Raw genomic sequence first — 134,245 nt, forward strand, 5'->3', positions numbered from 1 at the left:
ATACAAGCACCTTCTCTGCCAGTCACGATGTTCTCACATTTGGTTGCCTGCCTCTTGGATCACTGTTTTCTGTACGTTTGTTTTGGTTTGGTTTGGTTTGGTTTATGGGGTTTAACGTCCCAAAGCGACTAAGGCTATGAGAGACGCCGTAGTGGAGGGCTCCGGTAATTTCGACCACCTGGGGTTCTTTAACGTGCACTGACATCGCACAGTACAGGGGCCTTTAGAATATCTCCTCCAAAGAAATTCAACCACCGCGGCCGGGATCGAACCCGCGTCTTTCGGGTCAGCAGGCGAGAACCATAACCACTGAGCCACCGCGGCGGCTTCTTTTCTGTACGTTGTCAGTGTCTTGCCTCAATTCTTCTCTCAGTGCTTGTTGACAGTTGTTTACCCCCTGAACAATTTAGCTGAGTCGATCACTTTTCGCGCCACTTGCACTTAGCAGCCGCTCCAGGAGGGCTTTTATTTCATAGGCGTGCCGTTCTAGTGAATTTCTAAAGGACGATGTAAGCGCCGCTTGCCCCCTGCAGCTGTCCTCCTGACATTCGGATGCAGCAAGCGTCACAGTAGAGCAGCACGCTGATCGCAAGTGCTCACAGATGTCGCGGCAAAGGACGGTGGCCGAACACTTCTTGCAAAAAGTCCAATGGTATCCGCATTCATGGTGGAAGTGTTGGACGATTTGTAGTGCTGGCAGCACTGCCTCGCAGTTTTCGTCTTCATTCCAGCACTTGACCTGCAAAGGCAAAGTACGAAGCTTTTACGAAACCGTCTTTATCACTACTCGAGGAAACGCGAAAGCTGCGCTGTTAATTTTGTGAATAGACATGTCTGGAGCGGGAGACGTTCAGAGAAACACCGGTTTAAGTGTCATATAAATGAGCAAAACATAAATCTACAGTGAAGCTCGACCGACATTCTTACCCACCACACACTTCTTCCTGCAAGAAAAAAAAAATTATTTATTCGGAATACTGCCAACCCCGACGGGGTCATTACAGGAGCGGATTGAAAGATGAAGAAAATAACAGAAAACAAGTGCACATGAGGAACCAGGGTGAACAATGCGTATAACAAAGCACTTCCTTTTCAGAGAGCACAAGAATTTGTCTCTATATTCGCTGCGCGGTAATACATGGTTGCAAAGCTTTCCATTCGCGTACTGACTGCAGGAAATAAGAATACCAGAGTACCAGAATATAAGAATATCTATTTTGTTTTGTAGGTGGTCGTCAGGGCCACTATAACAGCAGCAACCGCTCCCTCTTGTGGAACGTATCGCCTGCTGCGCCCGTTTGGCTTTCATCACCTCTCGAGCTGCATTCACAACCTCTTCTATGCGTAGCTGTATGTCAGATGGCCTTCTTTTCGAAGCGATCAAGCGAATAATAAATTTCCGTTCACCGCCTAATGGTCGAAATAACAATTTCTCCATACATTACAAAATAAGGAACTAGGTGTGATTCGCTGCAGGCGCCGAGTGGCTATGGCGTTTTTAACGCTGAATAGTAACGTTGCAAGGTAACAACTTTGCCGCCGAGGGGCGCGGGTTCGAGATTCACGGTTTGCATCCCGTCCGTGCCGGTGTTTCGATGCCAGCGAAAGACAAACTTCCCGTGCAGAACTGCCCCAATATATGTTGAAATACCACTGGTATGATCGGATTGCTACAGTGCTCTCCACCAAGGCATGACTCAAAAACCTACGGTCTTGGTTTAGAACATTACACCAATAAATCCTCCCGGCATTCCCCTGTTATTTCAAAAAAAAAATGAAAGGTTGCACGCAGCCAGTCTTTACCGGGTGAAATTGATGTCAAAATCAAATTCTTCCGGGGCAAGCTGAGATACAGCGTTGTCAGTGTGGAGAGCTAAATATTTCAGGTGAGAAATTTGTGTATTCTGTCACTGACACGTTATAATTTCTAGGGACCCCTCCGCGGTGGCTCAGTGGTTACGGCGCTCGGCTGTTGGCCCGAAAGACGCGGGTTCGATCCCGGCCACCGCGGCTGAATTTCGATGGAGGAGAAATTCGGAAACGGCATACTTTGGTGATCCTAGTAAAGATATAAAATACAGCGAATTAAAGCAGGCAAATAGATAAACTTGAGCGCTTTTTGTTTTAGTCGAAAAGTAATGTTGAAGTTTAATCCACCTCTGCTCCGTGCTCGGTCTTCACTGCAACGCATGCCTGAGGCAAGGGGCAGCGAAACATGCAGCCTACACTACGGTGTTACAAGTGCATGCTTCCAACGTTCTAGTCTTCGAAGTACTTACACCTCTGAATTTTTGTTCAGCACAAAAGTTCAGTACAGACAATGAACCTGTTGAAGGCTGTTTTGTTTTTGTTTAACTTTCTCGTTGCACTCAAACGCTTCGTATTTATCTCGGCTTCTGCAAATAAAAAAGGCAAGTATGAGTCCTATTTCACCTTAGTGTGGCCTCTGAATACTATTGCTTGATTGCGATCGTTTCACACTTCCAACGGCGTCATTCAATTCACTTGAAGTGGCCTATAAAATATAATTCCCATTAAAAAACTGAAAACATTTTATGTGATGAGCACATCACGTATCTTAATTATCCTTATATTTCTGATAAATATAACGGGAAACTTTGCAGATTCAGTTAATTCCTGTTTGGTGATTTATGAACTTCACTACGTCTTTATCCGCTGAGGTGGAGAGCGGTTGATTAACAACACTTATGGTTGCCCGCTACTAAGCCGGATGACCCGGGTTCGAACCTGGCCGCGGCAGCCGCGTTTCGATGCTGTGCGATATCAGTGCACCTTAATGGACCCCAAGTGGTCGAAATTATTCCCGACACCTCCACTACCGCATCTCTTTCTTTCTTCTTTCACTCCCACCTTCCTCCCTGGCCTTACGGCATAGTTCGGGTGTCCACCCAGGTATGCGAGACAGTTACTGCGTCATTTCCTTTCCTCCGAAAAAAGAAACCAAAAGTAACCCGGAGCCCCTCACTGTGGCCTACCTCATAGCCAATGTGTTGCTTGGGGACGTTAAATCCTCACAATCCACATTTCGCAAAGTACTTCTTTCTCAATTCACAACGACACAAGATGAGTACTAAACAGTGGAAAATGGAAACTAATGACTTCACTGAAATGTGCGCAATATTCCTTGGCGGAATAAAATATATCAGCACTGGTTGCAACGTCCCTTCCGTATTATGCAAGCCGTTTGATTGCATTGTCCTCGGCACTGAACTCTAAAACTGCAACACTCCGCATGGGTTTAAAGCGCGATGGCACCCAATAAAGAATTTCAATAAGGAAAGGTGTCAGGCAGGGAGACAAGATCTCTCCAATGCTATTCATCGCCTGTTTACAGCAGGTATTCAGGGGCCTGAAATGGGAACAGTTGGGGAGAAGAGTTAATGGAGGATACCTAAGTAATCTGCGACTCGCTGATGACATTGCCTTGCTAAGTCACTCGGCACATGAACTGCAAAGCATTATAATTGAGTTAGACAGGCTGAGCAGAACGGTAGGGCTAAAAGTTAACAAGCAGAAAGCCAAAGTAATATTCAACAGTCTAGCAAGAGAACAGCAGTTCGTAATTGGTGGCGAGGTGCTGGAAGTAGTAATATAATATGTCTCTTTAGGGCACGTAGTGACAGCTGATCTGGATCATGAGGGGGGAAATAACTAGGAGAATAAGAATTTGGTGGCGCGTTTATCGCAGGTTCTCTCAGATCATGAATGGCAGTTTACCAATAGGACTCAATAGAAAAGTACACAGCAGCTGTAACATAGCATTACTCACCCACGGGGAGAAACGTGGAGGCTAACAAAGAGGATTTAGCTTAAGTTCAGAACAACGCAGCGAGCTATGGAATTAAAAATGATAGGTTTGACGATGGTGACTTGTATATGTGTCAGTGGTGTGACTGGTATATGTATCAAAATTAATAAACAATGCAAGGTAGCAGACATAAGGAAGTTTAATATGAAGAAAATCGAGCATGCTATGGAGAACGGAGGTAGCGTAAAAGCAGTGAAGAGTAAACTAGACATAGGTCAAAACCAGATGTATGTGCAAAGAGACAAAGAGGGCAATGTCATTGGAAATATGGATAAGATAGCTAAAGTAAAGCAGCCGAAGTGTTCCACAAAAATCTATTCAGCATCCAATGTAACAGAACGTCCGTGAGACAGGCATTAGTGCACAGTAATGGGACACCCCCGATAACAAACGAGTAAGTAAAGAAAGGCTTAGAAGCAATATACAGAGGGAAAGTAGGCGGTCAGGATCAGCAGCAGCAGATCTCTAGAAGGAACCAGCGGAGATTGTGTTTGAAAAGCTAGCCACCCTATACACAACAATGCATTACCACCTCGAGCACCAGAAGCTAGGAAGAACGCAAACATTATCATAATTCATAAGAAACGAGACGTCAAGGACTCGAAAAATTAGACCTATCAGCTTACAGTCCGTTGCCTACAAGGTACTTCCTATGGTAACCGCAAAAAGAATCCAGACAACCTTGGACTTAATGAAATAAACCAAATTGTCAGGCAGGCTTGCGTAAAGCGTACTCGATAATAGGCCATGTGACATGGAAGAGGCTTTTGCCCTGCAGTGGGCGTTGTCAGGCTGATTGTAATGATGCTGATGGTAATATTAAAGCTCGCCTTCTTTGCTTGGATGCCTCTGCCGCATTCATAGACGCGTCCGCTCCCCTGAGCATGGGACACAGGATCAACATTTCATTCTCACATCGACCGCCGCCAGTGGCTCAGTGGTTATAGCTCTCGGCTGCTGACCCGAAAGAGACGGGTTCGATCCCGGCCACGGCGGTTGAATTTCGATGCAGGCGAAATTCTAGAGGCCCGTGTACTGGGCCATGTCAGTGCACGTTAAAGAACCCCGGGTGGTCGTAATTTCCGGAGCCCTCCACTACGGCGTCTCTCATAGCCTTAGTCGCTTTGGGACGTTAAACCCCGTAAACCACACCAAACCAAGCATGTCTCATTGCGTCTTCGCCGGGATCCGCTTTTGCCACTCGCCGTTGGCAATGAGTCACTGTGTCACCATCATTGCGCGTCTCTTTCGGCTGCTGCGATGGTGTAAAGTGCTCCCATCGCTCGAGCGAGCATAAGCAGGACTGGCTGCGAACGTCACACAGTGCCTCAGCGGCCCCCTTGAGTCAGATAAGCGCGTCACGGGGAAGCAAGCGTCAAGGCATGCTTGATAGCGAAGAAAAGAACAGGCATGTACAAAGCGTGCTTCAGACGCAATTTCCGCAAGCCTCGACAACATGCTTGGAGGCAGCAGATGGCGCTGTAATGCACTTTTGCGCCGCTCCGCCACGCGCTGGAGATTCCGCAAACTTTTGCTGCTGACAGTACATAGGCGGAGCAATGGAAGCTCTCGGTCGCGTTCATGCGAAAAGCTGCGACATTGCAGTGATAAGCACAACACCTGGACAGCGCACACCGCCCAACACAAAGAAGATTCATTTTGATGAACGTGTGCGAGGACACAGCCGAAGACAATACCTGCGTTTCACTGATGAGGTTTGCCAGAAAACTTCAAACATCTGCAACGTCACACCGCTCGAATAGTTTCTGAAGTAATTCCCAGACAATATTCAGAAACCTCCACGTGATTTCAAGGGAGAGAGCACTAAACCAGCTTTCCCAGTACCTGACGCATTTTTATTGGGTATGAAAACCGACTTGCGGCAATGCAAATTTTTACACGCCTCCTGTCCCATGGTTAATAAAGGCTAAAATGGTACTAAAGAACGGTCACTGAGAGAAAGAAGCCTCGTTTCCTGTAGAAATTAACTAAATAATTCTATGATTGCACCGTGGAGGTCCGCACTCATGTTCCTAAGACATTTGCTCACAATTTGACCACGGCTCCTTTGCAAAAGGTGATTTGGTTTATCGGGGTTTATCGTCCCAAAGTGACTCAGGCCATGAGGAACGCCGTAGTTCCCTGAAAGATGCCGAAAATTTTGGCCACCTGGGATTCTTTAACGAATACTGAGATCCTACAGTACATGGACGTCTAGAATTTCTCCTCCATCGAAATTGAACCGCTGCGGCCGGGATCAAATCTGCGTCTTTCGGGTCAGCTGCAGAGTGCTATATCCACTGAGCCAACACGGCGGCTCTACAGAAGCAGCGGCGCGCAAAACCTTACGCATACAGAGTTCATTTCAACCACCGTCTATTGCGTTAGAGCTAAGTGGAGGACAGAACTTAGGACTTTCCAAGGGAATGCTATTGGCGAAGTTTTCTTTCCACCTTATCCGCTTTTGTAACCGGACTGGGGTCTTGCCCTCACTTGATGAGAGTATTGGCTGTCCGCAGGTCTAAAGCACACTTGTATAAAATGATTTGATTTGGCTGATACGAGAGTAGACATGGCACAAGGGTAGTTTTCCCTTCAGTTAACACATTTCGCTTCACTTCACTCTATTACCTTAAAGGGGTGGAGACACCAAATTTGTGGTTCGCGCGTTCTTAGTTTCAAACGCTTCTTATGGCTCCAGGAAGCATGATACACACTCAAATATTCATATATTCACAGTGAATAATTTATTATCGCTTTTTTAGGTGAACGATTTTCGGTTTCGGTTTCGGAACGCCGAGTTGTACAGTGACGTCACAGAGGGGGAAGATCAACTACTTCGCCTGGTCACGTGGGCCCACAAAAGTTGTGACGCACCTACTGCTGCATCGTCTGCTTTCTCACACACGTGCTGACCAGCGCATGAAAAAAACAACGGCATGGCTAGCAGCTCGGATTCTGACGGATCTGATTCCAATGAGTAAGGACATCGACTTTTTTTTTATCACACTCTAATATCGCCTTCGCGGGTTCGCGTGAGGATGCGAAACACTTTGCAAAATGCCAGTAAGCATCGCTGCGCCGCTCTACCCAACCTGCGCCCACAACCGGTGTCACACTTCGCCGCCGTGCAGCAGTACCTGAGCGCTGCTTGGGATGGTGTACAAATATCACAAGAAAAGACAAGATCGCCTTGTTGTGAGAACTGCCAGCTATACTCGAGCAGCGACAAAGCATGCCTGCTTATGTTGGAAGCTTTCGGCAACGGCACCGCTCGCGGGCGCTAGGGGCGACGAGCTCTGCTGCTGCCTGGCTGCCGTGGTCGTCGCTAGGCCTATAGCCTGTTTCGCAAGCGGCCGGCGCTTCGGAAGTCGCCTGCGCTATAATAAAAGGCCTACTTTTCACAAATAGCTTTAGTGTCAACAGCATCATCTCACAATAAAATAATAGTATGGTCAATCTCCTCGACGCCTTCGGCAGCGGAGCTAGCGGGCGCCAGGCGAGCCGGACCCGTACGTCGGGCCAGCGGCAGCTGCGAGGCGGTTGTGGCAAGACATTTGCTCATATCACAGTTGTTACCTCTACCAGCAGCTCAGTATTAGTCAGCGATACTCAAAAATGACAATTTTTTTCACATTTCTTGTCCCATGGTTTATTATTTACGTCAATAACACTCTTCAGCTCGCTTTTATGACATCGGCAGACGGTATCCAGGCTGGCCGACCGGCCGGCAGGCTCGGCGTACTTCACGTCCGCACAAGAAAATACAAAACAGCCATGCTACCAGAAAGGATATGCTTCCTAGATTCGAGATACGACAGCATGACTGTGCTAAAAGTGGATCTTTCGGCAACGACACTACCTACGGCAACGCCGGGCGACGACCTGAGCGCTGGTCCCAGACTGCCCTAGTCGTCGCTAGGCCTAGCTGGTTTCGCATTGACTTCGCAGCTGAGGGCGCTTCGGGACTGGCCAGCGCTCAGAAACGTGCTCCGCTCGGCACCCCTTTACTCTGAACTTGTCCCATAATAAAAGATATGTTCGATTTCCACGACGTCTTCAGCAACGGAACTAGCAGACGGCAGGCGAACCGCACCAAGTAGCAGCAGCACACAACCGGCTATGGGATGAAATTTGCTTGCACCCCAGTCATCACTTCTACCAGGAACTCGGTATTTGCGAACGATCGTCAGAAACGATGCATTTTTGATATTCATATATCCCAGGGTTTGCTATGAACGTGAACAAACAATACTATCGCGTTCTTCAGATGCCGGCGGTCGGCACGAAGACTGGCGCAGGCCGCCCGGCTCCAAGCAGTGCGCCCTATGTCATCATGACGCTGCCGCTCTGCCGCTTCCCGTCGTTGCGTTTGCCGCGAGCGGCCCGCCGTTCTAGCAGGCCCGACATCTAGCAGGCCGGACGCAGGCGGCGAACTGCAATCGGACGGTGCGACGCTGCTCGCAACGGCGCGCCGCAAACCGAGCGAGGGGCGGTTAGCAGCAAATGCGGCTCGCTGGTGCGTCGACTGCGCTCACGCGGCTGTGCACCGCTCATCGTACGTCACTGTATTTTGGTATGACGTCACTAAAACTTTAATTTCTCTTCCCACCTTGTGATGTCAGCGTTGATGGCGCTAGCGATAGGTCTAGATCGTGAGAGTGAGCATTTAGGTAATCTTTGGAACCGAATTAAAATATTTTTTAAGCGTTTGTTGTGTCCAACACCTGGCTGTGAGTGCCCTTGCATACAGAGGAATCCCATAGGAGGCTTTTTATAGCTTCAAAATTTGGTGTCTCCACCCCTTTAAAGACCCTCGCTAGAGGTTATTAGATAAGGGGTGGGGCACACAGAAATGAAAAACAACATAAGTAACCGATAAGTCGAGTTATATATATATAAGATTTCCACTCAGCAAGTGCCCGCGTGATTCTTTCCAGGAACAAAGATTGGCATGTGATAGCAGCAAGTTCTTGGGGAAGACCATTCCAGTCGTTCGTAGCCCAGGGGAAGAATGATGAAGAAAATGTAGTGGTGCGCGCGCGAGGTCGTGACACTTGCCGCTGATGACCGGTGCAGAGGGAGATGCGTGGTGGTGGTGCGCAGATGTAGGGTTCCTGTCGTAGCTCAGAGTAAAAACACTTGTGAAACAAACATAAACTAGCAACGTAGCGGCGATGAGCAAGGGCAGGTGGGCTGGACTGTGATTTGAGGGATGATATGCTGATATCAAAGGAATACGATGAATGAATGAATCTAGTTGCTCGGTTTTGAACTGCTTCAATTGAATTACAGAGATATGCTTGCCTTGGAGACCAGATGGGAGATGCGTATTCTAATTTTGATCGGACTAATGATTTGTATGCGAGGAGCTTGACATGCTGAGGTGCAGAGCGTAGGTGACGCTTTAAGAATCCTAGTGTTCTATTAGCGGATGATACGATGTTTTAAATATGCGTATTCCATGTAAGATTCTGACAAAGATGAACATCAAGGTATTTGTATGATTAGACAAGATCGAGAAGAACGTTAGGTATGCTGTATTGGAACAGAAGAGGGTAACGGCGACGATGGAACGACATATATTTGCATTTACTTATGTTAAGTGTCATTAGCCATTCACTGTAACTGTCTTCCACGTGAGTTAAATTATTTTGAAGAGAATGTTGGTCGAAGGTGTTAGTTACTGTTCTGTAAATAACACAATCGTGAGCAAACATCCGAATATGGCAATCTAATTTCTCAGGTAGGTCGTTAATATAAATTAGAAACAAGAGTGGCCCAAGGATGGATCCTAGGGGCACGCCTGAGGAGACTGGTAGGAGGTTAGACATTTGATTATTGACAATGACTGATTGGAAGCGGTGAGTTAAGAATTCTTTTATCTATGCTAGTATGCCGGGATGCAAGTTTAGGCGAGAGAGTTTCAGAAATAAGCGGTTATGAGGAACCTTGTCAAATGTCTTAGCGAAGTCGATAAAAATTGCTCCATTTTGGAGGTTAGCATCAAGGTTGGCATGCAAGTCATGAACGAAAAGTGCTAGCTGACTTTCACAAGAGTATCCTTTGCGAAATTCGTGCTGCGATGAGTGAAAAAAAAATTATTGAAATCCAGAAAATGCATCGTTAAAGAGTAAATGACGTGTTCCATGAGTTTGCATGGTATGCTGGTGAGTGATATGCGTCGGTAATTAAGTGGTGAATCTTTGTTACCCGACTTGTGGACCGGAACGACCTTCCCTACTTTCCAGTCATGGGGTATGACACCTGTAGAAAGAGACTGTGAGAACAGCAGGCATAAAAATTTGGCAGACGTGCGGTTAACATTTTTTAGTACCTTGATGTTGATTTCGTCAAAGCCGGCAGAAGATGACAGTTTTAGTTTATCTATAAGACATGATATGCCGGCTTCATAGAAAGTAACGGCTTGCATTAAACTTCTTTGGTCATTTGCTGTCATGAGGGGGGGGGGGCGGTTCCTGTTCATTATTGAATACAGATGCGAAAGCAGGATGATATATGTTAGCACGCTCGACAGCGTAAAGAGCACGCCCGGAATCATCAGTGAGGGTAATATTGCGTAAAGAGGGCGGGTTTAAAAGCTGCCAGAATTTAGTCGGGTTATCCTCAAGTATGTTGGGTAGGTCAGTATGATAAAATGAGCGTTTAGCATTTTTTACTGCGACCAGGTATGTCTTTTCGGCAGTGTAATATTTTTGCCATGCGCAGTCATTTCCAGTCTGTTTGGCACTGCGGAAGAAACGTTTCGTTTTGTTTACCAATCTTCCTAGAGCCTTGGTAAACCATGGTTTCTGTTTGGTTGCGCGGAAGCTGCATTTGGGAATATATTTGTTAGTAAGTTCGTTGATTTTGTGAATAAACATCGACCAATTTTCGCGGATCGTTTATTCCTGGAAGGAGCGCTGAAAAGGTGGGAAGTAACCTTCCAACGCCCTGTTTACAGCCTCATAGTTACCTTTGTTGTAAAGGGCGATTGTTTTTCTGGAAGTTTCTTTTATTGTTGGAGTGAAGGTAAAAGACGCGTGGATGACTTTTTGACCACTAATTTCCCGGGGATAAGTAATGGAGTTGAGGCATTCGGGGTGGCTAGATAGTATAAGGTCAAGAATGTTAGCGGTATCTCCGGCGATGGGTGTAGGCTGGGTTACTAATTGATTAAGATTAAAGTTAAGCACACGTCCACAAACTCCTGTGATTCACGTTTTCTAAATATAGGCTGATAAGGGTTATTCCAATCTATGTCAGGATAGTTAAAATCTCCAAAAAGGAGCACGTGTGCATTACGAGGTTTCGTTGCAAGTTCGTTCCGAATGTTGTGCAGCATTTTAAGGAATTCGGGGTTATTGTGTGTGTGTGTGGGGGGGAGGTTATTCTAACATGAGCGTCGCAGTATTCTTTTGGAAAATATTACGAAAACGGAGGCTTTTTTATTCCCGGAAATATGGCATATTCAGCTATCGATATGAAGCTGGGTGTCACAAAATTCGGCGCATTTTAGAAACAAAGAAAAACCGCCGCGCGCACAGCGTCTCGCCGGCGCGAGCCCAACGGGAGAGAGGGAAAGCCCCCGCCGAGCGCGTGCCTCTCTCTCCATCGCCACGGCGTGCGCCGAAGGAATGAGTCATCCACGCCGAAGATTCTCGAACATGCGAGTCGGTTCTACTGTTAACCGGGGGAAGAGGGGGAAGCCTTGCGTGCGATAAGACATGTCCCCCTCCTCTGCACTCGAACGTCGGCGACGCCGCCACGACGGCGCCACGCTAGAACACGCTGGAACCTTCGCGAAAGGACTCCTGACTCTGACCAATGGGGACGCGCGGCCTGTGAGAAGAGAGAAGGGAGACAGCACTGCAAATGCTGCGTGTATGTGCGCGCCTACTCTGGCGCGTTGAACAAACAGACGTGAAAGCGAGCCTATAAAAGAAGGACGCTGACAGCTATCAGTCAGTCCGGACCGCCGTTTAAGCTTCATCGAAGCGCGCCCGTTCGACTCCCGGGGAAACACCACTCGGCCAGCATCGGACCAACGAGGCAACGGTCGCCAGTCTGCGGGACGGCATCGTCGTGGAACTCTGGTCGTCGGACTGCCGCAGTGCCCGGTGAACAAATTGTGTTTTGTTTGTTTACCTCTCTCTCTTGTGTTAGTGCACTTTAGGTGCAATATTGCCTTTGTAGTGTATTCTCTCTCGAGTTTAACTTTGCACGTGTTGCATTGTTCAATTAATCACTTTGTATGTGTCTGTACTAGTGATTGTATAATCCTCTGTATCGTCTAAATTGCTGTATAAACTTTGTTTTGTTTTGTAAACCTGTGGCTACGACCCATTCTCGGGCTTGCGACCAGCGAAAGCTGGGCACCGAACGCCCAAAAACCTCTTGTCACTTGGTAGCTGGTCTCCGCTGAGTTTGCCACGCTGAGTCGAGGGCATCTCCTTCGAGTCCGAGACCGCTACCCCCACACGCTCTAAGGGTGTCTGGGAGCTTCCCACTAAAAGTGCGCGAAGTCTGGGTGACAATATATTCTGGCGTCCGCGACAGGACGTTTGGTGTTTGCAAGCACAGAGAACGGAGAAAGAGTCGGAAGGAGTTTACGAATCGTAAACGAGTGTTAGCAGCAGAGCGATATTCTGAGGTGCCGCGCCGAAGCGGTTAGTGAGGTTCACCGTTTAGATGTATTCATTGCCTTGAATGTAGAGTTCGGTCTCCAAATATGAGCTTTAAGGAGCTAAAGGAGCTAGTAGAGGTCGGCCTCCAGATAGGGATGGCCGGAGCCGAACTGCGAGGATGGGTGGACCAGGAAAGAGAGAGAGCTCGAGAGGAGAGAGAGAAAGAGAGACAAAGGAAACGTGAAGAAGCCGAAAGGGCTTTTGAAAGAGAGATGGCAATCCTTCAGAGGAAGATTGCTGAAATGCGGCGTTCGAGGAACGTCAGAGATCCAGTGGAGCTTAACCCCGGAGAGGCCGGGTGGAAGACTAACAAGTCTAATTTATTGACAACCACGGAAGAGGTTGTAACTAGCTCCACTAGTGAGAGTGATGTTGTGGAACAGCCTGTTCCTGCAACTGAAATCACAGAGAGGGAAGAACAGACCGGAGTGTCCCTTCCTCAGGAAGTTGAAAGTGTAGCTACTGCAGAGGTAGTACGCACTGAAGTAAAGGCCAACCTGACGCTTCATTCAGAGGGAACCCTAGGGCAGCCGCCTGAGGGCGAAGAAGTACTTCGGATCTCTATGGAGGAGTCCGAGTGCAACACGTCTGAGTCTTGCAGTGCCGACCACGAGAAAGAGGGGTTTAATGGCACTGAGAGCGAAAGCTCAGACGTAGTAATGGCTGAGGAGAGCGTACTCATTGAAAACCCGGCAACTGTTCCGAGTGAACCCTCGAGCAGCGAGGAGGGCCTTCCCGATGAGGAAGGCGAGGAGGTTTGTGCCTGCGAGGAAGGCGAGCAAATGTTTGCCTCTGAGGAAGGAGAATGTGCAGTAGAAGTAAAGGAACAGACTGGAGAAAAGTCTGCTTACGACTACACTGAAAGTAACCAACTGACGGAAGGAATTGAGCAAGCAGAATTCAAAAGTGAGGAGAATGATTCTCCAATGAGCCCTGAGCCGAGCTCTGAGCATGGCGCTCGAGGAGTAGGTAGAAAGAAGAAAAGGAAAAAGGACTTGGAAGAAGAAAGCTCAGCCCTCGAAGAACAAAAGAGAGCTGAACCAGTAGCGTCATCGCGACAGAACACCGCGGATGACGCAATTGACAGTGAACCGGGCTTGACCCGAAGGAGAATTCGGAAGAAAGTAAAAAGAAATGAGTCGGACACCACCGAAGCAGGTGAAGCCGAAAAGCAGAAGGCCTGGAGAAAATTCAGGAAGAAAATGAACAGAGACAGAACTAAGCTGAAGACAGCTGAGTCGAGTCCCAGTGAACTGCGGGAACATCGCAGCAAAGTGAAAAAGAAGTTCACACGAACGAGCCCAGCGTTCAGCAAGGACACTGTCTGGAGGCGCAAACGCAAACAGAAGGGCGCTCGCCAAGAAGGAAAACACGAGAAGTGGAGCCGTCATGAGCGAGCTGGCGTTAAATTTGTTCGCAACGGCCGCGCTAACCACAGGAAAAGAGGAAGTGCTCGAGGTCTGGGCGCAGAACCAGACAGGAGTACGAACAGGAAGCGGAGCCAAAACCGCGTTAGGAAGAGAAGCCTCAGAATGAGGCGGGAGAAGAGTCGAACTCGCGACAGAAAGAAAAGCCGCAGTCGCTTGCGAAAGAGAACTAAAAGCGCGACTGAAAGCTTCAGAGAAACAGTCCTGTTCCGAGCCCACGGTGTAGGCCGAATCTGGAAGTATAGGCGAAAGCATGCCTCATACTTGTGTGCTTCCAGTTTGCAATGTTGTGTTAATGTTGTGCCAATCGCGGCGTGTTTTATGTGCATTGTGAACATTTCATAGAGTTACGTATGTATATGTATTTTGGCATTCGCAACTGACTTTGTCAGCGCATGCATGGGCGCGCGAATTTTGTGTTTTGTGAATATTGTTACACAATATTCTTAAAGGAAGGGGCAGTGTCACAAAATTCGGCGCATTTTAGAAACAAACAAAGAAAAACCGCCGCGCGCATGGCGTCTCGCCGTCGCGAGCCCAACGGGAGAGAGGGAAAGCCCCCGCCGAGCGCGTGCCTCTCTCTCCATCGCCACGGCGTGCGCCGAAGGAATGAGTCATCCACGCCGAAGATTCTCGAACATGCGAGTCGGTTCTACTGTTAACCGGGGGAAGAGGGGGAAGCCTTGCGTGCGATAAGACATGTCCCCCTCCTCTGCACTCGGACGTCGGCGACGCCGCCACGACGGCGCCACGCTAGAACACGCTGGAACCTTCGCGAAACGACTCCTGACTCTGACCAATGGGGACGCGCGGCCAGTGAGAAGAGAGAAGGGAGACAGCACTGCAAATGCTGCGTGTATGTGCGCGCCTACTCTGGCGCGTTGAACAAACAGACGTGAAAGCGAGCCTATAAAAGAAGGACGCTGACAGCTATCAGTCAGTCCGGACCGCCGTTTAAGCTTCATCGAAGCGCGCCCGTTCGACTCCCGGGGAAACACCACTCGGCCAGCATCGGACCAACGAGGCAACGGTCGCCAGTCTGCGGGACGGCATCGTCGTGGAACTCTGGTCGTCGGACTGCAGCAGTGCCCGGTGAACAAATTGTGTTTTGTTTGTTTACCTCTCTCTCTTGTGTTAGTGCACTTTAGGTGCAATATTGCCTTTGTATTGTATTCTCTCTCGAGTTTAGCTTTGCACGTGTTGCATTGTTCAATTAATCACTTTGTATGTGTCTGTACTAGTGATTGTGAAATCCTCTGTATCGTCTAAATTGCTGTATAAACTTTGTTTTGTTTTGTTTTGTAAACCTTTGGCTCCGACCCATTCTCAGGCTTGCGACCAGCGAAAGCTGGGCACCGAACGCCCAAAAACCTCTTGTCACTTGGTAGCTGGTCTCCGCTGAGTTTGCCACGCTGAGTCGAGGGCATCTCCTTCGAGTCCGAGACCGCTACCCCCACACGCTCTAAGGGTGTCTGGGAGCTTCCCACTAAAAGTGCGCGAAGTCTGGGTGACACTGGATATGAGCAGATGTGAAAGCTTTCATTTCCAAACATTTGCGAGTGTGGCAACGGAAATTGTAAGATGTTAAAAGTAGTGTTTGGTAGGGCAAAACAGCTAATGCCGTCGAATCCAAACCTTTGTAAATCACAATTAAACTTCGAATTTATTTCGAACAAAAACGGTTAAACATTGCCTCTCCCACGAGGTTTCCTTCAAATTTCAATTCTCAAGAAATTCTCACGAAGAAAAATTATTACTACCATGCACACGCGCCACTTCCTTGTCCCTGTGCCGGTAGAAGACAAACTCAAGGCAGGAGCTCCCACTTGACTCGAAGCTTGTCGTCCTCAACAAAGCCGTCATTCTGGAGATCCGCCAGGACAAACGACGTCTTGAGGAGGTAAACACCAACATTGCTTGAAGTTTCGGGCTTTTGGTAGTCCTTCCGATAACGCCATGTTTTAACCTCGACCTCAAGTTCGGCGCCTCCCTGCGGGTGCACGACGCTCAGCTTGATCCTTTGCTCAAATGGCCACAGAACAAAGTCGTCCAGGTCGCCTTTGTGCAGCTGTAATAAAATATGCACAGTAACCGAGTCGCCTGTTTTGTTGAAATCTAGGCCTGGTGATATGCAATAACCACGCAGGTACACCCTCTCGTTGTAATAGCAAGCAGCGCCTTCCTTCAGCGCTTTCTCTTCGAGGGATTTCACACCCTGTACAAAGAACTCGCACCGCGTTGCTTGCAGCTGAGCCAGTGTGTGCACTTTTGTGATGCGCTCCAACGTCTTCTGACCATTCTCCCTCCCTTCTGTTGTGGCTTGCTCCAGGGCATCTGTGATTTGGGAAATGCTTCGTGCAGTTTCCGTTGTCACATTTCCCAACTGATCTTTAAGAACTTTTTCCAATCTGTCCATCCCTGCAGAAAGATTGTTTACGGCCTCGCTGCGTGTGGTCAAACATTCTTTGATTCCCGCGTTTAAAGCTAAGATTTCACGCAAGGTTTCCTTCACGCTCTCAGGCACTGCAGCTGCCTGATCTTGCCTTAAAGCTTCTTTGATTGTGTTGATATCGTGAGACACTTCATTCAACCTGTCACCGTGTGTGCTCTTATCAGCAGTGATTCTGTCGAGATAGCCCTTGATTTCATCCACCTGCTTTTGAAATGCTTGGCTGAAAGTAGCAAAAGACGCATTTCCATCCTTGAAGACGCAGTTGCTTTGGGCTTCCAACGACGCGTTGGTCATCGAGCCGCAAGTTCCCGATCTGAGGTGGGCGCACACTTCGCTGCAGAGGACGCTCACCGAACACTTCGGGCAGCGAGTAGAATGGTGCACACATTCCCGCTGGAAACGGTGGGCAATCATGGAAGCAGTTGTCACATGCTGGCAACCTTGTTCTGCATTCCAGCACTTGACCTGCAAGGCGAACAAGAGTATATCTATTGAAATCCCTATTGCCTCTCCAACAATATATATTTTTTTTTTAATTTTTGTTTTTAAGTTAATTCCTGCGGTGAATTCACGTCGCCACTTGGTTAAGCACACGGACAGTAGGATGCTATTCAGGTTTGTTCTTCAAAATGTACAACTTTATACCTGCAACACATGAAGTGCAAAGACACTGTTCTATTTTCACTTCTGCACTAACCTCACTCTGACTCATAGTAGTGTAATACGTGAACTAAATTACCGTGTTATATCTATACCTTCCTGTACCCGCTGTCACGATTTTAGTTCTCCCCATGCGCCCTCATTTTGGATCGTCTGCCTACGGATAGACGTAGATTGCAGTAAGCAGCAGCAGAGAACGACACTAAACAGCACCTATGTTTATTTGTGCGCATGCCGCATTATGGCCGCGTTCAGACAACGTAGGATCATAGGATATCGTGCTCTCCAGTTAATCTGGGTAGCAAATGCTGGATTCGTGGTAGACGGAGAGAACATAGTAAAGCAGCTGGGCATTTTGAAACTGCAGTCAGAGAAACGCAACGTCGAAATTCCTAACGCATGAAGGAATGACTGATTGTAGTTAATTCTCTATAAACATGCCACCGTACTGGATCACCAGACGTCAGTTTATGATAAATAGTAAACCATGAAAAACAAGGGTTTTTACGCTAGTGTTCCGAAAAATAAACTTTGACATTCGCTACGCATGCTAAATGCACTACGTGTTAGGCACGGAATACAATACATGAAAAAGGAAAAGAAATGATTTTCGTACTTTGAAGCAATAAAGAATGTTAACTATTTGAGAAACCCGGCGTCAGATACGAGTTTTGAATCTTATGCAAAAATATCGCGGCTAGTTGTGTTCAGCTCATCTGCCTTCGCTTAGGACCAAAAGAAATACCACTGTTGGGGAAATTGTTCAGCTGCAATGGCAGTTGCTGTTCAAAGACAAGCGTTCAATGACCGAAACCGTGCTTGCGACAGCAGCGGCGACACGCTTAGCCAGTCGCTTTGATTTCTTGCCAAAAAGGCACACTCTACTGCACACAGTACCGTATTGCGGTGGCACACGACCGCAAAAAGATGAAAAAAACTGAAGCCTCTCCTCGTCGCGAAAAAGCAGAAATAGAGGTTTTCCTTTGAGTCATGAGAGCACCTGACTGACAGAGCTTGTTGTCCACGGTCTATTTTACCTCATCTAGCATTAAAATTGTTCAGATTAGCGAGCTGTGACTGTCAATTAAGGTATCGCATAACACTACACACAAGCAACATAATCAATCGGCCCAACGTTGGAAATGGATGGTTTAATTTTGGTCCGTTCAAGGAGAAACCCTTGCCAATAGTATTCGGCCTTTTAGCTGCGCTGCTTCGGTGCCTCTGGAACCTCCGCGGATAAGAATGTTTATTAACAATAGCTTTTTTTCTCTTTTGGAACAATACAAAACACCATGACATACGATAAAACACTACGCATGACGATCACCTTTAACTGCTAAATATATTTTTTTCGCACAGTCTTCATTACTCATACATCCAGAGAGCCGGACAGAGTGCGAGAGTATTAAGAGGGAACTCGGCCCATATTTAAGAGTGCCTTCATCAATGCACAAATACGTGTCCTTTTCTTAAAAGCTTCGAGACATCTGAGTCGTCTGTGCGGCTCCATAGTACGGCTTCTTTAGTGTATCCTGCTTATCCAGCATTCAAAATATCCGGGAAATAAGAGCATCACTCATGCACACATTTCCATAGGACCATGCAAGGTCAGAGAGCCATTGTCAACGGTATCGGCCACTGTCGAACAGTCAGTTAATCAGCGTCTTATCAGCTGTTGCTTTAGGCAGCCTCATCTTCACAGATCTTCCCACATGCACCCATAACCCCCGCCACTACTACTGTCGGCGTCATCGGACAGTGAAAGCATACAAGACTCCGAATGATTATCATCATCATCAGCCTAACAGCGCCCACTGCAGGGCAAAGACCTCTCCCATGCCTCTCCAATTAACCCCTGTCCTTTGCAAGCTGCGGCCGCTGCATCAACGTAAACTTCTCTTATTAACCACCATTAATTTAGAAGTCATCAACCCTCAAACGCGGGTCAATGACATCCTAGTCGAAATCAAGAGGAAAGAATGGGCTTAGGCAAGGCATGTAATGCAAAGGCAAGATACCTGCTGGTCCTTAAAGATAACGGAGTGGATTCCAACAGAAAGCAAGCGTAGCAGGGGGCGGCAGAAAGTCAGGTTGGCGGATGAGATTAAGAATGCTTATCACCGCTGGCTTATTGCGTGATGTGGCAAGATTTCTTTTCTTCGAAACATGCTTTCCTCACAAACAACAAAGACCATAAAAAAAGACCAACGCACTGAACGAGAAACAGAGCTTGCAGGAATAATAAAAAGTAGGCAAAGTTGGCAAACAGAGCAAAAAATTCGATTGTTTCGCGTGGAAGTGAAAACAAAGGATTAACTTGGCGCATAACTATCACTAATTAAAGACCACGACGACTTTCTTCCTGGCGAAGATTTCCAGACGCTTTCTTGCTTCCGGTTGTATTAAGGTTACGACATACTTAAATCATTCCGAGGTATACGCGTTTGAATGATCCCGCAAACCATCCTGTCGTAAACTGGTTTCTATTCATTGCACGGTTATTTAATGACGTTGGCATCGTTAATTAAGGCTGGTACTCAGGCAATTCAAAGCGCAGTACACGGCCGAAGAAAATAACGCAGGAAGCAACGGGCTGCAATGGTATACCGCAATATAGCGTTGTAATACAACCGAGTGCAACTTTTTGTTAAGCAGTCAGAGCGAGTGGTTCCGTCTGTCCACTTCTTGTTCCGCGTGTTGCATTTTGATTTCTTTTGTAGAAGGATTTTTTCCGGAACAAATGAAGGTTATCGACAGCTCCAGACAAAAAGTGGCTGTGGCGCAACTCACCTCAGCCAGCATAAACTGAGCGAGAGTTCCTAAGCATGGTTATACACTGTCCAGCTTTGGTTCACCTGTATTTTTTCAGGACTTCAGCGAGCGCAAACCACGTGCCACAAGTGCCACAAGTCCAGAGCGGCGGTCGGGGCAGCGGTGGACGTGACCGCCAAGCTCAAGAGCGAGTCAGGTGACTCTCACGTGCGGCCACAGGCGAGAATGAGCGGCAGAGCAGCGGCCTGCGCCGCGGTGGACGTGACTGCCAAGCGCGCAGCTATGGCGACGATGAAGAAGAAGATCGCGGCCCCGGCCGCTCGCGATTGTCGACTTGCGGCGCTCCTCCCATTAGAGGTCAAATCAAAGACCCAGTTGAGCTTCAGGCTAAGGGGGAAAGGAGTATAGTTTTTAGCTTTAAAAGAAAAGGAGGAGGGGAGGCGGAAGTTGAGTGACTAACCTCTCGCCTCAGCAGCTGATCAAGAGGAAAGTCCCTCCACTCGACGTCGTCTTCGTCGTGCCACTCGTGGCCGTCCAGCGGACAGACGTGCATGTCTTCCTGGGCGCATTGCTCGTAGCACGAGTCGCACAGCACGTGCATGCAGGACAGCAACGCGGTCCTCTTGCGCACCAGCCCGCAGGCACTGCACACCCTGTTCGTCGGAATGGTCTTCACGAAATTCAGAGGTATCCAGTCGAGGTCCGGGCTGAAGCCGACCAGGGTATATTGGGTAGCGGCAGGAGGCATCACTCTTCGCGTGCGCTCGCTGCCCCGCCGACTGAAAAACTGCATTTTCCCGCCCTCTCCGTGCGGGCTCTTATCTATTTCGTTTGGTCGTCAGGGCGACTATCAGAGCGGCATGCATCCACTACCTCTCGGGAAAAGTATTACCTGCTGCTCCCGTTTGGCGGTCGTTATCTTTTCGGCTGCATTTACAAACTCTCCAATACGTAGCTTTAACTCAGGCGGCTTTCTTTCTGAAGGGATCAAGCGAATAATACATTTCTGTTCCCTGCCTAATGGCAGAAATGAAATTTTGCTACACATTACAAAATGAGAATACTCTATGTGAATTGCTGCAGGCGCTGAGTGGCCATGGCGTTGTAACACTCAATAGTAATATTTCACGGTTACAACTTTGCCGCCGAGGTGCGCGCGTTCGAGATTAGCGGTTTGCATCCCGTCCGTGCCCGAGTTTCGACGCCAGCGAAAGCTCAAACTTTCCTTGCAAAACTACCCCGGTTTGCGTTGAAAAACTAGTGTTAGGAACAGTTTCTTATAGTGCCCTTCACCAACGAACGACTCAGAAACCGACAGCCTTGGTTTAGGAGTAACACTTGTCAGGCGGCTAGTTGGTGCGTATTTCCAGAAAAGGGTTGTAGCGCCTTTTCCATCTCACTTAGTGTGTGTTTCTTTTCGGCGCTACGACGCTTTTCTTGGCTTAGGACCTAGCGCCTGATAAATCCTCTTGGATTTATTTCCTTTTTCTTTAACCAAGACGTTTCTGAGAAAGCTGTGCAGCTTTATTTTGTTGCCGTATGGCTTCGCTTGGCCGGACGTCAGTGAATAATTACTCCAATTTTTCAAATCTACTTCGCCTTCGGGTATTCCCCCACACATTTCACAAAATCCTTCAGGCATTCTGCTGGTATTTAAAGAAAGTTACCCATGAACTTTGTTTGTTCCTTGGGAAACTGTTTGTTCCTTGTGAAACTGTTAAGAATCCAAGCCCTCCAATTACTTGCAGCCAGGCCTGCGGCAATTTTTCATTCCCTTCCGGCACTATTAGTGTCCAACATGATTCGCCATTGTTCGTTGGTCGCCCTTTTTTAGATATGAATGTCAATTTTATTTTCGCTCACTGTTTTTACTTGGCAGATGGCGTTTTCATACGCCATCTGACTCATCAAAGTTACCTTTTATGATCTTTCGCAGCTGATAGTAGCCCGAATGACGCACTTTTGCTCTTTTTTGTGTGACCTATAAACAATTCTTGTCTGACAATAAACCCTAGTTGTTTAGTTCAATGTCTTTGTTGCCGTGTCACGTCCTTGTCTGTGGCGCTGTTTTCTTCACTTGACGTTGAAATTGACTGTACACGAATACGTGAAAAAATAAATAACATAACGGTAACTTACTTTTTATTACCTGTTCATTTCCTCCAGTTTGCACCCTAATCTAAAGGCCGTGTTTTGAAGCACCACAGCCGCTTAATATAACACCATTGCCCACAGCAAAATGCTTACTGACCTCATAGTCAGCCTCGGCAAATGTTTCCTTGTTTGCGGTCTGGTATGGATTACATACCGACCACTTCAGGTATCTAGTTACCCAAACTTAACCAAATGAAACGATGGAGGTGGGGAAAAAGACCATGTGCTTAGGATATTACGTTACATCTATTTCTTGCTAGTAAGGCAATTTTTTCAAGTTAAACCCAAGTATATAAGAACAAAAGTGTGTAGTGAATGCAGTTGTAGAAAAAATTGCCGACGCGGAGAGGTTCCGGAATACTGCGCAGCCTAAGCATTAAAAACAAAGTGCTCAAAAAGATGCCAGAACAAGGAAATGGCTTTCGATCAACGCTTTGTGCAAGTGCGACTCATGGAAGCACTTCCCACATAATCCGAAGGTTGTCCTCCAATACGAAGCCGTACTTCTGTAGAGCGCTAATATTAACTAACGGATGAAGGAAATTCATTCCTGTGTTACTGGAGTTTTTAGGTTTTTGCATGGCGTCCCAATGAATGCTGGCTTGACTTCAACGACACATGGCATCTTTTCTTGTGGGTGTATTATGCCCACCCGTATCTTGAGCGGGAATGGCCACAGAACAGCGTCGTCATTGTGACCCTTCCTAATCAAGAGCGCCACCGTCATGTGCACACAAGCGCCATTCTTTACGAACTTTAGCCCAGGTGACATGCAGTAGCCACACAGGTACACCTGTTCGCTCCAGTAGACCCAAGAGGCGCATTCCAGCGCATCTGTTTCGAGCGATTTGATTCCTTTTGAAGGAGGTTTGAAGGAGGTTTTTTTTACTCCATATGTATGGAGTTTTTTATTTACTCCCTTATATAAGGGAGCTATTAAGGAGTGCAAAGGGAGTAAATTTTTTACTCCCTTATAGAAATGGATCCCGAAAATGGCGCGATATTTATAGTTTATATATCCTCATTCAGGCTCATTCTTACAGTGACAGCGGTGGAAACGGGCAGTAGCTCTGCGGGCCGCCGGCAACCCAACTTGGGAAACTGCGCTGCCCTAATGCAACTCCGCGTCCCGCATTCTATTCGCTGTCTGCAAGCCCAGCGGCGGCGTAGGCGGCAGGAGTCGTCTGCTTGTCGTCTCCCTTTGCTGTACGAGCTCGTTTGGTTGGCCGTGTTTGTAGTTAAAGGGCTGTAACATTATAATCAACAGTTCCAAACTGAGAAGGAGTCGCTGGGCAGTTTTCACGGTCATGCACCACGCTGTATTTGACTAAAAAGCCGAGCAGAAAAGTTGAAAACATCCCTGATGGTAGTTTGGAATGGCAGTGTTTGCTTCCATATTCACTTCATTAAGGCTTGGCTTTTCAATATGACTGAGGAAAAATGTAGCCTCATGAGCTCAATCAAGAGCTCAGGGTTGACACTATATTCTATCACAGTTCCACGTTCATGAACCACATAATCTGCTGCAATACACTGCGAGGACCACACTGAAAAAAGCCTGTGAGAATTAGGCCTAAGCGAAGGCTGTAACGGGGTGGCGACACAAACAAAGGAAAGTTAGGTATGGTTAGAGCACTGGAAGCTTCAAAGGAGCAATTCAATTATGTACCGTACTGTAGCGGAAAACGGCGACAAGCCGATATCTTGTACCGCGGCAGGCGTCCATAAAGGAGCAGAAGTGAGCAGAGATCCAGCGACGATGCTAACAAAGCGGTCTTCACTCACCGCCATTATCAGACGACTGACCAGAAGCAGACGAGGCGCTAGGTGGCGGGGCGGATTGCACAAAATGGTGTTTTTTTACTCCATTTCGGAACTGGTGGAGTATTTGGCGCAATTAACTCGCTTTCTAGACTGGAGTAAATTCTGGTAAATCCTCATTTAAACTCCATTATTCCCTCATGGGAGTAAAATGGAGGACAGTCCACCTTTTTACTCCCCACTCATGGAGTAAACGTTTTCACAAATGGAGTAAAATGGGTGGCCGCCACCATTTTTACTCCCTTTTGGGTATATTTTTGTTTACAGTGCTTGTACTATGCGATGTCAGTGCTAAAGAACCCCAGTTGGTAGAAATTTCCGGAGCTCTAAACTACGGCGTCCCTCACAGTCGCTTTGGGACGTTAAACCCCCATAAACCGAACCCATAAATCAAGCACACAAACCAAACGCGCGCACGCGCACGCGCACGCACAAGCACACGCACACATAGTGGCCAGAATGGAAAGAGTCTTGTTTTATCCGAGTATCACTGCTTCCAGTTTTGCCCGCCGTTCAGAGTTCATATATATGGGCAAACACTGCTACGAAGAAACAGTCTCCGAGGCAAGTTAAGAGGAGTGAATGCCGTCAGGCCTTCAACATATCCCCAGATAACACATATAAAAATAGATCAAGAAGTAATGTTGTGTATGAGTGCTGGATGGCTCTCCGGGCCTCTGCTGTCCTTCAGACTTCAATCATCGTAGAACCTGGAACATCACACTGAGCTTGTCGTCTTGCACGTAGCCATCTCTGATTAGGTCATCAAGACTGAGTGAGGCATTACTACCAAACGACTCTTCGTTGCTTGACACCTTCGGCCTTGCACAAGGACCAAGAGATGTACGTGTGCTTTCTTTGAGCTCGCGTTCTAAACATCCTTTGGGATGAAGAACGTGCAGTTTGATTGTTTGACTGAATGGCCACTGAACAACATCATCCATCTCTCCTTTGTGCAGACGGAAATTTGCACGCAGCATAACTCTTCCATGCGCTCCCGCCAAGCAGCTGTTTTCCGGCGTTCAACTTGGGCCTGCGGGCCGGAAACTACCGCGAACAGATCCGGATTCTCCCTCCGTGCAAGGGGACACTGGATTTCGGGCAAACGGTGGACTATTTCACATTTCACGGGACTTTTCACCTCTCGGACGCGTGAGAGCTAGCTAGGCCTAACGCCCAGACCTAGCGTAGCTACCCGTGCATCGACGGGAGCCGGCCCCTGGGGCGGCCCCGTGACCACCACGATGATCAACGCCGTCGACGGAGATGAACTGGCACCCTCGGAATTTGAGAACGGTGAGTGGGAGACCGTTCTCAGCATGCACGACCGCATGATGAAATAAGGTGGGAAGCCTGGAAACGCCAGCGGAAACGCTGGCACGAACGCCGCCGCGAATTTCGGCGGGAACGCTGGCGATCATGGCGCCGGGGAGAAGAGATCGACTGCCACTCAGAAAAAGAGGCAAGACCCGAACATCCGAAAAAGGGCACCAATGCCGAAGCTCCCGGAGAGCGACTATAAAATAATCTTCAGGCCCAGAGGCTGGAACTTGAATGATTACGTGCCACGTCACCTACTGCAGGCCACCTGCGCGGCCGCGCAACTACCATACGGAGATGTCCTGGACGAAGACACTTCAAGAATCAACTCCGTGAACAACACGTACACGATCAGCACACCGAATCGTCAACGCGCGAGCACCTACGCGAGGATAAAGACGATAGTTATCGGGGAGAAGACCCTCGCCATGGCACCCTACGTCGCGGCTCCCGACGACGCAATTAAGGGCGTGGTATACAACGCCTATGATATCGGAACACCGGAAGACGTCCGCCAAGGATTCATCAAACGCAACTCGGACATCGTAGTACTGAACGACAGAAGAATTGGCAAGTCGAGATCTATTCTCATCACCTTTGGACAGAAGAAGCTTCCCAGACAAGTCTTCTACTGGGGATCAGTGTTCATCGTCTACCCGCACCGAGAGCGGGTAGAGACCTGCTACAAGTGCAGGAAGACGGGACACAGGACGGATGTGTGCTATAAGCCATGGGTAAAGCGTTGCCGCAGATGCGGCGAAGACCATCCAGACCCACCGGAGGGAGAACTGCCGACATGCAAGCCCGAATGCATCGTATGCGGGGGGCCACACAACACCGGCAGCCGGAATTGCAAGTATCGGCTGGCAAATAAAGAACCTTATAAAGCCAAGAACGACCTGCGGCAACTTGACTCCGGACACCAACCAAGACCGAAGACCAGGGACCACAGCGACACCCGCCAAGGCCACCGGGGGAGAAGCAGATCGAGCTCCTTCCCACCATTACCGGGGACCGGAGGCGCAGCTCGGGTCCTGACAGAGAGAGCAGCTCGAGCAGAGGAAGAGGCTCAACAGAGACGCGGGCAAAAAGGTGAGCTGGCCAGATAAGGCCTCTTCTTGGGAAACCGCTCGGGAGAAGGAACTGGTAGAGCAGCTCGCTAAGAGAGACAGAGAGCTAGACACCATAAAGAAGGAGATGGCGGAGATGAGGAAACTCATTAACGCTAACACAAAACAGCCGAAGGTGGTCGAAAAACCACCTTTGCAACAATCACAAAACGCGAGTCAGGCGCCCCCGCGTGACACATATGAAGGGGGAGACATTCAAAACACAATGGACACAGACACCAGAGTCCCCTTGAAAAGACCTCTACCCAGAGAGGGAAACACAAACGACAGTACTCCCAAAAAGGCGGCAGAAAGTCCTAACGAGGACGCATCGGCTAAAACCCACATCAAGGTTAGGTCAGACATGAACACACTCTTGAAGCGGGTTGACGCTCAAGACGCTAGAATTGATGCCCTTACCGCTAGGGTAGACAAAATAGCCGAACGTGCTGACAATCTGACGGCAGAATTCGTCATGTTCAGGGAACTAACCATGGGTTGCTTTCAGCAAATTCTGGAACAACTAGCAAACATAGAAGCCAGGCTTCCCCCTGTTGCCGGCAACACCCTCCCCTCGCTGCAACCGCAGCAGCAGCCTCTATAGGACATCATGGCCCCTCGCCAACAAATTAGAATCTTGCAGTGGAACTGCAGAGGCTTCCAGTCCAAAAGATGGAACCTGCAGGCATACATTAAAAAAAAACATAACCACACCGGACGTAATCACGCTGCAGGAGGCAAGCGGCATGGTCAAATTAAATGGCTACGCCGCGTACACCCCGCTAGAAGTGCAAAAAGAGCACAAACCCAAGTCGTTCACGGCCACGCTAGTGCAAAGAAATCTAACGGCAACGCAACACGCACTCGAAAGCACAAGCGAGGACTACGCGATGTTAGAAATAATCCCAAACAGAAAAGGGGACAACAGTCTCTTTATTCTGAATATATACAACTCACCGAAAAACCGGGGCACAGGGCTGGCGGACCTATTACGTAAAGCCATTAGACTATCTTATAAGAAGGGATTAGTAATCACGGGGGACTTCAACGCCCCGCATCTGGCATGGGGATATCGGACGGCCTCCCCTAAGGGAAACATACTATGGACAGAAATCCAAAACTTCAGGCTCACGCTACTAAACAACCCGCAAGACCCCACGAGGATAGGCGATAGCGTCAGCGTAGACACGTCCCCAGACTTGACGCTAGGCAAAGACCTCGAGGGTGAAAGATGATCAAACACAGCACACACCTTGGGTAGCGATCACTACATCATAGAGATTGAAACACAAACCAGGCCGATGAAGGGGAAGCTGCGCGAAACGAAGCTGACAGACTGGGACACCCTCCGAAAAGTCCGGGGCAGAACCGCTCCGAGGGAGATATCGGATCTAAATCAATGGGTTGAGACACTCAAAAGAGACGTAAACAGTCACACTAGACAGACCCCAACCACCGAACATGACATCACAGACTCGAGGCTGGCCCACATGTGGGAAGCCCACGAGAGCCTCTTGAAGAGGTGGAAAAAACAGAAACACAATAGAAGGCTAAAGAAGAGAATATCGACACTCGAAAAACAGATAGAAGACTACACAAACGAGCTTCAGCGTCAACACTGGGGACAAATTTGCGATGAAATGAATGGAAAGCTAGGGTGCAAGAACACGTGGCATCTTCTTCGCCACTTACTAGACCCAGGACAAACAAAGTCGGCGGCACAAGGGCAGCTTAAACGATTGATTCACAAATACCAGGGAACAGCCGCGGACCTAATAGAGGAACTTAAGAGCAGGTACCTTAACACAGACAAAGGGGGTTCATCTCCAGCTTACCAAGGAGCAGAGAACACACAGCTAGATGAGGAAATCTCGATAGCGAAGGTATGGAGCGCAATGAGTCAACTAAGAACCACGTCGGCAGCGGGGGCAGATGGGGTAACCAACAAAATGCTAAGGAACCTAGATCTAGTCTCGGTCACGGCAGTCACAGATTACCTAAATGAGATATGGAAACGAGGTAGTCTACCTTCACAATGGAAACATGCCAAAGTAATCTTTATTCCAAAACCCGGGAAGAAACTTCAAGTGGGCAACCTCAGGCCGATATCGCTAACGTCCTGCCTGGGGAAGCTGATGGAACATGTCATATTAAACAGACTCCAGGAATACGCAGAGGAAAGGGAGGCATTTCCTGAAACGATGCTAGGCTTCAGGAGCAAGTTGTCCACGCAGGACGTCATGCTCCAGCTCAAAGCAGACATCATAGACCCGCCGAACAAAGGGGGCGCCAAAACTATACTGGGCCTAGACCTACATAATGCCTTCGATAACGTCAAACACGAGGTAATACTAACTAATCTGGCGGAGATTGCCCCTGGAAAGCGGATCTACGATTACGTAAGGGACTTTCTAACCGGCAGAACCGCAGAAATAAATCTAGGAGACATCCAGTCAGAAACTATTAAGCTGGGAGACAAGGAAACTCCGCAGGGCTCAGTGCTCTCTCCTTTCGTATTCAACCTGGCGTTGAATAACCTACCGCCGCTATTGAAGACTGTCGAAGGTATAAACCATACGCTATATGCGGATGACATAACAATATGGACGCATACAGGAAACGATGGGGAAGTAGAACAAAATCTCCAACACGCGATCGATATTGTCCAGGATTACGCGGAATGGGCAGGACTAAAATGCTCGCCAAGCAAATCCGAACTTCTGGTGATCCGGGGGGCTAGGAAACGCGATACCAAGGCAGGAGACATTCACGTACTGGTAAATGAGACTCCGGTAGCCAGAGTTGACAAAATCAGGGCCCTAGGACTTATAATACAGGACAATAGAAAGAACACAGAGACAATAAACAGGCTTAAGTCCACAATTAACATGACAACCAGGCTCATAAGGCGAATAGCTAACAAAAGACGGTGAGTCAAAGAGAAAGATCTCTGCCGAATGGTTCAGGCTTTCGTGATAAGCAGAATAGTTTACGCCGTTCCCTACCTCAAGCTAGGGCTGGCGGAACAGAACAAAATAGATGGGATCATAAGGCAGGCATATAAAGCAACATTGGGGCGGCCCCACTGCACTCCTACGGAAAGACTTCTTAAACTGGGGATCTACAACACCACCACGGAACTATGCGAGGCACATATATTTGCGCAATTAAGGAGGCTTGCGACCTCACCCCCGGGGAGACAGATCCTGAGCAACCTAGGATTACATGATAGAATTCCGGAAAAAAACGCGCAGGCAAAATTACAGACCAAAGTTAGAAAATTACTCACTATTAAACCACTTCCAAAAAACATGCACCCTGCTTTTCACGAAGGCAGGAGGAGAGCCAGAGCAAAGGCCCTTGAAGCCAAGCTCGAAGGCTCGGAATACACAACCTATGTAGACGCGGCGGAATACGAAGGAGGCGACTCCTTTGTGGTCGTGGCCGTGAACGACTCGGGTGAAACATTAACGGCCGGTTCGGTCAAAACAAAAACTCAGGGACAGCGGAGGAGGCGGCTATCGCCATGGCAATGGCCAGCACCAAAGCAGTCACCATAATTAGCGACTCCAAGGTGGCTATCAACAATTTTGCGCGGGGCATGATCTCCCAGGAGGCAGGACGAATCCTAAGAGATAAAGACTGGGACTAAAGAGAGGTGGAACTAATATGGGTGCCGGCACACTCGGGGAATAGGGGAAACGAGTTGGCTCACAGTATAGCTCGAGGTTATGTCAGCCGAGCAGTGAGCCGGGTTGAGTCCCCAAATTTCACGAGAGATGCATTCATATCATTTCACGAATACACCAATCAGTTTAAACTGGAAAGGAGGATCATTCCGCCACCAGACAAAAAGCTCGACAAAAGCCAGGAGGTAACGTGGCGTCGGCTCCAGACGCGAGCCTTCTTTAGCCCGTCGAGATTAGCACACATGTATCCAACACAATACAACGCTACTTGCAAACAATGCGGCGAGATAGCCGGATATGACCACATTTTATGGAGCTGCAAAAAGGCGCCGCCACCGGCGGACCTACTACCAGTCCCTTCTCTAGAGCGGTGGGAGGCTATACTGGCCAGCTCAGACCCGTTGACGCAAGTCCTGGCCACTGAGTGGGCTCACAAGGTCGCCAAGAGCCATGGGCTCGAAGCCACCTAGTATAATGCCCACTAGGGCTCAGTGCTGACAATAAACGTTTTCCAATCCAATCCAATCCATCTTCCTTTTTGAGGTAGACTCCAGGGGACATGCAATATCCGCGTAGATATGCTCTGTCACCTTCGTACACAGTCAAGCCAGGTTGAAGAGCTTTCTCTCGCTGTAAGCTCACATCAGTCACGAGAAACTCGCACATCAATACAGGCTGTCCTGTCTTCCTTCGTTTTTTTTCCCATGTCAACTCTCTTTTTACCTTCTTTCATTTCTTCCTTAGACTCTTCGATGCTACGTGCAATCCAGGCAACCTTCTCAAAGTTCGCTCTCATTGCCTTCACCACCTCATCTTCCTGTTTATGCAGTCTATCCATGGGGCCTAAAATCCGCGGCATAATATCCCCAATTGCAATCAAACGCTCTTTCGTTTCCTCCTTGAATGCAGCTAATTCATACAAGCACCTTCTCTGCCAGTCACGATGTTCTCACATTTGGTTGCCTGCCTCTTGGATCACTGTTTTCTGTACGTTTGTTTTGGTTTGGTTTGCTTTATGGGGTTTAACGTCCCAAAGCGACTAAGGCTATGAGAGACGCCGTCGTGGAGGGCTCCGGTAATTTCGACCACCTGGGGTTCTTTAACGCGCACTGACATCGCACAGTACACGGGCCTCTAGAATATCTCCTCCAAAGAAATTCAACCGCCGCGGCCGGGATCGAACCCGCGTCTTTCGGGTCAGCAGGCGAGAACCATAACCACTGAGCCACCGCGGCGGCTTCTTTTCTGTACGTTGTCAGTGCCTTGCCTCAATTCTTCTCTCAGTGCTTGTTGGCAGTTGTTTACCCCGTGAACAATTTCGCTGAGTCGATCACTATTCGCGCCACTTGCACTTAGCAGCCGCTCCAGGAGGGCTTTTATTTCATAGGCCTGTCGTTCTAGTGAATTTCTAAAGGACGATGTAAGCGCCGCTTGCCCCCTGCAGCTGTCCTCCTGACATTCGGATGCAGCAAGCGTCACTGTAGTGCAGCACGCTGATCTCAAGTGCTCACAGATGTCGCGGCAAAGCACGGTGGCCGAACACTTCTTGCAAAAAATCCAATGGTATCCGCATTCATGGTGGAAGTGTTGGACGATTTGTAGTGCTGGCAGCACTGCCTCGCAGTTTTCGTCTTCATTCCAGCACTTGACCTGCAAAGGCAAAGTACGAAGCTTTTACGAAACCGTCTTTATCACTACTCGAGGAAACGCGAAAGGTGCGCTGTTAATTTTGTGAATAGACATGTCTGGAGCGGGAGACGTTCAGAGAAACACCGGTTTAAGTGTCATATAAATGAGCAAAAATAAATCTACAGTGAAGCTCGACCGACATTCTTACCCACCACACACACTTCTTCCTGCAAGAAAAAAAAATTATTTATTCGGAATACTGCCAACCCCGAGGGGGTCATTACAGGAGCGGGTTGAAAGACGAAGAAAATAACAGAAAACAAGTACATATGAGGAAACAGGGTGAACAATTATGCGTATAACAAAGCACTGCCTTTTCAGATAGCACAAGAATTTTTTTTTCTATATTCGCTGCGCGGTAATACATGGTTGCAAAGCTTTCCATTCGCGTACGGACTGCAGGAAATAAGAATACCAGAGTTCCGGAATATAAGAATATCTATTTTGTTTTGTAGGTAGTCTTCAGGGCCACTATAACACCAGCAACCTCTGCCTCTAGTGGAACGCATCGCCCGCTGCGCCCGTTTGGCTTTCATTATCTCTCGAGCTGCATTCACAACCTTTTCTATGCGTAGCTGTATGTCAGGTGGCCTTCTTTTTGAAGCGATCAAGCGAGTAATGAATTTCCGTTCCCCGCATAATGGTCGAAATCAAATTTCGCAATACGTTGCAAAATAAGGAACTAGGTGTGATTCGCTGCAGGCGCCGAGTGGCTATGGCGTTTTTAACGCTGAATAGTAACGTTGCAAGGTAACAACTTTGCCGCCGAGGGGCGCGGGTTCGAGATTCGCGGTTTGCATCCCGTCCGTGCCGGTGTTTCAATGCCAGTGAAAGACAAACTTTCCATGCAGAACTGCCCCAATATATGTTGAAATACCACCGGTATAATCGGATTGCTACAATGCTCTCCACCAAGGCATGACTCAAAAACCTACGGTCTTGGTTTAGAACATTAGACCAATAAATCCTCCCGGCATTCCCCTGGTATTTCAAAAAAATGAAAGGTTGCACGCAGCCAGTCTTTACCGGGTGAAATTGATGTGAAAATCAAATTCTTCCGGGGCAAGCTGAGATACAGCGTTGTCAGTGTGGAGAGCTAAATATTTCAGGTGAGAAATTTGTGTATTTTGTCACTGACACGTTATAATTTCTTGGGACCCCTCTGCGGTGGCTCAGTGGTTACGGCGCTCGGCTGTTGGCCCGAAAGAAGCGGGTTCGATCCCGGCCGCCGCGGCTGAATTTCGATAGAGGAGAAATTCTAGAGGCCCGTGTACTGTGCGATGTCAGTGCACGTTAAAGAACCCCAGGTGGTAGAAATTTCCTGAGCACTTCACTACGGCGTCCCTCGTAGCCTGAGTCGCTTTGGGACGTTAAAGCCCAATAAATCGAATCAAATTATATTTCTTGGGCACGTGCAAACTGTTCAAATGACCTACCTCAGCTTTCACACACTTCGCACTGCGATGATCTACTTGGTGTTTCGCTTATTTAAATGATGACGATGAGGAGGATTTATTGGCGCAAGAGCATCTGCGACCAAAGGGCACCATTACACAAGGTGTCTTCGTCTACACATGGTGGGGTCAAGGCGCCATCTCCTGAGCATTTCACCCAGAATGATTCGGGCACCCCTCCAGGGAAGACCGACAGCATCTTTATTGGTGCCTTGTGATTACGCGGCTGGTTTACCCAGGTCAGGGAAACAAGGGCCAGTCGAAAGCTAGGGCAAAGCTTCTGCCTTTTGTTTCACCCGTAGGTCCATAAGGGCGCTTCCGCCTAATTTGGCAAATTGCTGCTCGAAATTGTACAGCAAAGCCATACTTTTCTAATGAGGTTGTCGGCAATTATTATCTCTAAAGTTCGCAATTTTTTTAAAGATAGAGAGAGAGGTTAAGGGCTTCGGAAAGGATTTCATCATTTTCTTTATTTTTCATAGCATGACTGAATGTGTGCTGTCGCCAGCTGCGACTTAATAGCTACGGCTGTAAAATTAATCATAATGACCTTGTAAAATCTACCGAGACAAGGAAGAGCTCGACTGAGTAGCTGAACCAAGAGAAAAACCAATTCGCCAACCGAAACTGCCGTTCACAACTAGCTGTCGATTTTCTAGAGGAGCTGCATTCCGCTCAAAGAGATCTTAACCGCGAAGTGAAGTTTTCTTGCATAGATGGGTCACCGTTTTGTAATAATATCAAGGCAATGTTAACTAAAGAGGCAGCTTTTTTTTATCTTAAATGGTCCTAATGAATGTACACAAATTGTAACCGATTGGCGTTTTCGCAAGGAAACAGCAGTGAGTTTTTGTCACCCGGTTCCGTGAGCCTAAGCTCCAAAAATCGCCGCTTCCAAACGGTAGTCACTGGGTCCTTTTCAAAACGCCTTTACGGCACAAATCTATCTCGTGGCGGGAAAATTTTAGTCCTTATTTGGAACCAGTTATCCAAAGCAAAAAAATGAGCCTTTTCCCACCGAGAGTCATCAGCATCTTCAGAAAGAGCAACACACATACCCAGCAATTCTGGACAAAACATTTTCGGGAGGGAAATCATTTATGGAGTCAAGTTTATCATATAATCTAAGTTTTCACTCTAAAAATCAATATATCCGCAGGTCACCCGACACCACCCTCGAATTTTTTTTCTATTAACCTTTTTGCTGTCGTCAAAAAGTTCCCCATTTGATTTCTAAGGCCGTATTAACACCTCGATGCGATCGATGAAAACACTCTAAACGAAATATTTTGCTACATATGAAAAGAATGTACCATAACCTGCAATATTTCCGTAGCACTATATTCCAATTTCCCAATTTTCAAAGTTTTTCTCCGAGAATATTGGACATGATCGATTTTCCCAAAAACAAGCATTTTACGCAAGTCCTCCACGTTTTCACCTTAACCCTCCAATCTACGGTTTGCTCTAATTGCCAAATTGAGCGCAATTCAACCAGAATAAAAGCAGAGTCAGAATGAAATACATAGTGTGCCAAAAAGCACTAGCAAGTAGGAACAGAATTTCATAACAGAGCTACTTTGGAAGTCGCTGCAATAAGATTACAAGAACGGAACTGCTTTGATGCAAGAATTTACTACATATTGATACCACAAAAAGAGGTACATGTAGAACTGAAAGTAAGAACGGCCCATACAGGATCTAGAAGGCGAAGTTATAGCGCTTGTTACTACTAGCTCGCACTTCCGGTCGTTTGTGTGTCTTGTTCTGAACTATATAAAGTACATGACCGGCCTCTTTCTAATGCAAAAATTTTTTGCTCTCGAAAAGAAAGTTTTACTCAATGTGAATCGCTGGCTTCACTGACATTTTATTTAGTAACAAGTGAAAACTTGTGACCCCGAAAGTTAAGTCGTACTCAATTTGTATCCTTCAGATTTTCCTTACAGGCTGTCTAGCGTTCACCGTCCTCAAACTAAACTGGTTCCCCCCTCGGCGGCAGACGCCACGGAAACTAAACACAAGAAGCGAGTGTCGGTGGAGCTGCCATTCGACAGGAAGACCAGCGTCAGCACGCATTCAGTCGTGCTATGAAAAATAAAGAAAATGATGAAATGCTTTCCGAAGCCGTTAACCTCTCTCACCCGATATGCGCGTCTCTTAGGCACGGTTCCCGGAGGCGCTGAAGCAGAAGTTATCGCTGTTTTGTTTTTTGTTCCACTCAAAAGATCCTCGCTGTGTAGTGGACGCTATACCAGCAAAAACTCAACGCATTTAGTCATCGATGTTTTGCCCCCGAGCACGTAAGAACAGGACTCTAATGCAAGCCGTCACGTTGCGTTCCTAGCTGCGACTCTCAATAGGGAGTTCGGGTGGTTCTGACTCTGCACTAAAGCACCTCAGATTTCTGTTAAAGTTATCGCGGTCTATCGCGGCAATAGGATAAATTTTCCTGTTTTCAAAGACAATATTTTCTCGCCGTAATAAGCAAAGGAATGTGCAAGAAATTAATTTATGGAAATCTATTGTTTTACGCATTTGACTTTGATATTCCAACTAACTGAACGACATTTCTCCTCCCAAAGATTACAAGCTCGCACCAAATCCGTGCATTTAGATATGAATAAAAAATTCTTCAAAAAGTAGAACTTCTCAAACATTGACTTTTTCAAGATATATATTTTGTCTTACTGTAGTAGCTACATCTACTTGCCCAAGCTATCTAGAACGTCAAAAAAGTGATCAAATGCTTAGGACCAACACGAAGAGATATTATGAAACAAAAAGTGAATTCTAAGCTACTCTAAATAACCTGCCAGCCGTATACTTAGCCTCAAACGGCATACTTTGGTGATCCTAGTAAAGATATAAAATACAGAGAATTCAAGCAGGCAAATAGATAAACTTGAGCGCTTTTTGTTTTAGTCGAAAAGTAATGTTGAAGTTTAATCCACCTCTGCTCCGTGCTCGGTCTTCACTGCAACGCACGCCTGAGGCAAGGGGCAGCGAAACATGCAGCCTACTCTACGGTGTTACAAGTGCATGCTTCTAACGTTCAAGTCTTCGAAGTACTGACACCGGTGTCTTTTTGTTCGGAAGAAAAGTCCACTACATACAAAGAACGCGTTGAAAGCTGTTTTGTTTTCTTTTAACTTTCTCGAGCCATTCAAAGGCTTCATATTTCTCTCGGCTTGTGTAAATAAAAAAATTGCTGAGGCTCAGCTTGGCTAAGCCTGGGGAATGCGAAGCATATTAGTGGCTAGGCTTGGTAATAGATGGCTTTCCTTGGTTGAATACTTGGTCATTTTAATACAACCACTAGAAGCCTTCGTCGTGGGGGAAGACAACGGCATGGCTACAGCGGAACGCCGACTAACCCCGAGACGCGCGTTGGGTGGGCGCCTGGATTGCCACGGAAGCCGCGTCTGCCTGCCCGGTGGAGCGAGCGTTTCACCTACACCGAGTGTGAACGCGCGTTCGAAATGCGCGGGAATGCGCGGGTGTGACGGCTAGGGGTCCCACGGCGACGGCGCGAGGTGGAGGCCGGCTCTCTCATCCGATGTCACGTGGTGTGACGTCACGGTGTCACGTGGCGTGACGGCTAGGGGTCCTACGGCAGCGGCGCGAGGTGGAAGCCGGCTCTCTCATCCGATGTCGCGTGGTGTGACGTCACGGTGTCACGTGGCGCGACGGCTAGGGATCACGTGGTGTGACGGCTAGGGGTCACGTAGTGTGACGTCACGGTGTCACGTGGGGGTCCCACGGCGACGGCGTGACTGGTAGCTCTAGCAATATGCTTCGCATAAAAGGCAAGTATGAGTCCTATTTCACCTTAGTGTGGCCTCTGAATACTATTGCTTGATTGCGATCGTTTCACACTTCCAACGGCGTCCTTCAATTCACTTGAAGTGGCCTATAAAATATAATTCCCATTAAAAAACTGAAAACATTTTATGTCACGAGAACATCACGTATCTTAATTATGCTTATATTTCTCATAAATATAACTGGAAACTTTGCAGATTCAGCTAATTCCTGGTAGGTGATTTATGAACTTCACTACGTCTTTATCCGCCGAGGTGGAGAGTGGTTGATTTACAACACTTATGGTTGCACGCTACTAAGCCGGAGGACCCGGGTTCGAACCCAGCCGCGGTGGCCGTGCTTAGGTGGAGGCAAAATAGAAGAGGCGCCCCAGTGCTGTGCGATGTCATACGTACGTTAAAGAGCCATAGGTAGTCTCAATTAATCCGGAATATCCGGATTCGAACCTGGCCGCGGCGGCCGCGCTTCGGTGGAGGCCGTGTGCTGCGCGATATCAGTGCAACTTAATGGACCCCAAGTGGTCGAAATTATTCCCGACAACTCCACTACCACATCTCTTTCTTTCTTCTTTCACTCCCACCTTTCTCCCTGGCCTTACGGCGTAGTTCGGGTGTCCACCCAGGTATGTGAGACAGTTACTGCGTCATTTCCTTTCCTCAAAAAACACAACCAAAAGTAATCCGGAGCCCCTCACTGTGGCCTCCCTCATAGCCACTGTGTTCCTTGGGGACGTTAAATCCTCACAATCCACATTTCGCAAAGTACTTCTTTCTGAATTCACAACAAGTACACAGTATGAGTACTAAACAGTGGAAAATCGAAACTAATGACTTTACTGAAATCTGCGCAATATTTCTTGGCGGAAGATAATATATCAGCACAGTTAGAACGTTCCTTCCGTATTATGCAAGCCATTTGATTGCATTGTCCTCTGCACTGAACTCTAAAACTTCAACCCTCCGCATGGGTTTAAAGGGCGATGGCACCCAATAAAGAATTTCAATAAGGAAAGGTGTCAGACAGGAAGACAAGATCTCTCCTATGCTATTCATCGCCTGTTTACAGCAGGTATTCAGGGCCCTGAAATGGGAGCAGTTGGGGACAAGAGTTCATGGAGAATACCTAAGTAATCTACTATTTGCTGATGACATTGCCTTGCTATGTCACTCGGGCCATGAACGGCAAATTATGATCAATAAGTTAGACAGGCAGAGCAGAAAAGTGGGGCTAGAAATCACCACGCAGAAAAAAAAAGCAATGTTCAACCGTCTAGCAAGGGAACAGCATTTAGCAATTGGTAGAGAGATACTGGAAGCAGTAAGAGAACATGTCTACTTAGCGCAGGTAGTTACCCCTGATTCGAATCATGAGAGCGAAATAACCAGAAGAATAAGAATTTGGTGGAGCGTTTATGGCAGGTTCTCTCAGATCATGAATTGCAGTTTACCAATATGACTCAAGAGAAAAGTACACAGCAGCTGTAACATAGCGTTACTCACCTGAGCGGAGAAACGTGGAGGCTAACAAAGAGGGTTCAGCTCAAGTTCAGGACAACGCAGTGAGCTATGGAATGAAAAATGATAGGTGTGACATTAAGAGATCGGAAGAGGGCGGAGTGGTTGAGGGAACAGTCGCGGGTTCATGATATCCTAGTTGAAATCAAGAGGAAGAAATGCGCTTGGGCAGGGCATGTAAAGCGAGGGGAAGATAGTCGCTGATCCTTAAGTGTAACGGAGTAGATTTCAAAAAAAAAAACAAGCGTTGCAGGGGTCGGGAAAAAGTTAGGTGGCCGGATGAGATTAAGAAGTCTGCGGGGATACGGCGGCTGCAATGGATAAAGAACAGGGTTAATTACAGAGGCATGGGAGAGGTCATTCCATGCAGTGGGCGCAGTTAGGCTGATGAGGATGACGAAACCTCGCAAGTATATTGCTCGTCGACAGCCACAAAAACGTGAATCTTCACCTTATATCTATATCGGCTTATCATCATCACACTACGAGGGGGTACCCAAAAGAAACCGGACTAAATTTTTTGGTCGGCAAAGCTTCTGTTGTACCGCGTTTTGCCACTAGGAGCGCATAGAACGAACATTCCAGAGTCAGTAAGCCGAGTGCCGTCGTTGAAGGAGGTCAGACTAGTTTAGGCAGAGTTTTAGAGTGACGACTGTTTTGTGTGAATGTCGTTTTTGCAATTGCTTATTTTCGTGAACAGCGTGCGCCGGTGAAATTCTGATTTCTGCTCGGAAAAAGTTGAATGGAAACTCTTGAAATATTAAGAAAGACGTACAAGGACGATGCTATGGGGACAACTCAAGTGTTCCTGAATCGAATCCTGAATCAAAGCAACAATCATGCCAATGGAAAACTTCAAATTCACCTCGCCTCAAGAAAGCTCGTCAGGTGAAACCAAACCTCAAAACAACGCTGATTTGTTTTTTTTTGACGTGAGAGGAGTCGTCCATTGAGAATTTGTTCCCCAGGGTCAGACAGATAGCCAGGCTTTCTACTTGGATGTTTTGAAAAGATTGGGCAACAGTGTGCGGTGGAAGCGGCCAGATTTGGGGCGGTCGGGTGACTGGTTTTTGCATCATGGCAATGCGCCTGCTCACACAGCCCTGTCTCTACGACAATTTTGGACCAAAAATGGCATGACCCCTATTCATCAACCCTCATACTCTCCCGACCTTTCCCCGTGCTACTTTCTTTATTTCCTAGAATGAAAAAATATGTGAATGGAAAGCGTTTCGCTGATGTTGCTGAGGTGAAGAAAAAAACGACGGAGGCACTGTCAAGCATCACAAAAGATGAATTTAAACAATGTTTTGAAAAATGGAATGAAAGATTCGACAAGCGTATCATTGCAAGTGGGGAATACTTTGAAGGAGATTGAAGGTCTGTGCTTAAAATGTGAACAAATAAGTTCAAACAAAAACAAGTCCGGTTTCTTTTGGGTACCCCCTCGTATTACGTCCACAGCACGACAAACGTATCTCCGTAAACTTCTGATTAATCCTGTCTTGCGCTATCTTCAGCCTTGTTATAGCCGCAATACTTCGTAATTTCATCCTCCGTTCTTTGTTCCACCCGCTTCCGGCTACGCTTGTTTTCTCAAAGACAAAAAAAGGACATCGACAACACTAAAACCAATATAGTAGAAACGCATTAACAGTGAAGACTCTTAAGCGCATTTTGGCACAATAGCTTTCTCAGGAGATGAAAAACCTGATTAAGACACGACTCATGAAGCATGAAAGCGTGTAACCCTGCGGACAGAATTGGACTGGTATATGTACCAAAATTAATAAGCAATGCAAGGTAGCAGACATAAGGAAGTTTGATATGAAGAAAATCGAGCATGCTATGGAGAACGGAGGTAGCGTAAAAGCAGTGAAGAGTAAACTAGGCATAGGTCAAAACCAGATGTCTGTGCAAAGAGTCAAAGAGGGCAGTGTCTTTGGAAATATGGATAAGATAGCTAAAGCAGCCGGAGTGTTCCACAAAAATCTATTCAGTATCCAATGTAACAGAACGTCCGTGAGACAGGCGTTAGTGCACAGCAATGGGACATCCGCCGACAACAAAAGAGTAGGTAAAGACAGGCTTGGAAGCAATATTAAGAGGGAAAGTAGGTTGTCAGGATCAGCAGCAGCAGATCTCTTGAAGGAACCAGTTGAGATTGTGTTTGGAAAGCTAGCCACCCTATACACAATAATGCTTTACCATCGCGAGAACCAGAAGCTAGGAAGAACGCTAACATTATCATAATTCATAAGAAACGAGACATCAAGGACTCGAAAAATTAAACCTATCAACTTAATGTCTGTTGCCTACAAGGTATTTCCTATGGTAACCGCAAAAAGGATCCAGACAACCTTGGACTTAATTAAATAAAACAAATTGTCAGGCAGGTTTTCGTAAAGCATACTCGATAATAGACCATTTCTACACTATTAATCAGGAGATAGAGAAGTGCTTAAAATGTAACCAACCCCTATATATAGCCTTCGGTGATTACGAGAAAGCATTTCACTCAGCGGAAGGCACACCAATCACGCACGCATTGCGCAATCGGGGTGTTTAAGACTCTTATGTCAAAATACTGAAAGATATCTATAACGACTGCAGAGTTACAAGAGTCATTTATAAAGTCAGCAATTAAATTTGAATAAGGGAGTGTGTCAGGCAGGGAAACCCAATCTCGCCAATGTTATTCACCGCTTGTTTTCAGGAGGTGTCCCAATGCCTGCATTAAGGATAAGAGTTAATGATGAATATCCTAAGTAAATGGCGATCCGCTGATGGCATTCCCTTGCGAACTCAGGTGAGCTGCTAAGCGTGATCAATCAGTTAAAGAGGCATAGCAGAATGGTAGGCCTTAAAATTAAAATTCAGAAAACTAAAGTGATGATCAACAGTCCCGCAAGGGAACACCAGTTTACAATTGGTTAACGAATGACAAAGGAATATGTCTACTGAAGTCAGGTAGTGGCGGCTAATCCGGATCGTGAGAGGGGAACGCATTGAAGAATAAGAATGGGGTGGAGCGCATATGGCACGTTCTCTCAGATCACGAATGCCAGTCTGTCAATTCCCTCATGTGAAAAGTATACAACAGCTATATCTTACATGGACTCACCCATGGGGCAGAAACGTGGAGGCTAACGAAAAGGGTTGGGCTTAAGTTGAGCACAATGCAGCGAGCTGTGGAAAGAAAAATGATAGGATGTAACGTTAAGAGACCGAAGGCGGGCAATATGGATGAGGGAGCAAACGTGAGTTAATGACATCGTAGTCGAAATCGACCCGAAGAATTGGGCTAGGGCAGAGGTTCTAATGTGAAGGCAAGATAACCGCTCGTTTTTAAGGTCAACGAACGGATTCCAAGTGGCGGCGAGCGCAGCTCGGGGCGGCAGAAAGTTTGTTCGGTGTATGAAATTATGAAATCTGCATGGATACGGGTACGCAGCTGAAAAAGACAGGGTTAATTGCAGAGACATGGAAGAGGCTTTTGCCCTGCAGTAGGCGTTGTCAGGTTGATTGTAATGATGCTGATGGTAATATTATAGCTCACCTTCTTTGCATGGATGCCGTTGACGAATTCATAGATGCGTCCGCTCCTCTGAGCATGGGACACAGAATCAAAATTTCATTCTCACATCCGCCGCAGTGGCTCAGTGGTTATTTATGGTTCTCGGCTGCTGACCCGAAAGAGGCGGGTTTGATCCCGGCCATGGCGGTTGAATTTCGATGCAAGCGAAATTCTAGAGGCCTGTGTGCTGTGCGATGTCAGGGCACTTTAAAGAACCCCGGGTGGTCGAAATTTCCGGAGCCCTTCACTACGCGTCTCTCATTGCAGAGTCTCTTTGCGACGTTAAACGCCATAAACCAAACCAAACCAATCATTCTCACATTGGTCAATAAATCATGTTGGTTGGCCCTTTGATTTCCTAACATGACAATTAAAGATAACGCTGTGTTACATATACTGTCAGCAGCAAATGTATGCGGGAACTCCAGCCCGTGGCGGAGCACCCCAACCTGCATTCTAGCGCCACCTGCCGTGATGTCAGCCGATGTCGAGGCTCACAGCACTTCCGCGTTAACCATTATTTGTGCATGCCTGTCCTTTCTTTCTTATCACGCATGTCTCATCGAGTCTTCGCCGGGATCCACTTTTGCCACTCGCCGTTGGCAATGAATCGCTGTGTCACCATCATTGCGCGTCTCTTTCGGCTGCTGCGATGGTGAACAGTGCTCCCATCGCTCGAGCGAGCCCAAGTAGGACTGGCTGCGAACGTCACACAGCGCCTCAGCGGCCCCCGTGAGTCAGAGAAGCGCGTCACGGGGAAGCAAGCGTCAAGGCATGCTTGATAGCGAAGAAAGGATAGCAATGCGCTAAGCGTGCTTCAAACCCAATTTCCGTGAGCATTGACAACATGCTTGGAGGCGGCCGATGGTGCTGGAATGCAGTTTTGCGTCGCTCCGCCACGCGCTGGAGATCCCGCAAACTTTTGCTGCTGACAGTACATAGGCGGAGCAATGGAAGCTCTCGGCCGCGATCATGCGAAAAGCTGCGACATTGCAGTGATAAGAACAACACCGGGACAGCGCACACCGCCCGACAAAAAAAAAATCCATTTTGATGAACGTGTGCGAGGAGACAGCCGAAGAAAATAGCTGCGTTTCACTGATGAGGTTTGCCAGAAAACTTCAAACATCTGCAACGTCACACCGGTCGAATAGTTTCCGAAGTAATTCCCAGACGATATTCTGAAAACTGCACGTGATTTCAAGGGAGAGGGCGCTAAACCAGCTTTCCCAGTACCTGACGTATTTTTATTGGGTATGAACCTCGACTTGCGGTAATGCAAATTTTTACACGGCTCCTGTCCCATGGTTAAGACAGGCTAAAATGGTACTAAAGAACGGTCACTGACAGAAAGAAGCCTCGTTTTCTGTAGAATTTAACTAAATACCTCTATGCTTGCACCGTGGAGGTCCGCACTCATCTTCCTAAGACATTTGCTCACAATTTGACCACGGCTCCTTTGCAAAATGTGATTTGGTTTGTCGGGGTTTATCGTCCCAAAGTGACTCAGGCCACGAGGGACGCCGTAGTTCCCTGAAAGACACCGAAAATTTCGGCCACCATGGATTCTTTAACGAACACTGAGATCGCATAGTACATGCACGTCTAGAATTTCATGTCCATCCAAATTCAACCGCTGCGGCCGGGATCAAATCCGCGTATATCGGGTAAGTTGCAGAGTGCTATATCCACTGAGCCACAACGGGGGCTCTACAGAAGCAGCTGCGCGCAAAACCATACGCATACAGAGCTCATTTCAACCACCGTCTATTGCGTTAAAGCTAAGTGGCGGCCAGAACTTAGGGCTTATTAAGGGAATGCTGTTGGCGAAGTTTCCTTTCCACCTTATCTGCTTTTGTAACCGGACTGGGGCCTTGCCCTCACTTGATCAGAGTATTGGCTGTCCGCAGGTCTAAAGCACACTTGTATAAAATGATTTTATTTGGCTGATACGAGAGTAGACATGGCACAAGGATAGTTTTCCCTTCAGTTAACACATTTCACTTCACTTTATTACCTTAAAGACCCTCTTTAGAGGGTATTACATAAGGGGTGGGGCACACAGAAATGAAAAACAAAATAAGTAACCGATAAGTTGAGTTATATAAATATAAGATGTCCAGTCAGCAAGTGCCCGCGTGATTCTTTCCAGGAACAAAGATTGGCATGTGATAGCAGCAAGTTCTTGGGGAAGGCCATTCCAGTCGTTCGTAGCCCGGGAGAAGAATGATGAAGAAAATGTAGTGGTGCGGGCGCGAGGTCGTGACACTTGCCGCTGATGACCGGGGCAGAGGGAGATGCGTGGTGGTGGTGCGCAGATTAGGGTTCCTGTCTTAGCTCAGAGTAAAAAACTTGTGAAACAAACACAAACTAGCAACGTAGCGGCGATGAGCAAGGGCAGGTGGGCTGGACTGTGATTTGAGGGATGATATGCTGATATCAAAGGAATACGATGAATGGATGAATCTAGTTGCTCGGTTTTGAACTGCTTCAATTGAATTACAGAGGTATGCTTGCCTTGGAGACCAGATGGGAGATGCGTATTCTAATTTTCATCGGACTAATGATTTGTATGCGAGGAGCTTGACATGCTGAGGTTCAGAGCGTAGGTGACGCTTTAAGTATCCTAGTGTTCTGTTAGCGGACGATACGATGTTTGAAATATGCGTATTCCATGTAAGATCCTGACAAAGATGAACACTAAGGTATTAAGGCGGAAGCCTTTAATGCCTCATCGTTGTAAGCAGGAGCTGTCGACAGAAATGTCACGCTTTTCAATTGGTCGAAACAGTCGTGACGTCAGAGTGCGCGAATTTCCAACGGAGCCAATTGTACTTTGGCTAATATCCATGCAACCAATTAAAGGGACCGTATAGTGATGTTCCAAGTAAGTTTGACGGAGTTTAGGTAATTGCTTACTTAACCAATTGGTCTAATTAACTTTTCTAGTGAGACCAGATAAATAAAAACCGAGTAGAAAATTGGCCGAGCTTGGGAATCGAACCCCGGTGTCCGGAGTGCGAGTCGAGCACGCTACCACTCCGCCATGCCAGCTCAATGGTTTGGAATGAACAAAGGTGCATCTAGTGAATACGGTGACTTCGTTCACTCCCATCTTCCTCCCTTCCCGTTACGGCGAGGTATAGGTGTCCACCGAGATATGAGAGACAGATACATTTGCTTTCCTCACAAACCAATTTACCGACGAGCAAGGCGCATTTGTCCGCGTTTCAGATTGGTCCAAATTGTCGTGATGTCACCGCGCGCGAATTTTGACGGGTGTCCAACGAAATATTTGAGGCAGTTACTGCGCAACTTCCTCTCCTCAAATACAATTTTCGACAAGTAAAAAAATTTCTACTGAGATATGTGCGACAGTTACTGCGTAATTTCCTTTCCTGAAATACAATTTTCATTTCCTTCATTATGGCCCCTCTTCTTGCACTCACACTTCTTCCCTTCCTGTATGGTGCGGCTCAGGTGTCCACCGAGATGACAGAGAATTACAGCCCCATTTCCTTTCCTCAAAAAGCGTTGCGTTCAAAGGGCAACGCATCGCGCCGAACGGGTGGTGGCGTTCCTTGGACTCCGTGGCAGCGCTACAAAACGCTGTCGCGTTCCACTCCTAACGGCGAAGCTTAAGAGTCATTAATTGGCAGTTAATTAATGCACCAACAAAATGTGCAGTGAACAATCGCGTAGCAGAATGCAGCACTCAGGCTTTCGCCTTTCACCGCTTTAGCCGCTAAAGTTCCTCGTAATTTTTTTGTATGATTCGACAAGATCGATAGGAACGTTAGATATGCTGTATTGGAACAGAAGAGGGTAACGGCGGCGATGGAACGACATATTTTTGCATTTACTTATGTTAAGTGTCATTAGCCATTCACTGCACCAGTCTTCCACATGAGTTAAATTATTTTGAAGGGATTGTTGGCCGAAGGTGTTAGTGACTGTTCTATAAATAACACAATCGTCAGCAAACATCCGAATATGGCAATCTAATTTCTCAGGTAGGTCGTTAATATAAATTGGAAACAAGAGTGGCCCAAGGACGGATCCTTGGGGCAGAGTGGTTTGTTGGGCGAGTTGGTTTACCATATTGAAATGTACCTGCGCTTAAAAGACATGGACTGAAAGATAGAGACACACACACAAAGCGCTGGACGAAACATCTCTTTCGTTAGAACAACGAAACCACCGTCCTTGTCTGCAGTAAGTAAACATAAAGAGTCATCCCGCAGCACTGAAATCCCGCAGCACTTGGGGCACGCCTGAGGAGACTGGTAGGAGGTTAGACATTTGGTTACTGACAATGACTGATTGGAAGCGGTCAGTTAAGAATTCTTTTATTCATGCTAGTATGTCGGGATGCATGTTTAGGCGAGAGAGTTTCAGAAATAAGCGGTTATGAGGTACCTTGTCAAATGCCTTAGCGAAGTCTAGAAAAATTGCGTCAGTTTGGAGGTTAGCATCAAGCTTGGCATGCAAGTCATCAACGAAAAGTGCTAGCTGACTTTCACAAAAGTATCCTTAGCGAAATCCGTGCTGCGATGAGTGAAAAAAAAATTATTTAAATCCAGAAAATGCATCGTTAAAGAGTAAATGACGTGTTCCATGAGTTTACATGGTATGCTGGTGAGTGATATGCGTCGGTAATTAAGTGGTGAATCTTTGTTACCCGACTTGTGGACCGGAACGACCTTGCTCACTTTCCAGTCATGGGGTATGACACCTGTAGAAAGAGTGTGAGAACAGCAGGCATACAAATTGGGCAGACGTGTGGTTAACGTTTTTTAGTACCTTGGTGTTGATTTCGTCCAAGCCGGCAGATGATGTCAGTTTTAGTTTATCTATAAGACATGATATCCCGGCTTCAGAGAAAGTAACGGCTTGCATTAAACTTCTTTAGTCATCTGCTGTCATGAGAGGGGGCGGTTCCTGTTCATGAGTGAATACAGGTGCGAAAGCAGAATTAAATATGTTAGCGCGCTCGACTGCGGAAACAGCACGCCCGGAATCATCAGTCAGGGTAATATTGCGTAAAGAGGGCGGGTTTAAAAGCTGCCAGAATTTAGTCGGGTTATCCTTAAGTATTTTGGGTAGGTCAGTATGATAACATGAGCGTTTAGCATTATTTACTGCGACCAGGTATGTCTTTTCTGCAGTGTAATATTTTTCCCATGCGCAGTCATTTCCAGTCTGTTTGGCACTGCGGAACTAACCTTTCTTTTTGTTTTCCAATCTTCCTAGAGCGTTGGTAATCCATGGTTTCCGTTTGGTTGCGCGGAAGCTGCATTTGGGAACATATTTGCTAGTAAGTTCGTTCATTTTATGAATAAACATCAACCAATTTTCGTGGATCGTTTCTTCCTGGAAAGAGCGCTAAAAAGTTGGGAAGTAAACTTCCAACCCCCTGTTTGGAGCCTCATAGTTATTTTTGTCATAAAGGGTGATTGTTTTTCTTAAAGTTTCTTTTAGTGTTGAAGTGAAGGTAAAAGACGCGTAGATGACTTTATGATCACTAATTTCCCGGAGATAAGTAATGGAGTTCAGGCATTTGGGGTCGCTAGATAGTATAAGGTCAATAATGTTAACGGTATTTCCGGCGATGCGTGTACGCTGGGTTACTAATTGAGTAAGATTAAAATTTAAGCACACGTCCGCAAACTCCTGTGATTCATACTGTATAAAAACAGGCTGATAAGGATTATTCTAATCTATGTCAGGATAGTTAAAATCTCTAAAAAGGAGCACGTGTGCATTAGGGTCTTTTGTTGTAAGTTCGTTCAGAATGTTTTGAAGCTTTTGAGAGAATTCGGGGTTATTGTGTGTGTGTGTGGGGGGGGGGGTTATTCTAACATGAGCGTCGCATTATTCTTGTGGAAAATATTACGAACACGGAGGCTTTTTTATTCCCGGAAATATGGCATATTCAGCTATCCATGTGAAGCTGGGTATGAGCAGATGTGAAAGCTTTCATTTCCAAACAAAATTTGCGAGTGTGGCAAGGGAAATTGTATGATGTTAAAAGTAGTGTTTGGTAGGGCGAAACAGCAATGCCGTCGAATCCAAACCTTTGTAAATTGCAGTTAAACTTCGAATTTATTTCGAACAAAAAAGGTAAAACATTGCATTGCCCACGAGGCTTCCTTGAAATTTCAATTCTCAAGAAATTCTCACGAAGAAAAGTTATTACTACCATGCACATGCGCCACTTCCTTCTTCCTGTGCCTTTAGAAGAGAAACTCAAGGCAGGAGCTCCCACTTGACTCGAAGCTTGTCGTCCTCAACAAAGCCGTCATTCAGGAGATCCGCTAAGACGAACGACGTCTTCAGGAGACAAACACCAAGGTTGCTTGAAGTCTCCGGCTTTTTGTAATACGTCAGAGAACGTGTTCTTTTATCCTCGACCTCCCGTTCAGCGCCTCGCTTCGGGTGCACGACGCTCAGCTTGATCCTTTGTTCGAATGGCCACAGAACAACGTCGTCCAGGTCGCCTTCGTGCAGCTGTAATAAAATATGCACAGTGACCGAGTCGTCAATTTTCCAGAATTCTAGGCCTGGTGACATGCAATAACCACGCAGGTACACCCTCTCGTTGTAATAGCTAGCTAAGCCTTCCTTCAGCGCTTTCTCTTCGAGGGATTTCACACCCTGTACAAAAAACTCGCACCGCGTTGCTTGCAGCTGAGCCAGTGTGTGCACTTTTGTGACGCGCTCCAACGTCTTCTGACCATTCTCCCTGCCTTCTGTTGTGGCTTGCTCCAGGGCAGCTGTGATTTGAGAAATAATTCCTGCAGTTTCCGTTGTCATAATACCTAACTGATCTGCCAGTGCTCTCTCTAGTCGGTTTACCCCTGCGGAAATATTGTTCACGGTGTCGCTGCGTGTCGTCAGATATTCTTTAATTTTCGCCTTCGACGCTCGGATTTCTTGTCTTAAGGCTTCTTTGAATGCGTTGATATCATGAGAAGTTTCATTAAACCTGTCACCGTGCGTGCTATTATCAGCAGTGATTCTTTCGAGATAGCCCTTCATTTCATCCGCCTTCTTATCAAATGCTTGGCATAAAGTAGCAAAAGACGAATTTCCATCCTTGTGGTCGCACTTTCTTTGGGATTCCAAAGAGGCGTCAGTCAACGAGCCGCAAGTTCCCGATCTGAGGTGCGCGCACACTTCGCTGCAGAGGACGCTGTTCGAACACTTCGGGCAGCGAGTAGAATGGTGCACACATTCCTGCTGGATATGGTGGGCGATCATGGAAGCAGTTGTCACATGCTGGCAACCTTGTTCTGCATTCCAGCACTTCACCTGCAAGGCGAACAAGAGTATTTTCATTGAAATCACTATTACGTCTCCAACTATTGATTTCTTAATTTGTTTTTAAGGTGATTCCTGCTGTGATTTCACGTCAGCTCTTGGTTGGGCGCAGGGGCAGCAGGATCTTGCAGCTTTGCTCTTCAAAATCTACAATTTTATAGCTGCAACACAGGAATGGCAAAGACACGGTTGCGCTTTCACTTCTACGCGTCCACTCACTCCGACTCCTAGTAGTGTAATTCATGAACTAAATTATAGTGTTATATTTACACACTTCTGCCTCCTATATCACAATTTTAGTCCTCCCTATGCGCCCCGATTTGGCTCCTTCTGCCTGGCGACTGACGTACATAGCAGTAAGTAGCAGTAGCGAACAACAGTAGACACCATCTACTTCTATTTGCGCGCATGCTGCATATATGGCAGCGTTCAGAGAAGGCTTGGCTTTTTACGATATCTTTGTGAGCTTCGAATAAAAAGAGAAAAGAATTTTGGACTAGGACGATTTCCTCCAATAATAAACTCGCCTCTATGGGAGCCCTCGGAGAACTAGCGCCATGAAAATGTACCTTACTGCACATGCAAATGCCTCGACGCATTTCCTGCAGTACTCCAATGCAACGGGCAGCAACGATTAACCTGCGGTAATTTCGTCCGTGTGTCCACAGAGGGACCTGCATTACAATAGAACATCGACCTGCGTAACAATATCACCCACGTATTTATAAGCCCAGACTAGTTTGATGATGACACATTGCGCACCGTGCATACACAGCAGCGTAAATCCTAGTACAGGATATCCATGTGGTCCGCCTGCTCTCGGCAGGAAACAAGAAGGTTACAGGTAAGACACGAAGCTTAACGCGAAGATAAAGCCTATTCTTCTGTGGGAGCCCGCCGCTTAACCTGGATAGAAATGCAGGCTCAAACAGACCTCAACTCCAGGAGAGTACCGATGCAATTTGAAGCCTACATTCTACACAGAGCACGTATTGAGCAAATTGTTTAATAGTGTGTACATATGCGCGAGGAGGAATATTGTTCTTGAGGTGGACTTGAAAGGATTAGTAAATCCGGCATAGACATGATACAGGAAATTAGGTGTTTGCCAATTCATAGCATGGGCCCAGACTTGTATGTGCGCGCTGTATATACGGTCGCACAGGTGGGATCATGAGATACCGTGCTGTCCAGGTAGGCCGGGTAGAAAGCGTTGAAAAGGTGGTAGACCAAGAAGACAGCTTAAGAAAACACCTACGCCTCTTGGAACATCAGAGAAACGCAACGACAAGATTCCTACCCCATGACGGAATGCCTGATTGCCTTTTATTTCATGTAAACCTACAACCGTACTTGATCACCAGACGTCAATTCATTATGACGAGTAGAAAACAACGGTTTGTATGGTAGGGTTCTGAAAAGTAAACTTCGACAATCACATTACCTCCTAAATGTATTATGTGTTGATCACGGGATACGATACACGAAAAGGGAAAAGAAAAGATTTTCATCTTTTGAAGCATTAATGAATTCAAACTATTTGAGCAACCCTGCGACAGATGTGTGTTGTAAACCCGTAGGCAAAAATGTCGTGGCTTAATCCGTTTTGTTTATGTGCCTTCGATCAGGACCGAAACCATTCCCACTGTCAGAGAAATAATTCAGCTGCAATGGCAGTTCCTCTTGACAGACAACTGTGATATGATTCAAAAACGTGCTTGCGACAATAGCGGCAACACGCTTACGCAGTCGCTTTGATTTCTTACGAAAACGGTGCACTCTACTCCATACAGTACTGCATTGCGGTGGACCACGACAGCAGAAAGATGAAAACAGAGGGGTCTTTTCGTCGCGAAAAAGCAGAAATGGGGACTTTTTTAACCTCTAGTCGTCAGCGCACCTGACTGACGAGGCTAGTTGTCCATGGTTTTTTTTACCTCATCTTGCATTACAAACGTTCAGAGTAGCGGGCTGTGGCTGTCAATTGAGGCACAGCATAAAACTATACCCAACAGCATAATCAATCGGCCCAATATTGGAAATGGATGGTTTCGTTCTCGTTCTCTGTAGGACCGAAGCCTTTTTCAATACATTTCTAATATTGGGTCAATTACCTGCGCTGCTTGGATACCACTCGGACCTTCGCGGATAAGAAGGCTCATAACCAGAGCTTTTTTGTCTGTCTTTTAGCGCGACGTAAGGAAAAATATTACGCACAATGATCACCTTTAACTGCTAAATACTTTTTTTTCACACACTTTTGATCACTCACAAACCCGCAGAACCAGAAAGATTGCGAGCGTGTTCGGCGAAACTCGGTCCATACCTTACAGTGCCTTAAATATTGCAGAAATACCTGTCCCTGTGACGTGACGTTAAGGCATCGGAAGAGGGCGGAGTGGGTGAAGGAACAAACGCGGGTTAATCATATCCTAGTTCAAATCAAGAGGAAGAAACGGGCTTGGGCAGGGCATGTGATGCGAAGGCAAGATAACCTTAAGGGACCTTAAGGGTAACGGAGTGGATTCCAAGAGAAGGCAAACGTAACAGTTAGGTGGGCTAATGAGATTAAGAAGTTGGCAGTGATACTATGGCCGCCACTGGCAAAGGACAGGGTTAATCACAGAGACATGGGAGAGCCATTTGCCCTGCAGTGGGTGTAGTCAGGCTGATGATGATGATGATGACGTGTCCTTTCCTTCAAAGCTTCGAGACGTCCGAGTAATCTCTGCGGCTCTGTAGTACGGCTTCTATAGTATATCCTATCTATTCAGCGTACAAAATATTCAGCAAATGAGAGCAGCATTCATTCAACCATTTCCACAGCGCCATGCAAGTTAACCAGCCATTTTTAACTGTATCGGGCACTGTCGAAAAGCCAGTTCAACACCGCCTCATCGCCGCACACAGCGGCGAAATCAGTGAGATTAGGCGAAGCGGTGAAAGCTGCTGCTTCAAATAGTCTCCTCTGCCCGGCTCTTCCCACATGCACCCATAACCCCCGTCACCATTGGTGCCGTCGCCATCGGACAGCGAAAGCACACGCGACTGCGAGTGGTTATCGCTGCTCGCTTACTGCATGATGTGGCAGTATTTTTTTGTCCGCAACACGTATTCCCCGCAAACATCAAATAAAAGAAAAGAGCAACGCACTGAACGAAAAACGGAGCTTGCAGAAAGAATAAAACGAAAGCGAAATTGGCAAATAAGGCAAATAACTTGATTGTTTTGCGTGAAAATGAAAAAGAAAGGATAACTTCTGGAGTGACGATCCCGAATTAAAGATCACGGAACACATTTTGCGCGGTAAAGATTTCCATACGGTGTCTTGGTGCGGGCCGTGTTAAAGTTAGGATACACATAAATCGTTCCGCGGTGTCCTCGTTTGAATGATCCCGCAAACTCTCCTGTCGGGGGCTGGTTTCTATTCATTGCATGGATACATTCTGACGTGGACATCGGGAGTTAAGGCAAGTAGTCTCGGGAATTCAAAGCGGAGCACACCGGAGAAGAAAATAACAGACGAAAGAATGCGCTACCTTGGCACACCGCAATACTGCGCTGTACAAAAATGGAGCGAAACTTTTCGGTAAGCAGTCAGAGCGAGTGGTTCCGTCTGCCTATTTCTTGTCCTGCATGTGGCACTGCTACTTCTTTTGCAAACATTCTGATACTTTTTTCATGCCAGATAGAAACAGGGAACGATAGTAAAAGATAAAAAGAAGGGCATACGTTCCGTGACTAACCTCTCGTCTCTGCAACTCATCTAGAGGAAAGTCCCTCCAGTCGACGTCCTCTTCGTCGTGCCACTCGTAGCCATCGAGCGGACAGACGTGCATCTCTTCCTGGGCGCATTGCTCGTAGCACGAGTCGCACAGCACGTGCATGCAGGGCAGCAACGCGGTCCTCTTGCGCACCAGTCCGCAAGCACTGCACACCCTGTTCGCCGGAATGGTCTTCACGAAACTCAGAGGCCTCCAGTCGAGGTCCGGGCTGAAGCCGACGAGCGTAAATTGGGTAGTGGCAGGAGGCATCACTCTTCGCGTGCGCTCGCTGCCCCGCCGCCTGAAAAACTGCAATTTTTTCGCCCTCGCCGTGCAGGCTCTTATCTATTTTGTTTTGTAGGCGGTCGCTGGGGCAACTAGCAGAGCGGTATCCGCTGCCTCTTGCGGAACGTATCGCCTGCTGCGCCGGATTGGCGTTCGTTATCTCTCGAGCTGCATCCACAACATCCTTTATACGTACCTTTTACTCAGGCGGCTTTCTTTCGGAAGGGATCAATCGAGTAACAAATTTCTGTTCCTTACTAATTTCGGAAATAAAATTTTGCAACATATTACAACATGAAGATGCTCGATGTGTATTGCAGCTGGCGCTGATGGGCCATGGCGTTGTAACACTGAATAGTAATATTTCGTGGTTCCAACTTTGCCGCCGAGGCGCGCGGGTTTGATTTTCGCGGTTTGCATCTCGTCCATGCAGGAATTTCGATGCCAGCGAAAGGACAAACTTTCCGTTCAGAACTATCCCAATATACATATGTTGAAAGAGTAGTGGTATGATCGGATTGCTACAGTGTTCGCCACCAAGGCACGACTTAAAAACCGACAGTCTTCGATCAGGATATTAAGAGCAATAAATCCTTCTGGCATTCCGGTGGTATTTAAGAAAAATAAAAGATTTGCACACATCTAGTATGTACCTTGTGAAATTGATGTCAAAATCAAATTTTTGCGGTGCAAGCTGCGACACAGAATTCTATCAGTGTGGATAACAAAATATTTCAGGTGATAAATTTGTGTACGTTGTCACCGACACGTTATAATGTGTTGGGCACATGCAAAGTCTTCAAATGACCTACGTCAGCTTTCACACACCTGGCACTGTAATGACTTACTTGGTGATTTTTGGCTTATTTTAACGACGATGATGATGATGATGGTTTTATGGCGCAAGAGCATCTGCGGCCAATTTACAGACAATGTCTTCGTCTACACAAGGTGGGGTCAAAGCGCCATCTCCTGATCATTTCACCAAGAACACGACGAGCACCACGCAAGGGAAGACAGACAGCAAACTTTATTGGTGCATTGTGATAACGCCTACGGTTGACCTAGGTCTGGGAAACAAGGGCCAGTCGAAAGCCAGGGCAAAGCTTCCGCCCCTTTGTTTCATCCGTGGGTACATAAGGCCGCTTCCGCCTAATTTGGCAATGTGCTGCTTGAAATTGCACAACATAACCATACTTTTCTAATGAGGCTGTCGGCAATTATTACCTCTAACTTTCGCGAAATTTTTACCGAGAGGACAACCTGCGACCTAACAACTATTCCTGTCAAAACTAATCATAACGACGTTGCAAGAACTACCGAGACAAGGAAGAGCTCGACTGAGTAGCTTAACCAGGAGAAGAGCCAATTCAAAAGCCGAAATTGCCGTTCACAACTAGCTGTGGATTTTCTAGAGGAGCTAGCTGCATTCCGCTCAAAGAGATCGTGACCGCGATGTAAAGTTTTCTTGTAGGGACAGATCACCGCTTGGTGATGACGACGAGGCTGTGTCCACTAAAGAGGGAGCTTTTTTTATCTTAAATGGTCCTAAATATTATACAGAAATTGCAACCACTTGGCGTTTTCGTAAGTAAACAGCAGTGACGTGGAGGCAGTTTTTGTCACCCGGGTCCGTGAGCCTAAGCTCTAGCAATGGCCGCTTCTGAACGGTACTACCTGCGCTCTTTTCAAACAAACTTGAGGGCACAAGACCAATCGGTTTGCGTGAAAAGGATAGGCCGTCTTTGAAACTAGTTGTCCTAGGAAAAAAAAATGTGGCGTGTTTTGCCGCCGACAGTACTCAGCATATTCAGAAAGAGCAATACACATAACCAGCAATTCTCGACAAAAGCATTTTAGGACGGGAAACCCTTATTGATGCAATTTTTTCGCATAATGTAACATTTCACTATAACAATCAATATATCAGCACATTTCCCTACGGCAGTATTGAATTTTTTTCATATAAACCTTTTTTCTATCATCAGAAGCATTCCCCATTGGATTTCTGAGGCAGTATTAACACTTCGATGCGATCGATGGAAACGCTATAAAAGAAAGAAATATTTTCTCACATATCGAAAGAACGGCCATTACCTTGAATAAATACACAAAAGCATCCTCCAATTTCCCAATTTTCAAAAAAAATTTGCGGGAATGTTGGGCATGATCGATTTTCACAAAAAAAAATAGTATTGGACGCAAGTCGTCCACATTTTCACCTTAACCCCCAAATCTATGGTTTGCCGTGTATGCCCACAAAGCCTATCGCAATTCAACGGGAATAAAATCAGAATCAGAATGAAATACATAGTCTGCCAAAGAGCGCCAGCAAGTAGGAATGGAATTGCATAACAGTGCTATATTGGAAGTCGTTGCAATAAGTTTACAAGAACGAAACTGCTTTCCCGCAAGAATTTGCTACGTATCGATAAAGAACACAAAAGAGGTACATGAAAAACTTAAAAGTAAGGACGGCCCATAGAACAGCTGGAAATTGAAATTAAAGCGCTTGTTACTATTTCCACTTCCGGTCGCTTCTGTGCCTCGTCATGTGCTTCCTTACAAATTAATTTATAAGTACATGACAGGTCGCTTTGTAATGGAAAGATTTTTTCATCTCGAAAATAAAGTTTTACTCAGTGTCAATCGCTGGCTTCGCTGACATTATAATTAGTAAGACGTGATAACTCGTGACCCCGAAAGTTAAGTCGTACTCAGTTTGTATTCTTTAGATTTTTCCTGCAGGCTGTCTACCGACCACCGTCCTCAGACTAAAGTGGCTCCCCCCTTCGTCGGCGGATGGCACAGGAACTAAACACAAGAAGCGACTGTCTGTGGAGCCGCCATTCGAGAAGACCAGCGTCAGCACACATTGTGTCGTGCTATGCCAATCAAAGAAAATGATGAAATGCATTCCAAACCCCTTAGCCTCTCTCACCCGACATGTCCGTCTCACACCCATGGTCCCCGCAGGCGCTGAAGCAGAAGTTCTCACTGTTTTTTTTTTTGTGCCACTCAAAACCTCCTCACTCTGTACTGGACGCTATGCCAGCAAAAACTTAACGCGTCTAGTGATCGACGTTTTACCCTCGAGCACGTGAAGACAGGACAACAGTGGAAGCCTTCGCGTTGCGTTCATAGCTGCGACTCTCCACTAAGAATTCGGATGGCCCAGACTCTGATATAAACCACCTCAGATTTATGTTAAAGATGTCGTGGTCTATCCTGGCAACAGGGTAAATTTCTTTATTTTCAAACACAAAAGTATTTTCTCGCCGTCAACGTCATAATAAGCAAAGGATAGGGGAAGAAATTAATTTATAGAAGTCAAATGTTTTACGTATTTGCCTCAAGTTTTTCCAGCTAACTGAAAGACATTTCTTGTGGCAAAGATCATCAGCTCACACCAGATTCCCGCATTTGGATATGAATCAAAAACTAAGAAACATTATGATTCTCACTTCCAGATGTATATTTTTTCGCACTGTAGTACTTCCACCTACTTGCCCAAGCTTTCCAGAATGTCAAAAACGCGATTAAATTTTGCGGAATAAAACGACGAGAGAACATGCAAAAAATACAATTCTAAACTACCCTAAATATCCTTCTTGCGGCATACTTAGCCGCAGATAGCATACTGTGGCGGTCCTAGAAAATACATGTAAGACAGTGGATTCAAGCAGGCAAATCGATAAACTTCGTTAAATTGAGCACTTTTTTTTAGTTCAAAGGTATTGAATCTCAGTGCCCACACCCAAGCCCGCCTCTGCTCCGTACACGTTCTTCACTGCAACGCACGCCTCAGGCAAGGGGCAGCACACGTGCTGCCGGCTCTATGGTGCTACGAGTGGATCCTCCTGGCCTGTTAGTCCATATTTGAACTATTAATACCCCTTTATTATTGGCTGCAAAAGGTCCAGTACATGCAATAAACGTGATGAAGGCTGTTCTTTAAGAAATTTCTACTGGCCCTCAAAGACTTCATATTTCTCTCCGCCGTTGTAAACAGGCAAATATGAGCCTTAGTTCATATTAGCGTGGCCTCTGAATACTGTTTCTTCTTTCTGATTGGTTCACACTTCCAGCACGTCATTCAATTCACTGTTGGCACGTGGAGTGGCAGTAACATTTAATTCTACGAAAAAAATTGAAAACCCCTTCACGTCATGATGACTTACGAATCTTATTTATGCATATATTTATTACAAATACAATCGTAAACTATGCAGATTGAGTTAATATTCGGGAGGTGAGCCTTTAACTTCACTACTACGCTTTTATCCACCGCGGTGGAGAGCGGTTGCCCGCTCGGCTACCAAGCCGGATGACCCTGGTTCGAATCCGACCGCGGCAGCCGCATTTCGACGGAGCCAAAACAGAAATGGCACCCCTGTGCTGTGGGATGTCAGCGTAGGTTAGAGAACCCCAGGTGGTGTAAATTAATCCGAAATACCCGGGTTCAAACCCGGCCCCGGCCGCCGCGTTTCGATGGAGGCGAAACAGAAAGGCGCCCGCCCATGTGCTGTGAGGTGTCAGTGAACGTTAAGGATCCCCAGGTGGTTGAAATTATTCCGGGGACCTCCACTACGGCCTTTCTCGGAGCCTATGTACCTCTCCGCGACGTTAAACCCTCACAATCCACATTTCACAAAGTACTTCGCGCTGAATTCACCAAAACAACATAGTACGGGTACTACTCAGTAGAAAATGGAAACGAGTGACTTCACTGAAATGCTTAGTGACTTCTTTAAACCTGGAAAGCGCATAAAAACAACGGACAACAGAAAGAGACAGACACACGAGCGCTTACTTCCAACTGATTTTTATTTTCATGCGAGAGCAGAATATATGTACACTTCAGATCACCTGCGCATGCGAAGAAAACTCAAACAAGATAAAATATTATCTGGCTGCACATGCAAAAGAAGAAAGATATGCAATCTCTTTCTCAGACAGCAAAATCGACGCACCACTTACACATTCATCGCCAGATCGTGCTATCTCACTTGCCTCAACAATTTCACGCGTTGTTTTACACTTGCTTTTATACAGAACTTTACATTGATGAAAGAGAGGACGACAATTCTTGCTTTTGCACTTGAGGCAATGAATGCTCAAATGCCCACCTTTTCTGTTTTCGACAACGTAATTGTGTTCACCTAATCTCTCATTCAGGCATCTACCAGTTTGGCCTATGTAATATTTACCGCAAGTCAAAGGCAACTTGTACACAACCCCTTCTGTGCATTTTACAAAAGGTTTTTGGTGCTTGATCATGCAACCTGACTTCAGCCTGTTTATTGACGTGCTCTGTTTGCTTAGCGCACTCAGCTTACTTGGGGCAGAGAACAACACATTTACATTCACTCGGTTACCAATTTTTCTTAGGTTGTGTGACAACCTGTGCTTATAGGGTATGACTGCAAACTTTCTTTTATCTTTTGTCTTATCCGGCTCTTGCTTTGAGTTAGCATTCCTTTTGTTTGTTTTTACAAGTCCTTCTGCAACAGACACCAGCATGTGCAATGGGTAGCCAGCATCTTGCAACTTTCTTGACTGTAAAAAGATGCTTTCTTCAACAGAATGTGGGCATGACTTTTTCAAACAGTTTATGAAACCTAAACGAGCTATGTTACGTTTAATGAGTTTAGAATGCGCGGAGCTAAAAGGTAAAGGCAATTTTCCATCTCTGGGATGATAAGTCCAGCAAGTATGATCTGCAAAAAATGTTAATATCATGTCAAGGAAGCGTATGCTATTGTTATCAGGGAGCTCATGTGTGACAACAAGTGGAGATAAACAATTCGAAAAACAATCTAAAACACTTCTAACGGCCTCATCGAGGGTGATTACAGTTGTGTCTAACAAAATTAAAAAGTCGTCAACGTAACGAAATACATTTACCACCACTTGTTGACAAAGCGATTGAGAATGTATTTCACAAGCAGCAAGGCATTAAGCTTTCAAAAATTAGGCTGAAGGCAAAAAAGTTGTGTACTTCGCACAATCTCACCCGTTTAGCTCAGTCCATCGAAAATTCCAGAGGCCTAAGTCTTGACATGTTTTTTTCTGCTAAAACCCATAAATTGGATTGTCCTTTAAGAATAATCGTTTCAGAAGCGGGAACGTGGCAAAAATCAGTCTCAGACTTCCTGCAAAGGAGCCTAAAACAGCTAGTCGTTGACGACCCCTTCTTAATAAAAAATTCCGATTGCGTGACTACTTTTCTTAAGCAAAGTGAAAGAAGAAGTCTCAGTGCTTTCTCGGTAGATATAAAGGACCTCTACTACTCTTTGCCCCAAAATGGTTTGCTGCAGTGCGTTGAAAGATGTATCGAGAACTCTGGTGTAATTGATTTTCAGAATTCAGTGGGTGTGAGTGTTGGCGCTTTTCTAGAACTTTTAGGTACATATCTTGATTCTACATTTGTTAGGTGGGGCGATGACCTGTTTTTACAGAAGCAAGGAATTTGTATAGGGTCCAGTGTGGCTCCCATTTTAAGTGACTTGTTTTTATCTGAATGTGACAGAAGGCTCTTTGCCTGCCTGAAAGACGTAGGGGTGGTAAATGTATTTCGTTACGTTGACGACTTTTTAATTTTGTTAGACACAACTGTAATCACCCTCGATGAGGCCGTTGGAAGTGTTTTAGATTGTTTTTCGAATTGTTTATCTCCACTTGTTGTCACACATGAGCTCCCTGATAACAATAGCATACGCTTCCTTGACATCATATTAACATTTTTTGCAGATCATACTTGCTGGACTTATCATCCCAGAGATGGAAAATTGCCTTTACCTTTTAGCTCCGCGCATTCTAAACTCATTAAACGTAACATAGCTCGTTTAGGTTTCATAAACTGTTTGAAAAAGTCATGCCCACATTCTGTTGAAGAAAGCATCTTTTTACAGTCAAGAAAGTTGCAAGATGCTGGCTACCCATTGCACATGCTGGTGTCTGTTGCAGAAGGACTTGTAAAAACAAACAAAAGGAATGCTAACTCAAAGCAAGAGCCGGCTAAGACAAAAGATAAAAGAAAGTTTGCAGTCATACCCTATAAGCACAGGTTGTCACACAACCTAAGAAAAATTGGTAACCGAGTGAATGTAAATGTGTTGTTCTCTGCCCCAAGTAAGCTGAGTGCGCTAAGCAAATAGAGCACGTCAATAAACAGGCTGAAGTCAGGTTGCATGATCAAGCACCAAAAACCTTTTGTAAAATGCACAGAAGGGGTTGTGTACAAGTTGCCTTTGACTTGCGGTAAATATTACATAGGCCAAACTGGTAGATGCCTGAATGAGAGATTAGGTGAACACAATTACGTTGTCGAAAACAGAAAAGGTGGACATTTGAGCATTCATTGCCTCAAGTGCAAAAGCAAGAATTGTCGTCCTCTCTTTCATCAATGTAAAGTTCTGTATAAAAGCAAGTGTAAAACAACGCGTGAAATTGTTGAGGCAAGTGAGATAGCACGATCTGGCGATGAATGTGTAAGTGGTGCGTCGATTTTGCTGTCTGAGAAAGAGATTGCATATCTTTCTTCTTTTGCATGTGCAGCCAGATAATATTTTATCTTGTTTGAGTTTTCTTCGCATGCGCAGGTGATCTGAAGTGTACATATATTCTGCTCTCGCATGAAAATAAAAATCAGTTGGAAGTAAGCGCTCGTGTGTCTGTCTCTTTCTGTTGTCCGTTGTTTTTATGCGCTTTCCAGGTTTAACATGTCTAACCAACTCGCCCAACGCAGCCATTATTGAACTTAGTGACTTCACTGAGTGACTTCACTAAAATATATAGCTTTCGTTGGTTACGAGAAAGCACTTCACTCTGTGGAAACTTCAGGTGTCATGTAGGCATTGCGGAATCGGGGTGTGGAAGAGTCTTGCTTGAAAATACTGGAAGATATAACGACTGCTCAGCTACGACAGTCCTTTATAAAATCAGCAATAAAATTCTTATAAGGAAAGGTTCCAATAAGGAAGCAGTACACAGTTGGTAGCGAGGTGCCGGAATTGCTAAGGGGAAGGCAGTGGTCGCTGATACGGATCACGAGTGGGAAATAAACAGAAGAATAAGAACGGGGTGTAGCGCGTATGGTAGGTTCTCTCAGGTCAAGACTGGCAGTTTACCAGTATCGCTCAAGCGAAAAGCATACAACAGGTGCATCTTGCCGGAACTCACCTACTGGGAAAATATGTGCAGGGTAGCGAAAAGTGCTCGGGTTAAGTTAAGGACAACGCAGACAGCTATGGAAAGAAAAATAATACGTTAAGGTTAACAGACCGAAAGTGGAGAGAGCGGGTCAGGGTACAAATGCGAGTTAATTACATCCCAGACAAAATCAAGAAGAATTGGGTATGCGTAGAGGGTGTAATGCCAAGGGAAGATAACCGCTGGTCCTCAAGGGTAGCGGTGTGGATTCCAAGAGAAGGCAAGCGTTGCAGGGGGCGGCAGAAAGTTAGGTGGGCGGTTGAGATTAAAAAGTTTTCAGGGATACAGTGGCCGCAGCTGGCAGAAGACAGGGTTAACTGAAGAGATATGGGAAAGGTCTTTTTCCTGCAGTGGGTGTAGTCAGGAAGATGATGATGATGATGATCGTGATATCAAATCTTTGCCTGGTATCTCTGACGCCTTCCTGGAAGCGTCCACTTCCCTGAGCATGGGACACAGGACTAGCATTTACCTCTCACATTTTTCAATAAACCATGTTGGTTGGCCAATTATTTTGGCAACAGGAGAGTAAAATGGCTGAGGCTTAGCTAAGGTTAAGCCTAGTCAGATGCGAAGCATATTGATGGGTGGCTTGGCAAAGTTCCTCGCTTTGTTCTTCAGTTGTAGAACGTTGTCGCCGAGCCGCATATTGAGCACGCCGCTTAGCCAGACGTTCATCCCGCTCTTCATCGGTCTCTGTGGCACGCTGAAGCTTTCGCTTCTCGTTCAAATCAGCCCTGCTTATAGGCGGCATCCGAACATCTGACCGCCTCGTAAGTGCCCGGAGAGCGAGGCAAGGTCAGATTTATACCGCTCCTGTAGGGTCACGTGGTCAGCTGCAGCAACTCTGATGTGGAGCCTCCACCGCCGCGGCCGACCGCGCGAGCCGGCAGCCCATCTCTCCTCTGCTGTGACGTCATGTTGTCACGTGGTCAGCCGCCGCGCCTCTGATGTGGAGCCTCCACTGCAGCGGCCGACCGCACGAGCCGGCAGCCCATCTCTCCTCTGCTGTGACGTCATGTTGTCACGTGGTGTCACGTGAACACGCTAATTGTCAATGGTAGCTCCACCGCCGCTCTCGACAGGCTGTACTGTAGCTCTAGTAATATGCTTCGCATAAAAAATGCTATATCACACGTGCTTAGCTAAAGCAATGCAAGCTCTCGGCCGCGATCATGCGAGCAGCTGCGACGTTGCCACTGATAAACACAACACCGGGGCTGCGCACAGCGCCTGGCACAAAGATGACTCATTTCAATGAATGTGTGCGAGGAGACGGCCGAAGACAATACCTCCGTTTCGCTGATGATGTTTGCCAGAAAACTTTAAACATCCGCAGCGTCAAAGCAATCGAACAATTTCGGCAGTATTTTCCGGACGATGGTCACAAAGCTAGACGCTGTTATAATGGAAAGGGCCTACATCTGCTTTTCCCAGTACCTGACGCACTTTTATGCGACACTGCACTCGACTTGCCGCCCTGTAAATTTTTACACGCTCCTGTCCCAAGAAGACAGGCAAAAATACCCTTACAAAAATTTTTAGTAACATTCTTTAGAAAGTCTTTCGACAATTGTTAATAGAACCTATCAACATTGAATAGAAAGTCTTTTAAACGCCTTTGTACATTGTAGTAACAACCTATCAACCGTCTTCCGACAATTGGCCACCGATATCCAAAAGACTCAGGTACATAGAAAGTCTTTATACTTCCTATCATCCCCTTATCGAGTTTGTATACACTTCCTACTGACCCCTTACCGACAATGTCTACCAACACCCTATTAACGGTCTTCTGACAATTGGCCACCGTTATCCAAAAGACTCAAGTACATAGAAAGTCTTTATACTTCCTATCATCCCCTTATCGAGTTTGTATACACTTCCTACTGACCCCTTACCGACAATGTCTACCAACACCCTATTGACGGTCTTCCGACAATTGGCCACCGTTATCCAAAAGACTCAAGTACATAGAAAGTCTTTACACTTCTTATCAACCACATACCGACAATGTCTACCAACGCCCTATCAACGGTCTTCCGACAATTGGCCACCGTTATTCAAAAGACTCAAGTACGAAGAAAGTATAATTCCTACATCAACTTTTGGAAAAGTGTATGTTAACTACACAGTACAACACTTTTACCAACATAGTTTTATCACTTCAAAATCATTTTGTGAACACTATCCCGGAGTGCTTAAAGAATAATAGAAGCAAAATGCAAATTATTACATTTATTGTGCACAATTGTACATACGCGCTACAACACATGCATGATGCATCAAAATATTTTATGGAGAACAATAGAGGAACAGAATATTGCCTTCGGCACGCTTCCCCTCAGTTCCCTCTGAGTAACAATGTCCGACACACAGCAATTGAAAAACATAACAGGTTTTAATTCACGATGTCTCGGCTGGAGGACCAGCCTTTTTCGAGTATAGTATAGCATTCGAAACAAAAGCTGTGCGCTTCAAATGCTGTAGTACACTTGAAAACGACTGGCCCTCCAACCAAAACATTGTCAATTAAATCCCGTTAGGTTTTTCTTACATATATACGAGGTGTTTCAGGGAAGAGTAAGTAATTTTCAAAAAACAGGTATTTTGAGATGAATGTATGGCTTTTTCAGCATAGTATTACCAGTGTTGGCAGGCACCAGAAAACTTGTGAAGAGTCTTACGTAATAAGCTGGTTAGCTAATTTTTATTAATGAAACTTTTCACTATCAGAAACTTTGTTAAGTTGGGCTAGTTGGTAACGGCTTGAAGGAATCATACTCTTAGCGGTAAGAACACACACAACACCAAGACACACACACACACGACACCCGCTAGACTTCAACTATCTTTACTGGACACTTGTACGACATAAATATGTATCACTGAGCACACGCAGGTGCCTCGTCATCGGCATCAGGTCTAACTAAGCCCTCCCCTCTCCTCCAAGGCATACGGTTGCGCCGATAAACAATCCCTTTTTCTGCCAATGCCAGGGAGGGAGTGCTTACACACATGTCACCCGCCTCTTGAATACGAAAGGCCTGGGAGCCGAGAAAAAAGAAAGAAAAATTATCGAAGTCTTTCGTATTCAAGAGGCGGGTGACATGTGTAAGCACTCCCTCCCTGGTGTTGGCAGAAAAAGAGATTGTTTATCGGCGCAACCGTATGCCTTGCAGGAGAGGGCAGGGCGTAGTTAGACCTGTTGCGGATGACGAGGCACCTGCGTGTGCTCAGTGATACATATTTATGTTGTACAAGTGTCCAGTAAAGATAGTTTAAGTCTAGCGGGTGTCCTGTGTGTGTGTGTGTGTGTGTGTGTGTGTGTGTGTGTGTGTGTGTGTGTGTGTGTCTTGGTGTTGTGTGTGTTTCTTACTGCTAAGAATATGATTCCTTCACTATCAGAGTTAGGCGTCTAGTTGCCATTAGAGATTTGTAGCAGTTACATGCACTGGAGGGGTTTCTTTCCCTGTGTGCTTTCAAAAGCGCATGTATTTTCGCACGATGCAGCCAAATTTTGACGAGCCATAGCGGCGAAAGTAATCATGTTTTGTACATTCCAGAAACTGATATGGCTACTACGAACAACTGGCTAAAAGTCTCTAACTGCAACCAGTTGCAAACCTGTGTTAGTTAAAAAGTTAATTATCAGAAATTAGTTAACCAGCTTACTAAATACACCTCACCGGCTTTCTGGTGTCTGCTAACACTGGTAATATTATGCAGCAAAAGCCATATTTTTGAAAACTACTTATTCTTCCCTGAAACACCTGGTGCATATAAATACTGCTCACTTTCCTGTACAACACAGAAACGAAATAATTTCTTCTGTAACATGAAAGTTCCATGAGCCACATAACAAACCCGTGGAAAAAAACTGCATGCATACACACACATCTCTCCAAAACAGCTAAAAAAGCCCACACAGTGAAACAATGCTTACACTGTCTTAAGACCAACATTAAAGGCTGCAAACACTAGCGAATTAAAAGTCAAACAAATGCCAAACATATGCTAAATGTCCCCATGGATGTAGATATTAAGTATGAGCTGATTTTAATAAAAATGCATCAGCACAGAAATGCTTAAGAGACTTTGTTGGTGCACTATCCTGACACTTGTCCTCAATATCAGGCAGCCTGCTTGTTGTTCATCATCATCATCAGCCTGACTATGCCCACTGCAGGGCAAAGGCCTCTCCCATGCCTCTCCAATTAACCCTGTCGTTACTTGTCTGCATCACCAGTGGAAGAGGTAGCGTCCTAGCGATGAGACGTGTGCACGAACAGGTAGCCTTCTCCATGGCAGAATGCAGCAGCAAGAGAACTGCACAAGAAAACATTCAAAGTACACAGTTATAGTAACTTCTAATAGAATCAAACACGGAGCAGCAACAATCAGTTAAATGTGCACTAAAATGCAGCACTCCGAGTGAGTTTGATAAGGCTGCTGAGTAATAGCATAAGCAGCAGTCACAAGACTAGAACTAAATGTAATGCGTCCTTGAACAAGAAAAAGCTATAACATGCTGTTGTGTTCAATTCTGCCCCCACATTCGAAGACTGAATGATATTCACAGGAACTGACATTAACGTGTTACACCTAATTAGGCAGGCTCGAGACAAGGCGGTAGGTGACTATAGGTTCTAGGAACAGTAGGGGAGAGTTATTAGTAGAGTTCGCAGATAGAAATAGTTTACGGATTATGAATACCTTCTTCCGCAAACGAGCAAACAGGAAGTGGACGTGGAAGAGCCCCAATGGTGAGACTAAACATGAAATAGACTTCATTCTGTAAGCTCACCCTGGCATCGTAGAGGATGTGGAGGTCCTCGGTAAGGTCCGTTGTAGCGACCACAGAATGGTAAGGTCTCGTGTTAGCTTAGATTTGAAGAGGGAATGGAGGAAACTGGTGAAGCGAAAGGCTATTAACGAGTTAGCATTAAGAGGGAAGGTAGAGGAATTCAGACTGTCGCTGCAAAACAGATTTTCCGCTTTAACTGAAGAAGACGACCGCAGTGTTGAAACAATGAATGATAATCTTACAGCTATCGTTACAAAGTGCGCCGCAGAAGTAGGTGGTAGGATGGTTCGACAGGATACCAGCAAGCTATCTCAGGAGACTAAAGATCTGATTAAGAAACGCCAAAGCATGAGGACTTCTAACTCCACAGACAGGATAGAACTAGCAGATCTATCGAAGTTAATAAATAAGCGCAAGGTAGCCGACATAAGAAAGTTTAATGTGGAGAAAATCGAGCATGCTCTAAGGAACGGAGGTAGCCTAAAATCAGTGAGGAGAAAACTGGGCATAGGTAAAAACCAGATGCGCTAAAAGACAAACAGGGCAATGTCATCGGCAATATGGATAAGATAGTTGAATTAGCCGAAGAATTCTACACAAATCTATACAGTAGCGAATGTAATCATCAAGTTACTGAGGGAGGCAGTCGAGCACAGCAATGGGACATCCTGCCAGTAACCAAGGAGGAAGTAAAGAAAGCCTTAGGAGCAATGCAAAGAGGGAAAGCAGCTGGTGAGGATCAGGTAACAGCAGATTTGTTGAAGTATGGAGGAGAGATTGTGCTACAAAAACTAGCCACCCTGTATACGCAATGCCTTGTGACCTCGAGAGTACCAGAAGCTTGGAAGAACGCTAACATTATCTTAATTCATAAGAAAGGAGACGTCAAGGACTTGAAGAATTACAGACCAATCGGCTTATTGTCCGTTGCCTACAAGGTATTTACTAAGGTAATCGCTGATAGAGTCAGGACAACCTTGGACTTTAGTAAACCAAATGATCAGGCAGGCTTTCGTAAAGGATACTCGACAATAGACCACATTCACACTACCAATCAGGTGATAGAAAAATGCGCGGAATATAACCAACCCCTATATATAGCCTTCATTGATTACGAGAAAGCATTTGACTCAGTGGAAACCTCAGCTGTCATGCAGGCATTGCGGAATCAGGGTGTGGAAGAGTGTTATGTGAAAATATGGGAAGATATTTATAACGATTGCACAGCTACTATAGTTCTCCATAAAGTCAGCAATAAAATTCCAATACGGAAAGGTGTCAGGCAGGGAGACATGATCTCGCCAATGCTCTTCAATGCCTGCTTACAGGAGGTATTCCGGGGACTGGAATGGGAACAGTTAGGGATAAGAGTTAATGGAGAATACCTGAGTAATTTGCGATTCGCTGATGACATTGCCTTGCTAAGCCACTCAGGACAAGAACTGCAAAGCATGATCAACCAGTTAGACAGGCAGAGCAGAACGGTGGGGCTAAGAATTAACATGCAGAAAACCAAAGTAATGTTCAACAGCCTAGCAAGGGAACAGCAGTTCGCAATTGGTAGCGAGGTGCTGGAAGTAGTAAGAGAATATGTCTACTTAGGGCAGGTAGTGACCGCAGATCCGGATCATGAGAGGGAAATAACTAGAAGAATAAGAATGGGGTGGAGCGCATATAGCAGATTCTCTCAGATCATGATTGGTAGCTTACCAATATCCCTGAAGAGAAAAGTATACAACAGCTGTATCCTACCGGTACTCACCTATGGGGCAGAAACTTGAAGGCTAACAAAGAGGGTTCAGCTTAAGTTAAGAACAACGCAGCGAGCTATGGAAAGGAAAATGATAGGTGTAACGTTAAGAGATCGGAAGAGGGCGGAGTTGGTGAGGGAACAAACGCGGGTTAATGATATCTTAGTTGAAATCAAGAAGAAATGGGCTTGGGCAGGGCATGTAATGCGAAGGCAAGATAACCGCTGGTCCTTAAGGGTAACGAAGTGGATTCCAAGAGAAAGCAAACGCAGCAGGGGACGGCAGAAAGTTAGGTGGTCGGATGAGATTAAGAAGTTTGCGGGGATACAGTGGTGGCAAGTGACAAAGGACAGGGTTAATTGGAGAGACATGGGAGAGGCCTTTGCCCTGCAGTGGGTGTAGTCAGGCTGATGATGATGATGACCAAATTAGGCTACCACGAAGAGATATTTAGCCATTCCAGTCATATGAAGATAACATGCAGGCCATAAAATATAAAAATTGTTTTGTGTTTCTGATTTGTCTGCACAAAAATTCAGGCAGCTTTTGTTTTCAAAAGTGATGGCACAAAGAAATTGCAATATAATGCACATGTTGCTGTAGATAATGTATCATTTGGAGCTATACCAGGTGTTAGGGGAAAATGTATGAACAAAGAGTACAAAGGTGAGCAAGTTCGTCAGGGCAAGAGTGGCACACTCTAAAGCAAGTGAATCAAAATATTAAGGCACACACTGCGTCAGATACAATACTTGTAAGTAAAGCTGCATAGAACTACAAGCGATAAAAGCCTCAGAAACGTGCCCCTAAGGGAGCAGCTGGACTGGTAGTTTTTTATTTGTCCCGCAGCACATCCCTCTAGTGCTGAGGCCTGCTCATATCTGTTTAAGTTAAGAATACAAGGGAAACAAGCAAACAAGTGTCCCAAAGAAGATAAAAATGTGCACTTAGGTTGTTCTTTAGGAAATTACCTGTCACTAATTGCAGCAATAAATACCTCGAGAAAGAAAATAAGTTATTTACACAGCTTATTACAAACCTTGATGGCACGGGAGAAAGGCAACATCAAATGCATCGGTTCAAGTAAAGCCAGGGGTCTTGTTAAGGTCACAGCAATATTTGTTGACTTAGGCTCAGCTAGTGTAATGCAATCAGTAACTGAACGTCGGCATGAATAAAAAAAACAATGCACCAATACTCAATTCCAAATGCATTTCAACTGTACAGTGCAGTCAGTTGTGACAAAGGGAGTGTGAAAGAAAACCTCAGCAATGCTCATGACATCGAATAAGCACCTTTCTTCTGTACAGCTAAAATATAAGCTTTGCAGGGTTTCATGTAATGCAAGGATAACCTGGTAAGGTATCAATTATTGATGCTAGCAACAAATATGCTTCTAAAGCAGAGTGCTCCACTTGAACGCCAATATTCAATTACGCATTGCCCGTTAGGCCATGCCTATCACATCACTGGTTCACTTCAAACATGCCATACCTTGTAAGAGGTAGGTACTGCTGAAGTAAACCTATAAAATTTATTTGCTGCTTTTAGACTGCTGTATAAAAGTCATGAAGCAGATAATTGTTTTAATTTGGTCTATACAGTGGTCAAGATTTCCAAGCACGAGAGGCATGAGGGAAAAAACTATAGAAAGCATTTCACACTATAACACAATGCACTTGACTAGGGGAGTGCTTTCATGACGCCCGCAATATCTTTTCCCTTTCTCTTGGTCCTCTTTTAAAAGAAAAAAAAACGAAAGAGAGAGGGAGCCTGGACCAGAAGATTTGTGGCAGGCTAAAAAAGACAAGGAAAATATACCCACTTGTCTACCTATCCTTTTACAAGTGGCACATGCTTGATATCCAGTGTCAATGGCTGATAGGCTGAACCAGCAGGTCTTGATGTCATTTGCCTCTGGTTGAGGTAGCATTGGCTCGATGACAGATGAAAGCTGGTGCAAAAGTAGCGTGATGATACCGGTGGAGCAGCTGTACAGGGCTTGACTGGGGGTGCATTTGAAGAAAGGCTGCATTAGAGCCATGCTTTCATAAACATCACAGAAGCCACATCCCATTAAAACCTCTAGCTGTTCAGTCCAATGTGTTCATGAGTGGAGGCTAATTATTAATTACCTATGCCTCCAATAGTTAGCAAAAAAAATGGTTTACAAAGCTTGTCATTCTTTTCTTAAAGCTATTATTCGCGAATCACGTTATACTTTTATCGCTTCAGACTGAAAATGGGGGAATGACATAAATGTAGTGAACGTAAAAAATTAAAATGACAACAAACCTTCCATTGTGCGATTACCTCAGCTGCACTGCAATGGAATGGTTCTGCTATTTTTAATTGTCGTTTCGTTGACCAGAACTATCAAGAAGCACAGCACTTGATGTGACTGCGACGTAGAACGGGCAATGCTCCTTATCCAGTAAACACTCAGGCAGCAGAATCAAAAGACGCACGCCGCTACAAGCACTTTTCGTTCTTATGGTCTCCTTTTCACGCGCTGCTCCTGTTCAGTCGGAATAACGAATCAAGCAGCACCCCATAGTTCTCGGCGTGCAACCAAATTCTATCACATAACTCCTGCGCCGAGGAGCTGACGCAAACAGCGTGAGGCGGCGGGTTAAAAGTTGCATAGTTGGCAAGCGAGCGTGTCAGAACACCTTCTCTCTGCAAACGATCGCGTGGTGCCCGCATTTTGCACCTCACTGCGAACAAGACGTGAAGACCAACCCAAATGCATTCGCAGCCCTCAATCATACCCCCGACACATCGCAGAAGTCATTTTCCAGTTCTGTACTTACATTTGTCAACGTTCACGGCCAGCCGTTTCTTCTATCGGGCATCGGGCGCCGGCCGCTCTCGGCGTGGTTGCGTGCAGTACGTCAGAGCAGTTTTTGAGCACTGCGTGCGCGTAAGAACGTCTTCCGCAGCACTGGAGCCATCTGTCACCTTCCGAGTTCAGTCACACTACCACAACACTAACGAGGCCGCACATTTAACACCAACAAACTGAAGAAACGCACCCACATCACAACTGTCGCACCCCGCCAACAAAGAGTCGTTTCAGCGTCCTAAAAAAGATAGTGTAGCGCGCGGCCAACATGAGACTCGCAATCCGCCGCCAGCGAACGGAAAGGTAGCGCTAATGTCGCCTAACTTTACACGCGTTAAAAAAAGAATTGATAAAGCCCTTTTTGCCACAAACTTGTTGCATTAAACGACAAAATATTTTGTTTCAATTACAAAGTCAGGAAATTGGAATGATTGCGGTGAAAAAATGCGACTACTCACAAGCATCTGTTTCTGGCGGCGCTGCGAACGAAAGCTTGGAAAACCGGGCAGCATGCCGGGCAGCTACAGGCGACGCATCTGGGGCCAGGAAAGCTGCAGCCGCTGCACGGCTGCACTGTCTGCCTAGTTCTAAGGCTATAACTCAGCTCCCCGTAACTGCGTCGCACAATAAGGAATGATGATGATGTTGCCAAACGCTACTGGTTTCGGTTTTTATTTTCGCATATTGTGTGGCTTAGCTTACTCTACACAGCTTGGCTCATGCGATTTAGTGTACGTGTGTGTACGTAGGGAACACGAGCGTTCGCACGCCGCTCTAGCGTGACGCGCGAAACTTTCAAGGCTGCGCTGCAGCATCGCCTCTGTTTTGTATGTGTTTATATCACGTCATTGGACACCTTGCACGCTCTTTGCTCGAGCGAGCCCCGCCGACAGTCGCGCTACCGTAGTCTTTTTGTGTGCTTCCTTGATTGCTTTTTGCCTCTGCCTTATGCGGTCCTCGGCTCGGCCTCACGTCCGCTGATGGCAGTAAGAAAAGGCGAAGACTGAACACATGCTTTCGCGCGTCTACTCCTTATGACTACGTTAAAACCCAACACTTTATTCCAGGATTCCTTAGTCATTGCATTACGGGAAGATAGAAAATACAGCTCTCACCACGTTTTCCCTCGCCACAGCTTCGTACCGTGTTTGCGTTGAAGGAGATGCAAGTGAAGATGCGGAAAAGGCACTGCGCCTGTGGTTTAGCGGTGCTCAAAGTGGGGGCTGCTCTCACCCTAGCTTTTTCCATACTGGAAGCTCCTCTGTGGCTCAGTACTACCTAAAAATGTAACAAGTCAAGAATGAGGGCTTATAGTGCTCCAATTGCCGTGCACCTTCCTCATGCAAAGCCCTTGTTACCGCAGTTGAGTACAGCGGGCCGCTGTTACCTGTTTTGTTTCTCTATACTTCTCTTTATAGTATCGGCCGCCGAACATGAATAAAAATTAATATTGCCTTGCCTGAAATTTCGCATGTACAGTCGCTGAGGAACGAAGCAACTTGAGTTCTCGAAGCTGTAAGCCTGCACACGTTACACAGAATTTACTCAGAGCGCGAAGCGGTGCGGCCCTTTTCGCGCGTGGTTTTTCAGTCCCGTGCGATCAGCCATTGCTGGTCGCTCGAGGAGGAGGGTAGTGCGAGGGTTTAAATTGGGCGCTCCCACGTGGAGTGGCATAGTGTACCGGGCACTTTTGCATGGCGGGCAGTGTGCAGGAACAGTGTGCTTGCGGTGCAGGTTCAGGAAGCTGGTGATATAATTTGGGCGCCATTTGGGCTAGCGAGAACGTGTCATTCAATGAGTGTGGAAACACATCGGTGCAATGCTAAACTTGAATTTTTTTGTAGCTCGCAACAATAATCCCTCTGAAACCTCAGAGCGAAACGCTCTTAATGCTAGTGTGTTTTAGCACCGTCGTACGGTACATCACTGTTCAACTGCACGTTAAAATATGACCTATCAAGAATTACAACAATATCAACACCAACGTGTTTCGAATTGGCAGAGTTGCTGTACAGCTCTGCTGAAATTCTTTGTTAGTTCTGAAATGTTAAATCTGTTTAATGACTGCCTGAGTACAGAATTTAAGGACGAATACGCAGCAGAAAGCATTGTTTTCGTGTAGAATGAGCCATCAGCGAAACTGATTCGCTGTAACGAAGTCATCATTGCGCTTATGTAACACAATATGTCACTAGCTCCTATTTTTTCTTAAAGTTCTTTTAATTTCCTTGAAGTGCAAGGTAATAATACTTGAGTATTCTATGAATTCATTCACTTTGTACCAAAATTATTTCGTTTGCTGGTAACTTTTTTCGTAGACTTTATACAATCAAAAATTGTCAATAAATGTCTTCAATTCAAGGCACGTTTCTGAATTTCAGGATAAATGTTCTGTTATGAACTTTGCCCTTTTCCCCGCACTCGAAAATGCGAAAGCAGTAAATCTAGTATTGAGAAAATTGAACTGAAATTTCTAAAAATCCACAGCGTGCTCGGCTATGGGAATGTGATTGCAAATTTTTGTTTCGTCTTCAAGGTTAGTTAAGTTGCCGGTTTGAAGTTGTCGGCTACAGTACTTGATTATTTTTGGCTTTTATTTGTTTATTCGCATCACCAAAATGCTTTCTCGGTTCGTAGTATATTTCTATTGACAGCAGTATATAAGCAGTAAGAAAATTGTATGAACTTTCTATCAACAAATGTTGATAAAATATGCCCTAAGAAAATGTGACTGCAAATGTTTGTTTCGTGTTCAAGGTTGCTTTAGTTGCATTGACATGTTAGGCTAGAGTACTTAATTAATTTAGGCATTTATTCTCATTATAAAACGTTCTGTCGGTGTCTATAGTATGTTTCTACTGACAGCAGTACATAGAAAACAGTAAGGAAATTGTATGAACTTCCTATCAACGAATGTTAATAGAATATGCTTGGCTAAGGGAATGTGAGTGTAATGTTTGTTTCGTGTTTAAGGTTGTTTTCATAGCTTTGAAGTGTTCGCCTACAGTACATGATATGAGGCATCTATTCGCATGACCAAAAATGTTTTGTCACTTTCTAGAGTATTTCTGCTCACAGCAGTCCGTAAAGAACATAAAGTATTAAAATGGAATATATCTTCTGTTTTAAAACGTTTTCCCATATCCTGATTACATTCCAAACGCATTTGCTGCGAATAATGTTGGTCGCTTTTCGATATAGTGAAATTGTTGACTAGCTGCAACAGATTCCACCATGCAATCAGGTAAGATGTCGTCACGATTATGCGAACAAGATAGCGTTAATCACCTCGAACACCATGCAGTTTGTTCATTTACTTCTCTCAACGTGTCAAACTGCACCCAGCTTTTCTAGTAACTTTCTATTGACAGGAGTAAATACAAAGAAGTAACAGTCTACCAGCATTGTATTGACAAAGGTACATAGAATGTAAAAATTATTTTCTAGTAACTTTCTATTGACAGGAGTACATACAAAGAAGTAACTTCTATCAACGTTGTATGAACAATTGTTGATAGAATGTAAAAGTTACTAAGAGTTACTAGAGTCAATAGAATGTTAATGCAAATTCTAAAGAAAGTTGATATCCATTTTTGTAAGGGTAGCACTAAAGAACGGTCACTGAGTGACTGCAAGAAGCCGCGTTCTCTGTGCAAATTCAATAAACCACGCGTTAATTGCACAATGCAGATCCGCTTTCATCTTCCTATGACATTTATCTCACAATTTTGTCGCGGATCCCTTGCCAAAGAAGGGGCGCGTAAAAGACTTTCCACGCAAACATGGTTGCAACAGCCGTATATTCTATAAAACCTAAGTGACGGCTTTAACTCAGGACTTCCCAAAAGAATGCGTTTGGCGGAGTTTTCTTTCCACCTATTCCGCGTTTTAAACCAGATTGGCGTTCTTCCCTCACTTGATGACAGTATTGATGGTCCCCAAGTTTCAAAGGCATTACTTTAAAGGATTGGCTTGTCCTATACGCCCGTAGATACGGCACAAGAATAGCTTTCCGTCCAGTTAGGAAATGAACGTGGGAGCATTCTTTTATGGCATAGTACGACGAAACAAGGAGGCTTAGTTTATTCCCAGAAATATCGCATATACAGCTATGGTTGAAAAATTGGGTATCAACATAAGTAAAAGCACTCATTTCTCAACTAATATTGTCAGTGGCATCGCGGACTATACGACGCTTATAGGCAGTCTTACGAAGGACAAAACAGCAGTGACATCGAAAACAAACCTCAGTAACTAGCATTTAAACTGCAAATTTATCTTGAAAAAAAATGCTAATATTGGAGCGGCCGCGAAGCTTTCTTCGAATGCGGTTTTAATATCAAGAAAAAATATTTACTCCTGCCATGTACATGCGCCACTTCCTTCTTCGTGTGCCGTTAGAAGAGAAACTCATGGCAGGAGCTCCCACTTGACACGAAGCTTGTCGTCTTCAACAAATCCGCCTTTCCGGAGATCCGCTAGCAAAAACAACGTCGCCATGATGCCAACGCCACGATTGCTTGAAGTTTCGGGCTTTTGGGAGTACTTCAAAGAACGCCATGTTTTATTCTCAGCCTCACGTTCGTCGCCTCCCTTCGGGTGCACGACGCTCAGCTTGATTCTTTGCTCGAATGGCCACAGAACAACGTCGTCCAGGTCGCCTTCGTACAGCTGTAAGCAAATATGCACAGTAACCGAGTCGCCTTTTTTCCTCAAATCTAGGCCGGGTGAAATGCAATAACCACGCAGGTACACTCTCTCGTTGTAATACCAAGCACGGCCTTCCTTCAGCACTTTCTCTTCGAGGGATTTCACACCTTGTACAAAAAACTCACACCGCGTTGCTTGCAGCTGAGCCAGTGTTTGCACTTTGGTGATGCGCTCCAACGTCTTCTGACCATTCCCCCTCCCTTCGGTTGTGGCTTCCTCCAGGGCAGCTGTGATTTGAGAAATACTTGCTGCAGTTTCCGCTGTCATATTACCTAACTGATCAGTCAGTGCTCTCTCTAGTCGGTTTACCCCTGCGGAAATATTGTTCACGGTGTCGCTGCGTGTGGTCAAACATTCTTTGATTTCCGCGTTTGTCGCTAAAATTTCACGCAATGTTTCATTCAAGTTTTGAGGATTTTGAACTGCAGCTGTCAGTTCATGCCTTACAGCTTCTTTGAATGTGTTGATATCATGAGAAATTTCATTGAACCTGTCACCGTGCGTGCTATTATCAGCAGTGATTCTTTCGAGATAGCCCTTCATTTCATCTGCCTGCTTTTGAAATGCTTGGCTTAAAGTAGCAAAAGATGCATTTCCATCCTTGGGGTCGCAATTGCTTTGGGATTCCAAAGAGGCGTCTGTCAACGAGCCGCAAGTTCCCGATCTGAGGTGCGCGCACACATTGCTGCAGAGGACGCTGATCGAACACTTCGGGCAGCGAATACAATGGTGCACACATTCCCGCTGGAAATGGTGGGCGATCGTGGAAGCAGTTGTCACATGCTGGCAACCTTGTTCTGCATTCCAGCACTTGACCTGCAATGCGAACAAGAGTATTTTCATTGAAATCACTATTACGTCTCCAACTATTGATTTCTTAATTTGTTTTTAAGGTAATTCCTGCTGTGATTTCACGTCAGCTCTTGGTTGGGCGCAGGGGCAGCAGGATCTTGCAGCTTTGCTCTTCAAAATCTACAATTTTATAGCTGCAACACAGGAATGGCAAAGACACTGTTGCGCTTTCACTTCTACGCGTCCACTCACTCCGACTCCTAGTAGTGTAATTCAAGAAGTAAATTATAGTTTGATATTTACACACTCCTGTCCCCTATATCACAATTTTAGTCCTCCCTATGCACCCTGATTTAGCTCCTTCTGCCTGGCGACTGACGTATATAGCAGTAAGTAGCAGTAGCGAACAACAGTAGACACCATCCATTTCTATAGATGGTGTCTATAGAAGAGAGAAGGCTTGGCTTTTTACGATATCTTTGTGAGCTTCGAATAAGAAGAGAAAAGAATTTTGGACTAGGACGATTTCCTCCAATGATACACTCGCCTCTATGGAAGCCCTCGGAGAACTAGCGCCATGAAAATGTACCTTACTGCACATGCAAATGCCTCGCTGCATTTCCTGCAGTACTCCAATGCAACGGGCAGCAACGATTAACCTGCGGTAATTTTGTCCGTCCGTCCACAGAGGGACCTGAATTACAATAGAACATCGACCTGCATAACAATATCACCCACGTATTTATAAGCCCATACTAGTTTGATGATGACATATTGCGCACCGTGCATACACAGCAGTGTAAATCCTAGTACAGGATATCCATGGAGTCCGCTTGCTCTCCGCAGGAAACAAAAAAGTTACAGGTAAGAAACGAAGCTTATCGCCAAGACAAAGCATATTCTTCTGTGGGAGCCCGCCGCTTAACCTGGATAGAAATGCAGCCTCAAACAGACCTCAACTTCAGGAGAGTACCGATGTAATTTGAAGCCTACATTATACACACAGCACGTATTGAGCAAATTGTCATATAGTGGGTACGTATGTGCGAGGAGGAATATTCTTCTTGAGGTGGACTTGGAAGGATTAATAAATCTTGCATAGATATGATCCAGGAAATTAGGTGTTTGCCAATTCAGAGCATGGGCCCAGCCTTGTATGTGCGCGCTGTATATATGGTCGCACAGGTAGGATCATGAGATACCGTGCTGCCCAGGTAAGTTGGGTAGAAAGCGTTGAAAAGGTGGCAGACCAAAAAGACAGCTTAAGAAAACACCTACGCCTCATGGAACATCAGTCAGAGAAACGCAACGACGAGGTTCCTACCGCATGAAGGAATGCCTGATTGACTTTTCTTTCATGTAAACCTACAACCGTACCTGATCACCAGACGTCAATTCATTATGAAGAGTTGAAAACAACGGTTTGTATGGTAGGGTTCTGAAAAGTAAACTTCGACAATCACATTACCTTCTAAATGTATTATGTGTTTATCACGGGATACGATACACGAAAAGGGAAAAGAAAAGATTTTCATCTTTTGAAGCATTAATGAATTCAAACTATTTCAGCAACCCTGCGACAGATGTGGGTAGTAAAACCCCAGGCAAAAATATTGCGGCTTAATACGTTTTGTTTATGTGCCTTCCGTCGGGACCTAAACCATTCCCACTGTTAGAGAAATAATTCAGCTGCAATGGCAGTTCCTCTTGACAGACAACTGTGATATGATTCAAAAACGTGCTTGCGACAATAGCGGCAACACGCTTACCCAGTCGCTTTGATTTCTTACGAAAAAGATGCACTCTACTGCATGCAGTACTGCATTGCGGTGGACCACGACAGCAGAAAGATGAAAACAGAGGGGTCTTTTCGTCGCGAAAAAGCAGAAAAAGGGACTTTTTTACCCTCTAGTCGTCAGCGCACCTGACTGACAGGGCTTGTTGTCCATGGTTTATTTTACCTCATCTAGCATAACAAACGTTCAGAGTAGCGGGCTGTGGCTGTCAATTGAGGCACAGCATAAAACTACACCCAACAGCATAATCAATCGGCCCAATATTGGAAATGGATGCTTTCGTTCTGGTCCTCTGTTGGACCGACCTTTTTCAATACATTTCTAATATTGGGTCAATTACTTGCGCTGCTTGGGTCCCTCTCGGACCTTCGCGGATAAGAAGGCTTATTAAGAATTGCTTTTTTTCTTCTTTTAGAGCCACATAAGAAAACATATTACGCACAATGATCACCTTTAACTGCTAGATACTTTTTTTCACACACTTTTGATCACTCACAAACTCGCAGAACCAGAAAGAATGCTAGCGTGTTAGGCGAAACTCGGTCCATACCTTACACTGCCTTAAATATTGCAGAAATACGTGTCCCTGTGACGTGACGTTAAGATATCGGAAGAGGGCGGAGTGGGTGAGGGAACAAACGCGGGTTAGTGATATCCAAGTTGAAATCAAGAGGTAGAAAGGGGCTTGGGCAGGGCGTGTAATGCGAAGGCGAGACAACCGCTGGTCCTTAAGGGTAACGGAGTGGATTCCAAGAGAAGGCAAACGTAACAGATAGGTGGGCGGATGAGATTAAGAGGGTGGCGGGGATACTGCGGCCGCAACTGGCAAAGGACAGGGTTAATCGGAGAGACATGGGAGAGGCATTTGCCCTGCAGTGGGTGTAGTCAGGCTGATGATGATGATGATGATGATGACGATGACGTGTCCTCTCCTTCAAAGCTTCGAGACGTCCGAGTAATCTGTGCGGCTCTGTGTAGTACGGCTCCTTTAGTATTTCCTATCTCTCCAGCGACCAAAATAATCAGTAAATGAGAGCAGCATTCATTCCAGCATTTCCTCAGCGCCATGCAAGGTCAGCCAGCCATTTTTAACTGTATCGGGCACTGCCGAAAAGCCAGTACTTAAGCGGCCTCTCACCGCACAGAGAACCGAAATCAGCGAGATTACGCGGAGCGGTGAAAGCTCTTGCTTTAGACAGCCTCGTCTCCCCGGCTCTTCCCAAATGCACCCACAACCCCCGTCACCGTCGGTGCCGTCGTCATCGGACAGTGAAAGCACACGCGGCTGCAGAGTGGTTATCGCTGCTCGCTTACTGCATGCTGTAGCAGTATTTTTTTTTTGTCTGCAACATGCATTCCTCGCAAACAACAAAGAGAAAAAAATAAAAACGCACTGAACGAAAACCGGTGCTTGCAGAAAGAATAAAACGAAAGCGAAATTGGCAAAGAAGGCAAATAACTTGATTGTTTAGCTTGAAAATGAAAAACAAAGGTTAACTACTGGTGTGACGATCCCCAATTAATGAGCACGGAACACATTGTGCGTGGTGAAGATTTCCAGACGGTGTCTTGGTGCGGGCCGTGTTAACGTTAGGATACACATAAATCGTTCCGCGGTGTCCTCGGTTGAATGACCCCGCAAACCCTCCTGTCGGGGGCTGATTTCTATTCATTGCATGGATACATTTTGACGTGAACATCGGGAGTTAAGGCAAGTACTCTTGGGAATTCAAAGCGGAGCACACCGGAGAAGAAAATAACAGACGAAAGAATGCGCTACCATGGCACACCGCAATACTGCGCTGCACAAAAATGCAGCGAAACTTTTCGGTAGGCACTCAGAGCGAGTGGCTCCGTCTGCCTATTTCTTGTCCCGCGTGTGGCACTGCAACTTTTTTTGCAAATATTATGATACTTTTTTCATGCCAAATAGAAACAGGGAACGATAGTACAAGATAAAGAGAAGGGCGTAAGTTCCGTGACTAACCTCTCGTTTCTGCAACTCATCTAGAGGAAAGTCCCTCCAGTCGACGTCCTCTTCGTCGTGCCACTCGTAGCCATCGAGCGGACAGACGTGCATCTCTTCCTGGGCGCATTGCTTGTAGCACGAGTCGCACAGCACGTGCATGCAGGGCAGCAACGCGGTCCTCTTGCGCACCAGACCGCAAGCACTGCACACCCTGTTCGTCGGAATGGTCTTGACGAAACTCAGAGGTCTCCAGTCGAGGTCCGGGCTGAAGCCGACGAGCGTATATTGGGTAGCGGCAGGAGGCATCACTCTTCGCGTGCGCTCGCTGCCCCGTCGCCTGAAAAACTGCAATTTTTTCGCCCTCGCATTGCGGGCTCTTACCTATTTTGTTTTGTAGGCGGTCGCTGGGGCAACTAGCAGAGCGGTATCCGCTGCCTCTTGCGGAACGTATCGCCTGCTGCGCCGGATTGGCGTTCGTTATCTCTCGAGCTGCATCCACAACATCCTTTATACGTACCTTGTACTCAGGCGGCTTTCTTTCGGAAGGGATCAATCCAGTAACAAGTTTCTGTTCCCTGCCTAATGGCGGAAATAAAATTTTGCAACATATTACAACACGAAGATACTCGATGTGTATTGCAGCTGGCGCTGATGGGCCATGGCGTTGTAACACTGAATAGTAATATTTCGTGGTTGCAACTTTGCCGCCGAGGTGCGCGGGTTTGATTTTCGCGGTTTGCATCTCGTCCATGCAGGAATTTCGATGCCAGCGAAAGGACAAACTTTCCGTTCAGAACTGTCCCAATATACATATGTTGAAAGAGTAGTGGTATGATCGGATTGCTACAGTGTTCGCCACCAAGGCATGACTTAAAAACCGACAGTCTTAGATCAGGATATTAAAAGCAATAAATCCTTCTGGCATTCCGGTGGTATTTAAGAAGAATAAAAGGTTTGCACACATCTAGTATGTACCTTGTGAATTTGATGTCAAAATCAAATTTGTGCGGTGCAAGCTGCGACACAGAATTCTATCAGTGTGGATAACAAAATATTTCATGTGATAAATTTGTGTACGTTGTCACCGATACGTTATAATGTCGTGGGCACATGCAAAGTCATCAAACGACCTACGTCAGCTTTCACACAACTGGCACTGTAATGACTTACTTGGTGTTTTTTGGCTTATTTTAACGACGATGATGATGGTTTTATGGCGAGGAGCATCTGCGGCCAATTTAGAGACAGTGTCTTCGTCTACACGAGGTGGGGTCAAAGCGCCATCTCCTCATCATTTCACCAAGAATAAGACGAGCACCACGCAAGAGAAGACAGACAGCAAACTTTATTGGTACATTGTGATAACGCCTACGGTTGGCCTAGGTCTGGGAAACAAGGGCCTGTCGAAAGCCAGGCCAAAGCTTCTGCCCCTTTGTTTCATCCGTGAGTACATAAGGCCGCTTCCGCCTAATTTGGCAAAGTGCTGCTTGAAATTGCACAACATAACCATACTTTTCCAATGAGGCTGTCGGCAATTATTACCTATAACTTTCGCGAAATTTTTACAGAGAGGACAATCTGCGACCTAACAACTATTGCTGTCAAAACTAATCATAACGGCCTTGCAAGAACTACCGAAGCAAGGAAGAGTTCGACGGAGTAGCTTATTCAGGAGAAGAGCCAATTCAAAAGCCGAAATTGCCGTTCACAACTAGCTGTGGATTTTCTAGAGGAGCTAGCTGCATTCCGCTCAAAGAGATCGTGACCGCGATGTGAAGTTTTTTTGTAGGGACAGATCACCGCTTGGTGATGACGACGAGGCTGTGTCCACTAAAGAGGGAGCTTTTTGTATCTTAAATGGTCCTAAATATTATACAGAAATTGCAACCGCTTGGCGTTTTCGCAAGTAAACAGCAGTGACGTGGAGGCAGTTTTTGTCAGCCGGTTCCGTGAGCCTAAGCTCTAGCAATGGCCGCTTCTAAACGGTACTCCTTGCGCTCTTTTCAAACAACCTTCACGGCACCAGACAAATCAGTTTGCGTGAAAAGGACAGGCCGTCTTTGAAACCAGTTGTCCTAGGAAAAAAATGTGGCGTGTTTTCCCGCCGACAGTCATCAGCATCTTCAGAAAGAGCAATACACATACCCAGCATTTCTCGACAAAGGCATTTTAGGACGGGAAACCTTTATTGATGCAATTTTTTCGCATAATGCGAGATTTCACTATAACAATCAGTATATCAACACATCACCCGAGGGCAGACTTGAATTTTTTTCTATTAACATATTTGCTATCATCAAAAGCGTTCCCCATTGGATTTCTGAGGCAGTATACAGTTCGTTGCGATCGATGCAAACACTATAAAAGGAAGATTTTCTTACGTAACAAAAGAATGGGCCATTACCTTAAATGAATACCTAACAGCATCTTCCAATTTCTCAATTTTCAATTTTTTGTCCGAGAATGTTGGACATGATCGATTTGCACAAAAAAGAAGTATTGAACGCAAGTCGTCTTCGTTTTCACCTTAACCCTCAAATTTATGGATTGCCGCGTCAGCCCACAAACCCTATCGCAATTCAACGGTAATAAAAGCTCAGCCAGAATGAAATACATAGTCTGCAAAAAAGCGCCAGCAAGTAGGAAAGGAATTTCGTAACAGTGCTACTTTTGAAGTTGTTGCAATAAATTTACAAGAACTTCACTGCTTCAACGCAAGAATTTATTACATATCGATACCACAAAAAGAGGGGCATGAAGAACTTAAAGTAAGGATGGCCCATACAACAGCTAGAAATCGAAGTTGTAGCTCTTGCTACTATTCGCGATTCCGGTCGTTTGTGTGCCTCGTTTTGTAGATTAACAAAAGTTAATTTATAAGTACATGACAAGTCTTTTTCTTATGCTAAGATCGTTTGCTCTCGAAAAGAAAGTTTTACTCAGTGTGAATCACTCGGTTCAATGATATTATATTCAGTAACACTTAATAAATTGTGACCCCGAAAGTTAAGTCGTACTCAGTTTGTATCCTTCAGATTTTTCTTACAGGCTGTCCAGCCTTCACCGTCCTCCGACTAAAGTTGCTCCCTCCTCGTCGGCGGTTGCCACGCCAACTAAAGCCAAGAAGGGAATGTCTGTGGAGCTGCCATTCGACAGGAAGACCAGCGTCAGCTCACATTCAGTCGTTCTATGCCAAATAAAGAGCATTATGAAATGATTTCCAAACCTTTTAGCCTCTCTCACCCGACATGCGCATCTCGCTCGCACGGCCCCCGGAGGCGCTGAAGCAGAAGTTCTCGTTGATTTGTTGTTTTTTTGTGCCTCTACAAACATCATCGCTCTGTATTGCACGCTACGAGCTAAAACTGAACGCATTTAAACACGTTGTTTTACCCCCGAGCACGTAATAACAGGACACCCGTGCAAGCCATCACGTAGCGCTCATAGCTGCGGCTCTCCACAAAGAAGTCGGGTCGCCGACTGTCTACTAAACCACCCGAGATTGCTGTTAAAGAAATCAAGGTTCATCGCGACAGTAGGGCATGTGAGTGAGTGAGTGAGTGAGTGAGTGAGTGAGTGAGTGAGTGAGTGAGTGAGTGAGTGAGTGAGTGAGTGAGTGAGTGAGTGAGTGAGTGAGTGAGTGAGTGAGTGAGTGAGTGAGTGAGTGAGTGAGTGAGTGAGAGTGAAAAACTTTATTGAACTCTAGATTCGCTGGTCTTCTGCGGTCTTCAGATGGCTTCGTCTATCTTCTTGCTCAATGGTCGGCTGCATTTAGTCCAGGGCTCCGCCGGATGCTGCTGCCAGTTGTGCTCGCCGGATCAGACCTTCTTGGTCGGCCCGGTGATCGCTGCAGAACACTCCCTCCCATTGCTCCGCACTCGGATTTGGTACAACGGGTACCACGTCTATCGTCTATCTTCTGGCATGCCCACGTTATGTGATACAGCGTGGGTGTTTCTTGGCGCCAGGGGCAGTTGTCATTGTATTGTGTGGGATACATTTTGCTGAGTACGTTTAGGTTCGGTTAAGAGCCCGTTTGTAGCTTCCTCCACGCGACAGAGTTCTCTCTGCTAAGGGAGCTATGCGGTGGCGGATACCGCTTTCTGCAGCCCTTGTAGTAACCCAGTATCGCCGAATAGTCTTGGAGCACAGGTTCGGTCCCCTCGAGGTCGCCTACGTTGGGTAAATTTGCTTGTTTTCGAAGACAAAAATATTTTATCGCCGTCATCGCCGTAGTAAGGGAAGATTAAGGTAAGAAATGAATCGATGTAAATTCAGTTGTTTTGCGCATTTGGCTTCACATTTTCCCACTAACTGAACGACATTTCTCCTCGCAAAGATCACAAGCTCACACCAAATCCGCGCACATTGACACGATTAGAAAATTCTGAAAAAGTACAACTCCCCAGGAATTTACTTTTTCCAGATATATATTTCTTTCTTACTGTACTAATTACATCTACTCTCTCAACTTCTCCAGAACATCAAAAAAGCGATTTAAATGGCTAGGACTAAAACAAAGAAAAATTATGCAAATAAATAAATTCTAAATTACTCTCAATATCGTTCTAGCCGTATACTTAGCCGCAGACGGCACACTGTGGTGATCCTAGTGAAGATATAAAATACAGCGGATTCAAACAGGCAAGTAGGTAGACTTGACAAAATTGAGCACTTTTCGTTTTAGCCAAAAAGTAATGTTGAAGTTGAATCCGTCTCTGCTCCGTGCTCGTTCTTCACTGCAACGCACGCCTCAGGCAGGGGGCAGCGAAACATGCAGCCGATTCTAAAGTGTTACAAGTGGATGCTTCTAACCTTCAGGTCTTCGAACTACTGACACCGCTGTCTTCTTGTTCTGCAGAAAAGTCCAGCACATACAATGAACGTGTTGAAGGCTGTTTTTTTTTAACTTTCTCGTGGCTCTGAAAGGCTTCATAGTTCTCTCCACCTATGTAAATAAAATAGGCAAGTATGAGTCTTATTTCTCCTTAGTGTCACCTCTGAATATTATTGCTTGCTTCTCATTATTTCACACTTCCAACGGCGTCATTCAATTCAATGTTGGCCCGTGGAGTGGAGATAAAATACAACTCCCCTTAAAAAACTGAAAATATTTTATGTCATGATAGCATCACGTATCCTATTACGCTTATATTTCTTATAAATATAATTGGAAACTTTTCAGATTCAGTTAATTTCCTGTAGATTAGTTATAAACTTCACTACATTTTTATTCGCCGCGGCGCCGAGCGGTTCATTAACACCACTTGTGGTTGCCCGCTCGGCTACTAAGCCGGATAACCCGGGTTCAAGCTCGGGCGCGGTGGTCGTGTTTAGGTGGAGGCAAAACAGAAAAGGCGCCCCCGTGCTGTGCGATGTCATACGTACGTTACAGAGCCATAGGTGGTCTCAATTAATCCGCAATACCCGGACTAGCCCGACTCACCCACCACATGGCGGAGCAAGACCTCTACCCGCACAGCATGGTGGGCTTCCGTCCCCATCTGTCGGCACAGGACGCCATGCTCCAACTCACACAAGACATTTTCGATCCCCTCATTCCGGGTCACACAAAAGCTTTCCTAGCCTTGGATCTCTCCAAGGCCTTTGATCGCCTAGACCATCAAGCGATCATGGCAGCCCTCTCCCCCTTGAACATAGGTGAACGTATGTACACCTATATTCAAGCATTCCTTACCAATCGCACGGCCGAAATTCACTTCGGTCCCTATATATCCCCCCCCCATACACCCTTAGTAGGGTTGGCACCCCCCAGGGATCTGTCCCCTCCCCTTTTCTCTCCAATGTCACTCTCATTCCCCTTTCCCGCAATCTACAAACCATCCCTAACCTTCGTCATACACTTTATGCCGATGACATCACGCTATGGACCACCCATGGCAGTGATGGAGACATCGAAAATACTCTACAATCGGCAGCTAACATCACCCAAACACATGCGCGGAGTATCGGACTCTCCTGCTCTCCGGTGAAGTCGGAGCTCTTTATCATCCACCCCACAACCCCAAACTGCCCCACAGCCCCCATCATGGTGATACTGGAAAACCGGCACATCCCGGAGGTAAACACACTCAGCGTACTGGGCCTCCACATCCAGAACAACGGGAAAAACACAATCGCCATACGGAAACTCAAGCAGACGACGGGGTCGATATCCCACCTAATCCGCCGCGTTTCTGCACACCACCGGGGCATGAAGGAGCATGACCTATGTCGTCTCATTCATGCCTTCGTCCTCAGCCGCTTTCTCTTCACGCTTCCCTACCTGAAACTACAGGCCGGGGAAATCTCCACCCTGGATGTCATGATCCGAACAGCATTTAAGACAGCACTACACCTACCCTCAAATACCTCAACCGAAAAACTCCTCCAACTAGGTTTGCACAATACGGTAGGGGAGCTTATCGAGGCCCACCGACAGGCACAATACATTCGACTCGCGAAAACCACCACCGGCAGACACATCCTACACACCCTCGGTATCCGCCTACCGGCCACGGATCCCACACAGCTCCAGGTTCCATTCACAGCGAATTATTTATTAAACCTCTCCCCAAAAACATGCATCCCACCTACCACGAACCCCGCCGCAGAGCTCGCGCACGGGCACTCCACAAATACTATGGCACGGAACCGTATGCCGTTTGGGTGGATGCCGCATGCACACGCGAGGACGCGGTTGTAGCCATCACGAACCCCTCCCTCCAACCGATTGCCACCCTTCACATAACCCCTACTTCCACTTCGTAGGAGGCCGAAGAGGCCGCCATTGCCCTGGCCATCACACGCACGGAGGGCCGATATATTCTATCCGACTCTAAAACTGCCATACTAAATTTTGCTCGCGGGAGAGTTCACGTCCCTGCATTTCGCATACTGAACTCCCTCGCCGCACACCCACCCCGCCACATGGAGTTGATATGGGTGCCTGCCCACTCCGGGAATCCAGGAAACGAGGCCGCCAACGCTTTAGCCAAAGGGTCTCTCAACCGGGCACCGGCGGCCTCCGACCCGGGGTTCTCGCGGGAGCGAAGCACTCATTCAGTGAAATGACGCAGGCCTGCAAAGCCGAGCGTCGGCTCTACCCTCCACCCCATCCCTCCCTTGACCATTCTCATCAGACACTTTGGAGGCGGCTTCCAACGCACTTTACCTTCCCCTTATATACGCTCGCGCTATCACCAAGTCCACACAAACCCCTCCTGTACCCTCTGCCACCACCCGAAAGCCACTCTAGACCATATCCTTTTCCTCTTCCCGGCGGATCCTCCCCCGAGGGGCCTGCAGCACCTTACCACTTGGGAGGCTTGGGAGACCCTACTGCGTTCTGAGGACCCGGCCAAGCAAGCCATCGCCACCGGCAGGGCTGCCAGCGTCATGAGCCTCCGGGACATGAGCGTTTGAGTGCAGTGGGGCCGTGCGGCGGCCCACGGACCTGTGTGTCCCAAACTCCCCACTTGTAAATAAAGTTTTCACCACCACCGGATTCGAACCTCACCGCGGCGGCCGCGCTTCGATGGAGGCCGTGTGCTATGCAATATCAGTGCACATTAATGCACCCCAAGTGGTCGAAATTATGCGCGACACCTCCACTACCGCATCTCTTTCTTTCTTCTTTCACTACCACCTTCCTCCCTTGCCCTACGGCGTAGTTCGGGTGTCCACCCAGGTATGTGAGACAGTTACTGCGTCATTTCCTTTCCTCCGAAAAAAGCAACCAAAAGTAATGCGGAGCCCCTCAATGTGGCCTCCCTCATAGCCACTGTGTTCCTTGGGAACGTTAAATCCTCACAATCCACATTTCGCAAAGTACTCCTTTCTGAATTCACAACAAGTACACAGTATGAGTCCTAAAGAGTGCAAAATGGAAACTAATAACTTCACTGAAATGTGCGCAATATTTCTTGGCGGAAGAAAATATATCAGCACAGTTAGAATGTTAATTCCGTATTATGCAAGCCATTTGATTGCATTGTCCTCGGCACTGAACTCTAAAACTTCAACGCTCCGCATGGGTTTAAAGGGCGATGGCACCCAATAAAGAATTTCAATAAGGAAAGGTGTCAGGCAGGGAGACAAGATCTCTCCAATGCTATTCATCGCATGTTTACAGCAGGTATTCAGGGGTCTGAAAAGGGAACAGTTGGGGACAAGAGTTCATGGAGAATACCTAAGTAATCTACTATTCCCTGATGACATTGCCTTGGTATGTCACTCGGGCCATGAACATCAAATTATGATCAATAAATTAGACAGGCAGAGCAGAAAAGTGGGGCTAAAAATTACCATGCAGAAAAAAAAAAGCAATGTTCAACCGTCTAGCAAGGGAACACCAATTAGCAATTGGTAGCGAGATACTGGAAGCAGTAAGAGGACATGTCTACTTAGCGCAGGTAGTTACACCTGATTCGAATCATGAGAGCGAAATAACCAGAAGAATAAGAATTTGGTGGAGCGTTTATGGCAGGTTCTCTCAGACCATGAATTGCAGTTTACCAATATGACTAAAGAGAAAAGTACACAGCCGCTGTAACATAGCGTTACTCACCTGCGGGGAGAAACGTGGAGGCTAACAGAGAGGGTTCAGCTTAAGTTCAGGACAACGCAGTGAGCTATGGAATGAAAAATGATAGGTGTGACATTAAGAGATCGGAAGCGAGTGAGTGGTTGAGGGAACAGTCGCTGGTTCATGATATCCTAGTTGAAATCAAGAGGAAGAAATGCGCTTGGGCAGGGCATGTAAAGAGACGGGAAGATAGTCGATGGTCCTTAAGTGTAACGGAGTAGATTTAAAAAAAAAAGCGTTGCAGGGGTCAGGAAAAAGTTAGGTGGGCGGATGAGATTAAGAAGTCTGCGGGGATACGGCGGCTGCAATGGACAAAGAACAGGGTTAATTACAGAGACATGGGAGAGGTCATTCCCTGCAGTGGGCGCAGTTAGGCTGATGAGGATGACGAAATCTCCGAAGTATATTGCTCTTTGACAGCCACAAAAACGTGAATTTTCAGCTTATATCTATATCGGCTTATCATCATCACACTATTAAATCCACAGCACGACAAAAGTATCTCCCGTACACTTCCGATTAATCCTGTCTTGTGCTATCTTCAGCCTTGTTATTGCCGCAAAAATTCGTAATTTCATCCTCCGTTCTTTGTTCCGCCCGCTTCCGGCTACGGTTGTTTTCTCAAACACAAAAAAAAGAACATCGACACCACTAAAACCAATATAGTAGAATCGCATTAACAGTGAAGACTCTTAGGGCATTTTGGCACAATAGCTTTCTCAGGAGATGAAAAACCTGATTAAGACACGACCCATGAAGCATGAAAGCGTGTAACCCTGCGCACAGAATCGGACTGGTATATGTATCCAAATTAATAAACAATGCAAGGTAGCAGACATAAGGAAGTTTAATATGAAGAAAATCGAGCATGCTATGGAGAACGGAGGTAGCGTAAAAGCAGTGAAGAGTAAACTAGGCATAGGTCAAAACCAGATGTCTGTGCAAAGAGTCAAAGAGAGCAGCGTCATTGGAAATATGGATAAGATAGCTAAAGCAGCCGGAGTGTTCCACAAAAATCTATTCAGTATCCAATGTAACAGAACGTCCGTGAGACAGGCGTTAGTGCACAGCAATGGGACATCCTCCGATAACAAAAGAGTAGGTAAAGAAAGGCTTAGAAGCAATATCAAGAGGGAAAGTAGGCGGTCAGGATCAGCAGCAGCAGATCTCTTGAAGGAACCAGTTGAGATTGTGTTTGGAAAGCTAGCCACCCTATACACAATAATGCATTACCATCGCGAACACCAGAAGCTAGGAAGAACGCTAACATTATCATAATTCATAAGAAACGAGACGTCAAGGACTCGAAAAATTAGACCTATCAGCTTACTGTCCGTTGCCTACAAGGTATTTCCTATGGTAATCACAAAAAGAATCAAGACAACCTTGGACTTAATTAAATAAACCAAATTGTTAGGCCGGCTTGCGTAAAGCATACTCGATAATAGAGCATGTTTACAATATTAATCACAAGATAGAAAAATGCTGAAAATGTAACCAACCCCTATATATAGCCTTCGGTGATTACGAGAAAGCATTTTACTCAGCGGAAAGCTAAGCAATCACGCAGGCAATGCGCAATCAGGGTGTTCAAGACTCTTATGCCAAAATACTGAAAGATATCTATAACGACTGCAGAGTTACAAGAGTCCTTTATAAAGTCAGCAATTAAATTTAAATAAGGGAGTATGTAAGGCAGGGAAACCCAATCTCGCCAATGCTATTCACCGCTTATTTTCAGGAGGGGTCCCGAGGCCTCCATTAAGGATAAGGGTTAATAGCGAATATCCTAAGTAAATGACGATTCGCTGAAGACATTCCCTTGCAAACTCAGGAGATGAGCTGCTAAGCATGGTCAATCAGTTAAACAGGCACAGCAGAATGGTAGGCCTTTAAATTAAAACGAAGAAAACTAAAGCGATGATCAACAGTCTCGCAAGGTAATACCAGTTTAGAATTGGTTAACGAATGACAAAGGAATACGTCTACTTAGGTCAGGTAGTGGCCGCTAATCCGGATCATGAGAGGGAAATAACTAGAAGAAGAGGGTAGAGCGCATATGGCACGTTCTCTAAAATCACGAATGGCAGTCTATCAATATCCCTCAAGATAAAAGTACACAACTGCCGTATCTCGCCAGCAGTCCCCTATGGAGCAGAAACGTGGAGGCTAACGAAAAGGGTTGGGCTTAAGTTGAAGAATACGCAGCCATCTGTGGAAAGAAAAATAGTAGGGCGTAACGTTAAGAGACCGAAGGCAGGCAAAATGGATGAGGTAACAAATGTGAGTTAATGACATCCTATCCGTAATCGACCCGAAGAATTGGGCTGGGGCAGAGGGTGTAATGCGAAGGCAAGATAACCGCTCGTTTTTAAGGTCAACGAACGGATTCCAAGAGGTGGAGAGCGCAGCTCGGGGCGGCAGAAAGCTAGCTCGGTGTGTGAAATTATGAAATCTCCAGGGATACGGTGTACGCAGCAGAAAAAAACAGGGTTAATTGCAGAGACATGGAAGTGGCTTTTGCCCTGCAGTGGGCGTAGTCAGACTTATTGTAATGATGCTGATGGTAATATTAAAGCTCGCCTTCGTTACGTGGATGCCGCTTACGCATTCATATATGCGTCTGCTCAGCTGAGCATAGGACACAGGATCAACATTTCATTCTCACATCCGCCGCAGTGGCTCAGTGGTTATGGTTCTCGGCTGCTGACCCGAAAGAGGCGGGTTCGATTCCGGCCACGGTGCTTTAATTTCGATGCAAGCGAAATTCAACCGCCGTGGCCGGGATCGAACCCGCCTCTTTCGGGTCAGCAGCCGAGAAATTCTAGAGGCCTGTGTACTGTGCGATATCAGTGCACGTTAAAAAACCCCGGGTGGTCGAAATTTCCGGAGCCCTTCACTACGGTGTCTCTCATGGCAGAGTCTCTTTGCGACGTTAAACGCCATAAACCAAACCCAACGAATAATTGTCACATTGGTCAATAAATCATGTTGGTTGGCCGTTTGATTTGCTAACAGCAGAATTAAAGATAATGCTGCATTACATATACTGCCAGCATCAAATGTTTGTCGGAACTCCAGCCCGTGGCGGAGCAACGCAAAACTGCATTCTAGCGCCACCTGCCGTGATGACACCCGATGTCGAGGCTCACAGTACTTCCGCGTTAACCATTATTTGTGCATGCCTGTCCTTTCTTTGTTATCACGCATGTCTCATCGCGTATTCGCCGGGATCCGCTTTTGCCACTCGCCGTTGGCAATGAATCACTGTGTCACCATCATTGCGCGTCTCTTTCGGCTGCTGCGATGGTGAACAGTGCTCCCATCGCCCGCGCGAGCCTAAGTAGAACTGGCTGCGAACGTCACACAGCGCCTCAGCGGCTTCCGTGAGTCAGATAAGCGCGTCACGGGAAAGCAAGCGTCAAGGCACGCTTGAGAGCGAAGGATAGGCATGCGCTAAGAGTGCTTCAAACCCAATTACCGTCAGCCTTAACAACATGCTTGGAGCCGGCCGATGGTGCTGGAATGCAGTTTTGCGTCGCTCCGCCCTGCGCTGGAGATCTCGCAAACTTTTGCTGCTGACAGTACATAGGCAGAGCAATGGAAGTTCTCGGCCGCGATCATGCGAAAAGCTGAGACATTGCAGTGATAAGCACATCACCGGGACAGCGCACACCGCCCGACACAAAGAAGATCCATTTTGATGAACGTGTGCGAGGAGACAGCCGAAGAAAATACCTGCGTTTCACTGATGAGGTTTGCCAGAAAACTTCAAACATCTGCAACGTCACACTGGTCGAATAGTTTCCGAAGTAATTCCCAGACAATGTTCAGAAAACTCCACGCGATTTAAAGGGAGAGGGTGCTACATCAGCTTTCCCAGTACCTGACGCATTTTTATTGGGTATGAAACTCGACTTGCGGCAATGCAAATTTTTACACGCCTCCAGTCCCATGGTTAAGACCGGCTAAAATGGTACTAAAGAACGGTCACTGAGAGAAAGAAGCCTCGTTTTCTGCAGAAATTAGCCAAACTCTATGATTGCACCGTGGAGGTCCGCACTCATCTTCCTAAGACATTTGCTCACAATTTGACCACGGCTCCTTTGCAAAAATGTGATTTGGTTTGTCGGAGTTTATCGTCCCAAAGTGACTCAGGCCACAAGGGACGCCGTAGTTCCCTGAAAGACACCGAAAATTTCGGCCACCTGGGATTCTTTAACGAACACTGAGATCGCATAGTACATGGACGTCTAGAATTTCATCTCCATCCAAATTCAACCGCTGCGGCCGGGATCAAATCCGTGTCTTTCGGGTCAGCTGCAGAGTGCTATATCCACTGAGCCACCACGGCGGCTCTACAGAAGCAGCTGCGCGCAAAACCATACGCATACACAGCTCCTTTCAACCACAGTGTATTGCGTTAAAGCTAAGTGGCGGCCAGAACTTAGGACTTTCCAAGGGAATGCTGTTGGCGAAGTTTCCTTACCGCCTTATCCGCTTTTGTAACCGGACTGGGGCTTTGCCCTCACTTGAAGAGAGTATTGGCTGTCCGCAGGTCTAAAGCACACTTGTACAAAATGATTTGATTTGGCTGATACGAGAGTAGACAACGCACAAGGATAGTTTTCCCTTCAGTTAACACATTTCACTTCACTTCACTTTATTACCTTAAAGACCCTCGTTAGAGGGTATTACATAAGGAGTGGGGCACACAGCAATGAAAAACAAAATAAGTAACCGATAAGTTGAGTTATATAAATATAAGATTTCCACTCAGCAAGTGCCCGCGTGATTCTTTCCAGGAACAAAGATCGGCATGTGATAGCAGCAAGTTCTTGGGGAAGGCCGTTCCAGTCGTTCGTAGCCCGGGGGAAGAATGATGAAGAAAATGTAGTGGTGCGGGCGCGAGGTCGTGACACTTGCCGCTGATGACCGGTGCAGAGGGAGATGCGTGGTGGTGGTGCGCAGATGTAGGGTTCCTGTCGTAGCTCAGAGTAAAAAACCTTGTGAAACAAACATAAACTAGCAACGTAGCGGCGATGAGCAAGGGCAGCTGGGCTGGACTGTGATTTGAGGGATGATATGCTGATATCAAAGGAATACGATGAATGAATTAATCTAGTTGCTTGGTTTTGAACTGCTTCAATTGAATTACAGAGATATGCTTGCCTTGGAGACCAGATGGGAGATGCGTATTCTAATTTTGATCGGACTAATGATTTGTATGCGAGGAGCTTGACATGCTGAGGTGCAGAGCGTAGGTGACGCTTTAAGAATTCTAGTGTTCTGTTAGCGGATGATACGATGTTTGAAATATGCGTATTCCATGTAAGATCCTGACAAAGATGAACACCAAGGTATTTGTATGATTCGACAAGATCGAGAGGAACGTTAGATATGCTGTATTGGAACAGAAGAGGGTAACGGCGGCGATGGAACGACATATATTTCCATTTACTTATGTTAAGTGTCATTAGCCATTCACTGCACCAGTCTTCCACGTGAGTTCAATTATTTTGAAGGGATTGTTGGCCGAAGGTGTTAGTACTGTTCTGTAAATAACACAATCGTCAGCAAACATCCGAATATGGCAATCTAATTTCTCAGGTAGGTCGTTATATAAATTAGAAACAAGAGTGGCCCAAGGACGGATCCTTTTGGGCACGCCTGAGGAGACTGGTAGGAGGTTAGACATTTATTTACTGACAATGACTGATTGGAAGCGGTGAGTTAAGAATTCTTTTATTCATGCTAGTATGTCGGGATGCATATTTAGGCGAGAGAGTTTCAGAAATAAGCGGATATGAGGTACCATGTCAAATGCCTTAGCGAAGTCTAGAAAGATTGCGTCAGTTTGGAGGTTACCATCAAGCTTGGCATGCAAGTCATCAAGGAAAAGTGCTAGCTGACTTTCACAAAAGTATCCTTTGCGAAATCCGTGCTGCGATGAGTGAAAAAAAATTATTTAAATCCAGAAAATGCATCGTTAAAGAGTAAATGACGTGTTCCATGAGTTTACATGGTATGCTGGTGAGTGATATGCGTCGGTAATTAAGTGGTGAATCTTTGTTGCCCGACTTGTGGACCGGAACGACCTTCCCCACTTTCCGCTCATGGGGTATGACACCTGTAGAAAGAGACTGTGAGAACATCAGGCATACAAATTTGGCAGACGTGTGGTTAATGTTTTTTAGTACCTTTGTGTTGATTTCGTCAAAGCCGGCAGATGATGTCAGTTTTAGTTTATCTATAAGACATGATATCCCGGCTTCAGAGAAAGTAACGGCTTCCATTACTCTTCTTTGGTCATTTGCTGTCATGAGAGGGGGCGGTTCCTGTTCATGAGTGAATACAGATGCGAAAGCAGAATTAAATATGTTAGCACACCCGACGTCGGAAACAGGACGCCCGAAATCATCAGTGAGGGTAGTAGTGCGTATAGATGGCGGGTTTAAACGCTGCCAGAATTTAGTCGGGTTATCCTTAAGTACGTAGGGTAGGTCAGTATAATAAAATGAGCGTTTAGCATTTTTTACTGCGACCCGGTATGTCTTTTCGGCAGTGTAATATTTTTCCCATGCGCAGTCATTTCCAGTCTTTTTAGCACTGCGGAACAAACATTTCTTTTTGTTTTCCAAACTTCCTAGAGCCTTAGTAAACCAGAGTTTCTGTTTGGCTGCGTGGAAGCTGCATTTGCGAATATATTTGTTAGTAAGTTCGTTCATTTTATGAACAAACATCGACCAATTTTCGTGGATGGTTTGTTCCTAGAAAGAGCGCTTAGAAGTTGGGAAGTAAGCTTCCAACGCCCTGTTTACAGCCTCAAAGTTACCTTTGTTATAAAGGGTGATTGTTTTTCTGGAAGTTTCTTTTAGTGTTGGAGTGAAGGTAAAAGACACGAGGATGACTTTGTGATCACTAATTTCCCGGAGATGAGTAAGGGAGTTGAGGCATTCGGGGTCGCTACATAGTATAAGGTCAAGAATGTTAGCGGTATCTCCGGCGATGCGTGTAGGCTGGGTTACTAATTGAGTAAGATTAAAATTTAAGCACACGTCCACAACCTCCTGTGATTCATGCTGTCTAAAAATAGGCTGATAAGGGTTATTCCAATCTGTCAGGATAGTCAAAATCTCAGAAAAGGAGCACGTGTGCATAAGGGTGCTTTGTTGAAAGTTCATTCCGAATGTTGTGCAGCTTTTGAGGGATTTCGGGGTTATTGTGTGTGGGGGGGGGGGGTGTATTCTGACATGAGCGTCGCAGTATTCTTTTGGAAGGTATTACGAACACGGAGGCTTTTTTATTCCCGGAAATATGGCATATGCAGCTATCGATGTGAAGCTGGGTATGAGCAGATGTGAAAGCTTTCATTTCCAAACAAAATTTGCGAGTGTCGCAACGGAAATTGTAAGATGTTAAAAGTAGTTTTCGGTAGGGCAAAACAGCAACCTTAGTAAATTGCAGTTAAACTTCGAATTTATTTCGAACAAAAAAGGTTAAACATCGCATTGCCCACGAGGCTTTCTTCAAATTTCATTTCTCAAGAAATTCTCACGAAGAAAAATTATTACTACCATGCACATGCGCCACTTCCTTGTCCCTGTGCAGTTAGAAGAGGTACTCAAGGCAGGAGCTCCCACTTGACCCGAAGCTTGTCGTCCTCAACAAAGCCGCCTTTCCGGAGATCCGCGAGGACAAACGACGTCGTCGTGAAATAAGCACCACGGTTGCTCGAAGTTTCGGGCTTTTGGCAAAACGTCCAAGAACGTATTGTTTTATCCTCGACCTCACGGTCGGCGCCACCCCCCGGGTGCACGAAGTTCAGCTTGATCCTTTGTTCGAATGGCCACAGAACAACGTCGTCCAGGTCGCCCTTGTGCAGCTGCAAACAAATATGCACACTAACCGAGTCACCTAATTTCTTGAAGTATAGGCCGGGTGACATGCAATAACCACGCAGGTACACCCTCTCGTTGTAATACCAAGCAGTGCCTCCGTTCAGCGCTTTCCCTGCGAGGGATTTCACACCCTGTAGAAAAAACTCGCACCGAGTTGCTTGCAGCTGAGCGAGTGTGTGCACTTTTGTGATGCACTCCAACGTCTTCTGACCATTCTCCCTCCCTTCTGTTCTGGCTTGATCCAGGGCAGCTGTGATTTGAGAAATGCTTCCTGCAGTTTCCGTTGTGATATTACCCAACTGATCTGCCAGTGCTCTTTCTAGTCGGTTTACCGCTGCGGAAATATTGTTTACGGTGTCGCTGCGTGTGGCCAAATATTCTTTAATCTCTGCGTTCGACGCTAGGATTTCTTGTCTTAAGGCTTCTTTTGATGCGTTGATATCATGAGAAATTTCATTCAACCTGTCACCGTGCGTGCTATTATCAGCAGTGATTCTTTCGAGATAGCCCTTCATTTCATCCGCCTGCTTTAGAAATGCTTGGCTGAAAGTAGCAAAAGACGCATTTCCATCCTTGGGGTCGCAATTGCTTTGGGATTCCAAAGAGGCGTCAGTCAACGAGCCGCAAGTTCCCGATCTGAGGTGCGCGCACACTTCGCTGCAGAGGACGCTGTTCGAACACTTCGGGCAGCCAGTAGAATGGTGCACACATTCCCGCTGGAAATGGTGGGTGATCATTGAAGCAGTTGTCATATGCTGGCAACCTTGTTCTGCATTCCAGCACTTGACCTGCAAGGCGAACAAGAGTATTTTCATTGAAATCACTATTACGTCTCCAACTATTGATTTCTTAATTTGTTTTTAAGGTAATTCCTGCTGTGATTTCACGTCAGCTCTTGGTTGGGCGCAGGGGCAGCAGGATCTTGCAGCTTTGCTCTTCAAAATCTACAATTTTACAGCTGCAACACAGGAATGGCAAAGACACGGTTGCGCTTTCACTTCTACGCGTCCACTCACTCCGACTCCTAGTAGTGTAAATTTTGAACTAAATTATAGTGTTATATTTACACACTCCTGTCCCCTATATCACGATTTTAGTCCTCCCTATGCGCCCTGATTTAGCTCCTTCTGCCTGGCGACTGACGTACATAGCAGTAAGTAGCAGTAGCGAACAACAGTAGACACCATCTATTTCTAATTGCGCGCATGCTGCATATATGGCAGCGTTGAGAGAAGGCTTGGCTTTTTACGATATCTTTGTGAGCTTCGAGAAAGAAGAGAAAAAAGTTTGGACTAGGACGATTTCCTCCAATAATACACTCGCCTCTATGGGAGCCCTCGGAGAACTAGAGCCATGAAAATGTACCTTACTACACATGCAAATGCCTCGCTGCATTTCCTGCAGTACTCCGATGCAACGGGAAGCAACGATTAACCTGCGGTAATTTTGTCCGTCCGTCCACAGTGGGACCTGAATTACAATAGAACATCGACCTGCGTAACAATATCACCCACGTATTTATAAGCCCAGACTAGTTTGATGATGACATATTGCGCACAGTGCATACAGCAGCGTAAATCCTTGTACAGGATATCCATGTGGTCCGCCTCCTCTCGGCAGGAAACAAAAAGCTTACAGGTAAGAAACAAAGCTTATCACGAAGATAAAGCCTATTCTTCTGTGGGAGCCCGCCGCTTAACCTGGATAGAAATGCAGGCTCAAGCAGACCTCAACATCAGGAGAGTACCGATGCAATTTGAAGCCTACATTCTACACAGAGCACGTATTGAGCAAATTTTTTAATAGTGGATGCGTATGTGCGGGGAGGAATATTGTTCTTGAGGTGGACTTGGAAGGATTAGTAAATCTGGCATAGATATGATACAGGAAATTAGGTGTTTGCCAATTCACAGCATGGGCCCAGCCTTGTATGAGCGCGCTGTATATATGGTCGCACAGGTAGAATCATGAGATACCGTGCTGTCCAGGTAAGCCGGGTAGAAAGCGTTGAAAAGGTGGTAGACCAAGAAGACAGCTTAAGAAAACACCTACGCCTCTTGGAACATCAGTCAGAGAAACGCAGCGACGAGATTCCTACCGAATGAAGGAATGCCTGATTGCCTTTTATTTCATGTAAACCTACAACCGTACTTGATCAGCAGACGTCAATTCATTATAAAGAGTAGAAAACAACGGTTTGTATGGTAGGGTTCTGAAAAGTAAACTTCGACAATCACATTACCTCCTAAATGTATTATGTGTTGATCACGGGATACGATACACGAAAAGAGAAAAGAAAAGATTTTCATTTTTTGAAGCATTAATGAATTCAAACATTTGAGCAACCGTGCGATAGATGTGTGTTGAAAACCCGTAGGCAAAAATATCATGCCTTAATCTGTTTGGCTTCGGTCGCTTTCATCGGGACCGAAACAATCCCCACTAATAGGGAAATTATTCAGCTACAGTGGCAGTTCCGCTTGAAAGACAACTGTTATATGATCCAAAACTGTGCCTGCGACAATAGCGGCAACACGCTTACCAATTCGGTTGACTTCTTACAAAAAAGGTGCACTCTACTACATACAGTACCGCATTGCGGTGGACCACGCCAGCAAAAAGATGAAAAAAAAAAGAATTCTCTTCGTCGCGAAAAAGCAGAAATAGGAAGTTTTTTACCCACTAGTCGTCAGCGCACCTCACTGACAGGGCTTGTTGTTCACGGTTTATTTTAGCTCATCTAGCATTACAAACGTTCAGAGTAGCTGGCTGCGACAGTCAATTAATGCAATGCTTAAATCTACCCAAGCAGGATAGGTAAATGGTCCAATATTCGATATGGATGGCTTCACGCTAGTCCTTTGTAAGGCCCACCTTTGCCCATAGATTTCTAATATTAGCTCAGTTAGCTGTGCTGCTTGCGTACCACTCGGACCTTCACAGATAAGAAGGCTCATAACCATAGCTTTTTTCTCTTTTAGCCCATTAATAAACACCATGACGTAAGAAAAAATATTACGCACAACGATCACCTTTGACTACTAAATATTTTTTTTCACCCACTTTCTATTACTTACAGATTCGGAGAGCCAGAAAGAATGCGAGCGTGTAAAGGGGAAACTCGGTCCATATCTTACAGTGCCTTCAATATTGCAGAAATACGTGTCCTTTCCTTCAAAGCTTCAAGACGTCCGAGCAATCTGTGCGGCTCCATAGTACGGCTTCTATAGTATATCCTATCTATTCAGCGTACAAAATAATCAGCAAATGAGAGCAGCATTCATTCAACCATTTCCACAGCGCCATGCAAGTTAACCAGCCATTTTTAACTGTATCGGGCACTGTCGAAAAGCCAGTTCAACACCGCCTCATCGCCGCACACAGCGGCGAAATCAGCGAGATTAGGCGAAGCGGTGAAAGCTGCTGCTTCAAATAGTCTCCTCTGCCCGGCTCTTCCCACATGCACCCATAACCCCCGTCACCATTGGTGCCGTCGTCATCCGACAGCGAAAGCACACGCGACTGCTAGTTGTTATCGCTGCTCGCTTACTGCATGATGTGGCAGTATTTTTTTGTCCGCAGCACGTATTCCTCGCAAACAACAAAGAAAAGAAACGAGCAACGCATTGAACGAAAAACGGAGCTTGCAGGAAGAATAAAACGCAGGCAAAGTGTGCAAAGAAGACAAGGAATTTGATTGTTTCGCGTGAAAGTGAAAGACGAGGACTAAATTGGGATTTGACGATCTCGTTACATATACCACTACACCTTGGCCAATCCCCCCACGGGGGTATGTGCCATTATAAAGAGGTGAAGAAGAAGAAGAAGAAGAAGAAGAAGACGATCCCGAATTAAAGACCACGGACCACTTCTTGCGCGGTGAAGATTTCCAGACGGTTTCTTGGTGCGGGCCGTGTTAAGGCTAGAATACACATAAATCGTTCCGCGGTATACTCGTTTGAATGATCCCGCAAAACCTCCTGTCGGGGCAGCTTTCTATTCAATGCATGGATATATTTTGACATGGACATCGTGAGTTAAGGCAAGTACTCTCGGGAATTCAAAGCGGAGACCACGGGAGAAAATAACAGACAAAAGAACGCGCTACCATGGCACACCACAATACTGCGCTGTACAAAAATGGAGCGAAACTTTTTGGTAAGCAGTCAAAGCGAGTGCTTCCGTCTGCCCATATCTTGTCCAGCGTGTGGCACTGCAACTTCTTTTGCAAAATTAATAAGAACGGTTTCTTGCCAAAAAAGAGGGGGGGGGGGGGACGATAGTACAAGACAAAGAAAAGGGCGGAAATTGAGTGACTAACCTCTCGCCTCAGCAGCTGATCTGGAGGAAAGTCCCTCCACTCAACGTCCTCTTCGTCGTGCCACTCGCTGCCGTCGAGCGGACAGACGTGCATCTCTTCCTGGGCGCATTGCTCGTAGCACGACTCGCACAGCACGTGCATGCAGGACAGCAATGCGGTCCTCTTGCGCACCAGTCCGCAAGCACTGCACACCCTGTTCGTCGGAATGGTCTTGACGAAACTCAGAGGTCTCCAGTCGAGGTCCGGGCTGAAGCCGACGAGCGTGTACTGGGTAGCTGCAGGAGGCATCCCTCTTCACGTGCGCTCGCTGCCCCGCCGCCTGAAAAAATGAATTTTTTCGCCCTCGCCGTGAGGGCTCTTATCTATTTAGTTCTGTCGTCATGGCGACTAACAGAGCGGCATCCGCTGCCTTTCGCGGAGCGTATCACCTGCTGCGCCCGTTTGGCTGTCGTTATCTCTCGAGCTGCATTCACAAGCTCTTCTATACGTAGCTGTAACTTCGGCGGCTTTCTTTCGAAAGGGATGAAGAAAATAATAAATTTCTGATTCCTGTCTAATGGCCGAAATGAAATTTTGCAACACACTACAAAATCAGGATACTCGGTGTGAATGGCTGCAGGCGCTGAGTGGCTAGGGCGTTTTTAACGTTGGATAGTAGGGTTTCGCGGTTAAAGCTTTGCCGCCGATGTGGCGCGCGTTCACGATCCGGAGGTTACATCCCATCCGTGCCGGAGTTTGGATGCCAGCGAAAGGACAAACTTACCGTGCAGAACTGTCCCGATGTATGTTGAGAAACTAGTGTTATCATCGGATTGTTACAGTGCTCTCCACCAGGGCACATCTGGCATTCCGCTGGTATTTCAGAAAAATAAAAGGTTTTCACGCATCTAGTCAATACCGTGTGAAATTGATGTCTAAATCAAATTTCTCCGGGGCAAGCAGCGACACAGTGTTGTATCAGTGTGGATAACTCAATATTCCAGGGGATAAATTTGTGAACCGTGTCACTGGAACGTTATAATGTCGTGGGCACGTGCAAACTGTTCAAATGACCTACCTCAGCTCTCACACACCTGGCACTATAATGATCTACTTGACTTTTTGGCTTAGTTTAATGCTGATGATGACGATCTTATGGCGCAGGAGCACCTGCGGCCAAAGGGCACTATTCCACAAGCTCCGAAATAATATGGATACAAAATTAAGAAAAATTATAAATGACATTTTCAGATATAAATATTTTTTTCGCACTCTAGTATTTTCATCTACTTGCCCAAGCTTTCCAAAATGTCATAAACGTGATTAAATTTTTCGGACTAAAAAGACGAGAAATTATGCAAAACAAAGTAAATTCTCAAAAACATTAAATATCCTTGTAGCGGCATGCTTAGAAGCAAACAGCATACTGCGGTGATCCTAGAAAAGATATAAAAGACAACTGATTCAAGCCGGCAAAAAAGGTAAACTTAATTCAATTTAGTACTTTTCGCTTTAGTCGAAAAGTAAAGCTGAAGTTGAGTGCTAGTGCCCAAACCCGCCTCTGCTCCGTGCTCGTTCTTCACTGCAACGCACGCCTGAGGCAAGGGGCAGTGATACATGCAGCCGGCTCTACGGTGCTCCAAGTCGATCCTCCTGACTTTCAAGTCTTCGAAATACCGGTCAACATGCTAGTGCATATTTAAAATACTGAAACCCCTGTGTTTTTGTTCTGCAGAAAAGTCCAGTTGATAGAATGAGCGTGATGAAGGCTTCATATTTCTCTCAGCCTATGTAAACAGGCAAATATGAGCCTTATTTCATATTAGTGTGGCCTCTGAATTATGTTCCTTGTTTCTGATCGTTCTACGCTTCAAACACGTCATTCAATTCACTGTTGGCACGTATAGTAGCAATGAAGTTTAATTCTACTGAAAAAACTGAAAACGTCTTTTCATGACACGAGAACTTACGAATCCTATTTATGCTCTACGGGTGCGTCTTCGAAGCTCAGGTCGGAGGCCGTTGATGGAGATGCGTCACGGCAGGCACACACCCAGGAGTCACTCAGGAACCAGCACACCACTTCGTTCACCTCTTCGTCGCACCGCGTGAACGGCTGCCGGTCGTTCCCATTACTGTTTCCTCCCCGGCGAAAAGGAGCCATCCTGGCGACTTACGGGGACGAAAGAGTAGTCGGGTCATAGTTGGGCTTAAGGCGGTCGACGTGTACAGTTTCACGTCCCCAGCGACGGTGATCCGGAGATGGGTCAAGGGACTCAACTATGTAATTCACGGGAGAAGTTTGCTGTAGAACGCGGTAAGTGCCGTGATAGCGGGAAAGCAGTTTCGTGGCAAGGCCGGGACTGAAGGAAGGCACCCAGAGCCAAACGAGTGCGCCGGAGCGATATGACACGGGAGGGTCCGAGAGGTCCCGACGGTGCTTCTCGTGCCGCTGGAGCTGTGTGGTGAAAGAGCGCGCAAGTTGTCGACATTCTTCGGTATACATGTGAGCTTCGGAAAGGGATGTGCTCTCGGAAGGCTCAGAACGATAGGGAAGGATGGTGTCCGTGGTGCATGTAGGCTCTCGACCATAAAAAAAGAAGAAAGGAGAGAATCCCGTCGTTGTCTGCGTAGGCATATTTACGCGTAGGTTACGAAAGGAAGTACTTTGTCCCAGTTGGAGTGGGCGGTATCAACGTACATGGCGAGCATGTCACTGAGTGTGCGGTCGAACCGCTCAGTCATGCCGTTCGTTTGTGGGTGATAGGCGCTGGTACAGCGGTGAACGATTTGGTATTCCTTTAGCAGCGCCGCGACGACTTCCGATAGAAAAACACGGCCACGGTTACTGAGCAGTTCTTTCGGGGCGCCGTGACGAAGAACAAGACAGTGTAGGATGAAAAAAGCAACATCCTGTGCGGTAGCAGATTGGAGAGGCGACGTTTCTATGTAGCGGGTTAGGTGGTCAACGGCCACGATGACCCAGCGATTGTTAGCAGAACTGGTTGGAAGCAGACCGTAATCGTCAATGCCGACGCGGTCAAAGGGGCGCAGGGTTGCCGTTGGGAATTTTTCAAAAAGAGCCAGAACTGAAGCTAAAAGTAGCCAAAAGTAGCTACGCCACCTGATCTTGGCGCCAAATTTGTAGCCAAGTAGAAAAGAACCATTATTATAAGCAACTTTTATTAGTGAACAATAAATATTATCATACTGATCAATTCGCGCTACTAGGGACATACACACGGAAACACAAACGGACGAAGCGCATATGCGCTTCGTCCGTTTGTGTTCCCGTGTGTATGTCCCTTCTAGCGCGAATTGATCAGTATGAAGCACCAACTAGCCCCCGCTCTTGCATTGTTAAATATTATCATTTTGAATCAACACAAAAGCACAGAGTAAATAAAGAGCACAGAATTTTGGGCCTCTTGCTGGGCCTTCAAGTATCAGGTACGTTGCAAATAAATAAAAGTTCAGTCCGCGTAGTTTATGTAGAGTAGATAGTGTTCTTGCCGGAGTAATTTTGGCACATTCTATTCAATCCCTCAGCAGGAACGTTAAACGATGATGCTGTTTTTTCTTGGAGTCGTAGCCCAAATTTGATTCGCAGAATCGACTGGCGTGATTTGATTTAAAAAAAAAAAGCAAGTCCAGCTTCATTTTGTTACGGATCTCTGTTTTCGTCAAGTTCACGCAAGAGAACACGCGCTCTGCGTCAGCATTAGAAATTGGAAGGGTCAAAATTTTCAGTGCTCCTTGCGCCAGGTGTTGAAAAGGGCATTCGCCGCAAGTGTCCTCGTACGATGCCGCTGCGTGCCAGAAAGTCAAACATGATGCGCGATCAAGTGCACCGCTAATTCTCTGCTCCTGGCGTATTTGAGACTCCAGTTCGTTGGAGGAATATGCGCGCATCAAGGCGACCAGGACAGCAATGAAGACAGCAAAGCTTGGAAATAATTGTTCTTTTCTGTTCTTGCTTGCTATTGTATATGCAATTGCAAAAACAAAATGGCTAGTAAATGCGCCACAATACAAGTTCAAAGTAGCCAGAAAGTAGCCAAGGAGCCAGCGTGAAATTTTCATCGCCAGACGGGGTTGAAAAGTAGCCAATTTGGCGCAAAGTAGCCACCAACGGCAACCCTGAAGGGGCGGGCGGCGCAGGGTAACGGCTGTAATGGAGCGGGGTCGTGGCGGGGAGGGTTCTTGCGACATTGGCAGGCTGTACATGACCGAATGTACTGACGTACGAAGCGGTACATACTGTTGTGCCGGCGCCCACATTTCGCTGGCTGGCCTCTCTAGAAATCAGCGCTGCGCGCCCGCCGTCGCTCAAGGCAGGCCCAGCCGCCCAGACTCTCTCGGACATGTCGCGGCTTGCAGCGTGAATCATCCGGCCTCGCCGGCGCTCAGCCCGGCGCGGACCCTTCCTCCTCCCCCTCCTCTCCGTCGGCTCGAACACCTGCGGCGCTTCGCCGCCGCCCGTTCCTGTCGGCAAGCCTTCAACGGCCGGGCGCCTCTAAACCATTCGTCTAATTTGAACGGTGGCCAGTGCCGTGACCTGATTGGAGGATTTGAACGGCTGGCTGCCGCAACGGACACCGGCGGCTTTAAAAACGGAGCCGCGCTGAACCCGAGCCGCAGACGGGCAGCAAAACAGCCATCACGCCGGAGCTACGCTCGCCGCTCTCCTTCTTTGTGCTAGCCCGTGGTGCTCTTGGCCCTTGTATCATGTAAAAGCCCTTGTAAATACTGTACATAAAAGTCATTTGACTCACCGTCGCCTCGACCGTTTCCTGGCTCGGACTCCCAGTACCAACAATACCACGCCAATAATATCGCAGACGCAGGCGAGCATAGGTTTTCAATACACTGGCATGGCCGCATTGTGGATCTGCGTGGAAAGAGGCGCAGATCGCAGCACGGAAGTGGCGAGGAATCACCAACAGCCACTTCCGCCCGTCGGAGAAGTAGTTACGCCGGTATAAGAGGCCATCGCGAACGGCGCTTGCCCGTTCTCTCTCCTTCGCGGCGAATGCCTCGGTCGTATCGAAGAACTGGACCCTGCTGTTGCCTACGAGTTCTCCGATCACCGTGCCTGTCCCGAGGTTGCTCTCCTGGACATTTGTGCGGCAACGCCCGATCCGCTTCCCGTCGACGCCTTTCATCGCGCCATGGCTGCCGACATTCCGCCCGCTCAACGTGACCAGCTACTGACACTTCTCCAACGCTTCAGCACGTCTTTTGATATTTCCCAACCTTCCTTGGGCCGTGCGTTTGCCGTCTCGCACGAAATCGACACAGGTACGCACGCCCCCTTTGCGCCAGCGACCGTACCGCGTCTCGCCCACAGAGCGCCGTCATACGTGACAATGTCGACCATATGCTACAGCGCGGCATCATACAGCCCTCTCAAAGCCCTTGGGCCTCTCCTGTTGTCATGGTGACGAAAAAGATGGCTCCATCCGGTTCTGCGTGGACTACCGTCGTCTCAACCAGATTACTCGCAAGGATGTTCCCAGGTAGCACACGGCAGCGGGCCAATATTGGAAATCCACTGGCAAAGCGTGGCCCTAACTAGGCCCAGAGTTGCCAGTGAGCATCCGATATTGGTTGCGCCAGTCCTTAGCCCATCCAACAATGGTCCTGGTTGTCCGTCGCTTTACCAGTATTGGCTGAGCCGTAATTAGATCCTGGCTATCATGGGCCAGGTAAGTCAGGATTGCCCCACTGTTTGCCATTGCTGGTTGTGCCATCATCGAATCCTGGCTATCATGGGCCATGTTAGCCAGTGTTGTTCCACTCTTTGCCAGAATTGGCTATGCCGTTTCCGGGAGCTGGCTATATTGGCCTAGGATTGCCACCGCTTATCCAGTGTTCAAAGTAAACTGGCAAACGTTGGTAAACATTGTGTCATCCATTAAAATGGGTTGAAATTTATTTTTATTGTCGAGTACCATATCGGCAGTTCATAATTTTCGAACGCGCTAAAACATGCGAGTTCAAAGATTTGGTTTTATTTATTATTATATTTTAACCGAACACTTTTGCAGTTTGTGAGCAAAGCTACCCATGATCCCGTTGGAAAAGCTGCACTCTGGTTGCGCAGTGAGCAGCAATAATACGTTTAGGAGAATTGCGATCGAAGTCCTGTTGATCAGAATTAACTTTCTGATTACACCCGAGACGCCTGCAACAAAAATTGTCAACAGGCGCCTTCAACAAAAATCAAATAAGTTTGATTTGATTAAATTTTTGGAATAAAAAAATTACTTTTTTTTTATTCGCTCCAGGAATTCACTGCCGCAGTGCGCAGCTGGTGTCTGCTTCATGGAGATCGCGATACAAACGTAATAGATTAGCGCAAGTGCATTCGCTAAACCGAAATCGTGCTCAGTGTTGGCAACGTCCAGAAACGAAGCAGTCGCCTCGTAATTTCGAATTATGCGTTGCGTTCGTGAAATATTAGGCGGGTGCTTCATAAACGCACGCGGACACGTGCTAAGCGATTCCTACGCTTCCCTACCTCGTGCCCTGTGATCGCGCCTTTCCCGTGTTATCTGTTTTGCTATTTCCTTCCTTTTCTGCAAATCGTAGTGTTGGAAATTGTTGTTTTTGACCATTTTATTCTTCTGTTGCGTAATTTGCATTGGGGGCAATATAGCTCTTGCTCACGTCCTTGCATATTTAATCGCGTTTTTTTTTTCTTTCGAACATGACCTTTATTGATGAAAACCATCGAAAGTAGTTGCGAACCACAATTCAACATGCCTTTGTTTGTTTTTGCTTTTTTTGCGCGAAACTTCTACACCAACAAACAATTTGAGGATTCTTCGACGACCACTGAATAAAAGGACTGACAACTGGCGTTAGACGCATGTTAACCTAGCTTGTTTGGCGTATGTACGGTACATGAAACTGAAAGAGCGCTCATTCTGCTTGGATATTTTTTTTTGCTTTATATTTTTGTTATTATGTGATAACATTTTAAGCTATCTTGAACTAACAGAAGCCACATCATACGGCCCCACAAAATACGCGAGCGTCTGAAGTCGTTTTGGCGAAATTCATCTTGAAGCTCCAAGTTTTTCACTTCAAAATTTTCGGGCTTTTGCTGCAGCTTTGTAGCAATACTTTGACGCTTCCCATCCACTTGTTCCTTGTAGGTATTGCTTTCCGTGCTGCCTGTGGCCATGTGACTCTCTCCAAAAATTCCAAACCCTTTTCACGTGTTTTGGCCCCTTTCCCTCTCTCTTACAAGTGTCCCCATATCTCCCCACCTGTTCTCCCGGCCGCGCCCTTTTTTTAGGTAGCGGGCTAACCCCCCACCCCGCGAAGCGCTTTTTTTTCTTTTTGGTTGTCACTTCCTCAAAGCTATTTTCCCTCGCGCGCAGCTACACGCTTCGCTGTTCGTGCACCCTTCCACGATCTCCCGGTCTCCACCTTTCAGCTTGAGGGCTTTTCTCGGAACCACAAAACCTGTGTAAAGGAAAACGACTCTATCCCCTCCAGCCAACCCCTCCCCCCTCGCCGACACCCCCCCCCCCAACGTCTCCACTGCTCGTCTTGGAACCGCGCGACGCATCACAATAAGGTATTCTTGACTCCACGGCGGAGCCCAACCACGTGCACAACCAACACGACGAAAATGCATGCACACTCGAGCTAGCACCGTTCATAGTCTGTGCACGCGAAAAGCCACGCTCATATATTCGGAGAGCTCCGACGCTGTTCGTACCGCCTGCAAGATCTTATTTGTAAGTACTAAAACTCTTTTATGTTGATATACGTCTGGAAGTTAAAGTGGTTTTTGTAGTAAACGTTGCTTTGACTACATGCGCCTTTATTTTTTCGGCAGGAAAAGAGAGCGAGCCAAAAAGCACGAGGACGACTTCTATGTACCCACTCTCATTGCGAAGTGGCTTGCTTGACGTCGTGCGCAGTGGAATTGTGGCCGAATGGTGAGAATTTAATTTTTCGTCTTTGGTGAGATGAACTCACTGAAGATTCACTACTTTGGCTAACAGCGGGTTTGAACTCATATGACCTGAGATGGGATGCATTCGGGAATATGTCCTTTACCGCTTATGCACGACGGAAATCAGAACCGCTCAATTAATTTTCCACTGCAGACCAGTTGGTAAGAATATGTGTAATACTTCCGTACTGTTTCTTTTTGCCTTCTACACTTGCAGACTCAATAGAAAATCCGCAATTTCTGGTTAAAGCTTTTGCCCAAGTTCTCTCGCAATGAAAAAGGGCATTACTCTGGACTATCAGACTAGTATTTTTGTGTGGTTTGCAAGTCGCAGTTTCGAATCCAATTATAGCATGCATGCGAAGCGACTAAGGTAAAACAAAGGTGCCCTGAGTTCCTTGCGTTCAGCGTATTTCGCAAAAAATCGCAAGCCGTATTTTAACCCTATTAAAAAAACTAATCAAAAATGTTGTTTTGACGTCCATGTGGAAGAGACGCTACAACCTGTGCATATTTACTTGAATAAAAAATTAGCTCGCAATTTAGAGATACGAGTTGTGATAATAAAACAAAATAATACATTAATCTGTTTTCAATATCACATTAATTTGCTTATCTCGCATTGAATATATTTACTGGGAGTGCGACACGACGCATTGGACTAAATTAAACCATTTGGTATAAGGGAAGTTTAGTAAATTAAATTCCACTTTGTGCAAATGTGGTGCTGGTTCTTAAGAATAAATTTAAAATTATCCTGTAAAATATGTTGCTAGTGTCTTCACGATGACTGTGTTTCACAAAATTCGGTGTTATTTAATCATTTTTTTTTGTTCTGTGATGGCCATAATTCAACTTACCATGACATCATGTATCTCGATCGTTGCAGGCTTGGCGCTTCGTGAGGCCATCGTGCAAGAGCTGGACGAGGAATTTGTTTGAATGCAGTCCAGCAGCCCTCTTGCAAGTGGAGTGCAACGATTACTTCGGATATGACTGATCAGTTCACTGGAGGACAGCTCCGTTGAGCATTTTATGGATGCCTTAGCCGTGCCGCAGCAGCTTGCCCAGATGCTTTGCCCAACCTGATCGGCACGCACCAAACTTGAAAATAAATTGTTTTCCCACAGCCTCTGCCACCATGCTCTTGGGCCCCCTTTCTTTACTCCCCAGGGTGGCTGGTGGTAGCGCAAACCATCCTGTGCGGGCTAAAAGCCTGATTCTTGTAACTCAAAGCAATAAACGGGTCTTTTTTCTGGAATTCTTTTGCACCCTCTATTATGAATATTTGCTAGGTAGAATGGTATGTACATCCATCCACAGTGCCGGTCATTGGCGAGTGGGTTAATTGCATGTGCCAGCGTTCGAAAGCTGGATGCCATTATTCGAAAGCTGGAAACCATTATTCGAAAGCTGGATGCCATTATTCGAAAGCTGGAAACCATTATTCGAAAGCTGGCTGAAAGTTGGCCACCAATGTTTGAAAGCTGGCTACCAATGTTTGAAAGTTGGATACTAGTATGAGACCTTTGCTGGCCCATGCTGCAGAACGAACATCGGTACTGCGTTGGCCGCTTGATCGTCCGAACATTGGCCCAAAACTGGCATGAAAGTAGGTCCAATGTGTAAAGTGGTAGCGCTCGGCCCAAATGCCAGTGTAGGACCGATGTTCGTGCCAATTTTTGCCAACAGTTGACCGACCTTCGGCCAATGTTGTTGTGCTGCCTGGGTTTATCCTCTACCCCGCACCTCCACCAAGTGTACGGGTGCGGGTGCGTCTTCGAAGCTCAGGTCGGAGGCCGTTGATGAAAGACGCGTCACGGCAGGCACACACCCAGGAGTCACTCAGGAACCAGCACACCACTTCGTTCACCTTTTCGTCGCACCGCGTGAACGGCTGCCGGTTGTTCCCATTACAATGCTTATATTTATGACAAATATAATCGGAAACTTTACAGGTTATTTTCAGGGAGGTCAGTCTTCAACTTTATTTCATTTTTATCCGCCGCAGTGGAGAGCGGTTGCCCGCTGGGCTACTAAGCCGGATGACCGTGGTTCGAATCCTACCGCGGCAGCAGCGTTTCGACGGTGCTTAAACAGAATTGGCGCCCCTGTGCTGTCTGTTGTCAGCGCAGGTTAGAGAACCCTAGATGGTGTAAATTAATCCGGAATACCCGTGTTCAAACCCGGAGCCGGCGGCCGAGTTTCGATAGAGGCGAAACAGAAAACGCGCCCGCGTGCTGAGAGATGTCAGTGCAAGTTAACCCTTTCGGCCCTGGATTTTTTATTTCGGCCGTAGATTTTTTTGCTCCGCGTTTTTACAATGCCTAAGGCCCATAACCACGCAGTAAAAATTTAAAGCTTGTGGTGCGAGTATTAATCGATTTACAGGTATGGTGTCAAAATCGGACATCAGGGATTAATGGGTGTAAAATGCTTGTGGGACCGTTTTGGTAACCGCAACCAACAAGAAAGAAATTAACGAAAATATTTCTTATTTTGCTGGGTGGAGACCTATAAAGAAGCTTTTTTTACTTTGTAACGGATAGATAATCTCGCAGTTTCCACAAAAAACTTCACTCGCTCCTGTTTACCTTGCGTTTTGTATCATACCTCCGCGTTCTTGTTCCTGCCAGGTTTGTGTTCCAACTTGCGTACGTCACGTTAACAGCTCACATGTTCAAAACTTGCGTAGCCTTCCTGGAAGGTGACTGTGGTCAAGATAAAGGCTTTCCTCGAATCTGTAACGCCCTCCTATATCGAGCTTCACGAAGCTCTTCCGTAGCGCCCAGCGCGAAGGTCGGCAAATCTAAGTTCTAAGCTTGCGCGCGGCACACTGCATCTCGCTTGCGCTTGTTTTCAAACCAGCTGTTTGCTATAGAAGAATTCATAAAGTGGAACATAATCTCGTCCTGTCTGTGTCTTGACCGAATGCTGTTTCCTATAGTCATGTAGATAATGCCGAACTGCGGGTGTAGAAGAGTCTTGTGGGAAAATACTGGAAGATATTATAACGCCTGCACAGCTACGACAGACCTTTATAAAATCAGCAATAAAAGTCTGATAAGGAAAGGTTCCAATAAGGAAGCAGTTCATAATTGGTAGCGAGGTGCCGGAATTGCTAAGGGGAAGGCAGTGGTCGCTGATACAGATCACGAGTGGGAAATAAACAGAAGAAAAAGAATGGGCTGTAGCGCGTATGGTAGGTTCTCTCAGGTCAAGAGTGGCACTTTACCAATATCCCTCAAGCGAAAAGCATACAACAGGTGTATGTTGCCGGAACTGACGTACTGGGAAATTATGTGCAGGGTAGCGAAAAGTGCTCGGGTTAAGTTAAGGACAACGCCGACAGCTATGGAAAGAAAACTAATACGTTAAGGTTAACAGACCGTAAACAGACAGGGTGGGTCAGGGTACAAATGCGAGTTAATGACATCCCAGACAAAATCAATAAGAAGAATTGGGTATGAGTAGAGGGTGTAATGCCAAGGGAAGAAAACCGCTGGTCCTCAAGGGTAGCGGTGTGGATTCCAAGAGAAGGCAAGCGTTGCAGGTGGCGGCATAAAGTTAGGTGGGCGGTTGAGATTAAAAAGTTTTCAGGGATACAGTGGCCGCAACTGGCAGAAGACAGGGTTAACTGAAGAGATATGGGAAAGGTCTTTGTCCTGCAGTGGGTGTAGTCAGGAAGATGACGATGATGATGATCGTGATATTAAAGCTTTGCTTTGTACCGCTGAGGCATTCGTGGAAGCGTCCACTTCCCTGAGCATGGGACATAGGACCAGCATTTACCTCTCAAATTCTTCAATATGCCATGTTGGTTGGCCCATTATTTTGGCAACAGAAGAGTAAAAAAAATGCTATATCCCACGTACTTGGGTAAAGCAATGGAAGCTCTCGGCCGCGATCATGCGAGCAGCTGCGACGTTGCACTGATAAACACAACACCGGGGCTGCGCACAGCGCCTGGCACACAGATGCCTCATTTCGATGAATGTGTGCGAGGAGACGGCCGAAGACAATACCTCCGTTTCACTGATGATGTTTGTCAGAAAACTTTAAACAGCCGCAGCTTCAAAGCAAACGAACAATTTCGGCAGTAATTTCCGAACGATGGTCTCAAAGCTAGAAGCTGTTATAATGAAAAGGGCCTACATCTGTTTTTCGCAGTACCTGACGCACTTTTGTGCGACATTGCACTCGACTTGCAGCCCTGTAAATTTTTACACGCTCCTGTCCCAAGAAGAAGACAGGCTAAAATAGTACTAAAGAACGGTCACTGAGTGACTGCAAGAAGCCTCGTTCTCTGTACAAATTCAATAAACCACGGGTTGATTGCACAATGCAGATCCGCTTTCATCCTCCTATGACATTTAACTCATAATTTTGTCGCGGATCCCTTGCAAAAGAAGGGGCGCGTAAAAGACTTTCCACGCAAACCTGGTTTAATGTATGAAACCTAAGTGACGGCCTGAACTAAGGACTTCCCAAAAGAATGCATTTGGCGGAGTTTTCTTTGTACCTACTCCGCGTTTTAAACCAGATTGGGGCCCTGCCCCCACTTGATGACAGTATTGGTGGTCCCCAAGTTTCAAGGGCATTATTCGAAAGGATTGGCTTGTCCTATACGCCAGTAGACACGGCACAAGAATAGCTTTCTCTTTAGTTAGGAAATTAGCGCAGGAGCAGTTTTCTATGGCACAGTATGACGAAACACGGAGGCTTAGTTTATTCCCAGAAATATGGCATATATAGCTATGGTTTCGAAACTGGGTATCAACACAAGTAGAAGCTCCCATTTCTCAACCAACATTGCGAGTGGCATCGCAGAATATACGACGCTTAAAGCCAGTCTTACGAAGGACCAAACAGCAGTGATATCGAATACAAACATCAGTAACTGGCATTTAAAGTGCAAAATTTATCTTGAAAAAAAAATGCTAATATTGCAGTGGTCACGAAGCTTTCGTCAAAGCTGGTTTGAATATTAACACGAAAAAAATTTATTCCCGCCGTGCCCATGGGCCACTTCCTTGTCCCTGTGCCTTTAGAAGAGATATTCAAGGCAGGAGCTCCCACTTGACTCGAAGCTTGTAGTCTTCAACAAAGCCGTCATTCAGGAGATCCGCTAGGACGAACGACGTCGTCAGGAGGCAAATGCCACGATTGCTTGAAGTTTCGGGCTTTTGGTAGTTCTTACAATAACGTCTTGTTTTATCCTCGACCTCCCGTTCGGCGCCTCCCTTCGGGTGCACGACGCTCAGCTTGATTCTTTGCTCGAATGGCCACAGAACAACGTCGTCCAGGTCGCCTTTGTGCAGCTGTAATAAAATATGCACAGTAACCGAGTCGCCTGTTTTGTTGAAATCTAGGCCTGGTGATATGCAGTAACCACGCAGGTACACCCTTTCGTTGTAATAGCAAGCAGCGCCTTCCTTCAGCGCTTTCTCTTCGAGGGATTTCACACCCTGTACAAAGAACTCGCACCGCGTTGCTTGCAGCTGAGCCAGTGTATGCACTTTTGTGATGCGCTCCAACGTCTTCTGACCACTCTCCCTTCCTTCTGTTCTGGCTTGCTCCAGGGCAGCTGTGATTTGGCAAATGCTTCCTGCAGTTTCCGTCCTGACATTCCCCAACTGATCTGTCAGTTCGTTTTCTAATCGGTTCACCCCTGCGGAAAGATTGTTTACGGCGTCGCTGCGTGTCGTCAAACATTCCTTAATTTTCGCGTTTGAAGCTAAGATTTCACGCAAGGTTTCCTTCAAGGTCTGAGGATTTTGAACTGCAGCTGCCAGTTCTTGCCTTAAAGCTTCTTTGATTGTGTTCATATCGTGAGACACTTCATTCAACCTGTCACCGTGTGTGCTATTATCAGCAGTGATTCTGTCGAGATAGCCCTTGATTTCATCCGCCTGCTTTTGAAATGCTTGGCTGAAAGTAGCAAAAGACGCACTTCCACCCTTGACGACGCAGTTGCTTTGGGTTTCCAACGAGGCGTTGGTCATGGAGCCGCAAGTTCCCGATCTGAGGTGGGCGCACACTTCGCTGCAGAGGACGCTCACCGAACACTTTGGGCAGCAAGTAGAATGGTGCGCACATTCCCGCTGGAAATGGTGGGCGATCGTGGAAGCAGCCGTCACGTGCTTGCAACCCCGTTCGGCATTCCAGCACTTGACCTGCAAACGGAACAAGAGTATATCTATTGAAATCCCTATTACCTCTCCAACGATATATATATATTTTTTTCAATTTTTGTTTTTAAGTTAATTCCTGCGGTGAATTCACGTCACCACTTGGTTAAGCACAGGGACAGTAGGATGCTATTCAGGTTTGTTCTTCAAAATGTACAACTTTATACCTGCAACACATGAAGTGCAAAGACACTGTTCTATTTTCACTTCTGCACTAACCTCACTCTGACTCATAGTAGTGTAATACGTGAACTAAATTACCGTGTTATATCTATACTTTCCTGTACCCGCTGTCACGATTTTAGCTCTCCCCATGCGCCCTCATTTTGGATCGTCTGCCTACGGATAGACGTAGATCGCAGTAAGCAGCAGCAGAGAACGACACTAAACAGCACCTATGTTTATTTGTGCGCATGCCGCATTATGGCCGCGTTCAGACAAGGTAGGATCATAGGATATCGTGCTCTCCAGTTAATCTGGGTAGCAAATGTTGGATTGGTGGTAGACGGAGACAACATAGTAAAGCAGCTGGACATTTTGAAACTGCAGTCAGAGAAACGCAACGTCAAAATTCCTAACGCATGAAGGAATTACTGATTGTAGTTAATTCTATATAAATATGCCACCGTACTGGATCACCAGACGTCAGTTTATGATAAATAGTAAACCATGAAAAATAAGGGTTTTTACGCTAGTGTTCCGAAAAATAAACTTTGACATTCGCTACGCATGCTAAATGCACTACGTGTTGGTCACGGAATACGATACATGAAAAAGGAAAAGAAATGATGTTCATACTTTGAAGCAATAAAGAATGTTAACTATTTGAGAAACCCGGCGTCAGATACTGGTTTTGAATCTTATGCAAAAATATCGCGGCTAGTTGTGTTCAGCTCATCTGCCTTCGCTTAGGACCAAAAGAAATTCCACTGTTGGGGAAATTGTTCAGCTGCAATGGCAGTTGCTGTTCAAAGACAAGCGTTCAATGACCAAAACCGTGCTTCCGACAGCAGCGGCGACACGCTTAGCCAGTCGCTTTGATTTCTTGCCAAAAAGGCACACTCTACTGCACACAGTACCGTATTGCGGTGGACCACGACCGCAAAAAGATGAAAAAAACTGAAGCCTCTACTCGTCGCGAAAAAGCAGAAATAGAGGTCTTTCCTTTGAGTCATGAGAGCACCTGACTGACAGAGCTTGTTGTCCACGGTCTATTTTACCTCATCTAGCATTAAAATTGTTCAGATTAGCGAGCTGTCACTGTCAATTAAGGTATCGCATAACACTACACACAAGAAACATAATCAATCGGCCCAACTTTGGAAATGAATGGTTTAATTTTTTTCCGTTGTAGGAGTAACCCTTGCCAATAATATTCTGCATATTAGCTGCTCTGCTTCGGTGCCTCTGGAACCTCCGCGGATAAGAATGTTTATTAACAATAGCTTTTTTTCTCTTTTGGAACAATACAAAATACCATGACATACGATAAAACACTACGCATGACGATCACCTTTAACTGCTAAATATATTTTTCTCGCACAGTCTTCATTACTCATACATCCAGAGAGCCAGACAGAATGCGAGAGTATTAAGAGGGAACTCGGCCCATATTTAAGAGTGCCTTCATCAATGCACAAATACGTGTCCTTTTCTTAAAAGCTTCGAGACATCTGAGTCGTCTGTGCGGCTCCATAGTACGGCTTCTTTAGTGTATCCTGCTTATCCAGCATTCAAACTATCCAGGAAATAACAGCAGCATTCATACTCACATTTCCATAGGACCATGCAAGGTCAGAGAGCCATTGTTAACGGTATCGGCCACTGTCGAACAGTCAGTTCATCAGCGTCTTATCAGCTGTTGCTTTAGGCAGCTTCATCTTCACAGCTCTTCACACATGCACCCATAACCCCCGCCACTACTACTGTCGGCGTCATCGGACAGTGAAAGCATACAAGACTCCGAATGATTATCATCATCATCAGCCTAACAGCGCTCACTGCAGGGCAAAGACCTCTCCCATGTCTCTCCAATTAACCCCTGTCCTTTGCAAGCTGCGGCCGCTGCATCAACGTAAACTTCTCTTATTAACCACCATTAATTTGGAAGTCATCAACCCTCAAACGCGGGTCAATGACATCTTAGTCGAAATCAAGAGGAAATAATGGGCTTAGGCAACGCATGTAATGCAAAGCAAGATACCCCCTGGTCCTTAAGGATAACGGAGTGGATTCCAACAGAAAGCAAGCGTAGCAGGGAGCGGCAGAAAGTTAGGTTGGCGGATGAGATTAAGAATGCTTATCACCGCTGGCTTATTGCATGATGTGGCAAGATTTCTTTTCTTCGAAACATGCTTTCCTCACAAACAACAAAGACCATAAAAAAAGACCAACGCACTGAACGAGAAACAGAGCTTGCAGGAATAATAAAAAGTAGGCAAAGTTGGTAAACAGGGCAAAAAAATGGATTGTATCGCGTGGAAGTGAAAACAAAGGATTAACTTGGGGCATAACTATCCCTAATTAAAGACCGCGACGACTTTCTTCCTGGCAAAGATTTCCAGACGCTTTCTTGCTTCCGGTTGTATTAAGGTTACGACATACTTAAATCATTCCGAGGTATACGCGTTTGATTTGTTTGTTCGTTTGTTTCTGGGGTTTAACGTCCCAAAGCAACTAAGGCTATGAGAGACGCCGTAGTGGAGGGCTGCGGAAATTTCGACCACCTGGGGTTCTTTAACGTGCACTGACATCGCACAGTACACGGGCCTCGAATTTCTCCTCCAAATAAATTCAACCGCCGCGGCCGGGGTCGAACCCGCGTCTTTCGGGACAGCAGCCGAGCACCATAGCCACTGAGCCACCGCGGCGGCGCGTATACGCGTTTGAATGATCCCGCAAACCATCCTGTCGTAAACTGGTTTCTATTCATTGCACGGTTATTTAATGACGTTGGTATCGTTAGTTAAGGCTGGTACTCAGGCAATTCAAAGCGCAGTACACGGCCGAAGAAAATAACACACGAAGCAACGGGCTGCAATGGTATACCGCAATATAGCGTTCTAATACAACCGAGTGCAACTTTTTGTTAAGCAGTCAGAGTGAGTGGTTCCGTCTATCCACTTCTTGTTCCGCGTATTGCATTTTGATTTCTTTTGTAGAAGGCTTTTTTCCGGAACAAATGAAGGTTATCGACAGCTCCAGACAAAAAGTGGCTGTGGCGCAACTCACCTTAGCCAGCATAAATTGAGCCTAAGTTCCTAAGCATGGTTATACACTGTCCAGCTTTGGTTCACCTGTATTTTTTCAGGACTTCAGCGAGCGCGAACCACGTGCCACAAGTGCAAGATCAAGCGTCCAGAGCGGCGGTCGGAGCAGCGGTGGACGTGACCGCCAAGCTCAAGAGCGAGTCAGGTGACTCTCACGTGCGGCCACAGGCGAGAATGAGCGGCAGAGCAGCGGCCTGCGCCGCGGTGGACGTGACTGCCAAGAGCGCAGCTATGTCGACGATGAAGAAGAAGATCGAGGCCCCGGCCGCTCGCGATTTTCGACATGCGGCGCGCCTCCCATTAGAGGTCAAATCAAAGACCCAGTTGAGCTTCAGGCTAAGGGGGAAAGGAGTATAGTTTTTAGCTTTAAAAGAAAAGGAGGAGGGGAGGCGGAAGTTGAGTGACTAACCTCTCGCCTCAGCAGCTGATCTAGAGGAAAGTCCCTCCACTCGACGTCGTCTTCGTCGTGCCACTCGTGGCCGTCGAGGGGACAGACGTGCATCTCTTCCTGGGCGCATTGTTCGTAGCACGAGTCGCACAGCACGTGCATGCAGGACAGCAACGCGGTCCTCTTGCGCAGCAGCCCGCAGGCACTGCACACCCTGTTCGTCGGAATGGTTTTCACGAAATTCAGAGGTCTCCAGTCGAGGTCCGGGCTGAAGCCGACGAGTGTATATTGGGTAGCGGCAGGAGGCATCCCTCTTCGCATGTGCTCGCTGCCCCGCCGCCTGAAAAACTGCATTTTTCCGCCCCGTCCGTGCGGGCTCTTATCTATTTCGTTTTGTCGTCAGGGCGACTATCAGAGAGACATCCGGTGCCTATCGCGGAACTTATCGCCTGCTGCGCCCGTTTGGCTGTTGTTATCTCTCGAGCTGCATTCACAAGCTCTTCTGTACGCAGCTGTAACTCGGGCGGCTGTCTTTGGGAAGGGATCAAGCGAGTAATAAATTTCTGTTACCTGCCTTATGGCCGAAATGAAATTTCGCAGCACATTAGAAACTGAGATACTCGGTGTGAATCGCAGCAGGCGCTGAGTGGCCATGGCGTTGTAACACTGAATGGGAATGTTTCATTGTTAAAACTTTTCGGCCGAGGTGTGCGCATTCGAGATTCGCGGGTTGCATCGCCGGAGGTTCGACGCCAGCAAAAGCACGAACTTTCCATGCAAAACTATCCCGGTTTAGGGTGAAAAACTAGTGTTATGATCAGTTTTTTGAAGTGTCCTCCACCAAGGCACGACTCAAAAATCGACAGCCTTGGTTTATGACTTTATTACTGATAGATCCTTCGTAATTTATTTACTTATTTTTCTTTACCTACGAAGTTCCTGATAAAGCTGCGAAGTTTTCATTGTAGCCGTATGGCTGCGCATAACTGGACGTGAGTGAATAATTATTCCCTTATTAGAAATACAGTTCACCTTGAAGAATTCCTTTAAACATTTGACGAAATCCTTCACGCATTCTCCTGTTATTTTGGAAAAGGTTTTTCATGACCTTTGTTTCTTCCTTGTTTTTGAAACTGTTTGTTCCTTGTGAAACTGTTTGTTTTTTGTAAAACTGTTAAACACTCGAAGCCCTCAGATTACTTGCAGCCTGGCCTGCGGCAACGCAATATAAAGGCTCCACGAAGTTTCATGCTCCAACTGACCACACTGAGAAACTGCGGTTTGGCGGGGAACTTAGGTTTTGTGTGTAACACGTAGGAGCTTTAGAGTTTTCTCTTGCATGAATGTTCACGTTCTCTGAAAAACCTTGAGCGTGGCGTGATTAGTTCGCCTCTGGAAAATGCTCATCCCCAAAGACGGCGTGAATAAGTTAATGAAGCGTTCAATTTGTCCCGGAATTTTTTATTTGCGCAACTACGCAGGCGGCCACGGGCGGTCGGTGCGGGGTGCAGCAGCAGAACACCCGCAGATTCGTGCACATAAAGCAGAAAATCAACTCAAAGCATGTCCCGCTGCTTATATTGGGTTTTCTGTACACGTTGAAATTGAATAAGGCTTTTTGGTGGGCTTGTTGGTGCATGAAGTCAAGTGAAGGGAACAGCTCAAAAGACAAGAACATAACGTTTCTATTTTTCGTTCCCTTCCGTCCCTGTTACTGTGCAACATGACTCGCCGTTGTTTGTTTCTGGCCCTTTTTTAGCTATGAATGCCAATTTTATTGTCGCTCATAGTTTCTAATTTGGCAGATGGCCTTTTGATACGCCATCTGACACGTCAAAGTTTCCCTTTACGCTCTTTATCAGCTGATAGTTGCCCGACTGGCACACTTTTTCTCGTGTTGTTTGTTACCTATAAACCTTTCTTGCCTGACAATAAACCTTAGTTTCTTGTTTAGTGCCTATGCTGCCGTGTCAAGTTCTTTTCTTTTCTGCTGTTTTGCTGCCTTGACGTTGAAATTTATTGTACACTGATCAGTGAAACTAAATAATACATTTGTTACTTACTTTTTATTAGCACTTATTTCCTTCAGTTTTCGTCCTAAGCTGAAGGCCGCGTTTGGAAGCACCAAAGCCGTTTATTGTAATAATTTCCCACAGCAATACGCTTCCTGGACTCCCAGTCAGCCTCAGTAAACGCTTCATTATTTGCTGACTGGTATGGACGACACATGGACAACTACAGGTGTCTAGTTACCCACACTTAAAGGACCACTAACCACGGGTCTACACATTTCAGACAAACAAGCCCACTCATAGATGAGGCATCGAAGATAAGCTCTTCCAAATACCAGAGCCATGCGCGCCACGAAAGCAGTAAAAATACAAGTCAAAGCCCGTTCGCTCTTCTCTTCGAGAAGACAGCCTCCTATCCTCTACGCCGGCTCTCGAGCCTTCAAGATGACATCTTATGGAGAACCTTCGGAAAAGGCATTCTAGTGGTGCGTCGTTCTGAAAGACGAGCAAAGGGTGGACTTAGCCGGTTCGTCGTGTCGTCTGCTCGTTGCGACCACGCTTTCCGTAGCGCCTTCCGCTTTCTTTCGCACACGCATAAAAGCCCCCCCCCCTTCCCCAAAACGAGGTTTTTAGTTACTCGTGCCAATTCATGTATGCTTCAGGGTGTTCTGTGCGTGTACCGTGTGGTGTGTCGTAGAACCTTCACCTTCGCTGGCGCACTCGAGCGCTCCGCACACAACTGCTTCTCGCTCGTCCATCTTGTCTACCCTGCCACTGTCCTTGTTTTCCTTGGCTCCGTTGAAATACAGGCACTTAGGAGCAGAGGAAAGACACAAACACATCGAACACATCAACACACACGGAGAAGCGAAAACGTGCGTTTCCAAGAAATGTCGGATGGTTCCTTGGTCTGCGCTTCGCCGTGCGTTTCTAACGTAAGCGACTCCCGCCCCTCCGGTCGTAAAACAGCGGGGAGGCCTCACCAAAAAATAAGTAAAAAACGTGCACGAAAAACAGTCTCGCTAACTCTGTCAGTGAAAAACACCAAACAGATATATGAAAAGATTCCATCGCGAGCATGTTGAGGTGGTCGAGCTGATCGCGTCTCTCGATCGTTCAGTGTGCGGAGAAAACGTAACCGCGCTGTTTCGTCATTGGATGTGCACGCAGCGACTAGAGTCGAACCACGATCCAGCACAGATTACCAGAATACTATGCTTGAGACGTGTCTAGCTCCAACGCATCGGCATTCCGGACACAATAGGCAAGAATGTGGTGCTTGCAGAAAACACTTCAATCCGGATGACTACGTCCATGGTACAACGCTACTTCAGGCAATGAACATCCTCCTTCAACCGCGCCTGAAAGAGCCTGGGGCGCGGAACTACACCTGGGGCGAGGAAGGATAAAGAAAAAAAAAGCGTGACGAAATACCGTGAGGAGGCCAAGGAGAAAAATAGAGATGGTGTTGGGAGCCCCCCCCCCTCCCCCCCCCATCAATAAAAAAACCCGGGTAGCAAAAAGGAAGAAAAAAATTCCTTTCAAGCCGGAGCCATCAAGTATACATTTGACAAAATCCACCATACACCGCGTCTCCCGCTAACACCAGAGGAGAAACGCCGAATTTCCCTTGCGTAGCCTACTCGACGAGGCGCGAAAGAGAAATTTATCGGGGAGGGAACCGAAGGAGAGCAGCGTGGTGAAGTAGCTGGATTGCGATGGCTGTAATTAGACTATTAATGAGTCTTTTCAAAAAATATTTGCGGCCGCGCCTTCCGAGGACGATGCCTTGCTACCAGAGAGGTAGAAAATAATTTCAACCAGAGGGTGGTCAGTGGCCCTTTAGCCAAATGAAGAGAGGTATGCGAGTTGGTGCTGCTATTGGTGGGTTAGCAGCCACGTAGAAAGAGGGCGGGGGGTACGTTTTGAGGGGGCGAGGTGTGTGGGTGGTTGAAGGGTAGAACTTTGGAGGGCGCACGTGGGTAGATGAAAAGTCCTCTGTTTGGGGGGATGTGGAAAGGTTAGTGTAGGGTAGAGCCTCAGGAGGGCCACGTGGTCGGGTGGGCAGCCTCTTTTTTAAGGATGTGGGTGGGTCTTCTGAAGAGGGACATGGGAGGATGGATGATTGCTGATACTCTTGTAAAGCGCGGGTCGGTCGGTTTGTAGTCTTCTGGCTGGAGGAGGGTGAGGGGTCGAGCGTTCCGATACACTTATGGAGGGCGGAAGTTAGAGGGTGAATAGAGGGGGTGCTTCTGGAGGGTGAAGGCTCCACTCGCTGCCCTTTTTCGGGAATCTCGCTCATACTGAAAATCAACTCTAAAAAAAGAGCGCTAGCTGGATTTCGCACCGGCGCCTGGCGCCGATTGCAATATATGTCCGGCGCGCGCGTAAAGTAACAGTGGGGTACCGCGAAGAAAATGAGCGGCTCTACTCTTCTCGAAATATCACACAGTTCTACAGACTTAGCAGACGAATATCCAGAACCTCACAGGAAGCTCAGCAAGAAGGAGGAAGCAGTATGGAGGCAGATGCAGGTGGGCACCTTTCCGAACCCAGCCACACTGCGTAGGTTCCTCCCGGACTTAAACGACGGCAAAAGTAGGGCCTGTGGAGAGCGAGCGACCCTAGACCGTATGACGTGGGCATGCGCCCTATCGGCCACTTAGTGCACATTAAGGAGTAATGGGAGGTTTTTCCACGCATCCAAGGACTGGGAGAGCAGAAGAAAGTCATCAGACAAGACCTCGAAGCCGCCAGGTCCCAAGGGGTCTTGGCCGTCTGACAAGGGCGGGAGGGCAAGCTTGCCCTCCTGGAACTTGATCTGAACTCAATAACTTTTTTCTACGCTATGCCGGTAGGGACGAAAGATTGAACGTGGGTGTTCCATGGTGCTGAAGATATTTTTCCACTATTTCCCCCGTCCCGTATACTGTGATCGCGACAATACGTCGTGCCATTTTAAACGTCATCTTCGTCATACCAAACACAGAAAGCGAAAGCGGGGTGAGAAAGAGACGGTGGAAACGCCCGATTCCTTAGCCACTGCAGCCACCCTTAGGTCAGGTAGAGGCCTTCAAGCACTGCCAGCAGCCCATGCCATCAGTGCATGCGGTGGGTTTGATGGCGGCAAAGAGACGTGGGTCACGCTTCGCCTTCCAGAGCTGAACGCCATGCCGTTATCGGTTCCCGCTCGCATAGCTTAGTCAGTTGTCTGATTTCTAATTAGCATACTCATAAATAATCATTTACGCGTCAGTATATGTCTCTACGGCACTTCACTACGTCAAAAATAGCAACGCATTGACTATGTCCGCCTTTATCCGACTTTAACTAAACACGATTTGTGTGCAAAATTGTCTCAAGTATGGCGTTTTGTTTTTGTAAGTTACCTGATTTTACAATAAAGAAATAAAGCTTTCGGCACCTCCGCAATGCGTGCCCGTTTCGCAATCCAAAATTATTGTGTTTGATTCCGAACAAAACCCACATTAAACCAATTTTCTTTTTATCTGAATTCCATTCGGTGTTACTCCCATCGGCATTTTTTGCTCACGGTAAACAACACCGATGGTGATTACAGCTTTTCTGTACCAGTGCAGCCTTAACGCCACTCCATTCATACATCACTCTCTTAAGCATTTAAGCATATTATTCGCTTTAGTTACAAATAAACAACACATTCCACTGGCCATTGATGAAATGGTCCTAAAGAAAGTATAAATTGTTACCGCTTGGCATTTACGCAAGCAAACAATTGTCGCCTGGTTCTGCAAACCTAAGCTTTAGCAATGATCGCTTCTAAAAGTCCGTCACTACGTCTATGACAGCATTGAAGGCAGGAGTCTAATAAGGGGAGGGAGGGGGGGTAAGATTGGCTTATCTTTGAAACCAGTTATCTCAGGAAAAAATCCGCCTTTTGCCGCCGAAACCGATCTGCCTCTCTAGAAAGAGCAATACAATCGATTTTCCGAAAAGAAAGTACTGGACGCAGTTTTCCTTATTGCCCCCTTAACACACAGCTAAATGGTTTGCTCTACTTCGAGACGTGTCTGCCTTTAAAGACTATCGAAACTCAGCAGGAATCAGCGCAGAGTCAGAAAGGAATACTTGGGGGTCCAAAAAGCGGCTGCGAGTAGAAAGGAAATTTCGGGACAATTTGCTGCTTTGAGAGTCGTTCCAATGTGGTTACACTACAAGAACTGTTTTAAAGCTGGAATGCACTACAAATCCGATCGATAAAGAACACTAAGAAGGCTACATGAACCACTGAAAATAAAGAAGGTCCATGCAACAACTAGGATATGAAGCTGTAGCGCTTGCTAGTATTCGTACTCCCGAGCCTTTGTGTGCATCGTTCCTGTAGTTCTGTAGCCCGCCGCGGTGGCTCAGTGGTTGTTGCGATCGGTTGCAGGCCCAACATACGCGGGTTCGATCCCGGCAGCGGCAGTCATATTTCGATGGAGGCGAAAATCTAGAGCCCCTTGCACTGCGCGATGTAGGGGCACGTTAAAGGTCCCCGGTGGTCGAAATTTCCGCAGCCCTTCGCTATTGTTCCCGTCATAGCCTGAGTCGCTTTGGGATGTTAAACCCCCTAAACCATAAACCTGTAGTTATGTAGTAGAAATTATTTAACCGCTACATGATGGGTCTTGTTGTAATGCAAATATATCATGCTCTCAAAATGAAAGTTTCGCTAAATGTGAATGTTTGTTCCACTGACATTATATTTAGTAACCAATGATAACTTGTGACCCCGAAAGTTAAGTCGTACTCAGTTTGTATTCTTTACATTTTTCCTACAGGCTGTCTACCGACCACCGTCCTCAGGCTAAAGTGGCTCCCCTCTTCGTCGGCGGATGGCACAGGAACTAAACACAAGAAGCGAGTGTCTGTAAACCAGCCATTCGGCAGGAAGACCAGCGTCAGCGCACATTCAGTCGTGCTATGAAAAATAAAGAAAATGATGAAATGCTTTCCGAAGCCGTTAACCTCTCTCACCCGATATGCGCGTCTCTTACGCACGGTTCCCGGAGGCGCTGAAGCAGAAGTTATCGCTGTTTTGTTTTTTGTGCCACTCAAGAGATCCTCGCTGTGTACGGCGCGCTATACCAGCAAAAACTCAACGCATTTAGCCATCGATGTTTTGCCCCCGAGCACGTAGCAACAGGACTGTAGTGCAAGCCGTCACGTAGCTGTGACTCTCCACAAGAAGGAAGGGTGGCCCTGACTCTGCACTAAAGCACCTCAGATGGCGGCAATAGGAGCAATTTTCCTGTTTTTGAAGACAAAAATATTTTCTCGCCGTAATTGCCCTAATAAGCAAATGAAAGTGCAAGAAATTAATTTATGGAAATCTATGTTTTACGCATTTGACTTATGAAATTCCAACTAACTGAACGACATTTCTCCTCCCAAAGATCAGAAGCTCGCACCAAATCCGTGCATTTAGGTATGAATAAAAAATTCTTGAAAAACTAGAACTTCTCAAGGACTGACTTTATCAATATATATATATATATATATATATATATGTAGTAGTTACATTTACTTGCCCAAGCTTTCCAGAACGTCAAAAATGTGATCAAGTATTTAGGACCAAGACGAAGAGAAATTATGGAAAAAAGTAAATTCTAAGCTACTCTAAATACCCTTCCAGCAGTATACTTAGCCGCAACCGGCATATTTTGGTGACCCTAGTAAAGATATAAAGTACAGCGAATTCAAGCAGACAAATAAATAAACTTGAGCACTTTTTGTTTTAGTCGAAAAGTAATGTAGAAGTTCCATGCACCTCTGCTCCGTGCTCGGTCTTCACTGCAACGCACGCATGAGGCAAGGAGCAGCGAAACATGCAGCCTACTCTACGGTGTTACAAATGCATGCTTCTAACGTTCTAGTCTTCGAAGTACTTACACCTCTGTCTTCTTGTTCGGCAGAAAAGTCGAGTACATACAATGAACCTGTTAAAGACTGTTTTGTTTTTGTTTAACTTTCTCGTGGCACTCAAAGGCTTCGTATTTCTCTCCGCTTGTGTAAATAAAAAAGGCAAGTATGAGTCCTATTTCACCTTAGTGTGGCCTCTGAATTGTTTTGTTTTTGTTTAACTTTCTCGTGGCACTCAAAGGCTTCGTATTTCTCTCTGCTTGTGTAAATAAAAAAAGGCAAGTATGAGTCCTATTTCACCTTAGTGTGGCCTCTGAATAAAATTGCTTGATTGCGATCGTTTCACACTTCCAACGGCGTCATTCAATTCACTTGAAGTGGCCTATAAAATATAACTCCCATTAAAAAACTGAAAACATTTTATGTCACGAGCACATCATGTATCTTAATTATGCTTATATTTCTCATAAATATAACTGGAAACTTTGCAGATTCAGCTAATTCCTGGTAGGTCATTTATGAACTTCACTACGTCTTTATCCGCTGAGGTGAAGAGCGGTTGATTAACAACACTTATGGTTGCCCGCTACTAAGCCGGATGACCCGGGTTCGAACCTGGCCGCGGCAGCCGCGTTTCGATGGAGGCCGCGTGCTGTGCGATATCAGTGCACCTTAATGGACCCCAAGTGGTCGAAATTATTCCCGACACCTCCACTACCGCATCTCTTTCTTTCTTCTTTCACTCCCACCTTCCTCCCTTGCCTTACGGCGTAGTTCGGGTGTCCACCCAGGTATGTGAGACAGTTACTGCGTCATTTCCCTTCTTCCGAAAAAAGCAACCAAAAGTAACCCGGAGCCCCTCACTGTGGCCTACCTCATAGCCACTTTGTTGCTTGGGGACGTTAAATCCTCACAATCCACATTTCGCAAAGCACTTCTTTCTCAATTCACAACGACACAAGATGAGTACTAAACAGTGGAAAATGGAAACTAATGACTTCACTGAAATGTGCGCAATATTCCTTCGCGGAATAAAATATATCAGCACTGGTTGCAACGTCCCTTCCGTATTATGCAAGCCGTTTGATTGCATTGTCCTCGGCACTGAACACTAAAACTGCAACACTCCGCATGGGTTTAAAGGGCGATGGCACCCAATAAAGAATTTCAATAAGGAAAGGTGTCAGGCAGGGAGACAAGATCTCTCCAATGCTATTCATCGCCTGCTTACAGCAGGTATTCAGGGGCCTGAAATGGGAACAGTTGGGGACAAGAGTTAATGGAGGATACCTAAGTAATCTGCGACTCGCTGATGACATTGCCTTGCTAAGTCACTCGGGACATGAACTGCAAAGTATGATCAATAAGTTAGACAGGCAGAGCAGGAAAGTGGCGCTAAAAATTACCATGCAGAAAAAAAAAGCAATGTTCAACAGTCTAGCAAGGGAACAGCATTTAGCAATTGGTAGCGAGATACTGGAAGCAGTAAGAGAACATGTCTACTTAGCGCAGGTAGATACACCTGATTCGAATCATGAGAGCGAAATAACCAGAAGAATAAGAATTTGGTGGAGCGTTTATAGCAGGTTCTCTCAGATCATGAATTGCAGTTTACCAATACGACTCAAGAGAAACGTACACAGCAGCTGTAACATAGCGTTACTCACCTACGGGGAGAAACGTGGAGGCTAACAAAGAGGGTTAAGCTTAAGTTCAGGACAACGCAGTGAGCTATGGAATGAAAAATGATACGTGTGACATTAACAGATCGGAAGCGAGTGAGTGGTTCAGGGAACAGTCGCGGGTTCATGATATCCTAGTTGAAATCAAGAGGAAGAAATGCGCTTGGGCAGGGAATATGAAAAGCGAGGGGAAGATAGTCGCTGGTCGTTAAGTGTAACGGAGTAGATTTCAAAAAAAAAAACAAGCGTTGCAGGGGTGGGGAAAAAGTTAGGTGGGCGAATGAGATTAAGAAGTCTGCGGGGATACGGCGGCTGCAATGGACAGATGGCGGCTGCAATGGACGGCGGCTGCAATGGACTAATTTCCCGGAGATAAGTAGTGGAGTTGAGGCATTCGGGGTCGCTAGATAGTATAAGGTCAATAATGTTAGCGGTATTTCCGGTGATGCGTGTACGCTGGGTTACTAATTGAGGAAGATTAAAATTTAAGCACACGTCCGCAAACTCCTGTGATTCATGCTGTCTCAAAACAGGCTGAAAAGGATTATTCTAATCTATGTCAGGATAGTTAAAATCTCTACAAAGAAGCACGTGTGCATTAGGGTATTTTGTTGTAAGTTCGTTCAGAATGTTGTGAAGCTTTTGAGGGAATTTGGGGTTATTGTGAGGAGGGGGGGGGAAAGGGGGGGATATTCTGACATGAGCGTCGCAGTATTCTTCAGGAAAATATTACGAACACGGAGGCTTTTTTATTCCCGGAAATATGGCATATTCAGCTATCGATGTGAAGCTGGGCATGAGCAGATGTGAAAGCTTTCATTTCCAAACCAAATTTGCGTGTGTGGCAAGGGAAATTGTAAGATGTTAAAAGTAGTGTTTGGTAGCGCAAAACAGCAATGCCGTCAAATCCAAACCTTTGTAAATTGCTGTTAAACTTCGAATTTATTTCGAACAAAAAAGGTAAAACTTTGCATTGCCCACGAGGCTTCCTTGAAATTTCAATTCTCAAGAAATTCTCACGCAGAAAAGTTATTACTGCCATGCACATGCGCCACTTCCTTCTTCCTGTGCGTTTAGAAGAGAAACTCAAGGCAGGAGCTCCCACTTGACTCGAAGCTTGTCGTCCTCAACAAAGCCGTCATTCAGGAGATCCGCTAAGACGAACGACGTCTTCAGGAGACAAACACCAAGGTTGCTTGAACTCTCCGGCTTTTTGTAATACGTCAGAGAACGTGCTGTTTTATCCTCGACCTCCCGTTCGGCGCTTCGCTTCGGGTTCACGACGCTCAGCTTGATCCTTTGTTCGAATGGCCACAGAACAACGTCGTCCAGGTCGCCTTTGTGCAGCTGTAATAAAATATGCACAGTGACCGAGTCGTCAATTTTCCAGAATTCTAGGCCTGGTGACATGCAGTAACCACGCAGGTACACCCTCTCGTTGTAATAGCTAGCAAAGCCTTCCTTCAGCGCTTCCTCTTCCAGGGATTTCACACCCTGTACAAAAAACTCGCACCGCGTTGCTTGCAGCTGAGCCAGTGTATGCACTTTGGTGATGTGCTCCAACGTCTTCTGACCATTCTCCCTCCCTTCTGTTGTGGCTTGCTCCAGGGCAGCTGTGATTTGAGAAATAATTCCTGCAGTTTCCGTTGTCATATTACCTAACTGATCTGTCAGTGCTCTCTCTAGTCGGTTTACCCCTGCGGAAATATTGTTCACGGTGTCGCTGCGTGTCGTCAGATATTCTTTAATTTCCGCGTTCGACGCTCGGATTTCTTGCCTTAAGGCTTCTTTGAATGCGTTGATATCATGAGAAATTTCATAAAACCTGTCATCGTGCGTGCTATTATCAGCAGTGATTCTTTCGAGATAGCCCTTCATTTCATCCGCCTCCTTTTGAAATGCTTGGCTGAAAGTAGAAAAGAACGCATTTCCATCCTTGTGGTCGCAATTGCTTTTGGATTCCAAAGAGGCGTCAGTCAACGAGCCGCAAGTTCCCGACCTGAGCTGCGCGCACACTTCGCTGCAGAGGACGCTGTTCGAACACTTCGGGCAGCGAGTAGAATGGTGCACACATTCCCGCTGGATATGGTGGGCGATCATGGAAGCAGCCGTCACATGCTGGCAACCTTGTTCTGCATTCCAGCACTTGACCTGCAAGACGAAAAAGAGTATTTTCATTGAAATCACTATTACGTCTCCAACTATTGATTTCTTAATTTGTTTTTAAGGTAATTCCTACTGTGATTTCACGTCAGCTCTTGGCTGGGCGCAGGGGCAGCAGGATCTTGCAGCTTTGCTCTTCAAAATCTACAATTTTATAGCTGCAACACAGGAGTGGCAAAGACACGGTTGCGCTTTCACTTCTACGCGTCCACTCACTCCGACTCCTAGTAGTGTAATTCATCAAATAAATTATAGTTTTATATTTACACACTCCTGTCCCCTATATCACGATTTTAGTCCTCGCTATTCGCCCCGATTTAGCTCCTTCTGCCTGGCGACTGACGTACATAGCAGTAAATAGCAATAGCGAGCAACAGTAGACACCATCTATTTCTGTTTGCGCGCATGCTGCATATATGGCAGCGTTCAGAGAAGGCTTGGTTTTCTCGATATCTCTGTGAGCTTCGAATAAGAAGAGAAAAGAATTTTGGACAAGGACGATTTCCTCCAATAATACACTCGCCTCCATGGGAGCCCTCGGAGAATTAGCGCTATGAAAATGTACCTTACTGCACATGCAAATGCGTCGCTGCATTTCCTGCAGTACTCCAATGCAATGGGCAGCAACGATTAACCTGCGGTAATTTTGTCCGTCTGTCCACAGAGTGACCTGAATTACAATAGAATATCGACCTGCGTAACAATATCAACCACGTATTTATAAGCCCAGACTAGTTTAATGATGACACATTGCGTACCGTGCATACACAGCAGCGTAAATCCTAGTACAGGATATCCATGTGGTCCGCCTGCTCTCGGCAGGAAACAAAAAAGTTACAGGTAAGAAACAAAGCTTATCGCGAAGATAAAGACTATTCTTCTGTGGGAGCCCGCCGCGTAACCTGGATAGAAATGCAGGCTCAAACAGACCTCAACATCAGGAGAGTACCGATGCAATTTGAAGCCTACATTCTACACAGAGCACGTATTGAGCAAATTGTTTAATAGTGGGTACATATGGGCGAGGAGGAATATTGTTCTTGAGGCGGACTTGGAAGGATTAGTAAATCTGGCATAGATATGATACAGGAAATTAGGTGTTCGCCAATTCATAGCATGGGCCCAGCTTTGTATGTGCGCGCTGTATATATGGTCGCACAGGTGGGATCATGAGATACCGAGCTGTCCAGGTAAGCCGGGTAGAAAGCGTTGAAAAGGTGGTAGACCAAGAAGACAGCTTAAGAAAACACCTACGCTTCTTGGAACATCAGTCAGAGAAACGCAACGACGAGGTTCCTACCGCATGACGGAATGCCTGATTGCCTTTTATTTCATGTAAACCTAGAACCGTACTTGATCACCAGACGTCAATTCATTATAACGAGTAGAAAACAACGGTTTGTATGGTAAGGTTCTGAAAAGTAAACTTCGACAATCGCATTACCTCCTAAATGTAATATGTGTTGATCACGGGATACGATACACGAAAAGGGAAAAGAAAAGATTTTCATCTTTTGAAGCATTAATGAATTCAAACTATTTGAGCAACCCTGCGACAGATGTGTGTTGTAAACCCGTACGCAAAAATATCGTGGCTTAATCCGTTTTGTTTATGTGCCTTCGATCGGGACCGAAACCATTCCCACCGTTAGAGAAATAATTCAGCTGCAATGGCAGTTCCTCTTGAAAGACAACTATGATATGATTCAAAAAGGTGCTTGCGAGAATAGCGGCAACACTCTTACCCAGTCGCTTTGATTTCTTTCGAAAAAGGTGCACTCTACTGCATACAGTACTGCATTGCGGTGGACCACGACAGCAGATAGATGAAAACAGAGGGGTCTTTTCGTCGCGAAAAAGCAGAAATAGGGACTTTTTTACCCTCTAGTCGTCAGCGTACCTGGCTGAATGGGCTTGTTGTCCATGTTTTTTTTTTTACCTCATCTAGCATTACAAACGTTCAGAGTAGCGGGCTGTGGCTGTCAATTGAGGCACAGCATAAAACTATACCCAACAGCATAATCAATCGGCCCAATATTGGAAATGGATGGTTTCGTTCTGGTTCTTTGTAGGACCGAACCCTTTTTCAATACATTTCTAATATTGGGTCAATTACCTGCGCTGCTTGGGTACCTCTCGGACCTTCGCGGATAAGAAGGCTCATAACCATAGCTTTTATTTTTGTCTTTTAGCGCGACGTAAGGAAAAATATTGCTCACAATGATCACCTTTAACTGCTAGATACTTTTTTTTCACACACTTTTCATCACTCACAAACTCGCACAACCAGAAAGATTGCGAGCGTGTTCGGCGAAACTCGGTCCATACCTTACAGTGCCTTAAATATTGCAGAAATACCTGTCCCTGTGACGTGACGTTAAGATATCGGAAGAGGACGGAGTGGGTGAAGGAACAAACGCGGGTTAATCATATCGTAGTTGAAATCAAGAGGAAGAAACGGGCTTGGGCAGGGCATGTGATGCGATAGCAAGATAACCTTAAGGGACCTTAAGGGTAACGGAGTGGATTCCAAGAGAAGGCAAACGTAACAGTTAGGTGGGCTAATCACCGCCTCATCGCCGCACACAGCGGCGAAATCAGCCAGATTAGGCGAAGCGGTGAAAGCTGCTGCTTCAAATAGTCTCCTCTGCCCGGCTCTTCCTACATGCACCCATAACTCCCGTCACCATTGGTGCCGTCGTCATCGGACAGCGAAAGCACACGCGACTGCGAGTGGTTATCGCTGCTCGCTTACTGCATGATGTGGCAGTATTTTTTTGTCCGCAACACGTATTCCCCGCAAACATCAAAGAAAAGAAAAGTGCAACGCACTGAACGAAAAACGGAGCTTGCAGAAAGAATAAAATGAAAGCGAAATTGGCAAATAAGGCAAATAACTTGATTGTTTTGCGTGAAAATGAAAAACAAAGGTTAACTTCTGGAGTGACGATCCCGAATTAAAGATCACGGAACACATTTTGCGTGGTAAAGATTTCCATACGGTGTCTTGGTGCGGGCCGTGTTAATGTTAGGATACACATAAATCGTTCCGCGGTGTCCTCGTTTGAATGATCCCGCAAACTCTCCTGTCGGGGGCTGGTTTCTATTCATTGCATGGATACATTTTGACGTGGACATCGGGAGTTAAGGCAAGTACTCTCGGGAATTCAAAGCGGAGCACACCGGAGAAGAAAACGGACGAAAGAATGCGCTACCAAGGCACACCGCAATACTGCGCTGTACAAAAATGGAGTGAAACTTTTCGGTAAGCAATCAGAGCGACTGGTTCCGTCTGCCCACTTCTTGTCTTGCGTGTGGCACTGCAACTTCTTTTGCAAACATTAGGATACTTTTTTCATGCCAGATAGAAACAGGGAACGATAGTACAAGATAAAAAGAAGGGCGTAAGTTCCGTGACTAACCTCTCGTCTCTGCAACTCATCTAGAGGAAAGTCCCTCCAGTCGACGTCCTCTTCGTCGTGCCACTCGTAGCCATCGAGCGGACAGACGTGCATCTCTTCCTGGGCGCACTGCTCGTAGCACGAGTCGCACAGCACGTGCACGCAGGGCAGCAATGCGGTTCTCTTGCGCACCAGTCCGCAAGCACTGCACACCCTGTTCGCCGGAATGGTCTTCACGAAACTCAGAGGCCTCCA

General features: G+C 46.2%; 4 protein-coding genes and 1 long non-coding RNA gene across 6 annotated transcripts; all 5 read right to left on the reverse strand.

Annotated features, from left to right (window-relative positions):
* Positions 1-15,712: 15,712 nt before the first annotated feature.
* On the reverse strand, positions 15,713-20,596 carry LOC149329576 (uncharacterized). The gene is made up of 2 exons (XM_089558892.1): positions 20,291-20,596; positions 15,713-16,860 (listed from the first exon to the last, which is right to left on the reverse strand). The coding sequence occupies exons 1-2, from the start codon at positions 20,576-20,578 to the stop codon at positions 15,751-15,753; spliced, it is 1,398 nt and encodes a 465-aa protein (XP_089415018.1). The 5' UTR covers positions 20,579-20,596; the 3' UTR covers positions 15,713-15,750.
* A 44,297-nt stretch (positions 20,597-64,893) lies between these two features.
* On the reverse strand, positions 64,894-71,271 carry LOC149329577 (uncharacterized). Of its 2 annotated transcripts, none has more exons than XR_016285403.1 (3): positions 70,940-71,271; positions 69,952-70,155; positions 64,894-65,897 (listed from the first exon to the last, which is right to left on the reverse strand). It is a non-coding gene; the product is annotated as an uncharacterized LOC149329577 (long non-coding RNA). The 2 variants fall into 2 exon arrangements; XR_016285402.1 differs by having other exon boundaries at positions 64,895-65,897; positions 69,952-70,132; positions 70,940-71,213.
* Positions 71,272-75,381: 4,110 nt separating this feature from the next.
* On the reverse strand, positions 75,382-80,544 carry LOC149329578 (TNF receptor-associated factor 6-like). Its single transcript, XM_089559611.1, has 2 exons — positions 80,257-80,544; positions 75,382-76,497 (listed from the first exon to the last, which is right to left on the reverse strand). The coding sequence occupies exons 1-2, from the start codon at positions 80,542-80,544 to the stop codon at positions 75,382-75,384; spliced, it is 1,404 nt and encodes a 467-aa protein (XP_089415737.1).
* A 15,742-nt stretch (positions 80,545-96,286) lies between these two features.
* On the reverse strand, positions 96,287-104,244 carry LOC149329579 (uncharacterized). The gene is made up of 2 exons (XM_089558893.1): positions 101,048-104,244; positions 96,287-97,514 (listed from the first exon to the last, which is right to left on the reverse strand). The coding sequence occupies exons 1-2, from the start codon at positions 101,333-101,335 to the stop codon at positions 96,450-96,452; spliced, it is 1,353 nt and encodes a 450-aa protein (XP_089415019.1). The 5' UTR covers positions 101,336-104,244; the 3' UTR covers positions 96,287-96,449.
* A 4,384-nt stretch (positions 104,245-108,628) lies between these two features.
* On the reverse strand, positions 108,629-119,191 carry LOC149329580 (uncharacterized). Its single transcript, XM_089560310.1, has 2 exons — positions 118,871-119,191; positions 108,629-115,177 (listed from the first exon to the last, which is right to left on the reverse strand). The coding sequence occupies exons 1-2, from the start codon at positions 119,168-119,170 to the stop codon at positions 114,062-114,064; spliced, it is 1,416 nt and encodes a 471-aa protein (XP_089416436.1). The 5' UTR covers positions 119,171-119,191; the 3' UTR covers positions 108,629-114,061.
* Positions 119,192-134,245: the final 15,054 nt, after the last annotated feature.

The sequence above is a fragment of the Amblyomma mixtum genome, chromosome 9 (assembly GCF_055824585.1).
Source record: "Amblyomma mixtum isolate Tamu chromosome 9, ASM5582458v1, whole genome shotgun sequence".
Taxonomy (NCBI): Eukaryota; Metazoa; Arthropoda; class Arachnida; order Ixodida; family Ixodidae; genus Amblyomma; species Amblyomma mixtum.

Coding starts and splice junctions, on each gene's coding strand:
- LOC149329576 (XM_089558892.1), bottom strand. CDS start 20,578: ATGCCTCCTGCCGCTACCCAATATACCCTGGTCGGCTTCAGCCCGGAC. Junction 16,861..20,290: donor ATCAGCTGCTGAGGCGAGAG/GTTAGTCACTCA, acceptor TTCGCCTTGCAG/GTCAAGTGCTGGAATGCAGA.
- LOC149329578 (XM_089559611.1), bottom strand. CDS start 80,544: ATGCCTCCTGCCGCTACCCAATATACGCTCGTCGGCTTCAGCCCGGAC. Junction 76,498..80,256: donor ATGAGTTGCAGAAACGAGAG/GTTAGTCACGGA, acceptor TTCGCATTGCAG/GTCAAGTGCTGGAATGCAGA.
- LOC149329579 (XM_089558893.1), bottom strand. CDS start 101,335: ATGCCTCCTGCAGCTACCCAGTACACGCTCGTCGGCTTCAGCCCGGAC. Junction 97,515..101,047: donor ATCAGCTGCTGAGGCGAGAG/GTTAGTCACTCA, acceptor TTCGCCTTGCAG/GTCAAGTGCTGGAATGCAGA.
- LOC149329580 (XM_089560310.1), bottom strand. CDS start 119,170: ATGCGAAGAGGGATGCCTCCTGCCGCTACCCAATATACACTCGTCGGC. Junction 115,178..118,870: donor ATCAGCTGCTGAGGCGAGAG/GTTAGTCACTCA, acceptor TTCCGTTTGCAG/GTCAAGTGCTGGAATGCCGA.